Source organism: Chenopodium album, chromosome 24, assembly GCF_948465745.1.
Source record: "Chenopodium album chromosome 24, dcCheAlbu1.1, whole genome shotgun sequence".
NCBI lineage: Eukaryota > Viridiplantae > Streptophyta > Magnoliopsida > Caryophyllales > Amaranthaceae > Chenopodium > Chenopodium album.
In genome coordinates, this window is record NC_137857.1 from 28,573,583 (window position 1) to 28,717,761 (window position 144,179).

Here is a 144,179-nt window from a genome sequence, read left to right on the forward strand (position 1 = left end):
TTCGCCAATTTTGCTTATGTGGCATTTGAATTATTTAATTCTAAAAGAAATTAATAATCTCTTATTTAATTGGCTAATACTAAGATTTATAATCCTATATAGCGCGCAAAGAAAATTAAATCCTACGTGGCTCTCTAAAAACTCGTGAAAAAAACCCCTTTAAATATATATCAGATTTTGATTTTGAATATTATTCACAAATTGATTTTAGTAGTTACATTTTGATTTTTAATATAACTCACAAATTAAACATGCTTTCTCAACATATAATTTTTCTTTTCTTTTTAAAATAACGAGAAGCGTCTATCCACACCAAAATACCAAAATTTATCACGGTTCAATCAGGTCTAAGTTAGTGACCTATGCCCTTTAAGGATGATATGGAGGGAAAGATAGAGTAATAAAGGAATCACCACCTTAAAAGTGTGTCTTGTTTGGTTTAATTTAATCCTACAACTTCATTGCAAGATGCAAACCTTTCTACTATAAGCAACTCTTGCTTGGTCATTATTAGTAACATAATTGTGTTTGTTAGAATTATATCAATGTAATTTTTTCAAATATTACGGTAACTATTTATAATCTACTATTTTTTTTTAATTTAAACATATAATTTTGGCAAATGTGTCCTTCAAATAGTACTACTTAAGTCCACACCAAAATTTATCACGGTTCAATCAGGTCTAAGTTAGTGACCTATGCCCTTTAAGGATGATATGGAGGGAAAGATAGAGTAATAAAGGAATCACCACCTTAAAAGTGTGTCTTGTTTGGTTTAATTTAATCCTACAACTTCATTGCAAGATGCAAACCTTTCTACTATAAGCAACTCTTGCTTGGTCATTATTAGTAACATAATTGTGTTTGTTAGAATTATATCAATGTAATTTTTTCAAATATTACGGTAACTATTTATAATCTACTATTTTTTTTTAATTTAAACATATAATTTTGGCAAATGTGTCCTTCAAATAGTACTACTTAAGTCCACACCAAAATTTATCACGGTTCAATCAGGTCTAAGTTAGTGACCTATGCCCTTTAAGGATGATATGGAGGGAAAGATAGAGTAATAAAGGAATCACCACCTTAAAAGTGTGTCTTGTTTGGTTTAATTTAATCCTACAACTTCATTGCAAGATGCAAACCTTTCTACTATAAGCAACTCTTGCTTGGTCATTATTAGTAACATAATTGTGTTTGTTAGAATTATATCAATGTAATTTTTTCAAATATTACGGTAACTATTTATAATCTACTATTTTTTTTTAATTTAAACATATAATTTTGGCAAATGTGTCCTTCAAATAGTACTACTTAAGTCCACACCAAAATTTATCACGGTTCAATCAGGTCTAAGTTAGTGACCTATGCCCTTTAAGGATGATATGGAGGGAAAGATAGAGTAATAAAGGAATCACCACCTTAAAAGTGTGTCTTGTTTGGTTTAATTTAATCCTACAACTTCATTGCAAGATGCAAACCTTTCTACTATAAGCAACTCTTGCTTGGTCATTATTAGTAACATAGTTGTGTTAGTTAGAATTGTCTCAATGTAATTTTTTCGAATATTACTGTAACTATTTATAATCTACTATTTTTTTTTTTTTAATTAAATATGTTATTTTGGCAAATGTGTCCTTCAAATTGAAATACTTAAAAACAGAAAATAAGCTTAGTTGACACATCTTTAGGATGGCGGCCTGTTCACTTCAGCTTAATTTCAATTCAGTTTAGTTTAGCTTCAATCAAATCAGTTTAGTTCAGGTTAGCTCCTAATTTCTTTCTCTCATAAAACATTCATTTCAGCGATATTCAATTCAGTTTAGGTTCTGTTCTCATACGATTATTTTTATTTTAGTTCAGTTCAGCTCTAATAAATTCAGTTCAGTTCAGCTCCTAATTTCCTTCTCTTATAAAATATTCAGTTCAGTTCAGTTTAGCTCAGCTCTAATAAGTTCAATTCAGTTCAGTTCAGTTCAGCTCTAATAAGTTCAATTCAGTTCAGTTCAGCCCAATTCAGTCAATGAGAACAGGCCCTCAGATATCAGCAGTTCCAGTTAGGGGTGTTCAAAATTTGGTCCGGACTGACCCCAGACCAGACCAAACTAATCGGTCCGGTCTTCGGGTCGAGAAATTTATTTCCTTGTTTTCGGTCCGGTCCGGTCCAAATCCCGGCGCTTAAAATTATACATAAAACTTTTTAATAATGATTAAGGTTATCCTTAATAAGCTTGAAACAATTTGGTCGTCGTATGAGATTTTTTATGCTAAATATACAAAAAAAAAATACGTTAAAATATTATTTTTTCCTTTATTTTTTTTTCGAAATTTCCAAAAATTGTTTAAAATTTAGAATTTTTTGTTTTATAAAAATTCCAAAATCGGTCCAAATCGGTCGGGTTCGGGTTTTTGACCGAATTTTTTGGTTCGGTCTGGATTCGATTCTAGCTTAATTGGTTCGGTCTTCGGTTCTTAAAATTCATTTTTTTCGTTCTTCGGTCTGGTCCGGTCTTGGACCAATGAACAGCCCTAGCTTCAAACAGTTCAGCTCAGCTCAGTTCAGTAAATGTAAACAGGCCCTAAGTACATATTATTTTTTTGATTAACTTTCTAATCTATAGCGTTTGTCAAATTTTGGTTACTTTTTCAAACAAAACTTATAGATTTTAATGTATATTATTTCAACCGCTGATTTTATCAAACACTCATTAGTCATACTACTAATCTCTATATTAACATATCTCTATTTACTATTAATTGACGATTTAATTTTGTCAAACACTCATACTATCAATCGTTATTTTGACAGACCTTTATCTACTACTAATTGACAATTAGTCAATTACCTGTCACTCAACTGCTAAAAGCTACCTTCTATTGTTAATTTGTTGAATAGAGCTTTAAAAGTATGCACCGTGCACAATATTGAGTCAAAAAGAATATCCGCTCAAACAAAAAACTTTGATCGTCTTTTTTCAATTAAAAAGAAAGAAAGAATATTTGAACATCTCAAATATTATTAAAATAGAAAAATATATTGTGATATGATATTATGAAAACAATATCATATGAGATATTGTTGTGGACAGATACATGTGATATATTGTGATAGAGTTTAGTAAGTTAAGATATTTAGGAATATTATGTTAGGTTTTCCTATTGTCTATATATATATATATATATATATATATATATATATATATATATATATATATATATATATATATATATATATATATTGTAATACGGTCAAATATAATGAATGGGAAAATACAAAGAAAAGTATTTTCCCCAATATTTAACAGGTATCATGAGCTTAGGGACATCCGATCCTGGGATAAACACGAGAGTTCGTGTGAGAGAAGAGGATGATGAGAGGAGAGGATGAAAAACACGAGAGTTCGTGTGAGAAATTAGAAAAACCTTAAACACGAGAGACCGTGTGAGAGGAGGAGAAAAATATGACGGGTTAAAAAGAAAGGCGTTCTCGTTGTATTGATTGATGAGTTCGAAAAGAATGACAATCTAATAAAGGGAGAATATCTTGAACACGAGAATTTGTGTAAGAGAAGTGATCAATTGCACGCATTATTCCTTATTTGCGTCCAATACAGAGTTGTTGTGGGAGTTCACAATACTAATTTTTTTATATATAAACAACATGAGTTAATTGACTTGCTTGAGATTTATGCATGAGAGTTCACAACTTTTGTGTATGAGCTTATACTTTGAGAATTGTTGTGAGAGTTCACAAATTAATTTAATTATTTTCTAATATCAATTTTTCGGTGGTTCGTTTGATGTTTACAAATTGCACGTTGATGATGAATGCAAATTTTATTTTATTCTTCAAGTCGAATGTTCGAGATCTACACCTCCGCCTTGAGGGAGGGTATTGAGATAAGAAAAAATATTGTGATATGATATCGAGATCTACACAATAATATCATATGAGATATTATCGTGGAAAGATATATGTGATGATATATTGTGATAGAGTTTAGGAAGTGAAAGATATTTAGGAATATTATGGTTAAGTTTTCCTATTGTCTATATATATAAGCATTTAATTTACTCTAGAAAATTGTTAAAAATTTAGAAATTCATGACAAAAACACACTAATTACACCGATTTACGCGTGTTTTTGTCATGAATTCCTAACTTTATACATTTTTCAAGAGTAAATTTAATGCTTAAGTATAGCCCTAAGGGCTATGTATAGCATTATCCATATATATATTGTAATATTGTCAAATATTATAAATGGGAAAATACAATAGTGAAATACAATGAGAAAATACATAGAAATATTTTTCCCCAAATTTAACAAATATTGAGTTACGTGAGAATGTGAGATTGCCAAACAAAAAAAAAATATTGAGTTACGTGAGATAATCAAAAGTCAGATACTCAGATTTAAGTTGAATAATCAGTTGTCATAAATTATTGGAGATCTAAAGAAAGTATGTGAGATAATCAATACAGTACTTAGATTTGACTACGGATTACAGTATTATTTTATGATTAGATAATCCATACTTAAATTATTTTTTTTTTTTGTTAATCCATACTTAAATTAATCGTCATAGATGTATTACTTTTATTCTTATACTTGAATTTATTTGGAACGTGAATATATTTTTTATTATTATTTTATTTATTTATTTTTTTTTTGGTGAAACGTGAATATATATTCTTCTATAGTTGTATAGTTATATAAAAGGTCAAAGATCAATTTCAGCATTAAATTTTTTAGTTACACAAATCACAGTTTATGCATGAACTATTTTTGCCATTATTCAGTTGGTGGGTCATATCTTCTTTGGGCTATGTTGGACTGATTTATCAATTTAATTGTATTGGGCTTGGTTCAAGTTACTTTGGATAATTGACAAGTCAATTAATTACATTATTTGGGTTCAATTCAATGTTTAGATTGAGTCAATTTTCAAGGTTGAGACTAAACTTGCTGGTTAGTTTAAGTTATGTAATTTGAATTGAATTGCTCTTGATTTAGCTCGAAATCGAGTCAAGTTGAGTTCAGATTGAGTCATTGATTCATAATTAGGTCATTTTGATTCGGGTTTGGTTATCTTGAGTAAGTTGAGTTTTCCAAAGCCAATTAAGGTTTGTTAAGATTGAAAATCATATCCTATTTTCAAGCATAACTTGAATAGGCTTTAATTGTACAAAATCTTAAAATAATGAGTTCAGATTGAGTCATTGATTCATAATCAGGCCATTTAGTTCCTGGTTTGGTGATCACGAATATGTACAATTATACATTTTCTAAACTTTTTTTAGTTGCAACATTTCTTTTCATCAAATTATAAATGCATAACTTGAATTATTTATATGTATATTTAATTATGCATTTGTAAAGATTAGAAATTAGATCTTACTAATGTACACATTGAGACGAATTTAGCTAATAACATCCCATATGACTATGATTTTCATTAAGTATAATTTAATTATGATATGTAATTGAGGTTGAGTAAATCTACACTATCAAAATGTTGTAAGTAAAAAGAGGAGGAAATAAGAGTAAATATTATAAATGTTTATGTTTTGAAAACATATTTCAAATTAAATTGTATTAGATCTTATATGATCTGGTTTGATGCTTATAATAGTTAGTTAGAGTAGTCAAAGTTTGTAAAGGTTTACCATAAATGTCAAAATATAACAAACAAAGGAGTAACATGTAGTTGTATATTATAAACACTTAGTTAATAAATTGTATCTTATATGGTTTAATCCTACAACTTCATTTGTGAAATTGTGAGATGCAAACCTTTTCTCTACACCAACTACTTTTGCTTGGTAACATAGTTGTGTTTGTAAAATCCATCTCAATGTATAAACTTTAAATACTAGTATTAACTTTTTATTATCTACTATATTTTTTGATAATTAAATTTGTTATTTTGGCTAATGTGTTGGTCAAATTAGAATACTTTTTAAAACAGAGAAAAAACAACGAGAGTAGTCACGTGAATCTTATTAGAATTGAACTTGTGCGTTGACAAACAAACGTGATAATAGAATAAAAGCAGAGGAAGTATATTTCTAGAGTTAATTCGTTTAAATTTAGTTAGCACATCATCTTTAAGCTGGTTTGCCCAAGCGTGATTTCGAACATAAATTTAATTTCTTCAATTATCAATAAAAATAAACTATTAAAAGTCCAAATTTAGAAAAAGAATAATACATTAAGACAAATTCAACAAAATCCTCTACGGATATATAATTCCAACTAACAAAATTTCGTACACTTGGAGTACATTGATTAAATTGTACATTAACAAGTCGTAAATTAACTTTTAATCAATTTGAGGTAATTTTAACCTGATTTGGGGTAAATATAATTCGTTCTAATTTTTCTATTATCAAGTAAAAGGTAAGAGTAATTTTTAAGGTTTAAATTTTATAAAGGGTAATGTGCTTTTTTTTTTTTTGTGAATCGCTATTCTTCGCTCCCATTTTACATAGTAGCGCTCCCACTTTGACTTGAATGGACAAATATGCCCTTTATGCAAGTTGTAATATTAAAGGAGGACTTTGTTCCCTTCATGCACATTTTACCTACTATCGGTCCCCTCAAAGTAGTACACCGTGAATCCCGAGCCCACCACATCGTTCCCCACGACTTCAAACCAAATCGGTCCCCACGACCACCTTAAATCTTTTTTTATTTTCAAAATAATCATCAATTTTTTTTCCGACGGGTCTTGGATGATGGACGACTGGGACGTTCATACGTCGGAGAATGCGTCGGAACATTCTGTAAGTTTTTTTTTATTTTGTGAAAATGGGACATCCGCCCGAAATTTCCAGATGTCCCATGGAGGACCCTGTTGAGGCCGAAAGCACGGAAAGTAATCGTAAATCCACGCTTGCAGAATCATGAGACAACCAGCGATCGAATCAGCACCTTTCCGTGATGCCGTGCCCGATTGCCGATACAAGTAAGCTAGTGCAGCTATGCCCCAAGCGTACTCGTTAATAGGGACATCTTCATAACATAGCTCATGGAGGAAGGAAGGATGTGTACGGTTACCACTCTTGTCTACAAACAATGTACCTCCAAGCACTAACCACACGTACGCATTATACTGATCACTAAAATCTCTCTCAACCTCCAATGTCGACTCCAAAATCTTATCAGTCAACACCCCACTACCCTGCCAAATCGTCTTTGTGCCGCAAATCTCAAACAAATCATTCGGAGTCATATCCATGGTAACCGAGCACGCGTCTCGTAACACGTCCGTGCTAGGTGTAGTGGTGACCATCTGGCCATGAACACGTAGCCCAAGAATGTTGTACACATCGTGCAACATGATCGTGATCTCCCCAAATGGCATATGAAATGTGTTTGTATCTGGCTGCCATCTCTCAACAAACGCAAAAATCAACGGCCAATCAAGTCTTTTAAACATAAGCTCGCATAAGTGAGACAACCAACTGGCATCAATCAACTGTTGGCTCTCCACTGATTGACGACCTCGCCACTCAGTCAGGTCAGAACACAACTTTGACCTACTCAAACACCGCAAAAAACTGCGCTCCTGCTCCACCCATATATATCGGGCCACGTGACCGCCATAACTAGGGATAACAGTCCCATCCTCGGGACCACCCGACATCGGCTCCTGCACTAACCATGCCTCTGCAGAGCTAGTAGTAGGCTGACTCGATCCACTACCAACAAATCTTATACTGACCCCTATATACCATACGATAATCCTGAGGGCCCGATTCTTCATCCTGGTCATCAGCATGACTACCCAAGTCTTCGTCGTCCGCGTCAGATAATATAGGTGCTCTACCTGCCGAATACACGGGCCGACTACTTCCCGACTGTCGGTCTCCCAATCAACCACTAGTAGACCCGTATTGCTGCTCGGGCTATGACGGTGCTGAACGAGATGACTGTCTCCTAACAGACGCATTCAAACGTCGTGATATTGCATGACGAGCACCAAAACCCTCGATCTACAATAAACAAGTACACACCATTAAAATAATAATAATAATAATAATAATATTAATAATAATAAAAATAACAACAACAACAACAACAATAATAATCATAATAATAATAATAATAATAATAATAATAATAATAAAAATAACAACAACAACAATAATAATGATAATCATCATAATAATAATATAAATAACAACAACAACAACAACAATAATAATAATAATCATAATAATAATAAAAATAATAATAATAATATTAATAACAATGACAATAATAATAATAATAATAATAATAATAATAATTTTGCAATGTACTTTTAATATAATACATATTAACAATACTAATCATAACGTTTTTTTTAAAAAAAAAAAAGAATACAAATCATAACAACAATAACAATAATCACAACAACAACACCAATAATCATATAATAATAACAATAATAATAATAATAATAACAACAACAACAACAACAACAACAACAACAACAACAACCATAATAACAATAATAATAACAACACTAATATTAACAATAATAATAATGCTAATCATGATTAAAAAAAAATTAATAATAGTACTACTACAATAACAAAATCCAAAACAAAATAAAATAACACAACAACAACAACAACCAATCATCAAAATAACAACACTAAAATCAACTAATAATTACAATAATAAAAATAAAGATCATACACAACAGAATTTTTTGAAAAAAAATCATCAATTCAAAGCATAATATTCACGCAATAAAAAAAAAATCGAATTTCCAGGCTTCCGCCCAAAAATTCCGGAAGAGCCTTGGAGGATCCGCTTGGAATTTCCGGGTCCTCCAAGGAACTTCCAGAAAAATTAGGCGGAAGTCAGGATCCGCCCAGATTTTCCGGAAGTACCTAGGAGGATCCGGAAATTCCAGGCGGATCCTCCCAGGTTCATCCGGATTTTCTGGGCCGAAATTCCGATTCAGATTATTTTTTTCGTAACTTTACCTGGTCGCCACCACCAAAGCCGTCGTCGCCGCCGTTGCCTCCACCGCCCCAAAGCCCCTCCCTCCGTGTGTGATCCTTATTCGCCTCGAATCAACTATCCTTTTTTGTGTACGATCTTGTAGATTGTTTGTTGATGATTGTTGAATTTTTTTTTAAAACAAATTAAATTTCAGATTTTCAATTTCAAGTTTTTTAGAGAGTTAGAGAGTAAGAGAGATAGTGAATGTTGTTAGAGAGTGAGCATGTGAGTCATAAAAGACAAAAAACCGTATTTATATTAGGGGTAAAATTGGATATTCGTACAAAAAATGGGAGCGTTACCCTGTACATTGGGAGCGACGAATAACAACACCTTTTTTTATGCTTTATGAATGTTTTTTTAAAAAAAAAAAAATATAATTCATAAATAAACATTCATGTTATATAGAGATAAATATTGGTTATTTTAATAACTTTAGCTTTGATGTTCAATATGTATGTACACACGATTTATTTAGTCCTATTTGACAATAGTGTTTGAGGTGGGGTTAGTAATAGAGGTAGCGTCTGATCAGCTTTTATCAAACTATAAATATAGTCGTGTTTCAAAAGGTAGCGGGTAGCAGGTGTACGACATATAAACAATACACTAGATAAGCCCCGTGCGATGTACGACATATAAAAATTTATTGAAATAAATATATTTTTTTATATATGTCCCTCATATGAGATAAATTATAGAAACATAACCATTAATTGCCATTTGCAATGATATATATTTAGATCTTTTAAAAAATTTGAAGAAGAGTAAAAACTTAAGCAAAATATGCATTACGGGGTACTCTATAACCGCGAGTAATTATATTTTGAAGTCAAATAGGCACTCATAAATTCATAATATAAAATATGGAGTATAATAATGATAATAATAATAATAATATAATAATAATATAATAATAATAATATAATAATACTACTACTACTACTACTACTAATAATAATAATAATAATAATAATAATAATAATAATAATAATAACCAGCAGATGTGTTGCTTTATTCCTGGGACAGAGGCTTTGATGTATGTGTTGACTTGACGGGGTCTTCTCCATTGACACAATCAGAATTGTCTGATTTCGTTTCTGGTCGTGTTGTGTCGGTTGCGGCTCAGCGGAAGCGGGACAATGCAAGTATGGCATGCGTTGCAGGGCTATTGGCTATGGGTTTCTTCCTTTCTCCTTTACTTCTTTGGGGGAATTAGAGAAGGATGTTGTTGTGTTGCTAAAGAGGATTCAGGCGTTCACAAAGACTTAGGATATTGGTGCTTGTGCAGCTGCTCACATCTTCAACAGGATTGGATTCGCTATAGCTAGAGGAGTGGGGGCCCAGATTGTATCTCGCCTCCCCACTAATTTCTTTTCTTGTAATTTGATTGACTTTGTAGGTTTTGTTTTTAATAATAATAATAATAATTGTCTTACAAAAGTGTTGTTATAATTTACTCTTCAAAAAAAAAATGTTGTTATAATTTAAGGTAAAAAAATAAATAAAAATATTATGTTAGCAATTGATTTAGGCGGGAAAATTTGTTAACAACAGCTTGACAAATGTATAATTTTAAAAAGTGATGATGTCAGCGGTTATTGTTTTAGTTTATTTACTAGTTTTATGGTCCCGTGCAATGCACGGATTTAAAAGAAAATGTATTTCAACACTTTTTTTATAATTTTTTTCTCTTTAAAAAAAGTATGACAAAGGTCAATATTTTTTTACTACAAAAATACTTCTTATTACATTTTAGGTTGTATATACTACCCGTATGATATATATATAAAAATAAATATTACGTACAAATTTATATTAGAAATTATGCATATCTTTTTAATAATAATAATATTTCGCTTAATTTTTCTATAAGGTTTTGCAAAAATGTATTTATTGAATTTGTTAGGAGGGAAATAACATATTAGTAAAGTAGGGAAAACAAATTATAATGAGTAAATATTTCCTTAATTAATATGGCAAAAAAGTAATAAAAAAAAGGGCGTGAAATTATTTAACCAGATTTCGACAAGTGTCATGTTTTATTCGCCTTTAGTTTAATGTAATTGATAGATAGATATGAATTTTAATTTATTTTACTATTTCACCTCTATTTTTGCCAAACACACGTACTATTAATTTATTATTTAAATACCTAACTTCTCTCCACTACAAGTCTACAACTATTCACTTACCCATTATTCGACCACTAAAAACTATTCTATGTTGCTAATTTTGCCCGGGCCTTAGTATGTGTCATAACTCATAATATCAAGTCAAAAAGAGTATCCGCTCAAACAAAAAAAATTGATTTTTTTTCGTTCTTCAATTTAAAAGAAAGAAAATTTGAACATCTCAAATATTGAGTTACGTGAGATAATCAATAGTTAGATTTAAGTTGAATAATCAGTCATCATCAATCTATTGGAAATCTAAAGAAATTATATGACATAATCAGTACGAGTAGTACTTAAGTATGACTACGGATTATTCCCTCCGTCCCTTTATTAGATTCCTAATTCTAGCATTTATTTCTCACATAATAGAGAAGTAGGAATCTAATTAAAGGACAGAGGGAATATGATTTTATGATTTGATAATCAATATTTCAACCAGTCGTCATAGTCTCATAAATGTATTATTCCGTATTATAATTCATTAATTCTTATACTTGAATTTAGTCGTCATACTGTTCCTTTTTTTTTTTTTTTTTTTTTTTTTGACGAAACGTGAACATATATATACTTGTATAAAATGAGAGGTCAAAGATCAATTTCAGCATTAAATTTTTTAGTTACACTGACATATCACAGATTCACAGTTTATGCATGAATTATTTTTCCTACTCCGTATTTTTCATTTGGTGGGTCATGTCTTCTTTGGGCTATGTTGGACTGATTTATCAATTTGGTTGTATTGGGCTTGGTTCAAGCTATTTTGGATTATGGTCAAGTCAATTAAAATTACATTGTTTGGGTTCAATTCAATGTATAGAATGAGTCAATTTTCAAGGTTGAGACTAAACTAGCTGGTTAGGTTTTAAGTCACGTAATTCGAATTGAATTGCTCTTGAGTTAGCTCGAAATCGAGTCAAGTTAATTTCAGATTGAGTAATTTATTCATAGCTAGTCTTTTGTTCGAGCAAAGCTCGGATAGTCAAGAAAAAAAAATATTTTTATAAACTACTGTAAGGACCTGTTCATATTTACTTAATTTCAGTTCAGTTCAGTTCAGTTCAGCTCCAATCAGTTCAGCTCTTAATTTCCCTCTCACATAAAATATTCATTTTAGCTCAATTCAGTTCAGTTCAGTTCAGTTCAGCTCCAATCAGTTCAGCTCCAATCAGTTCAGTTCAACTCAATTCAGTAAATGTGAACAAGCCCTTAGTTTGTATTTGGTTAAAGATTGTGTATACAATTAATATTTTATTTTTTTAAAAGTTGTTATTTTTCTATTATCTAGGTCGTATATTGGTTTTTTTTTTTTTTACCAAATACCTTATTATTTTTTAAGAAAAAAAATAAAAAAGTTTTTGGCGGGAAATTTTTAATGTGAACGCGACACATGTAAAATTCTAGGATAATCCTGGTGATTACTTTAGTATGTAGTATTGATGATTGATTAGGTAATTTTGTTCTTGATTTAGTTTCGGGTTTGAGTTTTCCAAAGCCAATTAAGATTTGTTCAAATTGAAAATCATATCCAACACCTAAATAAATATATATTACTCCCTTTGTCTCATAATTTAATGTTTATTTTCCTTTTTGTTGGTCAAATTTTGAATGTTTTGACCATAAATTAATAAAGTTATGTGAGATATTGTTAGACCTATATCAATGAGTAGTTTGATAATATAAGCTTTTATAATTTTTTGTTAAAATGTACGGAATCTATAACAAATACTAAAGTAGCAATCGCTGATGTCATCTTTTTTCAAAGTTGTACACGTGGCGCTATTTCATGAAAAGATTTCCCGCTTAAATGCTAATTTTTTAATTTTTTATTTTGAAACAAAACTAGGTTAGAACCCGTGCGATGCACGGTTTAAAACCTATATTTAATTTGTACATTTTAAAAATAAATCGCTATTATACATGAATATAAATAAGAATTACGTATATTTTGTAATTTTAAAATTTTTTATTTTCATCAAAATTATAATATAGTGATCAACGTTGTCTAATTCATAGTTCAATGTTAGGTCATATATTAATGTGCTATTCAAAATTGTTTAAATTTCCTATGACAAACTAATAGGTTTTAGGTCTAATGTAGAAGCTTCTAATATTTAAATTCCAAAAATGTAAAATATGATAGCAAAAAAAAAATGACATCATCATTGCATTTAGGCGAGAATTTTTTTATTGAGCGAGCGACATTTGGACAATAATGATGTCAGGAACTTCTGTTTTAGTAATAGTTAATAGATGCTAAATAATTTTACATAGATAGTACTCGTAGCTATTATCTAGGTAATTAATTTAAAATAAGTACCTATTACTTTGGTGATTTATGTTGATATTAGGTTGTTGGAGTTTTTATAGGAGTTGTTAGCACAATTGAGGTCAAATAAATTGAACTTATGAACATTTTATACTCAAAAAAATTTACAAAAATCCAATGAAAAAATACTAGTAAACCCGTGCATCGTACGGGTGCTAACCTAGTAACTAAATATATTGATGTAATCAAGATGATAACATGATTTAATTTAAATTTTGAAGTGAAGCCAAGTAGCAAAACGACCAATCAAACCCTAAAGTACGACAACCATTGTAAATTAAAGTTTCAACCTACATCACTCAATAATTCATCTAGATACAAGTATACAACCTAATCCCCATTCAATGTAAACAAATAAAAATTAAAACAAAACCGAATAACATATAGACGGTTTCCCAATTGCATCCAAAGAAAAAAGAAATCACAAGAAGCAAGAGATGATGTACCCCTTACTTCTTTAGTAGCAATATAAACACAATAATTTAGTACTCATATGACTTAAGTTTGAAATCAGACCCAATCCAACCTGAGCTCATCAAACCCGATTCGAACGCCCAAATTGACACCTCTAGGTAGATTGGCAAAAGGGTCATTCGGGTCGGGTTTAGGTCAAATCAATTCGGGTCGGGTCAATTTCGGGTCAGCAAACATTCGGGTCGAGTCAATTCAGGTTTCTGGTCAAATTCGGGTCAGCACTTCGGGTCAAGTTCAGTTCATGTCAGTTCGGGTTCGATCAATTTTTAGGACCAATTTTCGGGTCAATTTCGGGTCGGGTTAATTTCGTGTCGAGTCAATTCAGGTAGGGTTAGTTCGGGTCGGGGCGTCGGGCCAAGTTTGTGAGTACCTATTACTTATTAGGAAAGAAAGAAGTTCTAAACTAAGTAATTAATCATTTCACCCTATTCACTTCAGGAATCGGGTCACTTCGGGTCGGGCTACTTCGGGTCGGGCTAATTCTGGTCAATCAATTCGGGATAAAGTTGGGTCGAGTCGACAATTTCGGGTTGGGTCACATTCGGATCAACTCCATTTCGGGTCGGGTTCGAGTTCGGGTCGGGTTAGTTCGGGTTTGGGTTATTCTCGGGTAAATGATTTCAGGTCGATTCGGGTCATTCGGGTCGTGTCAGGATTAAGGATGGCAGTAGGTCGGGTTAAATGGGAGACCCGCCCCATCCCCGCCCAAGTCTGGCGGGGAGGTCGGATGGAGAGAGGTTTGGCGGGTGATGGGTATAAAATGTGTACCAGCCATGGGTGATGGGGCAGGTATAGATTTTAGAGAAGACCCGCCCCATATCCGTCCCGGCCGTACCCGCCTTATACCCGCACCCTTTTTCCTTTAAAAGAGTTTAGAATTTATGAAACTTGATAGTTGATACCCCATAGGACCCAATAAGCTTGAATAGGGAAAGTCCCAATTTTTTAACCTAATTTGATATAATTGTCATTAATGTGATACAATAATAATATAGAGCATCATGGCAATGGGTTTGGGACGGTTTTGTGGCGGGTATGAGGTAAGTACGGATATAAGATATTTAAGATTCCAAATGGGTGATGGGGTGGGGATGAATCCTATCTTGTACCTGATGGGACGGGTATGGATGTGGATACTGCCCCCGGCACGGGTGGTAGGACATTGATGGATATAAGATTTTTAGGCGGGTATGGGTATGGTCTTATGGAGGTACCATTATTCGCAATTTCGCATCCAACCCGCCCCATTATCATCCCTAGTCAGGATTGCCAGGTCTACCTCTAGGTAGAAGAAAGAAAAACAAAAGGGGCTACTGAGCTGGGCTACTCTTCCTAGTCTCCTACACAAACAAAAAATTTCGCCTCATTGTCTTGCTGTCTCTCTCACAAATTTGTTCTGTGTTGCCTCTGAAATCGTGCAAAGCCTAAAGACCAGCTGCACAGCATCAATCTCTCTGCAAAACCACCCTTTCATTAAACAACACAAACTGCTAAACAACAATTTCTCTCATTCATTACTCTCCGATTCTCTGTTATCCCATTTAAAACCAACCTTCATTTTTGAGTTTTTTCTTCTCTCTCTTAGGGTTTGAATATGGTGATTTTATCTGATTTTGAAGATGCCCATTTCCCCAAACTTGCTCAATTTTGTTCTTGCTTGAAAACCCATCATTTCCTGGAGTTTTTAGCAAATGGGTTTGCGCCTAATTGGTAATTACTTGATCTTTTGCTCAATTGAACATTTGAATTTTGAAGGGAATTATGTCAGTTTGTTTTTCCTGTTGATAATTGTTTCTGGATTTAATTTATGATATTTTTGTGGGTATTCTTTGAACTATGTCTGCTTGTTATAATCGGTTTCTTTCTTCTAATTATATACATTGCCCTGTTTTATGCTGCTCCATGTAGAATTTTAAACTTTGAGATCATCCAAATTAATACTGATCTATTGAGGATATATGTAGTTTTTTTTTTTTTTTTTTTGTTTTTTTTAAAACTTGTACTTACAAAATTCAAGGCCAAAACTTGGATAGATTTCATGTAATATATTATATGTACAAATGTAAGTAATGAGTGAGCCCTCTAGTATGGGTTTTTGTAGTACTTCGTAAGTTCGTAGTAATTTAGCCTTATGTACTTCGCAGGAGTTCATTATTCAGCCATTTTTGGTTATTAGATACCATATTTGACATTTTCGGATCGGATATGGTTATTGGATTTTCCGAATTTTGGGTGTCAAATGAGTAGATTTTGGATTGTGCTCAAGCCTTTCAAAGTTTTTACAATGATTTATCTTAGTTCTTTATGTAGTTTCACAGAATGTGTTTTGAACGCTTAAACTGTCTTTAAAAAAATAACACAATTTTGGAAGTGATGTGGTTATGCTAATAATAAATGTGTCTAGCACATTTAAATGCATTGTCTACCAATTACCAAGGTGTCCTAGTGATATCCTTTCTCTATGTGAGGATAGCTTGTTTCCTTCACAATTATGATCTCAATCTTTTTCGTCGATTCTATGTACAATTAGTGTGGTGTACCTATATCCTCGTGCTCGATTCCTTGTTATTGTTGCCATCATGTAATTAGCTGCTTCAGAGTTTTTTTATTTATTTTTATTTATTTATTTATTTACAGCCTTTTCCCCAATATATGCCCTGAAGTTAATGAATCATTCATTACTCTGTTAATAGTGATTCAAGACAACCATTATGGTAATATTGAGTATTGTGTTTTGAGAATTGTATGCTGCATGCTTGATAGGGGCCTTGTTTCTTTACTTTCATTACTGGAAGAAAGAAAATCCTAGTGCCTGATTGCCTGCTACCTAGGCCACAATTGAAACCATCTAGAGTCTTGAAGAAAATGGAGGAACTTGTGTGTATCATAAGCTGGTCTTGTCCGAAAAATAATTTGTGCTTGTTGAATACTCACATTGCTCAGAGTCAGTAAGTCTGTTTTGGCCGTATAGCAATTTGATCATATTTAGTTGCACCAAGGTTAGGCCATGCCTACCAAATGCATTGCTTGTTTAGATATAAATTTAATAGTGACTGTTATTACTTGTTTGGCTTGGTTATGTTTTGAATTTTGGTTTGGGTCTGGTTATCCGATTAGTGTGCCATCGTGGTAGTCTTGAACTAGTTAGGATTCATGGGTAAGGCTAAGTACATCTGAACTGTTATTTACCTTCTGTTGGTTGCATACTTGGTAATCATTGTTGTCACCTAGTAGGTTCAAGGTTGAACATGGACTGGGCACTTTTTTAAGTATAGTGAGTTAAGACAGTTGTAAAATTAGATTTAGTAGGGCAAATTTATTTCATATAGACAAAAATTGGGCATTGTAAATTGCAAGGGACTAAGGGAGGGAGGTAATTGTACTTGATGGTGTTAATGCTAGGAGCGTATGGTAATCAGCTGATCCATTCAATAAATTAATTAATTTTTTCAATTGTTTAGTTGATAGAGCTGCTTGCTCAGGTCCTTTGGTTGATTTGCACCTAACCTGAGGGACTAACTTCATACTTCAGAAGCATCCAATTTGTTTGACCTACAGGCATTTGACAATTTAACAGATATAAATACACAATCTTAAAACATTAGTTTGTCAACAATGCTTAGCTTATCCACATATGCCCACCTTTTTTTCATTGTTACAGCTAACATGCAGCGATTCATGTCAATTACAGCTAACATGCTGTGATTCATGTTTGCTGAGCGTATGGTCTTGCTGGAGAATATTAGGTTGTAATGCCAGAGACTGTAACTACATTGGAAGTTTGATCTATCTATTAGTTATTTAGCTGTATATGTTCCGTTGTTTGTATATCCACATTCAACAAGATGTTTGTCTATGGTGAATATTGGGGAAAAGGTTGTTTATTGCAAATTAATTAAAATTTAAAATTAAAATCGAGCTGCCTGCTACTGCATGTTGGCTGGAACATGTTTTTGCTGTATATTCTGCATAGGATGGAATAATTTGCAATTTCTTTTGGAGTTCATTAACATGGTCTGTGTGATGCTTGCCCCTCTGTTCAAGTATGTACCTTTTTTTTTTTTTATATTTTTTTTTAATAGATATCTTAATTACACTTTGTTGAGGTTATTATGCACGCATAGCAAATTACCATTTTCTTCCATCATCACTTTGATCACCCATTAATCTCCTCCTTTCATTGCAATAGATTCAGAATTTCAGTGAAATAGAATTCCATCTCTTGACCTCAATGTGGCCTGTATTGAGTGCAGTTTTTTAAAATTGTCTTTCTAAATGATTGTTTCAGTATAAGAGTGAGGCCGTTTTCTTTTTGCAACTTTGATCTGTTCACTGCATTATGTGCAGCATACATTGGGTTTTAACCTGCCAAATCTGTATTGATTTTAGGTCCAGCCAGAGCCACAGAGATCTTATAACACAAGAGGGAGTACCTTCCGGTACATTGTTAACGTCAAACTTAATGGTTTGACATTGCATTGAATTGAATTGGTGGAAGTGGTGCAAGGGTGGGGTAGGGGGAATGAAGCAATTGGTCCGTGGAACTCTGGTATGTATATCAAAATTTTCTGTAAAGTATTGGTACACTTTTATTTATCTAGATTACAGCTAACATGCTGCAATTCATGTAAGCGATTAATGTATTTATGGAGCTGTGTCACCATAGCCATTTTAGAACTTATGTATTGGTTATTCTGGGGTGATATTTTTTGGATATGTTCTAGGTTGTTATCAGGAAAAGAAATTAAGAATCTCGTATTTTCTGCATTTTGTTTGATCTCTAAGGCTCCAAGTTCTCTGTTGAGGACGAACCACATTACTAGAGCATTGTTGTCGTTCAACACAGCACAAAGGGATTTGATCTCCTTCCACTTTGGCTGAATGAAGCAATAACTTACAAAGTGCAGCTTCTTTGTGCACAACTATTGCCTTCTTACAATCAGTTTTGTTCCATTTGCAGACATTAGAGATTTGCTCTTACAAACTCGGTTCTTTGTAGTTTGAATTCAGGAGAATAGTCCAGGAGGAAGGGACGTTTGGAAGTATAATGATAAAGGACGTTAAGGACTCAGAGAGAACTTAAATTAAGATTTACGGAGTACTCCATAAACAAGCAAGGCTTTTGCTATTGAATCATAACTAGGTTATCATTTGGCCTTGATTTATTAACCTCCCATGAAGCCTAACTCGGTTCGACTCTTCAATCAATGATTAATATTGGTGCATTGTTGTTGGGTATTTGTGTTAATAGATAATCCATCTAAATAAGAATTTAAACAAACATAATTGATAGTTTTCGAGTTTGAACTAACCTAAGCCATTTTGCTACTATGTTTGATTCATTTAGCCCTAATATGAAATTCATGCTTTGGCTGTGGTAGGGGTTTAATCAATGGATAATCAACATTATCATTCGTATGAACTTTACAAACCTTCACAATCATAAAACATATAACAAGTAGTTCATACTCACCTCCTTACATTTAAAAAAAAATCCTTATTTCTGTATAAGCATTTCACGATGCTCTACCTGTAGACATACATAACATAACTTACATAGCGGATCTTACTGCAGAAGTGCAGATGCATAAGGAACACATCGCCAGTGTGATTTATCAGTCGTATAGTTCAAGTTACCCCAAATGCTGGTCGTTCTCAACAATCCTCATGACATCAAGATATCTTCCCCCATCAAGTGGACGAGCTAAAAATCCCTTATTGTAATCAATGGCTTTGATTCTTCTAAACCTTGCCGGAGTTGTAGAAGTAACTAAATCAGGGATCGGACCTATTTCATGATCAAGTGCTGGACCATGGAATGTGGCAACCGATAGTCTCTCTTTGCTAGCATTTACTACTGCACGATGCAACACACTTTTGTATATTCCATTGCTCATAATCTGCATTGTACAATTAGTATAAGACTTAGTTTATGTTAATGAGATTTCTCATGGTATTATTCATTCATCGATGTAAAATTAACTTGTTAGGTACCTCTAGCACATCTCCGACATTGATTACAAAGGCGTCCTGTAAGGGCTTGATCGATACCCACTTGTTATCTTTCTTGATTTGGAGGCCTCCTATATCGTTAACCTCAAGAAGGATTGTGATGAGAGAAATCGAATCACTATGAGGTGTTAAACCGATCACCTTATCAGGTTGCGGACAAGGTGGATAGTAGTTCATCCTCATTGATTGATGTCCTTCTCCGAACACATTATCTTTGAGATCATTGTCTATATTTAGAGCTTTTGCCATATAATCAAGTATCCTCCTAACAAGCTTTTGTAGTTCAGCAGAGTAATTTTCCAGTGTCTCTCTGCATGAGTTAGTGATAGTAGTAATTAGACGCTTACATGAAGATTTAATAATAAACAAGATGACCTATAATAAAATGGAATGACATGAAAATAAATATGGCTGAAATTGATAATGTCATTCAAAATGACTTGTCCTAAACCAAACCGAACCATACCTCACTACAAGGATCATCTTCTGTTAAGTTATGATACAAATTCTTACATGGATCTGGTTCACACTAATTTATTGTGGACCACTAACATTAGAGACAATTTGATTGTTTTGTTAATAAAAAAAAGTTACTATATTAAAATAAAGGTTATTATATTGAAATAAAAGTTAGTGTGACATTAAAAGCTATAAAGGTTATTTTTTTTAACGATATTTTTAATATAATGGTCAATATGAATAATAATAATTACTATGTTAAAATTAGGTCACTATTCAACATAATTTCGTACTTTAAGTTCATGATAATACTAATGGTCACACAAGTTTTTAAAAAAGGTTACTATGTTAAAAATAAGGTTACTATATTAAAATTAAGGGTCACTATGTTAAATATAATACCAGTTACGTGTGTATAAACCTTAGGTCCACAATAATATTATTGTGAACCAAGTCTACGCAATTAGATGTGTGAATATAACCCCAGCTAATCCGATAAATAAGGCTGAGCGCTCCGTCCCTTAATGTTGGTATCATTTACTTCTTTTAAACTTTCAAATGTTTAACCATCAATATGCATCTTCAATTGTGTTGGGCTCTATTATCTTAGCAAGCCTCACATAATCAGCATACACAAAGGCAGGCTCATTACAGCCCAGTTTACTAATGACACCTAGCTTGTAGGCTCGGTCCAACTGTCAACACTACTTGGACATACTTTCATACACTATATTACTCCTATATTACACAAGAGTATCTCTTCAATCTTTTTGACCCATTACATTAGAATCAATGTTTAAAAACTTTATTACTACCTCCGTTAATTTTTAGTGGTAACTAAGGAATTTTTTTTTTCTCACAAATAATACCTTTATGTTGCAATGACAAATTAACTGAGGTATATATAAAATTTAGCATGCTTATAAAAATGCATGATTTAAATGTTCCAAAACTTTGGTACACCAATATTTTTTTGGTGCAAGTTTTGGTACACCAATATAGTTGTATACATAAATAAATTAAAAAAAAAAGAAAGAAATGTTGCATATAAGAAGATTAGAAAGAAAGATTAATAATTATTCAAACATTAATCACACCAATCAACATGTGAATTAACTATAAATTCACAAACGTGATAAATCCAATCAAAGAAATTGTATTTAATGTTTATATGCAACTTTGACCTTCATAAAGTGAAAATAAAGATCGATTACCAGTATGGAAGAGGTAAAATGGGAAACAAGTAGGGTTTCCGCAAATGTTTAGGTAAGGTGGTTAAGTAAAACATATCACCCCAATCCAACTTTTGCTCATCTGATACAACAAAGGCTTGTCCAAACCCCTCCAAGTCTGTTGGAGTTTGCCAATACTTTTTCTTTTCATGCATTGGAAGATTGAATAATTCTTCAGTCTCTAACTTGAATTTGTTCACCACTGAAGAGTTTACTCCATGATTTATGAGCTGCATTTGCATTTTATGTCTTTGTATAAGACCTCTAATTTAGCATACTAACACTAGCTAACACATTTCGAGTACTTATTTGAAAGATGATCAGAAGCAATAGTAAAATGTACTGTATAACAATAATAGTTATACCTTAAAATTGACTTTGAAAGGTCAAATGTGACAATAGAAAATTAAATATAATGAATGGCGGATGGAGGGAATACATTGTGAACAATATGCCTAACAATAGCAGGGTTCGTTTTTTTAGGTAAGATAGATGAAAGACCCTACTGAACGGACATCTCGTAGAGGGGAGAGGTAAGGAAATCCCCCTACTCCCAAGCATATGTAGTTGGTGGGGCTCAAACTCGTGACCTCAAAATCACAAGGTGAGTTCCCCCACCAACTCCACCAAACTTTGCTTGATCTAACACAATCTAATTATTGTAATTTTCCGTTTAGAAAAAAAAAGTTCTTTATTACCTTTTAAAGTGAACCTTCTTCAATCACTTACTACCTCTGGTCCAAATTACTCGGAACTTTGGGGTATTATTTATGAGATATAAAATATTCCAAAGTTGCGAGTAATTTGGACCGGAGGTAGTAAATTAAATTGTACTCTTATCTCTTTTAGTTCTAAAATAATGTGCTCATTTTTATTTTTTCATTTTATGGTCAAATTTTAAAAGTTCTGACCAATAGTTTTCATTACTTAAATTTTAACTTTATAGCATCAATTTTTAAAGATTTTTGCTACACAATTAAAGATACGAGTATTTAATCATCAAAGATGCATTTTGAAAACTGTATAGATAGAATTGAGCACTTTATTTTAGGATGGAGGTATTCATTTCGAAGCGGGGGAGTTTCTCTCGGATTGGAAAAGGTTGGAAACAATTGTTGGTTGTCAATTTGCGATCACAAAATGTGAGTACAATTAGAAGAGTCACGAGTCTTCCCAATTAACAAGACAAATCAAGAGAAAAAAAAAATATATCTTCAAACATTATTGATTGTATGATTACTAATGGAACGAACAAATTATATCTTCTTGTTGTGTGTGCCTATACAAAATGACATAATGAATAATCACATAAACTTGATATTAAATACTCCATTTTAATAGTTGACACATTTTGCCTGTGTATATATACTTTTATATAAAAAAAATAGTATAAAAATTAGAAAGCTAATATAATAGAACTTTATATCACAAACTTTACAGTGAAACCTATTAAACAACGACGTAATCCATTGAAATTTGTTTTGATTATATTAGTAAAAAACTATAATAAGTTAATATATGAATAGCGAGAAATAAAAAGGTCAAATGTGTCAATCATTCTAAGACAGAGGGAGTATAATTTTGTTTTGGAAAATTTGCCAGGAATAATACCACCTTTCACTTGTCTTCCAATAATGGAACAACCTTTAATTTATTTCTAAATGGAACCACCTTTGACCCCTATTTTCTATAAATGGAACAGGTTAATTGTTAACCGGTTTGTGAAGGTAAACCGGTGACGTGGCCTTAAATTTGAAGGTTAAATTGGTGAGTTGGCATATTACCGTTAAGTTATGTTGCCTTTTCTTATAAATTAGGCCCCTTGATCTCTGTTCTCTCTATTCTTCTCCTTCCCCTGTTCTTTCCATACTTCATTTTTCATTTTGCGAAGGAAATCCTTTGACAATGGCTTCAAGAAAGGGAAATTCATACACTTCTGGTTCTTCTTCTACCAACAAAAGGGTTGTGAATGCAAAAATTCGGTGTGACTGTGGAAGGGAAGCCCTTATCAAGACTGTGAGAAATGGGCCTAATATGGGGATGAAGTTCTATGGTTGTCCTCTGTGGCCAGTAAGTTTTGTAATTTACTTAATTTAAGGTTAATTAGTTATTTGATAGGCTAATTGAACAATTTGATAGGCTAATTGGATTTGATTTGTTGTGTTGTGTTGCGTTTTGTGTAGGATACACAATGTGAATTTTTTAAATGGGTGAATGCGCACACTGATTTGGAGGAGCAGCAGATGAAATTGTTAGAGAAGGATACTATAATATTAGAGATGGAGGTTGAACAAAAGATCAGAGATGAGAAGATTAAGAAGCTGCAATTAAAGAAAGGTAATTTGGAGGAGGAACTTAAAGACATGAAGAATGAGGTGTTTCGAATGAAATCTGAGATAATGGATTGTTCAAGGAATGAGAAAAATCTGTACATGGCTTTGTTTATTTCATGGCTTTTGTTTGTTGTTGTGTATTTATCTTAGGTATGTATTGTTGGCTTGACATGATTGAGTTTGTAATGGGATGGTTTCAATGGAATGAGAATGACTAAGGTCTATTTTGTACAAAGTGTTTTACAAGTTCTATATGTGATTGCAATTGGAAAAAAAAAACACCTCTAAATTTGGCAGCATAACTTCACCAAAAAGCTATAATGAGCTAAAAAACCTTACATTACTTAATTAATTATCATCCAAATGGTGCCCATATTTAAGCACCACCATGAAGTAAAAACATAGTTTTTTAAGTTGCAAAAGATTACAATACCGTGATCACAATTTAGCTTGCCAAAATTACACAACTTTAACAAAGTTCAAAAGATATCCCTAGTCTGAAAACATATGTAGTTCAAGTTGTTACAACATCATTGTGGCTGGTGGTCAATGGTGGAGGTCTGGCTTGACTGAGTTGCTGACCTAGTCCTTGCCCTTGAACTTGAAACCTATTGTGTGTACATGCCAAAAAAAATGATGTCAGGAAAAATTAATAAAAAAAAATCAGATTAAAAAACAAAACAATGTTAGACAACATACTTGTGGGTTTCCATCAGCACCAAACAACACACCAATACCAACAGGTGTGTTGTTTCTTCCCCTACCCCTTCCTCTTGCTCTCCCTCTTCCATTTCCTGAAGTACTTACAGCAGCATCAACTTGACTCCCCATTCCTCTTGCTCTCCCTCTTCCTTGTCTTGTACTAGCTGCAGCAACCTAAGTACCTCTCCCAGCTTGGCTTCCCCTACCTCTTCCAGTTGACCTAGCACCTTCACCTCCTAGAATCATTCTACCACCCCTGCCAATAAGAGTTGGTAGTACAGGAGCACTGTGATGGGCTGAGGAAGGTGTTGCAGTTGCAGGTGTTGCAGTAGTTGCTGCAGAATCCATCTGTGAGGGGTGGTCTGTTGGAGTTGGTGTTGGTTCAGCTCTTGGCCTGCCTCTTGGTTTTTTAGGTTGTGGTTCAGTAGCTGCTGCAGATCCCTTGTCTGGGCACCCCTTCTTATTGTGACCCTTTGAATTACAAATGTTGCAGGTCATCTCAATCCCTGATCTAGTCAATGAGCCTGTCTTCTTAGGATTCTCAAGTGGGTGTTTGATTCTGTTCTTCCTGGGCCTTCCAGGGCCAATTTTGATTGGAGGGGGATCCAAATTGCAGGGCACCCTTGGCCAATACCTTTCTCCTTCCAATGGTGGTATTGAGCCACTGTAAGCCTTCACATAAGTCTCCACCTTGTAGCACACATCAACATAATCCTCTGCTACCTTGTTCTGAAAGTAAATACAAGCTATGGCATGGCAGCAAGGAATGCCAACCATATTCCACTTCCTACATCAGACTCAGGGTCAATAAAATCAGTACCCTCAAGCTCTGCAACCTCCTCAACTTCCAGATCTATGTCATTTAGACTGAAATCATCAGCCTGTTCAGTGTCTCTATCACCATCTACCTCATATTCATCATCAACTTCATCCTCCTCAAACTCACCCCCCTCACAAAACTTCTTGTATTCTGGGTTTGGTTCATAAGTTGGATCACTGTCATCACTGAATACATCATCATCACCTATAAGCTCACTCCACCTCAAAGGGCTATCTCCCCTGTTGTCCACCCAATCATAATCAAGAAAGGTTGTGTTAACACTAGGCAGCTCAGCAGTGGATACAAATTCACAACTTGGAAATTGAGAAAGGTTTGGAAAGGGGTTTTCAGTTTCTTTATCTAAATCTGGAACTACAGAAGGAGGTTTGCTGAGGGAAGCTGCTTGTTTTTCTTTCAGATTTGGTATCAAGGGTGGAACTGAGGTTGTTGGGGCAGTCAACTGTTGGTAAGATAGAGAATAGGGTGCTCTAATAGATTCTTTTTGTGATGATGTGGCAGCATCTTTTTGTCTCCTAAGGCTTATCCTAATAGGTGTGGCCAGCTTTGTTTGTGGTCCCTTCTTTGGGGTCATTTTTTTTCTGTTGTTTACTTTGCTCGTGGGATTCTCAACATCTTTGACTGTTGTTTGAGATTTAGGTGAAGATTCTGCCCTATTGCCAACAATAACTCCCTCCTCACTTTGTACAGCAGGATTGCTAATAGCTCCCTCCTCACTTTGTACAGCATGTCTACGCTCAGATGGCTCCTCATGGTGCAGGAAATACACATCAGCACGCTTATGTGTATTTGCAATTTTAATCAACTCCAACACTTCTTCATCTCCATCTATTTTCCTCAAGCCATCCTCCAAACTCATCCCAGGAACTAGGTAATATATCCCAGCCACAGCAATGTACCCACATTTATTTGCATATTCAAGTAATTCCCAATAACACAACAAATCAGTGTCCACCTTGAAATTCCTACCCTTACCACCCACATACACCAATTCACCATTATGTTGATGTTTGAACTCACCACCATGCCAAAACCTTATTGTAACACTATCAAAGAAACTGCTCATTGCAAACCTAGAATTACAATTACAAAGTCAACATCAAAGTCTACTATTAATACCATCACAAGCATACTATCACAAGCAACAACATCAGCAGCATTAGCTAAATACATCAATTAACCAGAACACTCCATCAGTAACCCAACTAAAAAGATTATCACAACATTCATAGGAATTACCATCATTCGAAAATGTGTACTAATTACTCACATGAAATTCTTTCTAAATTCATAATTAACACCAAACAACACTTCAATTGCATCAAAATACACTCAAAATCATACGTGACTAGGCCACAATTCACAATTCAATACATGTCATTGCAATTTCACATTTTGTCAATAAGTTGGGGCAAAAAATCTTACCTTTAAATGCGCAATTAGGGGAAAAATCGTTACTTTCGTACTTCCATAGATTGTAGCTTCCTTCTCCAGTTGATAGGGACGGCTCACCGCATTCAATCCGATGTTCAATTGTGGTAAAGTGAGTGTCTTCTTTAATGGAGTAAATAGAGGAGAGAGAGTGTGAAAGGGAGGGAAATGAAATTGAAGAGGGAGTCATTAATGCCACGTTGGCTTCTTAGGGAGGGAATGGAAGTCAAGGCTTGACTTCCACCTGCAACCTCATTTATTAGCCGGTTACCCGTAACCTGTTCCATTTATAGAAAATAGGGGTCAAAGGTGGTTCCATTTAGAAATAAATTAAAGGTTGTTCCATTATTGGAAGACAAGTGAAAGGTGGTATTATTCCTGGCAAATTTTCCTTTTGTTTTACATATTATTTTGGCAATTCCTTTCGGTCAAAAATAGAAACTAATTTTGCTCCTTGAAAATGAAGAGCTTATATATATACCTTTTTTTTTTATGCATAACTTTCTATTTATAAAAGTTTTAATTTAGATGCATCACTTTTGTTTTAACTATTAGCTAGGAAATTTTGACAATTATCACCTTTGGTTATGTCCATTTTAGCAATTACCACTTTTTTTTTTTTTTTTTTTTTTGAAAATTATCACCTTTTATTTTCAAAAACATCAAAAGTTACCACCTTCTTGCCTCCCAATTACCACATGACGTCTTTTTGGGCTCATTCTTTCCCTTTCCTCCAAATTTCTCTCACATTTTTCATATCTAACTCGATTCTCATCTCCCCTTTCAATTTTTTCCCCCAAACAATCAAAAACACTTCAATTCACTCCTCCAAATCAAAATTGACAAATAATTACTGATGGTTTGGGGGAAAAAGTGAAAGGGGAGAGAGAATCCAAATAGGAATGATAAATGTGAGGGAAATAGGGAGGGAAGGGAAAGAATGGGCCCAAAATGACGTCACGTGGTAGTTGGGGGGCAAGAAAGTGGTAACTTTTGATGGTTTTGAAAATAGAAGGTGTTAATTTTCAAAAAAAAAAAAATAAAAAAATAGAAGGTGGTAATTGTTAAAATGGACATAACAGAAGGTGGTAATTGTCAAAATTTCCTATTAGCTAATAAATTCCCTCTAATCCTCTATCTCTTTCGTATGCATTAAACATGGCCGAAAAAAAAGCAAATAAGAACCTTCAATTATAACGAATAAAATAGTAGACATCCTAAAACAATTGAGAAGAATTTAAACCTGAAAAAAACCCCACTCTTGGCATGCTAAGTGCAACTTCTACAATTCATCTCCATCTCCACTAATTAAAGCTTCCATGTTGATAATTGGTAATTGAAAATGATTATTAGAACAATCATTTTCCTTATTACTTTCGTAATCATCATCTAATATTATTGGAGGCTCTTGATCAGATCGAATGTATCTTTCAGGAATTTCTTTTAGACAATAACCTTTGGTTAACTCTTGAACACTTGGTACTATAATTGATTTTCCTAGGCTCACTGTTTTTCCTTCACCTTCCATCTCTCTCTCTCTACTCTTTCTCCTTCACACTCTCCTTATAACACTAGTTCTCTCTTTTTTTCTTTTTTTTCTTTTTTTTTTTCGGGTTATTGAGGATAGACTTATGTATGTTGAGAAATGCTACATTTATATAATTCCTCCTAGAGGTATATATGCGGTCTGGTTTGGCGCGGTTTGGGGCATAATCCAAACCAAACTGTAATATGCGGTTTAACATTTTGCCGAATCATACCGTATTAAAACGGTCTAGTGTGGTGTGGTTTGGTTTGGTTTGCGTTTTTACAATATCTTGTATTTTTTTAGCAATGATGTTTACTAGTTACTCCTTTGGTTTTTATTTTTTTTAATTAATTTATTTATTTTTTATTTTTATTTATTTATTTACTTTTTAAGGGTTACATCACTTTGATCAGCATATAGATTTAGGTGAATTAATTAACTTTAATATAAAAAAAGGGAAGTGATGAGGTAGTTGGGGTATTACAAAAATTTTAAAGAAAAGATGGCGAAGTTACTCCCTCTGTCCCATAATACATTTCTCGTTTCTCATCATATTCTATGAGAATTAAGGAATCGGAGGAAAAGTGTGTAAAAGTATATAAAAATTAGGAAAAATTGTCAAGAATAATCCCAACTTTCCTCGATTCGCCCAAAATAATTCCAACTTTCGATTATTTTTTAATAATCCTAACTTTAATGTGAGTTTGCTTCCAATGGCCCCAAGTGACCTTTAACCTCTTGAATAGGTAATTTTTTTTAATTATAAATTTAATTTACACGTGTCACCAACTAATTTGTCAAAAATAAATTTTAATTTTAATTTTTTTTTAAGAAAAGATAATTAATTACTAATTAACATTTAACTAACAATTTTAAAACTAAAATTTTCTAATAATAATAAAAAAAACTAACTAATTTAAAAATAAGTAAAAAAAAAAACCCCACCTCCACCACAACCAGCCGCCCCCGCCACCCCCCCGCGACCGGCCACGCCGACACCCATATTCACCATTTCCACCGTTAGCTGGCCCACCCCCTCCCTTTCCCCTTACCTTATGCCCACAGCCATTGCCGGCTTGCCGTTGGCCCGCTGCCCGAGCTTCCCTGCCAACGCACCAATCAGATTCTAAATCACCATCACAGCAAGTTAGCAGCCACGCACAAACACTAAGTATCATCATCGCAGCTTAGCAGTCGCACTAGCATCCACGGATAACATCGCAGGTCAAGGGAGGGGAGCTATTTGTGGTGGGAAAGCGAGGGGGTTTGGTTAGGTGGTCGCGCGGCGAGGAAAGGAGGTCGGGGATGGGTCTCAGCCGGCGTTGGAGGTGGGGGATGCTGGTCGTCGGTGTGGCCAGTCGCCGACAGCGGTGGCGGCGAGAAAGGAGGTGGGGATGCTGGTTGGGGGTGGTTTTATCATGTGTTAATAATTAATTTTTTTTAAAAAAATCCTCTAATTTTGTTTTAAATTTTATTTATTTTATTTTTATTTTTTTTGAACCAGTCACATGGTTACACGTGTCAAGTGACTTGTGATAGCAAGTTATATAACTGGTTGGGACCATTGGAAGCAATTGCACATTAAAGTTCGGATTATTAAAAAATAATCGAAAGTTGGGATTATTTTAGGCGAATCGAACAAAGTTGGGATTATTCTTGTCAATTTTTCCTAAAAATTACTCCATCATCCGTCCCAGAAAAACTAAGACGTTGGACTTTTTTTTCACTATTCATATGTTAACTTTGACTATAATTTTTTATTAACATAATAGAAAAATATTTTATCATAAAATATGTTGTTAGATAGGTATTGATATAAAATTTCATAACATAACTTTTTTTTTTTTAAAAAAAAAATATAATTTTCATTAATATTTAATTATGTAAAAATAAGCTAAAACTAATGCCTTGGTATGTGTGCAAAGTTTGATTGCATCAATTATTTTGGGACAGAGGGAGTTGTAAAATTTGTAAACAATTTTTAAGATTAGAGAGATGTAGAGAAAGAAAAAAGAAAAATCATGTGATATGAGAGAGACAGAAATAATTTATTAATTGAAAAGAACAGTACAATGATAGATGTAAGTACGTAGTATATAACTAACTAACTAACTAACTTGAAACTTCCTTATTTAAAATGATGCATCTAAAAAGCAACGAAGGAAACAACAACAATGAATAAATTGGAAATAAATCCAAAGAGCTTTTTTTTTTTTTTTTGAAAGCAATTCCAAAGAGCATTTAATTTGGTAGGGATAAAACTAGGGAAAAAGAAGTAAGGGCTACATATAGCATTACCCATTAATATTTAATATTTTGGGACACCAATATCAGCGACAAATATATATATATATAATTCGAATATTAAACCTCATAAAATTTAAACTATATCTTGCTTAATGCATATAAGGGTTCGCCTAGATATGGTGTGAAAATCATGGGGGTAGATTTTAATGGAGAACAAATTACCACGAAACTAATTTAATGGGGTAATTTTTCAGGGTTTTTTTTTTCATATGTTTGGCGTAAAATCACTTGTAATTTACTTTGCTAAAAAATATTACAGAAATTATTATTTTTTTTCCATTTTATTTTGACTGAAAAAATTGTTGGACCTTGTCATTTTGGAATTGGACCTATTGAATTTGCCTTTTTATTAGCCTCGGGCAGAAATAATTCACATTATCAGATTAAATTCAAATTTATCATTTGCCTTTTTATTTTAATTTCCAAAAAAATACAGAAATTGCAAGAATAATAGAAAAAAATGAATATCATCCCAAATCATACAGTAAATCAATTTAAGATATTTAAAAGAAATATCTCATAGGTTTAATAATATCAAAATTGAATTTAAGAAATTGTTTTATTATCAAAATACAAACACGAAAACTAGAAGGAAGAAAAAAAAAAGAAAAACTATGATTTCAAGTCAAAGATCAGAGAATGATTAAATATTTCCATATATATATATATTAGAATTACAATTGAAATTAAAAATAAAATTGAAAACCTAATTAAAGAAAAATGAATGTTTAACTTCTAGGTAGATTAATGCCATGGGGGAAAGAATTTTACGGGGTGAATTGTTACACTAAGGGGTGGGTAATGTATTAGTGATTTTAGGGCCTGTTCTCATACGTTTATTTTCAATAAAGTTCAGCTCAGCTCTAATAAGTTCAGTTCAGTTCAGCTCCTAATTTCATTCTCTTAATTATATAATTTTCAGTTCAGTTCAGTTCAGCTCTAATAAGTTAAATTCAGTTTAGTTCAGTTCAGCTGAGTTCAATCAATGAGAATAGGCCCTTAGTGTATTACCCTCAAAATGGGAGGAACTTTTAGTACTATAATTAATTAACCCATTCCAGGTATTAGACTTTAGTCCCTCAATCCAGGCGGGCCTTAGTAGAATCTATTACATTAATAATATTATTATGAAATACGGAGTAATGAATAATCAATTAATCACAATAATGCATACTCGTATCTATCATGTCATATTAATCACAATAATGCATACTCTGATAGTCTGATTAATACAGGTAGTAATAATGGTTGTAACTACACTTGCGACCACCATTATATGAAGATCATCTCTTTTGTTTTTTTTTTCCTTTCCCCTTATAGCTTACGGTTTATGTCGGTTAATTGTATGATAATTTTTTTGGTTCTACTCTTCTTTCTTCATTATATTGTTTTAGAGCTCGTTGTATGTGCTGAAAACTTAAATATTAAATTAATGATTTGATGACAAAAGTCACAAGAGGTGCAGATCTAGATAGAGAGAGAAGGGAGCGCTGATTTCATTAATTTCAGTGAGCTGCAACTACAGAGTTTGTTATATATACAAGCCTATCAAATACAACGGTAAAAAGCTAAGGACAGAGGAATAATAAAAAAAGGACGACCCACATTCTAAATGACAGACTGTAGGTTACAACACTCACAACAAGACAAAAAAATAAGGAATAAAGGAAATAGCAAGGAAATAGCCACGAAGCTTCCCTCTCATCACTCCCCCTCAAGCTTGCTGGGTGTGCGAAGTGACTCCAAGCTTGCTTAAGAGATATTCATGTTGTTGCACTGGCAAGATCTTGGTCAGAATGTCATCTAGCTGTTCTGAACTGCAGACATATGTTGGCTTCACTGCTCCTTCTTGAACTTTCTCTCTCACAAAATGTTGGTCAATTCCAACATGTTTGATCTTTTCATGCAGTACAGGGTTGGAGGCAATGGAAAGAGCAGCTTTGTTGTCACATTTCAGGATTGTAGGACCTAGATTTTTCATTCCCAAATCCTTCAGAAGAGATGTTAACCAGGTCACTTCACAGATAGTGAGTGCCATTGCTCTGCACTCTGCTTCAGCAGAAGATCTAGCCACAACTGATTGTTTCTTTGCCTTCCATGACACTGGTGAATTACCCAGAAGAATACAGTACCCTGTTGTCGATTTCCTTGTGACAGGGCAGCCTGCCCAGTCACTGTCACAGTAGGCAGTGAGTTTTGCTGCGGTTTCACTGGCTAGAAGAATTCCTTTGCTGGGAGAGTTCATCAGATATCTCAGCACTCTCTTGGCTGCTTGTAGATGAGCAGTGGTTGGAGCTTGCATAAATTGAGCTAGAACTTGTACAACAAAGTTGATGTCAGGTCTGGTTATTGTCAAGTACATAAGCTTCCCTACCAGTCTTTGATACATTTCAGCATTTGGTAGGGGGTCACCCAAGCCAGGTGTGAGTTTTATGTGAGTATCCATAGGCACCTTTAATGGTCTAGCCTTTGTAAGCCCAAACTCTTTGATCATATCCTGAGCATATTTCTTTTGAGATATAAATATCCCTGACATTGAGTGATCAATCTCCAGACCCAAGAAGTATCTGAGTTTGCCAAGATCCTTCATTTTGAAATTCTTAGAGAACAAAGCCTTCAGATTGTCAATTTCTTGCTGATTATCTCTAGCTATCAACAGATCATCAACATAAATCAAGACAGCAACAAAGCCACTACCAGATTGCTTAGTGAACAATGAGTAATCTGCTTTGGATTGAGAGTAGCCAAATGATTTCAAGGCTTCTGTGAGCTTGGCAAACCACTGACGAGGAGCCTGTTTAAGCCCATACAGAGATTTGTTTAACTTGAGCACAAAGTTTTCTGAAAGCTCTCCCTGTTCCAAGCTTATGGGCATTCCTGGTCCTACATAACCCCTTGGAACTTTCATGTAAACATCTTCAATCAAGTCTCCATGGAGGAAAGCATTTTTTACATCCATCTGGGTTGTGATCCATCCTTCCATAGCTGCTATAGCAAGTAATGACCTAACAGTGGTCATTTTAGCAACTGGGGCAAAGGTTTGATCAAAGTCAATCCCTGGTCTCTGTCTGCAACCAAGGATGACTAGCCTGGCTTTCTTTCTTTCCACTGTACCATCTGCATTCAGTTTGGTTTTGTACAACCATTTAGCTCCTATGGCTTTCTTCCCAAATGGAAGGTGAGTTAATTCCCAAGTGCCATTAGCTTCAAGTGCTGTCAATTCTTCATTCATAGCTGCTATCCACTCTAGATTTTTCTTTGCTTCATCAAATAAAGTAGGATCTGTCTCAATGGTCACATTTGCTAGGAAATACCAGAACTCTGGAGACACACTAGCATTTCCTTCAGCAGCAACACAAGCTGGTTGAAAGTCAGCTGCATATGCTAGCTTTTTATAGTCTTTCATCCATACAGGCTCTTTTGTGGGCCTGTTTGATTTTCTGATTTCATGTTCAGGTTCTGGAGCTGCTGTAATGTGTTCTGGAGCTGCAGCTGGAGAGCTAGTATCACTTTTTGCAGGGTCAAGAGTTGCATCTGTGTTCTGAGCATCATTGCTTGCTAGATGTATGGGAGACAAATCTTCATATTGCAGGTGAGAAGGTGGCTGGGGTGTGTCTGTAGGGACAGGTTGCAAGATACTTTTAAGGGTTGCATTGTTGTAAGGAAATATGTGTTCATGAAACTTCACATCTCTTGACACAAATCTCTTTTGTGTAAGCAAGTTCATGAGCACATATCCCTTGGTGTTTGGTGGATAACCCAAGAAGATACAGGGCACACCCCTTGGGTTGAGCTTATCAGTTCCGAGAGCAGGATTATAGGCAAATGAGAGGCATCCAAATACCCTAATCTCATCATAGGCTGGGGGTTTTTTGTGGAGCTTTTGGTAAGGTGTTTGGTTGGTTAGAATAGGAGTGGGCAGCCTATTGATTATATAAGCAGCAGCAAGGATGCAATCACCCCAAAAGGTCAAAGGAAGGCCAGCTTGGAACCTAATGGCTCTAGTGACTTCTAGCAGATGTTTGTGTTTCCTCTTAGCTCTCCTATTTTGTTGAGGTCTCTCAACACATGAGGTTTGGTGTACTATTCCATGTGCAGCAAATAGAGGGTTGGATTTCGTGTCATCAAGTTCAAGGGCATTATCTGACCTTACAACCTTAACCTTTCTCCCAAATTGAGTGTTTGCATAGTTCACAAAGATTTCCAGAATATTCAAGCATTGAGATTTCTCTTGCAATAGATATATCCAAGTGTATCTGCTGTAGTCATCTACCACAGTCAAGAAGAACCTGAACTTTCCCTTATAACTCACCTTATAGGGCCCCCACACATCAACATGGATCATTTCAAATGAACATTTTGCTACAGATTTGCTCAGTTGGAAAGGTTGCTTAACAAATCGAGCCATGGGGCAGGTTATGCAAGTACAATCATAGGATCCTATTTGGTCAGTTATAGCTGGGATCAGTTTGAGTTTAGGAGTGGGAGCATGCCCAACCTATTATGCCACAAGGTGTAAGATTCAACACTAGCTCGGCCTGTTATGGCTTTCCCACTAAAGGCAGAGCACAGGGCATTGAGATCAGCAGGTTCAGTTGGTTTATCTATCAAGTAGTATAACCCATTATGAAGCTTGCCCAGCCCTTTAATCTTTTGATCACTGTTATCCTTTATCACACAAAAACCAGAATGGAAGACCACATTGCAGTTATTATCTCTACTCAATTTGTTGACTGACAACAAATTATGTTTAAAGGCAGGTACCCCCAAAACATTTTTCAACATCAACCCACCAGCAAGTTTTATATCTCCAATATGAGATATTTTTGTTACAGCACCATTGGGCAAATTTATACTAGGCACATCATTGACTATAACAGAATTTCGCATAGCATTCACATTACAGGTCATATGATCAGAAGCACCCGAGTCTATGATCCACACATTTTCATTCACAAAAGCACTACAACATGTCACCATACCTCCAAAAATATGATCCAAATCATCATCAGTTTCAGAAATAGCAGAAGGTGAAGCAGCAGACATACCAGAGAATTTCTTCAGAAACTGATCAAATTGAGAGCTCGTGAAGGTGACAGAGCCAGTATTAGAGGAGTCATCAGAACTCATTTGACCCATCGCCGCAGCCTTGGTTTCAGTTCTTGGTTTGCCTTTCACTTGTTGTTGTTTTCTGGATTTTGGGTGCCATCTTGGATATCCTATGACTTCAAAACATTTTCTGGCATAGTGACCCTTTCCACCACACACATTGCAGATGATCTCTGAGGTCTTACTCAACATTGCTGCTGTTTCCACCTCCGTTTTTGCAGATTTGAGAATTTCCCTTTGCGATTCCTCTTGTTGAATAGCAGAACAAGCAGTTTCAACCGTGGGTAAAGGAACCATAAGGAGAAGTTGGCTTCTCTGAGGTCCATACTCTTCATCCAAGCCATTTAGGAACTGGAAGAGACGGCTTTCCTCCTGTTGCCTCTCCATTGCTCGCAAGAAAGCAGTGATATCTGTAGCTGTCGTGGTTATTGCAGGAAGAACACTCATCGATTCCAGTTCCTGCCACAGACCTCGCATGCTCGTGTAATATTCATGAACTGGTGCTCCATTTTGCTTCAACCCATACAAATCTCTACTGATTTTGTATTTGCGAGACCCATCAGTGAGGGAAAATTGCTTCTCAAGGTGCGACCAAATCATTCTCGCTGTGCTGAGAAAGATTTTTGAGCTCTTGATTGAATCGGACACCGAAGCATGGATCCACCCTATAACGGTGGAGTTACAGGTGTCCCATAGCTCCGCCTTCACTAAGTCATCAGCTGGGCGACTCACCGTCCCTGTTACAAACCCAAGTTTGCGTTTTGAGGACAGAGCAATTTCCATCGACCTTCGCCATGTCCGATAATTACCAGATCCAGTGAGTTTAGAGATGGCAATGGTATGAGTACCATCGGAAGGATGAAGGTAGAGGGGATTTGTGAAATCCAAAGAAACATTAGTGTTGGTTTCTCCGGCCATTTGGATATTAGGGAAGAAAGATCAACAAATCTAGGTCAAAATCAATTTGGGAAATTTCAATTGAAAATTTGTGAGGCTAACTTCGAACTCAGCAGGGCTTCCTTAATCTACAGCTCTTCAATTCCTGATTGCAATGCAACCTGGCTCTGATACCATGATGACAAAAGTCACAAGAGGTGCAGATCTAGATAGAGAGAGAAGGGAGCGCTGATTTCATTAATTTCAGTGAGCTGCAACTACAGAGTTTGTTATATATACAAGCCTATCAAATACAACGGTAAAAAGCTAAGGAAAGAGGAATGATAAAAAAAGGACAACCCACATTCTAAATGACAGACTGTAGGTTACAGCACTCACAACAAGACAAAAAAATAAGGAATAAAGGAAATAGCAAGGAAATAGCCACGAAGCTTCCCTCTCATCATGATTGGTTTGCTTATAAATGATTAATCATATTGCTGGTGTAGCTTTTTAATACATAATTTTTTTTTAAAATCAAAATATTATCTTTTGCTTGAATCAATTATGTGTTCCAACTCATCATCAAGCTTAATATTTTGACATTTATTGAATGTGTTATTGATGAACCATTTTTTTTTCTTATAAAAAATTGATAACTTTGTAGTATTTCTTATTCCGTATTTGATAAATTTGGGTTGTGTCAATTAATTTTAAGTGGCTACTAGAGGCCAATTATATAGAAAGCATTGACTGTGTTATAAGTATATCACTTAACTACAAAAATTTCATCTATCAATTTATCTCAGATGTTTGATCATTTAACAAGAAAGCTATTTATTTAAAAAATGGGAAATTCCCTGTTTCTCATGGTGAGAAACAAAATTTGTTTCTCATGAGGGCATTTTCGTGAATAAATCAACAACTTTATTCAACTGATAGGAATAATCCTAATTGTTCCAACTTTGCTTGATTCGCCCAAAATAATATCCAAAATAATCTCAACTTTCGATTATATTTTAATAATGATCCGAACTTTAATATGAATTTACTATTATTGTAATCATTCTATAGAGAAATAATGCGATTATTTTCAACCTACATCACTGTTCTATTTTTCTCCCCAAAAATAAACCAAATAATTACACATTTTTTATTTTTTTATTTGTTACATAAATATAACAACTCTTTTTGTAGAGAAAAACATCAACCAAGCTTAATATTTTGTTACAAGGACATGCATTTATATAATACAAGAAGTCAAGAGCATTATTATTATCATGAATAATGAAGACAAATTAACCAAGGTTCAATAACTCTCTTTTGACTTGCTGCATCTTGATGAATGGTCATGCATCATCATCAACAATTCTAACACCATCAAGGTATCTTCTCCCATCCAGTGGACGATCAACAAATCCCTTCCAGTAATCATTCATGTTGATTCTATTATACTTTGCAAGATTGGTCGAGTTTATTAGTTTAGGGTTAGGGCATATTTCACGATCGAGTGAAGGGGATACAAATGTGGCAACTGATAGCCTCTCTTTAGTTGCATTCACGACTGCTCGATGCATAACACTTCGGTATATCCCATTGCTCATTATCTACAATTATACAAGTAATCGAAGAATTAAGGGTTTGTTTGGTATCAGTTTTGGTTTTCAGTTTCCTGTTTTTTTGAAAACCAAAAACCAAAAACCAAAAACAGGAAACAAGAAAAAGGTGTTTCCACTTTTCAGTTATCAGTTTTCAAAATTATCGTGATTTTAATAAGTTTATATAATTTTTGGTTCATTATGGGACACATATCATATACTTTTAAAAAACAAAAAACCAAAAAACAGAAAACCACAGCAATGCCAAATGAATCCTAAACAATGCATATACACTAAGGAAAAAAAAAAACCCTAATTGTTGCAAGAGATTTATGCATGTTCTCTTCACCTTATTTTGTCGAATTGAAATTATTTTTGCTAAATTTAAATTATTTTTACTAATTCTCTATTATATTTTTTTTATTTAAATTATTTACTTTTACTTTTACTGAATTTATTTTTGTAAGGTGAACATAACAGACCTACTTCCAATGAGAAAATGGATTGTGTACTTACCTCTAAAATGTCCCCAATATTGACTACAAAGGCATCGGGTGGAGGGTTCACTGCGACCCATTTATTATCTTTGTTGATTTGGAGGCCTTCGATTTCGTTAAGTTGTAGGAGGACGGTGATGAGGGCTGTTGCATCAGTATGAGGCACTATGCCAATGACCTTTTCCGGTTGCGAACATGGTGGATAGTAGTTCATCCTTATTGCTTGAAAAATTTCTCCAAACACATTGGTACCATTATCAATATTTAGAGCCTTAGCCATATAATCTAATATTTTCCTTGAGAGTTTATCTACTTCAGCTGAGTAATTTTCCAATGTTTCTCTGCATGAGGATAAAGCCAAGAAATAAAGTAAGGTATTATACAACATTACAATTTGTAGCCAAACTTCCCATGGTTGTTTAAAAAGTTAGGACCCCAACTATTTATTTATAACTAGAGTGTACCTGTATAAAATGCACGGGATATATAAGAAAAAATATATTTAAAATATGGAAAGTTGATTTTGATGTTGAAATTTAGACTTGAGCTGTAATGGTCGATTTTGGACTAGTCGGTTCTGTAGAACCCTAAATTGCTTTGTTTTATTGAGTATTAATAGCCGTATTAATAATGTGCTGACACCTGTTGTGCTATGCAGAAATATGATAATCTATGCTTTGCTTAGAAGCTCAAAAGGGTCTTACTCTTTTATGTCGGTGGCCATGCAATGCTATTATGGGGTTTATTTACTTTTTCAAAGTTATAGAGGTTACCCGTTCAGTGTTATAGGGGTTACTCGTGTTACTCGGTTATAGTTAGTGTCTTGCTTTAGAAGTTACATACTTTGCTCTTTTGCAAGCAGTTATTTGCTGAGGCCAGTCACGTGTTGTACACTTTTTTTTTTTTTTTGATGATTAAAGATGTGGAAAATATTTGGAGGGTAATCCTTAAAAAAAAAATGCATATAATTGAAGGGTTGGGGATTTAGAGTACTATAGTGAATTGTTGATAAAGGAAATGTATATTCGTGCTAATGCATGACATATATTATACTATGTACCAAAAAAAATACTCATAAAACAAAGTGGAATGTTAGTACGTATGTAGTGTTTAAAAAACATGAAATGGGGGATTTTGAGTGCTCTAGTGAATTGTTGATAAAGGAATTGTATACTCGTGCTAAACTGCTAATGCATGTCATATGTTATACTATGTCCCAAAAAAAAAAAAAAAATGAAAAGTTAGTAGTAGTCCCTTAAAAACAAAACAAAAAGGAAATAGTGAATGGGTAGTTATTGATTTTTTTTAAAAAGATAAAAATAATAAAAATAAAGTAGTGCGATTGGTAGTTATTTTTTTCCTAAAAAAAAAAAAAAGCACTAAATGCATGAGAGTTGAGGAATGAAGTTTTGGAGAATCCTCATTCACTTACTCAAAAAAAAAAAAAAAAAAAAGCCACTAAATGCATGAGAGTTGAGGAATGAGGTTTTGGAGGCTCCCCATTCACTTACTCTACAATTATATATTAGATTACTTCTTATGATCTTTTAAAATCACTATATTCTTACCTTTTTATGCGAATGTTGTAATTTTTTTTTTAACCTATATTTATGACTATGAATTGACAAGTATAGAAGTGAAAACATTGTAACTAAAAGTGAAAGATTGAAGTATTATTGTTAGAGAAAAAACAAGTTTATCTCTAAAATAAAACATTTTTTTTGTTAATCACATGATATTTTCGTAATATATCATTTATACTTTTTTCTTAAAAAGAGCCCTACAGCCTACATGCTACAGCGATGATGACTGAATAAAGTTCTTTGTTGATGTAATTTTTAAAATGCCATGATATAATTAAAGAAAATAGAGATTAACCTAGACTCCTTTTTTTTTTTTTTTTGAAGAAATCAAACGGGATAATATTAAATTAAATCAAGCTCCGTCAAAATTATAAGGCTTTGGGGAAACAGTCCGAAACAAACAAGGTATAAAATTATGCCAATGTGGAGGATGCACTAGAAGACGAACCTGAATGGAAGAGGTAGCATTGGAAACAAATAGGGTCGACGCAAATATTTAGGCAAGGTTGTTAAGTAAAACATGTCGGCCCAATCCAACTTTTGGTCATCTGATTTAACAAAGGCTTGTCCAAATCCTTCTGCGTCTGTTGGACTTTGCGAAAATTTTTTCTTTTCTTTTAGTGGAAGGTTGAAGAATTCTTGTGTCTCTTGTTTGAAATTTTCCAACAGTGAAGAGCTTATCCCATGGTTTATAAGCTGCACATTATCACAAACTACCCCATATAAATCATTTTATTATATTATTAATATATATTATATAAACTTTAATGGGAACTATTTTAATAACAAAATAAGAAATATAAAATAGCAAAGTAATCAACAACCATATCAACTATAGTTTGGGTGAAGTAAGCAACACCATCTATGAGCAATAGTTAAAATACCACCAAAGTTTGCCAAGGGGTGCATCCGGCTTCATAAATAACATTGAAGACCTTATTGTTTACATACTATTTGATGTTGTTCTAACAATTTGTTGGGAATGTGCATCCCAAGTCCAACATGGAAGAAATAAGGAGGAGGGGAGCTCCTTGTTAATGAGATGTTCACGAGACCTTTTGGGTTGTGCCCAAAACCAAATCCGTGCGGGCTTGACCGGCCCAAACACTACAAAATTAAGTCAATATAGCATCAACTAAATATTTTTGTTATTCAATTACACCAAGGCAAAAGTATGGTGTGAAGATCTTCCCAAGGCTAACCATTGGATCTCTTCTGCCAACTGTTTGGGGTCAAACCGTGAAGTATAAGTGTACAAAATCAAAGTCAGGGATATAAAAGGGTTTTCATTTGAAGAATTAGATGTAGCTATTTTCACTTCAGAAATTCTATATGAATGATGTTATTTTGTTAACACATTGCATTTATATGATCCGTGTTTTAATTATAACCAGTAGCCTCTTAGTATCATCAGATGTAGTAGCCTCATTATCAATAGACTATCTAATCCAATAAAGCGGAGGACACGTGTCAATAATGTAACTATTGTTTTGTCTTTTTATTTACATGATAACAACATTTTTCTTATGCCTAGAAAGTTTAACTAAACCCTTATGACTACTATTATCCCTACTATACGATATGCTTGCCATTTCAATCCAAAACTCTTATGGCAAGCTAAATACTTTTCAATTAATATCATATAACCCATCCAATCAAATAATTGAATTAGACACTGTGCAATAATTGTTCGAATTCCATTCATTCATTAATTTGGTGACATCATTTCAATTTTAATTCAATCCAACTTTTTTTTTGAAACAAAATTTTAATTCAAACCCAACTCAATAATCATAAACTTTGTAACTAATATTACATTAAAATTTTACAAACATTTTAATGTTAAAGTTCCATCAATGTTTGCCTATTTAACGGTTAGTACTCATTTAGTTTATTCCATTCATGCTTTGTTTGCTCATCATTTATTTAAACCATTCATATCAAATTAGTATTTCCAATCTTTAATTGATTTTGTTGCTGCATTATACTTAATTACTATGGGCTAACTTCATATATAAGCCTTGAAATAGAAATACATTGAAAACAAACACAGATTTGATCTTGAGGTACACAAGCAGTTAATACACAAGAACATAAATCTTGAAGAAATGGCATGACTATTAGTTAAATGATATGACTATTAGCTTGCATTACTGTTAACCACTATAATCTTAATTAGTTAGTTAGTCATGTTGAGAGAGGAGATTAAGGTTGGTGTTCCAAGTTAGGGAGTATAATCTTAGTTGATTGCTAATGCAGATTTTATAAATTGACATTGTGAAACTGCGTACTTAGGACTTACTTCCTCCGTTTTCTTTTACTTGTAACACTTCCCTAAAAAGGAAATGTCACAATACTTGCAACACACTATAAAAGGAAAGTTACTTTAGGGAAAAACTATACTATATTCCTTATTTATAGCACATGACCCACTAAATTATACTCCTAACAACCACTTATCCTATGTGAACCCCACCTTTCTTAATTACCGCGCTAAAGGGTGTGCTACATCTAAAAGAAAACGGAGGAAGTATTAGTCAATTTTATTTATCTATTGTATTATTTTACTTTTAATTCATCTTCTCCCTTTATTGCAATCCAAAATTTGTTCAATTCATGAATTTTAGGCTACCTTCTAGGTACTAACATAGTGGAGAAAAACAGTATACATTTAGCAATGCTCCTCCATTGAAGCAGTTTCTAAATTAATTAGTCATTCATTCCCTAATCCACAACATTGATTTGAATCTCATATACGGATTACTCACTTACATAAATTTTAAAAATAAAGACATATAAGTGCCTAAGCATAAAAATTTCCATCACAAGTCCATAATCTCTACGTGGACTATAAACACAAACCAATATAACTTCCCGTAACGGCTAGTCACTTTACGCGCATTGCACGCGTTGGCCACCCTAGTACAGGTTAAAAGGGAGAGTAAATAACAAAGACAGATCAAATACTACAATTAATTTTAAACGAAGGTAACAATAACCCATAATACGAATTAGCAACGAATAATGAAGGCAAAACAAGAGCATTATAGCGTAATTAACCTGGAAAAAGCCCCATTCTTGGCATGCTGAATGCAACTTCTCAAGCTCAACTCCATTTCCACTAATCAAAGCTTCCATGTTAATAGTTGGCAATCGAAGATTTTCATCATCATCTGCTAATATAATTGGATGATCTTGATCATTTCGTATGTATCTTTTTGGGATTTTCTTAGGAAAATCTTTTGCTAGTTCTTGAACACTAGGTACTAATTTTGATTCTACTAAGTTTATTATTTTTCCTTCCATTACAATTTTTTTTTTTTACTATGATTTGATTAGGGTTTTAATCTTATCTTAATCGGATTTATATTGATTAAAAGGTAGACTTTTGATTACTAATTGCGTCTTTAAGTTGAAAATTTCTACTTAACCATCAAATTTGACAAGTCGGGCCATGATAATTTGTCTGCTTAGACTTTTTGTGGAGTGGAAGTGGAACAACTATTTTTGTTATCTTTATAAGAAAATTACACCAATTAGTTGTAAGATACAGTAAAAGTTGTGGAATTGTAGGGCTATATATGCTTGATCGTGAAAGCTAGGTTAAATCATATTTATGACACTTATGTGACACTTTTGATGATAATTGTGTTTAATTGTTAAATACTTGTATATATTATGTTAATTTTTTTATTATAAATGTAAATGTAATAAAAGATAGATAATGGAACACTCTTTAGTATATAAAGAGATACACTATGCATATTAAAAACGTAAACACACAGTGGCGGATCTTGAAACTTTCTCTATCGCGGGCAAAAATTTTGTAACATAAATGTAACTATGTAAATCCAAGAGTTAAACAAATGACAAAATTACACTAATTGACACAAAACATGACTCAACTTAAACCATCGACACAAAATTGTCGCATTTTTAAATTGATTTGAGAATTGACACTAAAGACACTCAATGACATAAATTTAATTAAAAAAATGAAATTAATATCGTCATTAGAATGATTTTTATGATCAAGTTCATGTCGTTAATTTTATTTAGTATATTATTGATCTCAATGAGTATAATGTTTTTCCTTACCTACTAAGTTGATGTCAATATGTTTATCATGAAATATTGAAATTTTATTTTAATGGTTATAGTTCAATCTTAGTTCATATTAACAATGTCATATCAAAATGAAAACACAATGTCACAATCTCATCATCTAAATATCAAGCAAAAATTAAAGTAAGGCTAGCTTGTAGATCTTTATTTTTAATAATTTAAAGGAAATTTTGATTTTTACCACCTTCAAATAACCACTTAATTGAATTTACCACCTCCAAAAAAAAAAAAAAAAAAGATTTACTTTACCACCACATTAAAAAATAAAAATTTAGTTTTACCACCAATCACCTCCAACTAACGAATTCCGTCCATAAATCCGTTAGTGAGGCCTACCTTGCACACGTGTCGCCATATTATTGGGTAAGTTTAAAAAAAAACAAAAATAAAAATTTTAAAAATCCCCATCCATCAACCAATGGTTGCTGCCACCGTCGGGACCCCCATCGCCGGACCGGCTTCGACCAGCCCAACCACCTAACCCCTACGACCAGCCCCCACCACCTAACCGCTACGACCAACCCCACCACCTAACCGCTACCATCGCACCGTACAGCCACAGCGACCGCACCGATTTCCGAATTCGACACCCTAGCCACCACGTAACCCCTACGACCAACCCCACCACCTAACCGCTACCACCGCACCGCACCGCATTGAAGGAGAAATGTCTTCGTTGTGTGCAATTACTAGATATATAATTGGATCAAATTATAGAGATAATTAAGTCTAGACATTTGGGTCGCTGTTTTGCCATAGCTAGAGGTACTTACAATCTTTGGACTAGTAAAATGGGCCAAAGCCCAATTGGACGGATCCTATAAGGTCACGCAAAGGGGCTAGATCGAGCATTAGAGGACGAGGCCCATCATGGGCCTCATCATTCTAGGTGGCCGGCCATGTAGGGGCTTTAAGAGGCTTTTGGGATTTGTGCCCTAGTCTAATTATAATGAGATTATAAATAGACTAGGTGCCTAGGTTTGCATGTATGAAGTTTACTGATCTTTTGATCAAACCCGAATTAGCAAACACGAAACCTAAACCCCTCTCAAAGTCCTCTATCTCACGGCTCTCTCCTCCTCCCCGGCGCACGGTGGTGTCTCGTGGTGGTGGTGGTTCGTGCGATGGTCGGTTGTCCAAAAAGGTGGTGATTGCGGTTTTCCTCAATCACTCGACCAATCTAGTATTGGTGGACGGCTCGTTCGAATCTCGTGGACTAAGTAGAGGAGCAACACTTGGGGCTCTATTCTCTCCCTGATTTGCCTGTCGAATAGCTTCGTGGAATTCACTCTTCAAAGGTATGATTATGTGTCTTGTGTTATGCATGCGATTCTTGGGATTAGGTGCTTTATTGAATATGATTCATATTATTTTTGCTGCGTAGTACCTATAAACTCCTACACGCATAACAATAGCCACCGCACCGATTTCAACCCCCTTTCCACCAACTTCCGACCTTAAAATTAAACCCTAGCCAGCAAATTCTGACCACCCATAAATCTTCTCCTAATTCTGGCCACTCTAAAAACCCTAGCCACCACCAAATTCCGCACTCCTAAAACCCTAGCCACCACCTAATTCCGACCACCTCCCTAATTCCGACCTCAAAACCCTAGCCATCGGGGAAGATGAAGAAGAAACGTCAAAAAGGTGGGCCCTACTAACGAATTCATGGACGAAATCCGTTAGTTTGTGGTAAAATCGAATTTTTGGAAATTTTGTTGGTGGTAAAGTAAATCTTTTTTTTGGAGGTGGTAAATTCAATTAAGTGGTTATTTGAAGGTGGTAAAAGTAAAAAATCATTAATTAAACTCTTTGAAATACATATATATATATATATATATATATATATATATATATATATATATATATATATATATATATATATATATATATATATATATATATATATATATATGTATATATGTATGTATATATATGTATATGTATATGTATATGTATATGTATATGTATATATGTGTATGTATGTATGTATGTATGTATATATATATATATATATATATATATATATATATATATATATATATATATAACTTCTGTCACATATCCTCTCCTCTTTATATTATTCAGAAATGCTTTGGGAGCCAAGCTCCACTGAGCCTCTCAAAAGGTCCGCCCCTTTAAACACACAATTTGAGGCGCTTTTTTATACGCAAAACGAGTCATTTACGTTTTTTTTTTGTCAAATGTGAGTTTAGTTTAGACCCTTAACGACTAAAATAACCCCCAAATCTAACGGAATTTTTTCCAACGCGCAAATAGATAAAAAAATTAATATGTGGAGAGTTGATCCCACTAACGAAATTTGTTAATAGCGGAATAACGACATGGTTATTGTATATCTACTAAATGTACATGCGGGCTACATTATGGAAAGTACTATATCAAAGGGCTCAACGTAGAAAAGTGAATTCGAGAAGGTTACCGTATAGAAAAAACCTATCTATAATGATATAATAATATATACATGTCTTATGATGGCAGTGACGAATCCAGGAATTTTAAGTAGGGGTAACATTTAGCCATTAAACTATAAGAGAAAAAAAGGGGTTAAAACGAGTTATTATATATAATTAGCCTTTAAGTTATAACATTTGTTTTGTTTGATAAATCTTCATTTTACATATATGAAATACAAGTAATTTATATTCTAGTCATCAAAATAATACAATGATTAAATTAAAAAGTACTCTATATGTTTAATAGATTATCTTTCTATGTTTTCCATTGTCTCTGTATATCATAAGTTTAAAAACTGCTTTGTATATATATGGTAATGTATGTACTTTATACTACTATATACTATAAATTTTCTTAATTGCTTTACTCATATAAACTATACTCGGTAGTAAATAATTGAATTACTTACTAAATATGTGTATTGAAATAAAAGTGCAATAAAATGGGAAGAACTTCGTCAAATGAAGGAGTTTAGAAGAATAATTAATAAGCTACTCATTTAAAAAAAAATATGATTGGTATCATATACGATTAAACGATGAATAAAAAAAAATCAAAGTATGATTATTGTTTATTTTATAATTTACAAGTGATAAATTCTAGTAATTAATTTTTCATAACTTTAATGAAAGTCTTTAAAATAAAATTAGTTGAACACATAATAAGTTATGCAAACATATAAAGTAGAAGCAACAGTAAAAATATAAAATTAAAAAGAAAAAAAAAGAAAAGAACCTAAGAGACCTGTTGTTATAACGACATGTCTCTTTAGTTTAAAACTAAAATCAGCGGGAGTTGGCATGTTGTACGCTGAATTTGCTATGACTGAATCAAAAAGACCAGCTATCCAAATAACAGGTCTCTTGATCATTTTTTTTTTCTTCTCTTTTCTCCTTCAAGGGTAGCATGTGCTACCCCTTGTGCCTTCTTAAATCCGCCAGTGCTAATGATGGGCACGATGCAATGCCAACAAATTACAAGTGAGACAAACCCTCAAGTTATGAAGGCTATAATACAACAACTGGGAAATGAACGACTTGGTGCATTTTATTACATGCAAGAAATAATGGGTAATTCCCTGTTTCTCTTCTTGAGAAACAAAGTATGTATTTCATGAGGCTAATTTCATACTTTTGCGTACAAAATTAAGGGCAAAAGCATCTTTTGGAGTTATTTGTCTGATTTCAACTTCAGAGACATTAACGACACATTGACGAAAGCATCACCCTCCTCCACTCTTTTACAGCTGCCCATAGTCTCATTCACTCCTGCCCATTTGAAGAGCATCTTCAGTGGAGTTTCAAAAGCTCAAAGGCTACTTCAATGGAGGAAGATGACACCCTTACCCTTAGGGGTTGATCTTGCCTTTTTTTCTCCCCTTTATATTAGGGTATTAATATAATTCGGCGGCTTCGCTGCTGAAAATGGCGGTGTTGGTGGGGGATGGGTGAGGATGAAAGCTCGAGCACCATTGATGGAGCTTGATTTGAGAAAAGGAGGAAGAAGAAGAATAGCATGATTGTATTGTTAGGCTGCCGATCGTGGTGTTGTTTGAGCACATATGTCGCCGATGAGGAAGGTTTGTAGTGTTGATTTGAAGACAGCTTTGTAACAGAGAACTTAGATCTGGAAAAATGACTTTCATAGTTATTGAATTCGACACTTGACGTCGTGACTAACGATACACATCAGCTATTTCAGTAAATATTACAATCATCAATCTTATCTATTAAAATATTATTATTTATCAATTTCCAATGCAAAAAAATTTCAAAAATGCCATTAGAGATACAAACTTTGTTTCTCAAGAAGAGACACTAGGGTGCCACCGGAAATTATGGCAGCAAAGGAACAGAATAATCCTCTCAAATGTTCGGGACAAGGAGGGCCTTGTATCACTACTACAAGTTGTTGTCAAGGCCTTTGGTGTCTATGTATGCTACTGCATGCCCAAGTGACTTATGATCGCGGTGTCTATTTATGCAATGCTTTTGGTGATCAATATAAATAAATAAGGATTTGTTGAGTAATTAGGTTTTGACGATTGTAAACTAATGATGATTATCTATCTAACTTAACGTGTTTGTTAAGTTGTGCATAGAAAGAGCAAGTTATGCTTGGAACAGGATACAAGGAACCTGAGCAATAACAAGTATATATATATAAGGAACTTGAGCAATATAGGATAAGCAATATAGGAACAAGAACAATGATAAGTGTTATGGTTGATAAGCATGATGATGGCTAAGGAACCATGAAGGTAACAATGTAAATATGTGTTTGCATATGTTAGCTTCATAAGGTAAGTATCCTATACATATATAGGTCATGTATGTGTAGGAGTCTTTTAATTTAGTTTAGTTTTCTTTATTGTTTTTATAAATGAAAAAACTAACCTTCTGCTTTACTTTGTTATCCTCGAAACTTTGCTCAGTTTGTCATCATAAAAAAGGGGCAACTTATTGACCCTTATGAGGTTTTGATGATGATAGTTATGATTGAGCAAACTTCCATCTAATAAGGATTTTCTAGTGTTGTGATGTTTGCAGGTTTAGTAAACTCTGGGAGTTGAAGAAGGAACTGAAACAAAGGGACTTTAGAAGATACATGAGGATAGAAGTAAAGTTAGAAGAATAGTTCTAGAAATGGAACTTCAAGGTGTTCCCTGACAGGAACATACCACGGGTTGTAATGACTAGGTTCCGGTGTAATGCTGGGGTAAAGCTGTTTCCTGACAGGAACATATCAACGGGTTGTAACGACATGGTTCCGGTGTAATGCTGGGGTAAAGCTGTTTCCTGACAGGAACATATCAACGGGTTGTAACGACCTGGTTCCGGTGTAATGTTGGGGCAAACCCTAAGATCCAGAATATATCAAGACTACAGGATTCCAGAACAAGAGTTTTACAGAAGCAAGTTGAAGACCGAGAAATAGAAGTATATTGCTCTAGGATTCATGTAAGTATGTAGGACATAAAAGTCGGTCTGGAACAAGTCTTATAGAACCAAGGTGAACTCCAAACAGTCAATGAAATTAGAGTAACTGACTTGTCAGGAACTCAGAGACTATCAGAGTTCTGGAACCTAATAGGAACTTAAGTATGCACGTCGTTAAAAGTCGGTTTTAATGATATATATACATTTACCTTATATGTGCATATCTTTTAGGGATTTGGTTTTATTGAATAAAGATATTTATCTTCTAATAAATCCCTTTTGAAATAAGATAATTTTGTTTAAAAAGTATTTTTAAACAAAAAGATAAGATTGGAATAAAATCTGATTTTATGTTAATTATATCTTATTATTCATAACAGATTTTATCCTTAACAAAAGATATATTTTCGGAAAACTGATTTTTAGAAAATATCTTTTAAACTTATCTTTTCAGAAAATCTATCTTTTTCAAGATAAAATGAATTATTCGAGCGTACTATAAATATGCTTATATGTATTCATTCAAAGTTGAGGCTGACGAAGTGTAGTGGTCGTGCTTAATGGTTTTATCCTTCACCACGAAGCTAAGTCAGTTCTCCTGGTCAAAATTCCTATCAGGTTTTGGTTTCAATACGTCCAGTGAGTTCCAGACAGATCTCGAGTGTCCAACATATTAGTTTTATCTCTTTATTCATATATATGTATTTAGAGTTATTCTTTGAGATCTTGTAATGGGAAATAGGGTTTGAGTGTTTTAGTTTTAGGGTGAGATTGTGAATTCTCTAAAAATTCACGTTTGAGTGTATGAGTTTGAATTCTCTAAAATTCGAGTGGTAGTTAGTCACCCCGAGTGTGTCTTGGGTTGCACAGTGAGAAAAAGGAACCTGAGTGTGTCTTAGGTCGAGAAAGGAACCTGAGTGTGTCTTGGGTCGAAAAAGGTGCCTGAATGTGTCTTAGGTCTGATAGGATAGGTTCTTATCAATTAGCAAGTGTCCGAGGAGGAACTTGCAAAGCAAAGGTCTGTGTAATAGGTTGTACTAGGAGAGTTGCCTATTTTAGTGGAATTTGTTTACCCAATAGGGCCGAGGTTTTACTTCTAGCTAAGCACTGGATGGTTTCCTCGTAAAACTTGTTGTGTTCTTTAAGTTCCTTTTATGTTTTGTTTTTTATTTTCGCATAAGTTTCACGATTGGAACCTACTACCATTCACCCCCCTCCCGTAGTAGTTCATCTAAACTAACATGATTGATTGGATTGGAGTACGTCGTCTAATTAGCTTAGAGGTTGAATGTCGCTTTTTATGTGTACGTAACTTGTAAGTTTTGCGTTTGTAGTAGTAAGTCTTGTTAGGACTTATAAGCTGAGTTGTAATAATGTATTATTAAATCATGCATGCTCATCTTCCTAATCATAATATATTATTATGTGTATCATGTTATGTGATTGTCTGTTGTATGTGATGCTTAGCTTTAATTAATGAACTTTCTTTTCATTAACTTCATATCTATCTAAAACTTACCTCTTATCATTTTTTTTGTACAATCTAAATTCACATTGATTGTTAATGAACAACAATCAGATTTTGAAACAGATAAATGGACTTAATATTGATCTAGGTATGTATACATTGACCTTTAACATAATTGTCCTTTGAAAAATAGGTAAATGATAGAGCGTAAAAGCTAATAGCAGAAGTTATAAGTGAAATACTACTGTACCTTTATTACACTGATTGACATGTAATTTTCTGATGCATTTATCAAATGCTTAATTATTTGCGCATATATTATTACATACGTATATAATTATTAAACTCAACCTTAATTGTTGTCAATAATACGTATGTAGTCGTTACTATACATTGTGTTCATTGATCCTCATGACATCAAGGTAGGATTTCCCGTCAAGAGCACGATCAAATAAACCCTTTAAGTAATCAGTCGCGCTTACCCGTTTAAATCGAGCAGGAGTACTATGCGTAATTAAGCTGGGAATAGGGCCTATATCCTTGTAAAAAGCAGGGCTGTGAAATGCAGCAACTGATATTCTTTCCTTTGTTTCATTCACTACTGCCCGGTGCAATATGCTTTTGTATATTCCATTGCTGATAATCTTCATGCATGCAAAAATATAAGAATTAGAAAAATTCTGTGAAATATTAACTGCCAGTTTTATACGTGTTAAATTTTCTAATGTCGGAAATAGAAATTTGACTTCAGAATATACTAGGTTAGATCCCGTGCCATGCATGGTGATCATTATAGATTATTGATAGATAAGTATTATAAACATAAATTAGTCGAGGAATAATCAAAGTATGTGATATGTTAAATTGGTATTTGCAAGGCTAATTGTAGTTTCTAATACACAATTAAAATAAAAATAGGCAAAAAATCTGAGCAATGTTTTTTCTTTTATAAAACAGATCACAATATATTTTTAAGAATACAATTTTTGGTTTATAGTTATCCAATTTTATTGTTTTAGAAAGATTTGTGAAATCTTTTTATTATAAATATACTACATTAATATGGAATATGTACAACAAATAAAATTATTTTTGAAATTAATTTGTTTCCTTAATTAATAGATTTTTTATATAAAAAAATAATAACTAAGGACACACCAGGAGATGACATGTGTCATTGCTGGTGTGTCTTTTAGTATATAGTATTGATTTGTGAAATCTTTTTATTTTAAATATACTACATTAATATGGAATATGTACAACAAATAAAATTATTTTTGAAATTAATTTGTTTCCTTAATTAATAGATTTTTTATATAAAAAAATAATAGCTAAGGACACACCAGGAGATGACATGTGTCATTGCTGGTGTGTCTTTTAGTATATAATAAAGTATTGATGATTATACTCCATACATCCATCTCTAATATATTAATTTCGATACATATGCGATAAATCAAAGATGTATAAATCTACCTGAAACAAGTCATTAATAATCTGTCATCTTCAATTTGTCTTTCATTATCTATGAGTCTATGAAACATTGGATATTAACATATTTAGTTTAAATATGTGTGAAAAATAAAATAAAAATCAAAGGATTTTTTGTCGAAAACTACCCATTTAAATACTACGTAATTCTTGTGAGAGCTTGTATTGGTTTTGGTGATTTGTGAGGGTGGTTTAGGAGGTCTTTGAATTTGAGGTGGGTTGAGGTGTTGTGGTGGGTCAAAATGGTGCGGTGGTGGGGTGGTGATTGATGAGGAAGGTGGCACTACTAATGGGAAAAGTGACGTGACTGGCACGTGGGTGGTCAATATCGGAGAAATTAGTCAACGAAAATTTAGTAAAGGGTATTATTTTACAACATTTTAATTTTAATAGGTAGTTTGCTACAATATTTTTTATTAGGTAGTTTTTCACAAAAAATGGTTTTTACTTGTTTTTAACCAAAAAAAAATCCAAAATAAAGTTATATAGTAGTGAGAAAATATGTTTAAATTAAAGTTAATAATAATGTTAATTTTGAATATTATATATGGATATTATTATAGCTTAGGATTCTCAGATCAGGGTATAACAAAAACAAACCACCTTAGATGGCAATGGATTAATGAAATCTTGGCTTAGCAAAAGTATGAAGTGATTAAATAAAAACTTCATAAACATTAAGAAATTTTGACATTTGCTACCAGGAAAAACACTTAGATTCACATTTGCTACCGTTTAAATTTTTTTTTTTTTTTTTACTTTGCTACCACCTAAATTAGAGTTTGTTAGAAATCACTACCACTTGACGGAATCCATTAGGATTTCCGTTTTGTTTATTTAAAAATAAAAAATAAAAAAACCCAACCAATGCACCCCACTGCCACTGCCACCCCCTCCCCTGAACTGCCACCCCTCCCCCGCTGCCGGCGCTCGACTCCAAAAGATTCGGCTGGCGCCGACGACCTCACCCCCTCCCTTTTCCCCACCCTCAAAGCCAACCCCCCCTCCCTTTTCCAACCCACGAAGCCAACCCCCACCGAAATCAGCCCCCCTTCCCGTTATCCCCATGGGAAGCGACCCCCCCTCCTCTTCCCCCACCCAAAAACCCACACCCCTAACCCTAAACCACCACATGGTGGTTTTAGTGTGGTGGTTTAGGGTTTAGAGGTGGCCGAAAAGGGTAGGAGAAGAGGAGGGGGTCGATTCTGGTGGAAAGAACAGGGAGGGGGCTGAATTCGGTGGGGGTTGGCTTCGGTGGGTGGGCGAAAGGGAGGTGGGGGTTGGCTTCGTGGTGGGGAAGGGGAGGGGGGTTAGCTTCGTGGGTGGGGGAAAGGGAGGGGGTGGGGTCGCCGGCGCCGACAGGAGTTTTGGGCATCGGCCGCCGGCAGGGGGAGGGGTGGCAGTTGAGGGGAGGGGGTGGTAGTGGTGTGGCTGGACGGTGGTTCGGCCCCTCTGACGAAAATTGTTAACGGTGTAAGGCATGGGTAGTAATTTCTAACAAACTCTAATTTAGGTGGTAGCAAAATTTTAAAAAATTTTGAAACGGTAGTAAATATGAATCGAGGCGTTTTCCCTGATAGCAAATGTCAAAATTTTCTAAACATTAATATAATTTGTCATAAGAATTTAGAAAATGCATGATCAAATATAATTATATAAATGATGAGTGTAGTTGCTTACCTCCAAGATATCCCCTATGTTAACCACAAAGGCATTAGGGAGGGGATTAATAGGAACCCATTTGCCATCTTTCTGTATTTGAAGACCTTCAACTTCACTGAATTGGAGAAGGATAGTAAGAGCAACGCCATCCGAATGAGGCGTTAAACCGATGACCTTTTCAGGTTGCGGACATGGTGGATAATAGTTCATCCTCAAAGATTGATGCGCTTCCTCATAATCTCCAAACACCTCTCTCATTGTTTCAGTGTCAATCTTTAGAGCTTTTGACATGCAATCTAGAAGCTTCATAGCCAATTTTTGCACTTGGATTGAGTAATTTTCCGTAGTATCCCTATGTTTGGAATTGTCATCAATAAGTATTCAACCACGTACAATACAATTTTCTTATAAATGTAGAATTATGATTCATTAGCGATACCAGGATTCAAATCTAAACAGACTTGGGTCGAAATTTCATTTAGACATGTTCATTTTGCACAAATAAATTTTTATGAACAAAGGTGATATGACTAAAATTGTCGATCCTAAATAAATAACTATTAATCCTGATATAAATTTGATTCAGACTACACTTTTACTACCTTTAATCATAGTTATTAGGAATAATCCTTGACACAGATAGTTATATACGTGCGTCGAGGACAATAATTTATTTCATTCACTTTTAATTGTAACAATTTGACCAAATCTGTAAGAAATTTTAGGTCAAACCGTGGAATGAAGTAGAGTTGAAATTCAAAATCAAGTTAAATTTCCAACTTTTCACCACAAGCCTCCAAGTGTTTAACTCTCAATTTCCGTATATTCTATTTAACTGAAAACAAAAATAATAACATGTGGTGTACACTTTCCATAATTTAAACTTCTAGCCTAGTTTTTTTTGTGTATATTTTTTGCGCATTAGCATGATTGTATTCTAGTACGTAACGTAAAAAAGTTAAATGGTAGAAAAGTAAGGGAACGAACCTGTAAGGCAACGGTAGCATGGGAAGCAAGTTGGGTTTGCGTAGATGTTTAGGAAGTGTGGTCAAATAGAATATATCAGCCCAATCAAGTTTTTGGTCTTCAGATACAACGAATGCTTGCCCATATCCTTCCACCTCGCTTGGCGTTTGCCAATATTTCTTCTTTTCTTCGAGTGGTAGATTGAAAAATTCTTCGGTTTCCAACTTAAATTTCTCCACCAATGATGTGCCTATCCCATGGTTTATAAGCTGCACATAATCATATCATGGTGATTTCAAGATATGTAAAATTTGAAAAAAAAAAAAAAAAAATGAAATGAAGGTTCATCAATTCCATACTAATGTTGCACTAATTTGTATTCCGTATGTGAATTGATTGCGTTAGATTATGTAAATAATCTAGTATATTAGTATATTACGAAGTACTACGTATTAGTTTGTACTTGTATTTTACTATGCATCCCTATCCCTAATCTTAGCATAGTCTTGTATATATACTTAGGGGTGTCAGTTCGGATAATCAGATCGGGTCGGGTCTAATAAGATCTGGTCAATTTTTAAAATTGAGTAAGTCCAAATCTGTATCGGATATTTTTCGGATTAGTTTCGAATCGTGTCGGGTCGCATGTGCTTTTGACATCTCTATATATATACTACCTTACCTATCTACCCCAAAATAAATACTCCATATGTTATTTATTTACTCCGTGTTACTGTTACTTACACCTATTCATCTTTTTACACTATCTTTCGTATAATACTTTTTTTTCATACACTCATTACCTTTTATCACTTGTTCAGTTGTTCTCATCTACATTAATTCTTGTACAAAAGTGTAAAGAAGTAAGAACATTAAAAATAGAATAGACGAAGGTAAAAGGTCGTATGTCACGTAAATTGCACCATTTGCACGAAACATGCATTGAGGTCATTAAAAATGCCAAGTGGTGCAAATCACAAATTGTTGGGTTAGGTGGGTTTTGTTTCTTTTTGTTGGCCAAAGTTGGTGGGCTATTGAAATAATTGAACATTACCGAAGAGAAATATCTAATTGTCTTTAGACTTTAATTACTTTACGATATAAATATATAATCCTGCTTTTGTTTTTTAAATGACGGATCACAATAGATCATATCCAAGAAAAAAAAAAGTATAATCAGAGATATAAAGGATTGAATTTGTGTACATACTAAAAAACATGAAAGTCAAAATATTGTAACCAAAAATAAAAAATAAAAATCAATGGAGAAAGTATTATACATTCGACTTTATTCATATTTCACATTTAATTACAATGAAATTTATTTTTGTTAACAATACATCTGAACCTAGTCTAGACGACTAGACACACCTATATTTAGACACACTCTAATGTATTGGAAATGTAAATTTTCAAAGGAAAATGTTTCAAACATGGACTAAAAGTGTATGTAGTTTAACTTAAATAAAATCATTAGGGGTTATTAGATGTATTTATGTAATCAATAAATATAAGCCAAATCAGATTCAATTAGACATAAACACAAGGTGCAAATTAGAGCTTCTCATTGTGATATATTCGGTTCAAATAATAAGCTTAGTGAAAACACACCTTAAATAATCAACCACAATAATTAAACACATGTATGTTTGTTCATTAATCACTCATCAATACAAATAACATCATTCATGTATATGAATTAAACAGATCAAACCAGGATCACAAGTGGAGTCATAAAGGGTCACCTTATAAAGGATCATGCTATAGACTGATCTAATGAAATAGTGCATGTGATAAAGAAATAACATACAAAATCAAATAAAAGTACCTGGAAAAAGCCCCAATTTTGGCATGCTGAATGCAACTTCTCCAACTCAAAGCCATCTCCAGTGATCAAGTTTTCAAAGTTGATAATTGGAACTTGAAGATCATCATCAGTTTGTATAATCAAAGGGTCTTGATTAATTTGAACATATCTTTCTGGAACTTTTGCTAATGATCCTTTAGCTAGCTCTTGAACACTTGGTACTAATATTGATTTTCCTACTGTTATATGTTGGGTGTTATTAGCAGCATCCATTTCTTTGGTTTTTTTTTTTTTATTTTTATTTTTTTTTATTTTTTTATTTTTTATTTTTTATCTCACTATCATTAGGTATGCAAAAAATCCATACGTTTTATATTTGGTTGGTATATGAAGTGTAACAGAAAGTTTGTGATAGAATTGATTAATAATGATTTATTATGCATGAATCTGGCCAGGCCGCCTTCGTAATGGCCCAGCCGAAATAATTAGGCCTTGGACTTACTCTAGGAGCCCATATGGATACTACAAATTTACAATAGTTGTGATTGCGCACAGCAATTATTTATTTGCTTTCTAGATATCTATCAATCAATCACATAAATATATAATGCTAAAATATATTAAAGTATAAGGAATGATATGTGTCACTTTCTGGTATTGTTATTTTTCCTTTTAAAACATTCTTTTTCTTTTTTGCTAACAATCTTCTTTGAGTATATTAGTTAAATAAATATAACTACCATAATATTATTCTAATATATTTTTATATGTATCCTTTATGCAGAGTAATAAATATTTTCCATTATAGCTATTATACTTTGTTTTCCATATCTATTAATGAAAGGACAATCAATAAACTTATACTAAAGGCGAATATTAAATGACACATGTCACTGTATAATAGAAAAACTTCCCGCCTTTTTTTTCTTTCCAAATTCTTCTTCTAATTATAATTGTTACTATATCTAAATATATCTTAATTTACCATTTTAATGGATGAAGCTAATAATTTTTTTTATTTATCAAGAAATATTTAATAAAAGCGAATAAAAATTAACACGTGTTAAATTTAGGTTAGTTGATTTTCCACGAAGTTTTTAATTTAGTTTATTGCCAAATTCATTTTTAATTCACTATAATATTTTGTTTTCTACTTTACCAGCATATATATATAAATTCAAGTTGATTATTATTCCAAATCTTCAATATATTTTCGTTTCAAATTAAAAAAAAAAAATCTTCAATACATTTCATACAATGTAACATTTCCCTCTCAAATTCAATAATGAAATATTTTTGCAACAACTTATAGCTAGAAAATTTATTATTAAAATAATATGCATAATTTTTAATATAAATTTGTAAGGAGTTTATATAAATCATACGGGCATATATACAACCTAAAATTAATTATGAAGTTAGTTTTTTTTTTTTTTTTTAATTTAATTGAATATTGATCTTTGTCATACTTTTCATACAAAGTAAAAAATTCATCATAAAAAAAATTGCTGAAAAACATGAAATAAAATTATCTTATAAAATTTGGTAAATCCGTGCATTGCACGGGACCATAAGCTAGTATAACATAATGACGGAAGGGATCTTTGGTCGTTGGGCAAACACCCTTGAGTCAAACTACCTAACTAATTATCCACTAACCTGAGCATAATAATAAGGGTAATTCTTCCACAATGACAAAGGGAAATCACTAACAAGTCTTAAAGGTAATAAGCTAGGCCGAACCAAGGATTAGAAGTTTAAATACTCACTATTATAGACTAAAGAAATTACGTACAAAGGGAAGGAAGTGTTAGGAATAAATGAGGTTCAACACATACCAAGCTAATTAATCGATAAAATGGATGAAACATGGATCATACTTGGGGTGATAGAATGCCTTCTTCCAAAGCCACAACATTAAGCATTTCCTAGACTAAACAACTAACATGATAAGAAACAAAGTTTCAATGATAAGAAGTAGATTTCTAACTCGAGTTTGTCTTTCGATCGCTACGAAATAGCATCAAGCATAAGTAATTGAGATTTCTCACCAAAATTACTACACTAAAGCATTCTAATCATTGAAATAATGCAACCACATTCATGAAATGAGAAAAATCTATTTACACAAGAGAAGACCCACAACCCAACTCTATTTCTTAATGTAAGTATAGGAGTATAATCTAATAATATATTAATGGTTCCAACCGTTATACTCCCTCCATTACGATTTACTCGCAACAAAGAGGGAGTTTGCGGACTCCTAGGCAAAAGATGGTAAGTGTAATTAACAAAAAATAAGCGCATGTGTTTCGCATTAATCAACCCAAAAAAAAAATCAAATACAAACCACTGAGCACCTATCAGCATCACCGCCACCACCTAGCAGCAAACCACCACCACCACCTAGCACCATATCACGACCACCACCACCACCACAATTGAACCCAGAACCACGATTTCGACCCACCACTATCCCTAATTGCGCCCAAAACCACGATTTCGACCCACCACCGCCTCCGATTTCGACCCAACACCCTGATTTCGACCCAAAACCACGAATTTGACCCAGCACCACCCATGATTTAGCCTGCAACCCCGATTTCGACTCAGCTCCCAGCACGAACCACGAACCATATACAAACGAACCACCACCTATTACCAACCACCCACCACGAAGCCCGCAAACCCTCAACAAATCCATGGAACCTAGAAAACAATCAGATCCGAAAAATTACCAAGAGAAGGAAGAGATCAACAACCCCGATGTCTGGGTAAATAGAGCACCACAACAACTCTGATTTCTGGGTAAAGAGAGAGAGAAAGCAACGAAAACCAAGAGGATATCGATAGTGAGTTCCGGCGACAATAGATCGCCATGGTTGCGGTGGAGATCGGGGGAGATGAACAAAGAGAGAAATTTCTGGGTAAATATAGTGGAGTTGTGGTGGTAGTATGGTGGTGGTGGTGGTTGCCAATTAAGATGATGATGAATTTGGATGGAAGGTGAATGATTTTGGTAGAAATGTTTAAGTTAATTAATGTTTTTTTTTTTTTACGAGAAGTTAATTAATGTTAGGGTTTAAGTTAATAAGATAAAATTAGAAGTTTAGGGTTTGTTTGGCATCATTTTTCGTTTTCAGTTTCCAGTTTTTTTGAAAACTAAAAACCAAAAACAGGAAACAAGAAAAAGGTGTTTCCACTTTTTTGTTGTCAGTTTTCAAAATTATCATGAGTTTAATAAGTCTAAATAATTTTTGATTCATTATGTGACATATATAATGTACTTTTAAAAAACAAAAAATCAAAAAACAGAAAACCACAGCGATGCCAAACGAACCCTTAATTAGGGTGTTTAGAAAAAAAAAGTAAGGGTAATGTTGTAAAATCACACAAAAAACTTACCATAAAGGAAAATAAATAAGTTTGTTGCAAGTAATGTGTACCGGCCATTTTTAGTAATTGTTGCGAGTAAATCGTAACGGAGGGAGTACTTTGGTTGTTATTAGCAGCATCCATTTCTGTTTTTTTTTTCCTTCGTGATCTCACTTTCTATTAGATATGCTCAAAATCACACGTTTTATAATTTGGTTGGTATACGTAATGTATTAGACACTTTGGATTGTTTGGCAAATGGCTGTTGGCTGGTTTACTTGGCTTGTTTGACCAGCTGGAATGTTTGGCTGTTTATAATGGCTTTTAAAATTGGCTGTTTAAGCTGGCTGTTTATAAAAGTGTTTGGTAAATTAATTGTTGGTTGTTGGCTGTTTATTAGATAATTTGTGGGCCAACAAGCCAAAAGCCAACAAAAAAGCTACTCAAAGCAGCTTTTTCATTTTGGCTTAAAAGCCAGCTTTTTCGCTGATTAAAAAGCCAATTACCAAACACATTTTTTGGCTGTTTGACCACCTAAAAAAGCCAAAAGCCAAAAGCCAACCAAAAAGCCATTAAAAAGCCAATTACCAAACATGGCCAAAATGATACAAGTATAATTGTTTTTACTAGGCGTGAATAAGGCCAGGCCTTCTTTTAAATGGTCCAGCCAAATAACCCCTTAATTTTTTTTTTTTTTTTTTTTGACAAGAACCCCTTAATTTGATTTAATTCATACAGTGACTTTATAGACTAATTATGCAACTAACGCATCATATATATATATGTATATAAACCTTTGTATCTAATAACACACACCTCTTATTAATTAACACCACACCATCACCAATCGTTTATATGAAAAATTCAATATTTCCACACCTGCGCATTATAATTCTCCTTCACACTAGCTTAGCTAAAAAATCCAAGATATGCACTTATATAAAAATGTGGGATATCTAATTTAGTTTATATCACTTCTCCCAATCATATTCTAAATGTTGTGATTAAATTTTGAATGTATTAAGTTTTTATTTTCACTTTTTCATGTCATTGATCACATTCTCTTTCTTATTTTTTTTAAAGGTTGGAAATCATAGAAAAATGACGAAAATAATTTAACACACGAATCTTACAACTTTTTATTACAACTTTGTTTTGCATCATTTTACAACGTTTCTGTCATGCAACCAAGATACAAATATATAAATCACAATAATGTAAGGTTTGTTTTTGTTATTAAACATATGACATATATGTACTTAAGATGAATTGCATGTTTACTGGAAGGAGGTAGGACAACTAGTGTTGGATAGCGTTCATCAGTTCTTGAGAACGGGGAATATGCTCAAAGAATGGAATCAATCTCTCCTGGTCCTTATTCCAATGGTCAAGACCCCAGAGTTAGCTAATCAATTCAGACCGATTAGCTTATGCAACACAATCTACAAATGCATTTCAAAATGCCTGGTAAACAGGCTAAAGGTTGTTCTCCCGAGCTTGATTACGGAGAATCAAAATGCTTTTATCCCAGGAAGATACATGGAGGATAATATTCTCTTGAGCCATGAACTTATGCATCTTATCAATTCTAAGAAGGGGTCGAACTTCACAGCGGTCAAGATTGATATGTCAAAAGCTTATGATAGAGTAGACTGGCTTTTCTTACTTAAGGTTCTTCAAGCCTATGGGTTCTCAGGGCATTGGATTAGGATGATCTCACAGTGCATTTCAACAGTGAGCTACAAAGCTATCATCAACAGGAAAGTCACCGATCATTTCTTTCCAGAATGTGGTTTAAGGCAAGGGGACCCGCTTTCACCTTACCTATTCATCTTTTGTATGGACATCCTATCTAGAATGTTACTGCTGGCAGAGGATATAAACCAGTTCAAAGGCCTGAAAGTCTCAAGGAGATCACTTTCCATTTCACATCTCTTCTTTGCTGATGATGCAATGCTTTTCTTTAAAGCCAATGATGAGGCTTGTATATGTGTTAGGGACATCTTCAGAGGTTTGGTTCTGCTTCGGGTCAGCAACTGAACTTACAAAAATCATTCATCAAATCCTCCCCGGGGGTGAATGATAGTAAAAAGCAAGAGGTGAGAAGGATTCTAGCAATGGCTGAAACAGAGAACATGGGGATTCATTTGGGAGCTCCGATCGACATCTGGGGAAGAAAAAGTCACTCCTTCCAGTTCCTAGTAGATAAAGTCTCTGATAGGATTGTTTCATGGGCTTCCCTTTGTCTTTCACAAGCAGCCAAGCTGATTCTTATCAACACAGTTCTGGTTAGTATTTCAGCTCACGTTATGAAATGCCTCAAAATCCCACAGAGCATCACCAATAAAATTGATTCTCTAATATCAAGGTTCTGGTGGGCTAATAATGGGAATAAGGGCATGCGCTGGATTAAAAGAGCTGTCACACAGCTCCTGAAAAGCATGGGAGGACTCGGAATTAGGGGGTCTCGAGCTTAAATGACGCCTTTCTTTTCAAACAAGCAACAAGAATGCACCTAAATCCGCAACTACTATTGTCCAGGGTTTATACAGGTATGAAGCCCTGTGGTATTTGCTCAATGGCCATACCTTATGTCAGGAAAGGAAACTCCTCAATGGGGAGAATTGGGATTCAAAAGGCCATAGACACTTTCAAAAAAGGTTTTGCATGGAAAGTTGGTAATGGGAGCAGTGTTAAAGCAATTAGTATGCCGTGGGTCAATGGGGAGATTCCAACTGTTCACTCAAACCAAACACTAAGGGCAGCCTTGAATTGGAAGGTTGATGACTTTACTAATAAGGATACTTGCACCTGAAAAGTGAGAAAGGTAAGAGAATGTTTTGAATGGGGGAGTGCAAGGGAGATTCTTTCTATGGAGTTATCATCCAAAAATGAGGATGATTTTATATACTGGAAATTTCATCCATCTGGGAGGTATACAGTAAAAACGGGCTACTATTTTCTCATGAAAGAAGAGAAGCCAGGGTATGAAGTCATCTCCAACGATAAGGACCAAGAGTTCGTGAAACACATATGGAGAATGAATATTCAGCCTAAATGGAAGATACTTTTGTGGAAACTTTACCACAATGGGATTGCAGTCAAGGCAAACCTAGCCATAAGGGGCATACAGATAGATGAAACCTGTGGCAATTGTGGGTTAGACTCGGAGGATATTCAACATCTTTTCAGATTTTGTACTCTAGCGAAAGAGGTCTGGGAAAACAGTCCCCTGACAATTCGCTCTGACTCTGGGGGATATGGATCCAATCATATATCCTGTTGTTCAATAGCGAGGATGGAAAACATAGTAACCGTATCGTTCTATTTATTGCAACCTTATGGGGGCTATAAAGAACGAGGAATGCAAGGTGTTTCAACGGTAGTGGAGGAGGAGCAAGCTTAGTAACTGAATTCACCAACCAAGCAATGAATGACCATGAGACCTTCACGCTTAATGAAGAGAGACGCTATTGTATTGAAGGCAATGAAAGAGGGTGCCCTACCCATCCGGCGGGGTTTAACTATGTTCATTTGGGGCAAGAAAGGGAAGGCTTTGGAAATTTCCTGATAGAGGTTGATGGGTCGTGGGACAAAAGGACTAAGAGGGCAGGAATTGGATGGTCAGTTAGGGGGGATGGGATCGATACAGGAAAAGGAGGAAAGCATGGAACAGCAAATTCAGCAATACAATGTGAGGCTTGGGCATGTTTGGAAGCTATGAAATGGGCCCATTTAGAGGAAAAGCATGGTCTCCTAATTTTATCAGACTCTATTAACCTTCTCACCAATCTCCGGGGCAGTACAGGTAAGGACATTGAGATTTCATGGACGATAAATGAGATAAGGAAGATGGGCACCTTATTCACAAAATGCACCATCATGAAGGTCTCAAGAGACCAAGTACAAAGGGCACACGTCATTGCTAAGGAGTGCCGAGCTACTACTATTAATTTGTTTTAGTTTGTTTTCCCTTTGCTCTTGTCAAAAAAAAAAAAAAAAAAGATGAATTGCATACATGCATTCGCACGCATAGCATTACTACAAATATTATCCATTTTGGATTAATTGGGTATATAAGGATCCCAATGTTTACTTAAAAACAAGCTTCCTACGATTGTATCGTACCATCACCTTTCCTTTATTACTATAGACTATGTCATCACATTTGGTCTCCGGGAATGAAGAACTCAAATCGAGCTCAAAGTTTCGAATCAAATAGCTCCATATAGTCTTTAGTTCCAAGTATGCAAAGGCCTCACCTAGGCGGCTATGTTTTCCTCCTCCAAAAGATATGAAAGAGAACGATCCAACCAATTTATCCTCTTCTCTTCCGGGGGAGAACCTTTCAGGGTCGTAATTATCAGGATTGTTGTAAATATTTGGCACGCAATTTGACAAAATTGGTGACACGGCGATTATATGGCCTTTTGGGATATCGTACTTGTCACCCTTTCGAGTAGTCACAGTGAAATCTTTATGAGATTAACGCAATAGCATCGGAAATTGTGGGTGTAGCCTCAATGCTTCCTTAATGCAACGATACAGATGTGGCATTTCAGATAGTACATCATAAGTTATCGCGTCACCATATTTCTTCATCAACCTTATCTTCTCTTCCACAGCATCAAACCAAAATCTCTTATGATGAATAAGATTAGCACCTACCCAAGTAGCTGTTGTGGAGCTCGAACGTTGACCGCCATAGAGGGCGGTAACGAGCATCCCTGTGACTGTTGGTTGTGTGCTTCAAAGTAGTGGATGTAATTGCTATTATTAAGTTTAATCAGTATGTGGGGGGTTTAATTTAGCATATTATTAGGAGTCATTGTTAGTGGGACTAGGTTTTATTCATTGGACGTGGGTTTACTCCCTTAGTCTTAGGGAAGTAGTTGTCATTAGTTTTCTTATATATTTGCTCTTGTACTTTGTTATTAAAATGCATAATATCAGTTTGGTAATTCTTTCCTATCTCCCGTCTCTCTCTTTAGTTTCAACATGGTATTAGAGCTTCAGGTTAGATTCGGGAAGGGAGAGAAATGAAGGAAAAAAAAAGTCGTGTGTGAAACAAATTAAATTAAAATTATCAGTCGTGTTTGTTGTGAGTAAAAGAGTCGTGAGGTTTGAGCGTAAAACACATTAATTGAGTTTTTTTCTTTCAGAATGAATTTTATTTTTTGTGTGTTTAGTCATTGTAGAAATGGGTGCGTTTTATGGGTCGATGGGTTCTTATTTTATTAGTTGTCGCGGTCGTGGGTATGCAAGTGGTCGTAGTTATCGTCGAGGTGGTCATGGTTATGAAAAAGGTGGAGGTCGTGATCATGGCGATGCCCCGCGTTGCTAGTTTGTACCTGTTTAATTTGCTAATCAAATTCGACCGTTTAGAAAGTAATTATATAAGACTTGTTGGTTTTGAGTTTAAGTCTTGTTATAAACATTTTATAATTGTCAAACTCAATCATTACATAATGGAAACAAAGAGTATAATAAGACACAAATTAACTTATCTAAGTTAACTATAATTTTATTGGATTAAAAAACACAATGAATAAATGGCTAAGATGGTAAAACTCTTAACTTAAAACTTGTTGGTCTTGAGTTCAAGTCTTGTTATAAGCATTTTTTAAATGCAAACCTAATACATGTGAAAGTGACATATTCTGTTATAGGAACGCTTTTTAATATATAAGTATAGATATATAAGTATAGATTTACAAATATATGATTCGATTGGCGAGATTAACTCTGTGGTTATAAACTTGCATATGATATTGAGATTGAACAATCACCGAGTTCTTACTTCTTCCTTAATATATCTTAAATAAGGCCCTGTTCACTCCACCTTAAAACAATAATATTAAGTAAAAATAATTTCAGTTTCGTAAAAACATGTTCAGTTCTGTTAAAATAATTTCAGTTCAGTAAAAATAAGTTCAGTTTAGTAAAATTCAGTTTTCTTAAAGGAGAATCATAATTGAAAACAATAAAAAAAAAATTCAGTTCAGCAAAAATAATTTCAGTTCAGTAAAATTAATTTAAATTTAGTAAAATAATTTAAGTTCAACAAATATTATTTTGTTTCAGTAAATATAATTTCTGTTCAGCAAAAATAAGGTGAAGTAAACGGGGCCTAAATGTACAACAGAATTGGAATAATTATTGGGTTCATAATTTATGGATGATTTACGATTTTGCGTTGGAATGAAACTTATTTACGAATAAATAGTCCACGTAGGCTTGGTAATACATTCGGGATATTTTTTTTCTTTAAAGACAAACCGCTACTTTTTAAGTAGCGTTTATAACCACTACTTAAGGTAACGGTTTGCACACTCAAACTAATGATACGGAGTAGCATTATAAAGAGTAAAACCGCTACTTTTATGTGCATAAACCTAGAGCTGTACATAGTTTGGTCTGGACTGTAACCAAACCAGACCAAACCTTATTTTAGCGGTTTGGTTTGGTTTACGCTTTATAAAATTACGGTTTGGTCTCGATTTTTTTGTTAATATGAATTATGGTTTGGTTTGGTTTTGCAAAAATTATGAATCAAACCAAACCGTAAACCAATAAACCGTATTTTAATATTTATATAATTTTTAAATAAAAAAATTATTTATTATATTAAAAAAAATTAAAGAATAAATAAAAAAACCATGAAAATAGATAAAAACTATGCTGTCAATACTATATAATTAATGACTATAATGTAGTACTCCATATGAATATTTTTTTATTGTTATGTATTTTTTTTTATTATGTATTAGCACTTGATTAGTTGATTGGTTATTTTTATTGTAACTTTGTAGTACACCATATGAATATTTTTTATTGTTATGTAATATTTTTATTGTGTATTAGCACTTGATTAGTTGATTGTTATTTTTATTGTAATTTTGTAGTACAATTTAATCCATTTGGGCTACTTATTTAAACTTTATTATAAATTAATGAAATATTATTTGACAATTTTTGAGAAAAAAATATCATCTCATCATAAACTGCAAACCAAACCGCACCAAACCGTATTATTACGGTTTAGTTTGGTTTGGTTTCAATACTAATATGGTTTGGTTTGGTTTGAAAAAGGGGGGTGTTAAATACCGCCAACAAAAATGATCAAAATCGCCGACATTTAGTGTGAATGGACAACCATGCCCTTAGTATTTTACCACTGTCTTCTTTCTTGCCACTAATCACTAACAACTTGACACCACCACCCTAATCGGCGACGACCACCACCGTGACCAGCGACCCTCCACATTCCCCTCAATAACGACCCACCACGTTCCCTTGCCGATAGGATTATAGGAAGGTGGTGATTTTTTTTTATTTTCGACAATCGTGGTAATCGGAGCCAAAAATCGATTCAAGCCATGGTAACCGGTTTTGGGCTCCAGTTACCTGGCATGGTAACCGGTTTTGGTCTTCGGTTATCGGACACGGTAACCGTTTTAGGTTTCGGTTACCGTAGTAATCGTTTACCAGGCACGGTAACCGGAGCCCAAAACCGATTACCAGGCCCAGTAACTGATTTCGAGCTCCGGTTACCGCTATTGCCGGAAATTAAAAAAAAACACCACCTTCCCGCTGGCGAGGGAAGGTGGTGGCTTGTCATTGAGGGGATATGGTGGGTCGTCCGTCAAGGTAGTGGTGGTTGTCACCGGTCGGAAGGGGTGGTGGGTTTGCCGGGGAGGAAAAATAGGTGGTTATATAGTAAGGGTATGGTTGTCCACTCACACCAAATGTTGGCGGTGGTAATCATTTTAGACGGCGGTGTTTAACAATCCATTTAAAAAATTTACCAAACTGTATTTTGCGGTTTGGTTTGGTTTGGATTCAAACCGCACCAAACCAAACCATGTTCACCCCTTAAAACTTACTTTGAAAAAAAAAACCTTATCCGAGCCTACGTAGACAATGGTTCCATAATTAAGTTTTATTCCAACGCAAAAGTGTAAGTAAGTTTTAAAGTAACCATGTTTTGGTAAATCATCCTTTTTTTCGATAGAAGTGATATACTTTCTCCGTTCTTTTTTATTTGACATGTTTCATTTATCACACATATCAGTAAATAATTTTAACTATCAATAACTTTAAGGAAAAATTGACGAGAATAATCCCAACTTTTCTTCATTCGCTCAAAATAATCCCAAATTTGGATTAATTTTTAATAATCCCAACTTTGGATTATTTTTTAATAATCCCAACTTTAATGTGAAATATCTTTTAATGGTCCCAAGTGACCTGTAATCAGTTAAATAGGTAAATTTTTTTTTTTTAAAAAAAAAACTTTCACATGTCACTACATAATTGGTTAAAAACACTAATTAACACTTAAAAAAACTGTTAGTTACCAATCCACACTTAATTAGATAAGCCTAACTTATTTTGTGTTAAAAATTAGCTACTAATTAATATTTTGGGGTAGTAGGAGTAGCTTGTATATTTGGCTACTTGTTTTGGATTTTGAGAACTTATTATGACATAACAGCTTAAGTAATGTATGAAGTATTAAATGACTTCTGTTTTGAATCCAAATTTTATTTCATATTGCATAAATAGGCACAGGTTACAAGCAACAAAGTTCACTGCCTACAACAACACTAATTTGCTTAATTCAAAGTCCAAAGACTTGGCTACTTAGATAATTGATAACACGATAAAATACACCTTTTATATGCCATATTTATATGATATTTGTCGTGAATTCTTTCTACATTTAATTATTTAAGCGTTAATTTATATATATTTCGTTATTGCTCTCCTCGGGATCTTTTTCTTTGTTTTGTAGGAATAAGCTATTGTGTGAGTTGAGCTATGTATTGGAGATGTTTTAATATGACAAAGAAAAGGAAATTACACAAGGACAAACTACTCCACAATCGAGGTGTGGCATATGCCTTTCTCCACAGCCTACCCGCGGAAGCACATTATAAAAAATAAGAAGAAGAGTGGTATGGTAGCCCATTCCACAGCCCGCCTGTGGCCAGAAGAGGTGCGCCACAACCAGGTTGTGGCCTGCTCGTGATTGGTACTTTGTACACGAAATTGGGCTTATATGGGCTTGATTTCTCGGGAGTTTTAATTGTATTCAACTACTCTAATATTATCTTTGGCTCATTGCTTATATATAGCGTGTTATTATTAGGGATAAGAAGGGGGGTAGCCGCATGATGCAAAACTAGGAGCAGCAACTAGTTAGTTGTTCTTTAATGATTTTCTTCTTTGCTTATTTTCACTTTTCTTTTATTATGTATTTTCTAGTCTTATTTTCTAGGGTTAGGTTGAACCCTAGCCATGATTGATACTTGATTTGTTCTTTTAAATTCTCAATTAATTGTTTATATTGTTCATGCTTAATTGATTGTGCTTATGCCAATACTAGATTAGGGATAATTGGTATTGTTATTATTCCATTGTCTTGATTGCAACGGGAGTTGGGTTTTGACGAATTTGAATAAATCAATTAAGGGTATGAAATTCTCCACGGAAGTAGGTAGAACGGATTATTAGGAAGTTAGGGTGCCGAACTTAATGTCTTTAATTTACATGATTCCACGGAAGTAGGTTTGATTGTTAATTAGGGAAGCCATTGACAACTCGGGTGAGATCTTTGGTATTTTATAGGGCGTACCTTTTCTTGTGAACATATAATTAATTGATTGGGGTAAGAATTTGTCTTGTATTGATTATGCTAGTGGTGATACTTAATTCTAGATGTTTTTATTATTTGATTTTCTTGCTTTAGTAGTATAATATTTTCAACCCTTTTTGATTGACTCGACTAGTTTTAATTCATAGTAACCAATATTGATACTACCTTCTTTGTGGGATCGACCCTGACTTACCCTATTACATAATTAGGAGGTTTAGTTAGGTATATTTTTTTTAGGTGTACGACCGCCTATCAAATTTTGGCGCCGTTGCCGGGGAAGGTGACGAATCGATTTGGTTTGCTTAGAATTAATTAGTTTGAGTTTGTAATTAATTTTTATTTCTTTTTGTTTTTTTGTCCCTTGTTCGTATTATCATTTGATCATGGATTGGAATCAATACAATGGTGAGTATTCTTATAATTATCATCAAGATTATAACGGCTATAATGCTTGGGATTATCATGTTTCTGATTTTGATGCTTCGTATCAAAATTCCCAAAACTTTTGTAGGAACCCCTATGATTTTTCCCATGATAATCAAGCTTATGAGAATTATTATGACCCTTCTCCTCAATATGAGTATCAATGTGATAACTCATATTCTCCATTTGATTCTCAATTTTCTTATGAGCCTCAAGCATCTAAATCTAGATTAGAGCTTCTTGTTGAAGAAAGTGCTAAAATATACAAGGACATTGAAATTCAAACAACCGAGTCAAGATTAAAGTTTATTTTTGCGGATTTCATTGACGAAGTTAACTCTAGTTTGGAGAACTAACTGACCAATCAAAGAATTTACAAGCCCAATTGAATTCTATTCAACAATCTCTTGATAATTTTGAGAACAAGGATTCTCATTTGGATGTAATTAATGTGAATATTTCTTTTGTTTTTCCAAGTGAGTCTAATAAGGTAGTAAATAATTTTTCTTATTATTTTAAGTCTTGTTCTTCTTTTTGTATTTTTAGCAGAGTCTTTAGTATTCTGTATATTCTTTCTTTAATGTTTTTCTATCTAATATTTTCTGAGATGTTTGCAGGAACATATGATAAGCTTCTCAGAGCTCTAAATTGTTCCGCATTGGTCTATAATTTAATAGATTAGTAGAGTAGTTTTGTTTCTTGTTTTTATTAGTGGGTTAGGTAGTTATAGTCTTAATAATAAGTAGCTTTTTCCACCCTGTATTGATCCTCTGTACTTAGAATATGAAGGCAGGTGGAAGCAGCTTACCACAAAGCTTGAAGCCCTCGTATCAAGGGCGAAGGTACCGGGGGGGGGGGGGGGTGGTGGAGGCCCGGCCTCCCCGGCCCAGATTTGCGGCCCTTGATTATTAACTCTTGGCCCCCCTAGATATTATTATATATGGTATTGAAGACACATATGATACAACAAATGAAGCTTGTCATATTGGTTAGGTGATGATACTCTTTCCCAAGCAGCCTGGGTTCAATTCCCCTCACTCACATGTTTTTAAGATTTAATGACGGAAATCTGCATCATACTTTGAGAATTGAGATTCTACTCTTAAGCAAATCAAACAGAACATGTATTTTTAAAAATTCTTCTTCATTAATTTTTTTTTAAATTATGTAATTTCATTTAATTAATAAATTTCTTATTGTTATTTACATGATTGTGATTAGTTGTTTACTTGGTTAATATGTTTAATTATTAAATAATTTTGGCTAATTTTTAATTTATTGAATGGACCATTAGATCAAATTTTAGGGTTATATGGTACTTAATTTGATAGTTGTTGTTTTGTATTGATATAGGTAAAATCATGAAATCAAAAACACTAGTTTTTTTTTACAAAAAAGTTAATAATCAACAAGAAGAGGGTTCCACTTCAAAGGCAAATTTGAATCCCGAAAGTAATTTGAGTGATGATAATGAGCGAACACAAATTTTGAGGGGCAAAAAAGATCTAGTACTTCAATTCCCGAAACTGATAACCCTCAAAAAGTTCCAAGATTTGAAACTAACGATATAAATACCTCATGTACTCTTGAGCGTGATCCCGGACTACGCAAACAAATTAGTGACTATCATCCCAATGAGCGTGAGCAAATAAGGAGGGAGTATCTGAGACTAAAAGCGTTTCAACCCATTCAAGATGATTATCCCTATTCTGGGCAAGAAAAACATCGTCGTTCATTTCAATCAACGTGGTTTAAACAATTTCCTTGGTTAGAATATTCTTCCTCAAGAGATGCGGCATTCTGTTTTCCATGCTTTCTTTTTACAAATAAAGCAACCGGATGTTTTACCCATGATGGGTTTACTAATTGGAAAAAGGTGAATAGTGGAAAGAGTTGTTCCTTTTTGAATCATATGGGAAAAGGTCCGAGTTCCCAACACAATAAGAATCAAACACTACTAAAATTCGGCCAAATTGCGACCGCCTCAAACGGTCGCAGAAACTAGCAAAAACGGTCGCAAAACATAATTGCGACCGTCAACGGTCGTAACATGAAGGTCGTTATTCTCCTGGTCGCAAAAAAACAAAATTACGACCGTTTGACGGTCGCAGATTTTTTGCGACCGTTTTTACTATTTTCAACGACCGTTAAGAAAACGGTCGCAAATATTAATAATTGCGACCGCTTTAAGAAACGGTCGCAGATCTTGAAATTAGCGACCGTCATAAGCGGTCGCAAAAAGTTTTACAAAAAACAAAAAAAAAGGAAACAGTCCCACCACCCACCCACCCTTGACCCAAATCCACCGAAATTAAACTAGATCCCACCCAAACCACCACCACTGCCCACCCTAAACAACCACTAGCCGCCGCCCTCTACCCATCATCACCTTTGCCCACCTTCAACCACCAATATTCACCACCACCCACCCACCCACCCTTAACCCAGAAAAACATAAATTTATCAAAAAAAAAAAAATTAACCCAGAAATTTAACCAACAAACATTCGATTTAACCAACAAAAACAACCCATATAATTTCGAACAAATTTACAAAAATCAAACAAAAAATTGGAAACAAAAAAAAGCAACATAAATTACTCAAAACAATTTAACCCACAAATAAAATGCACAAAAATTAAACAAAAAATCAACAAAAAATACGAATACAATCAAACCCACAAACACTAAGCAATATTTCAAAAATTCAACTCAAACAACCCACAAAAATTCGAACAACAATCACACAATTTCGACAAAAATCGAACCACTAATCGAACAAAATCAACAAAAATTCGAACCAAAAGTCGAAAATCACACAAAAATCGAACCAAAACTCAAACAAAAACACAAACAAAAATCGGAAAAAAAATTGAACAATCATGGAAATTAGAGAACAAAATAAAACAACAAAAATTGAAAGTAAACAAAAATATAATAAAAAATTCAGAGAAAAAACACATACCTCTCACAAAACTTCTACCTCTTTAGGTCTATATGGTCAAATTCGACCATAAAAACTCCAGATCTGGAATTTTTATTGTCGAATTAGACCATTAATACCCAACTTTGACGAGAATACAACACCACAATTCATTAGTTGACAGAAATCCTAACAAAAAGATAAGATGAAGAAGAAACAAAGAAAAAGTGATGGAGTGAAAATCCTAAGGAAAAAGAACGAAAAGGAGAAGAGGAAAGAATACGGGAGGGAGAATAGGAGGAAATTTAGAGAAAGAGAATTCACGAGTAAGTTTGCTTTGTTAGGTTTCTCGGCAATGAAAGTCAGAAAAAAGGAGATGAGAGTGAAAGAGGATAATGAATTAAAGAGAGGAGGAACGTGAGAAGGAAGAGAAGGAAAGAGAGGAGATAAGGAAAATGTAGGAAGAGTAGCGGCTGTGTAGAAAAATTAGGGTTAGTGTGAGTTGGAAGTTGGAATGCCTTTTATACCCTATTTTAAAAATTAAAAAAAAAACAATTACGACAGTTAAAACGGTCGCAAAATTAGAAATTTGCGACCGTTTTACAGGCGGTCGCAGATTATGATATTTACGACCGTCTTTTAGACGGTCGCAGATTATGACAATTACGACCGTCTTTAACGGTCGCAAACGATTTAATTTAATTTAGAATTATTTTTTATTGTTCAAACATCCTAGCGACCGTCTAAAAAGCTAAAAACGATCGCAATACGGTCGCAAATTTGCGACCGTTGTCAAAGCAGTCGTAATATTGCGACCGCATAAAAAACGGTCGCAAATTTCATAATTGGCGACCGTTTTTCATACGATCGTAGAAAAACGGTCGCAATTTAGTCGAATTTTAGTAGTGAAAAGGCGTGTGATGACTTGTTGAATACAAATCAACATATTGAACCAGCACTTTTAGGGCAGACAGAAGAAGAGATTAAGAATAACAAGTTGCGGTTAAAAACTTCAATTGATGTAGTTCGTTGGCTAGCATTGCAAAATTGTCCATTTAGAAGCCATGATGAGAGTGTAAACTCTAAGAATCAAGCTAAGGAAACTTTCTTGAGCCAATAAAGTTTATAGTCTCATACAACAAAGATGTGAACCAAGTCGTTTTGCAAAATGCTCCAGGTACTCATTATAAATTGTTTTAAAGGATTTGTATTTTTATTCAATGCTCCCAAACATCATTCAATGCTGGTGTTTTTCTTGGTTAATTATTACTGTATTTTTGCAAAAAAAAAAAATGTATTTTAATCAATTTTAAATATAATTTTTTTTGCCAATTACACAATGACACGTGTCCGACAAACTTGTTATAACAAGTAAATTAACCGGTTGGGACCATTAGAAGAAAATTCACTTTAAAGTTGGGATTATTAAAAAATAATCCAAACTTTGGATTATTTTGGGAGAATGAGGCAAAATAGGGATTATTCATGTCAATTTTTCCTAACTTTAATTTTCAATCCCTACCTTATAAAAAGTAGAAAATTACACTTATGAATAGTGTAATGCCAATTATACCCTTTAAAATGTGTATTTACATATATACCCTCATTAATATGTAAAAGGTTTTTTAATGAATAGTGTTTGGACAATTATACCCCCTAAAATATTTAATTATGTACTTATTTGCTCTCATACTTTAATGTTAGTTGTCTTGGACATTTATACTCATAAACATAGTTGTTTACATATTTTTTTGTCATTAATTATGTCAACAACTAAATTTGTGATTTTAAGACCAAGCCGAAAGAACTTTTAGATATGACTAGCTATGCGCGCGCATCGCGCGCGGTAGCTGCCCTAGTAATTATAAAATTTAGATATAATGATAGTATATACTAGTGGCAAATTCAGAAAAAAAAAAAATTTAACGATATTAAATGCATTTGATATGTTTTAATGGGGCCATTCAATACAAGCTTTTTTTTTTTTTTTTTTTTTTTTTTTTTTTTTTTTGTTGATGACAGGAACTCAATATAAGTATATATAAGCACATTTATTGGAAAAAACACAAATTCATAAAATAAGATTTTTTTCCCATGTGGTTCAAGTGGGGTTAAGGTACCCCACTTGAAGTACATGCATCCGCCAATGGTATATATATTGAGACAATTCTCATGTGAATATGTTTTTCAATTTCTACATATAATTCATAAAAGATGGTCAAAGGAGGAGATATTAGTAGTGTGAAAATTAAAGTAAGTTAAATAAAAATTAACAAAGGAAGGCCCTGCTCTTTTGAGCTTCTGGGCAGAGCAGAGCAGATTTCAAGATAGTATAGCAGAGTCGAGCTAAGCAGAGCCGAGCACAGCCGAGCCGAGCAGAGTAGATTTCAACATAGTTATTAATACTATTATTATTAATACTATTATTATTGTTATTATTATTATTATTATTATTATTATTATCATCATCATCATCATTATAATTATCATCATCATCATTATTATTATTATTATTATTATTATTATTATTATTATTATTATCATTATTATTATTATTAAGTGCATATATCATTGATTTAGGTGAGTGAAAACATAAATATATGTGTACCATATTTAACATTAGTTAATAGTAGAAAGAAAAAAGACAATGGTTTACTTATATTTATTTCACAAAATTTTTTAAAATAAAATCATTTAATGAGTAATAATGATTTTACTTATAAATTTGTCTTAATAATATATTTTTAACAATAAAAATAATAATGATATACAAAGTACTACTTGAAAATCCCCCTCAAAAAAAAAAGTACTACTTGAAAACAACCTTTAATTTTTTTTTAATTCCTAAATTATATGGAAAGATTTGAAAAATAATTCAACTCAACGAACTAACCATCAATACCCACATAAAATGTTTCTACGCATTGTGATTCTAATATCAAATATTTATAAAAGAAATTTTTATTAATTGTTATTATTATTATTTATTTATTTTGAAAGAATTGTTATAATTATTAGAAATTATTAATTAATAATATTATTAAATATTAATTCTTAATAGTTTGAATTATTAAATATTATTATTGATAATTATTATCATTAATTATTATTATGATTAATAAATATTAATTATTATTATTATTAATATTAATAATTATTTAAATTAACTTTAATATTAGTAATTATTATGATTATTCAGAATAATAAATTATTATCATCAATGCAATATAAATTATTATTATTGAATATTAATTATTAGTATTGTTATTATTAATTGTTATTTGAAAATAGAGCAGAGCAGAGTAAATTTCTTTTGAGCAGAGCAGAGCAGAACAGATTTAATTTAAGTAGAGCAGAGCAGGGCTCAACAGAGCAGAGCATAGCAGTGCAGAGCAGCTCTAAAGAACGGGGCCGAAGTAGAAGATACATGAGCTCTCACTCAAAGTCAAAACCCGGACTTGTGAAAAAAAATATTGCCACATGGGCATGTGAATTTAACATTTCCCATGTGAAAAAACGCAATCTTAGGCGTTTCAATGTTTAAGGATGAAGATTGCATGTGAGCTAAAGACTTAGTTGAAGTCGTGCGCGTAACTAAACACCTTATGCACGTACTCGTATTAAACACCTTAATCACGTTTGACTTACGCATGTTTTGTCCATCTGACATTGTACTTAAAGTGGGGATCGTAATTAAACACCTTAATCGCGTTTGACTTATGCAAATTATTTGTCCTATAGACATGATTAGAAGGCAAAAGCTTATAAATGCTCTAAGGGTGTTATTAGATAAGATGATTAAGAGTAGAAATATTAAATAAATATAATCAGTAATAACACCGATTGACTGATGACTTTACACATGCATTTCAAAATTTATACTTGTAATATTTTAGAAAATATTTTAAATAGGTATTTAACTCTTGTGGAGGCTCGTTACCAAGATCCTTATTAGAATTAATGGTAACTATACTATTACCTAAATCAAGGGTTTATATTTTAATTAAATTTGTATTAGCTTGTTATAGTTCCATCGGTGTTTAGAGTGATTTAACAGAGAAAGCAAAGTGATGAACTTTTTTTTTTTTTTTAATTCATCCACAAAATAAAAGATGGTCCTCATGTCAACTCTAGTAGATATTTATTTTTATTTATTTTTGTTTTTTTTGGGTGTTTAGAGAGCCACAAGGTTGGGGGTGAGAATCCCTGGATCTCCTAGAATCGGAAGGGAAGCTCTAACTACTTGAGTTATCCCTCACTCTTGTCAACTCTAGTAGATTAATTAGTACTGGTATAGAATTTAATAATAAACCAATCAATATTATGATATATTCCGAAGTAATAAACGGGTAAACGCCGCACGTTATGATCAACATTAGTTGCAAGATTTACTATATTTTTATGTTCTTATCATTTTTGTACGTAATTCAGTAGAGGAAAATATATAGTACCATTGCATGCACTTAACAATTACTCCATATTCAATAGCCAAATAAAAATGAGGATAGAAATAATGAACAACAAGCTGCAATTGTTCAATGTAGTGCTTATCATTGTTACAACTATTGTAGCAACAAAACTAATAATAAAATGGGCACTTAAAAATCTCTTTAGGAGTAGCAAACGCCTACCACCAGTGGTGAAAGGGCGGCTACCACTAATCGGCGGGGTGGTTCGATTTCTATCGAACCCCGTCCAGATGCTTAATCAGGAGTATCAAACCCTAGGAAGTGTATTCACAATGAATGCGGTGTACAAGAATATCACCTTCCTACTCGAACCCGAGGTATCTGCTCATTTCTTTAAGGCTGGTGAGGGTGAGCTCAGTCAGCGAGAGGTGTATCGATTCACCGTGCCTATATTTGGACCTGGGGTGTTTTACGACACCGAGTATTCTGTCCGCCAGGAGCAGTTTCACTTCTTCGAGGATGCGCTACGTATCGATAATCTTAGAGGGTATGCTGATGCTATGCTTGAGGAAGTACAGGTTTGCTACATTCTATTTCTATCCTTAGCAATTTTTATTAATTTGTTAAACTCATATAATTAGTAGTAAGGGCCTGTTCATATTTACTTAATTTAATTTTAGTTCAGTTCAGCTCTAACCAGTTCAGTTCAGCTCCAATCACTTCAGTTCAGTTTAGTTCACCTCCTAATTTCCCTCTCTCATAAAATATTCATTTTAGCTTAGTTGAGTTCAGTTCAGTTCAATTCAGCTCCAATCAGTTCAGTTCAGCTCCAATCAGTTCAGTTCAGTTCAGCTCAATTTAGTTAATGTGAACCTGTTCTAAGTTATTAATTAAAATAAACAATCAAACCTAACAAGAAGATTTAGAACTATCTTTTATTTGCATTTTTAATTTACTTAAACTGAAAATAATCATCTGATGCACTTGAAATATGGATCATTCACAAGATTAATAGCTAATAAAATGTGTAATGTCAAAGTAATCTTAATTTAATACTACGTACAAAATAAATTTTCTATATAGTTTATTGGATCTATTATTGATGCCCGTTTCTAAATTCTTGAATCTACCACTACAGTCTACATATATAAAATAAATATTAATTGCATTGTTCTAACTTGAATTCGAGCTTGATTTTGTAGATCTTAGTTTATTAGCAACAATAATTGACTGTGGTAAAGCTTGCATTTAAATCAAGTTTGGAGTAAAACATGAAACATATAGATCATTACAAATCATACGTACTCTCTCCGCTCTTTAGAGATCTTTAATTTTGATATTCATTTTGCATGGTCTCAGGTAGGTGCACACCATTGACCATAATAGCTTCATTACATATTGTTAAAAAAAAGTAACAAAATTAATAAATTGAAAATACACAATGAAACAAATCTAAATAGTAGTAGTAGATTAAACCTATAGATCGATGATGTATATAATTATGTATGAAATACATGCAAATTAGTCAAGAATCCGGTTATGCCCCTGTTATTTCGAACTTATTATAGAAGGAAAATCTGATGTCATGAGCTTAGATGATCAGTAGTTGCAGGGCGGTCCTAAACCTTTTAGGGGCCCTGTGCCATAAACCTTTTGGGGCCCTGTGCCATAACAATATGAAATTTTACTCCTCTAATCTCAAATACTTTTCATTTTTTAGTTAAATAAATTAGGAAAATTCCCAATGATAACCCCCAAATTTTGCTACGCACCAATGGTAACCCTCTTGAAAATTAGCTATACAAAATGACCTTAGTTAAGATTTTCATCTCACTCATAACCTTATTTCATTAAATAGTTGATTAAAATTAACTATAGTTAGATTTTTTTTGAAAAAAAAAAAAACCTAAATTAATTCAACCACCATAAACCAGCCACCCCAATTAGCCAGCCACCATCTCCCTTTCCGGCAACCACGACCACCCCCAAACCACGACCTCCCCCAAACCACCGAACCCAAACCGCAACCACCCCTAAACCACGTCCGCCCCCAAACCACCGAACCCCGACAACCCAGCCCTCCTAGATCGCCGAACTTAGAACCCCAACCACCCCAGATCGCCGAGCCAAGCCACGATCACCCCAGACCACCAACAGACCACCGATCCTCCCTCTCTCTTTTTCTTCTCCGCCCTCTCCTCCACCCTCTCTCTCTCTTCACCTTCCGCCTTCTCCAATCCCGCCCATATTCGAAACCTCAAACCCTAAACCCACCACCCCTCCTCGACCAAAACGGCCACAGGAGAGAGAAGGTCGCGAGGATAGGGTTTGGGTCTAGGCGGAGGAAGGGGGGAGGCAATTGTTCGGTAGTTCAGGTGGGTGATTCGGCGGTTTCGGTGGCTTGGGTGAGGTCCCGGTGAGGTTGGAGGTGGGCTAGCTAGGTCTGGTGAGGGATGAGGGTGGAGGTGGGGGTTAGGTTGGTGTTTTTTTTTTTTTTGATTTTTTTTTACAAAGCTAACCATAGTAAACTTTTTTTTAACTACATAACACTCATTAATGTCATAAGTGAGATAAAATTCTTAATTGAGGTCATTTTGTATAATAAAAAAAAGGGGAGGTTACCATTGGTGCGTAGCAAAAGTTGGGGGTTACCATTGGGAATTTCCCAATAAATTATAGGTATAATTAAAATTTTGAATGATACAGATAAAAAGGTGAATATTATCTAATAGTATAATGGGGAAAAGGGTTTTTTTTTTTTTTTTTTTAAGGGTATAAAAGGAAAAAAAAAGGTTATCAAATGATAAAAAATTAAAATAAAAACGAAGGAAATTTTGCCATTTTTTAGTCATAAATGAATAATAAGTATAACTAAAATAGAAAATAAAACTTTTCAAAAAATAATCTAAATGATGTGAAAATTGTCATAGAATATATAAAATATATAAAAGAAGATTAAAAAAAAAAAAAAAAAAAAAACTTATGAAAGGGTATAAAAGAAAAGAAAAACTTTTCTTTCAAAAAAAAAAAGAAAAAGAAAAGAAAAACTTATCAAACCAAAAGGTTAAAACAAAATTTAAACTGAGTAAAAAATGCATGGAATGAGATTCGAACTCCACCCAGCATATAGGAGTTGAATTTATGAATTGTCTAACATACCATCTCAGCTAAAGTGTTTTATTGAAACATCATCAATTAAAAACATTCTATTTCTTTTTAATAAATATCAGAAAATGGGGCCCCAACTAATGTGAGGCCCTGTGCTGTTGGGCTGTTTGCACAGCCCAATAGCCGGCCATGTAGTTGCATGATGTTTGACTGTCCATCTTATTGTTAGTAATACGGAGTACTAATAATTGGGGTAAAATTCTCGTCTATAATATCATCTACTTATCAATTTTTACGATTTTGAAGGTTTAACTAATCAAATCGTTTGAATAGAAATGTATAGATGTTTTTTTTTTCTTTTTTTTTTTTTTTTTTTTTTGATCTGAAACATTAAGCAATGGTGTTTTATACTTCCTCTGTTTTTTTTTAATTGACACCGTTTGACTTTTACACTATTTATACACTACACTTTGACTCGATTTTGTGATTTATAGATACGATAAAATATAATTATGTGGGATCTTATTTGAATTGTCTATATGTATATTTTATTAATATCTACTTTTGATAATTTTACAATGTTGATAATTAAAGTAATTAAGCGTTAAAAACATGTGTTGGCAAGCATGATAATAGAAAGATGTCAATTAAAAAAACATTTTAAAATTCTCATTTCTTATCTAAAGATCTAGTGCTTAGTAACTTTCAACTTAGAAGTAACGTAAGGATTTGTACACAGAGTATATAGGAAGATAAAACAAAATAAAATGGAGTAAATACTTGCACTTGATTCGTTATGTTAATCTAAGCATAATATAATTTATAACTAGTGTGTGACCCCGGACTTTGCCCGGATGATACTTTGAATAATTTCATTTTTATATTAGAAGCTTTAAAAGACTTATTAATTTATTTAACATGGGTAAATTAGAATACAATGACAATAATAATTTATTTTGGATTTTTTTGGTTTTCATTCAACATTCTAATAAATGTATGTATTTATATATAAATTTTGATTAATAAAGCATGAATTAATTCTAGCTTAGATGGTAATGCATTTGGTTTCCATTCAATGAGGTTTGGGGTTCAAATATCTTTGTATGCATTTTTAATTAACATTGTTGGATGATGATGTGGCATGATACTAAAGGCTGTTGAATGATGATGTGGCTCTATACGTGTGTAAGAAAGGAAACACGTGGCACATATATAGTATAGATTAATCTAAAATATTATTGTCATTGAATGATTAACAAATTTATTGTGATGTTAATTATTGATCAAATACTTCAAATACAGGACTATTTTTCCAAGTGGGAAGAGAATGGAGAAGTAGATTTGAAACAAGAAATGGAAAACATCATCATCTTAATGGCTAGTAGATGTTTTCTTGGTAAAGATATTCGTGACAGTCTCTCCAATGATATAATTGCCCTAATTAAGGAAATCAATGTTGCAATGGTACCTCTTACTACCTTATTCCCTTATTTGCCCATCCCACCTCACAATCGCCGTGACAAAGCTCGAAAGAAGCTCGACGAGGTTTTCTCAAACATCATAGCCTCTCGAAAATCATCAAACAAACCCAAGGATGACATGTTACAATGCCTCATTGACTCAAAGTACAAAGACAGCCGTGCCACGAGTGTGGGAGAAGTCACTGGCTTGCTTGTTGCTGCGCTCTATGGCGGTCAACATACTGGTGCAGCTACATCTATTTGGACAGGAGTTTCTCTTCTTCATTATAAGCAACATTGGTTAGCTTGTAAAGAAGAACAGAAAAAATTGATTAAAAAATATGGAAACAAAATTAATTACGATGTTTTATTGGAAACATATACATTGTATCGAAACATCAAGGAGAGTCTAAGGCTTCATCCTCCGAATGCATTTTTATTACGCCAATGCCACACTGATTTTACTGTGACTACTCGGCGAGATGGTGCAAAGTATGATATTCCTAAAGGACATATAATCGCAGTTTCACCGTTCTTTTCAAATCGGCTTCCTTATATTTACAAGAGGCCAAATGATTATGATCCTGAAAGGTTTAGTCCCGAAAGGAACGAGGATCGATTCGCAGGGCCGTTTTCTTTCTTGTCGTTTGGAGGAGGTAAGCATAGCTGCCTTGGACAACCTTTTGCGTATTTGATGGTTAAGGCTGTATGGTGCTATCTACTGAGGAACTTTGAGTTAGAGTTGATTTCGTCGTTTCCTGAAACTGAACAAAATGATGTAGTGTGGAGTGTGAAAGGAAAGGTGATGGTGCACTTCGAACGTAGAAAGCTTTCTATGGATTGAATATCATGAAAATAAAGGATCATTTGCTTATACTTCTGAAACGATTTGGTTGACATTTAAGTCAATGCACAAAATTCACTAAAAACTGAACTACATACAATTATGACAGTTTGACTTATGTGGTCATATGGTCAAACAAAAATAACTTTGACCATATATTTTTTTTTTTTTAGAAAACTTTGATCATATTGTTTTGATTTACAAAAATAACTTTGACCATATATTTTTTTTAATGTAAACTCTACAAATATATATCAACTTTTTATGCTTGTAATTTTTATTTACACAAATTTGAAAATATTCAGGGTCAAATATGCACTTTAAAGACCGCACAAATGCAAAGTGAGTGAAACTTTTATGAACGAAGAGAGTATATATTTAATTATTTGTTAGAAAGTGGTTACTCAAAATTAATAATTATGAAATTTAAATTGAGAATGAAAATCAAATGTGAAAATTACCAGATTCCTTATGAAATAAAATAGTTTGTAGAATTTCATAGTGAAATATAGTGTATTCATCGACATGTGTGTGACATTACTCTTATCATATTAAATGATTAGTACGTATTTCGTATAACATTGATATTGATAAACATCATGCCTAAAATTGAAGCTATTATAGCTCAGCCCAACCTGATTTTGGGCATAAAATTCCTGCCCTATGTTGGGTACGGCCTGCTCAGTCCAGTACACGTCGCTGGTTTTGGGCAAGCATATTCAATCCAAAACTTGACCAAGCTCAACCCGATTAAGCAAGTTAAATTTTTTTGCCTTCAGAACGGCCCGATCCATGATCATCTCTCATAAAATACTCTCTTCGTTTATAAATATTTGCTCCACTATTATATTCACGGAGTTTTAGGAATAATTGGTAAAAGAAATAAAATGTGAAGGTAGTGGGGTTAATAGAAGAAAAAAAATTGTAAAAAGCAAAAGTAGTTGAGAGAATTTTTTTTTTTAACGAGAAGTTGAGAGAATTGTAGAAGAGAGAATATGAAATTAATAAAATATAATTTATGTTGGGTCCACTAGTTGAGAAAAAATAAAAAATACTGTAAAAGTTTTCCAAACAAGGAAATGGAGCAAATATTTAAAAATTGTCGGAAAAGAAAAGTGGAGCTAGTATTTTAAAACGGAGGGAGTATTCATCAAGATAGCTCAAAAATAAATACTACCTCCGGTTTTTATTACTCGTAACAAAGAGGTATTATTTGTGAGACATAAAATATTTCTTTGTTGCGAATAACAAGAACGGGAGGTAGTAGTTATGTAACCTTGATTATACAACATTTTGGAAATCCTATTATAAGATCATCTCATAGGGAAGATGTTTTTAAGAGTAAAAGTAAAATGTACAGTGGTTCACAATCACAAATGAATCATGAATATTTTTTTTTTTTTTTTGTGAAAGAATCATGAATAATTTAACTTCAAAAATGTATGATGGATTTATCAGGATAATTATTAAAGATTCTCAACACAATCGTTTACTTTTCCTCTGTATTTCTTTGTTGTCAAATGTCAAAACTAGCTGTAACTAATTTTAATTGTTTACAGCTTTGTTATTGACAAGTTGACTCAATGGCCCAATGGATAAGGCGCTGGTCTACGAAACCAGAGATTCTGGGTTCGATCCCCAGTTGAGTCGATTAACTGATAATGTTTTATTTTTATTGCTTACACAAGTGTAAATTCAAATCTCTGTATTCTAGCATGCAATGAATCTGTGTTTGTACCAAATCCATCATAAATTGGATCATATCTACACATACATGCATCATATATTAACCAAAATCAAAGATCAAATTTCAATTTTATTCTATAATTAAATTTTGTTTTATTTTTCTCAACAATTCCTAATTTGTGAATATGTTTCCATCTTAAATTTATGTATCATCATCTTAGATTGGTATATGTATAAAGGGCTTTTCAAATACATCGAAGTACATTAAACAAAAATCCTGGTATCTTACTACACTATTAATCAATTATTATGTACCAATAATTATGTCATATATAAAGTAGTATGCTATTTAATTCTTACATGATTTTTTTTCCAACAATCCCCTTATATTTTTAGTATGTCGAAAACAATAAAGAAATATTTATCATTAAATCTCAACTAGCCAATACATCATAGATAGCTAGATACGCATTATATTTACTCCGTATCTTAGTACGAGGTTTTTTTATACAATACTCTAGAGAACATTAAAAGAAGTTACTAACGACATGTATGTAACATATTTAATTTATTGTACTCTTCTAAATTCACAGCTTCAAAAAATATAGTGTTTTCTAGTTTTATCTTATGAGACCATAGACAAAATAGACCTGTAAAAATACCTGTAATCTTCAATATAGGGAGAATTGGTCATGAACATGTAAAAATTAAAATTTCCAATAGATGGATAATAAATAATAAGTAATTAACGTAGACAATATAGTGTCTAGGAACAAATTATTTTGAACTTCATGAACAAAAGGATAAAAAAAAAAAAATGATATGTATATCAATGATTAATATCCATTCTTAAGTGTTTGATACCTTATGTTAATAAACCCACTTTTGGTTGATACGTAGTATTATGTAAGCATATCAATTTGTTTAATCTCAAATATTCTATTTAATTCCTAACATTTTTTTTTTTTGTTGTTTAGAGAGCTAGGCGGGGATGAGAATCGATCCCATCGGGAGGGAAGCTCTAACCACTTGAGCTATCCCTCACTCTCAATGACCTAAATTCTATCAAAACACATAAAAATGTTTTTAACATCTAATGAAAATCAATAATTACATTTTATAATTGAAAAAGAACCTAGAAATATAAAAATACATAATTTCTTGAAATTTTATGTATTTGAAATTACACATTATTGACAATCCCGTCAACCCAAAAAAAAAAAATAATAAATAAAAAAAAAAACCCACAATTTTATCAATACCACGTATGAATTCCCATTCAAAGCTGTAAAATAATAAAATTATAACATTAACATGAATCACCATTATCATTGGCATATCATATAATTTTGAATTATTATAGTTGTGATAGACAGTATTTTCATAGAATTATTTTCTTTATATAACCTTCTTCAGCCAAGAATGCTTTAAATTTTCATCAACCAAAGAATCAATTTATCCATATCAACCAACGATTATAAAATTCTTTCTAATAAGGTAAAGAACCCTAACATCGTTTATTAAGGTAAAATCAACAAAAATTAAAGAAAGAAACAATGAACCCTAACATAATTGGAGAAAAATTAAAGAAAAAAACCAAGAACCCAAACAAAATAAAAATAATTATACTAGTGCTTTGCTTTATTCAAATTCAAATAAACTTTGAAAACATTACAACATGTAGACACATATCATACTACAAACATTATAGTACAAACATATATCCTACTCATGAAGCAAAATCTTCATATATATATATTAAGATGTGTATAATATCTAATTGCAAAGCACAACAACCTTCCTTGCTAACATAAACTAGTCTTGATACTCCCGCTTAAATCGTTCAAGCGCCGGTAGTGCTACCGTATGATAATGATAATCACACGCAATCAACACAATCACAAACCATAAAGGCATGAGAGTGAGCATCAAGATAAATGGATGCATGTCCGGTTTGAGGATCAATGGTAAACCCAAAATTGTGACAACCAATGCAAGAAGAGCGACCCATGATCGCCACCCCCATCGATAATTTTCTAGTCCATTGGCCATTTTTCTTAGGGGATTAGGCTTGAATTGGGTTTCAAAGAATGATTGTATGTTATGAAGTAGGTTTTATTTGATGGTGAAAATTTATACCCTCTCGCAAGTATAGAATAAGGGTAATTCAAGGGTATTTATAGGATTGTGTATTTGCATGGTGTCGCTTGGCATGAGATAATACAACGGTTGAGATGAATTGAAAGATTTGGTAAGAAAACTACTTGGTATTATCCATGTAAACGAGTAAAAATATTTTTATATCCATAAATTTGAAATTGATGGAAATTCAACAAATCCTTCCTCTTTTGTTCTAATCCTTCCTCTTTTGTTCTTTTTTTTTTTTTTTTTTTTTTTTTTTTTTTTTTTTTTTATACTTTCTTTTATAGCAAATATATTCAACTGTTTTAATCCTTGAAAAATATAACTGTCTAATTACTTTTACAAAAATTAGTCCCCATCTTACCGTATAAATAAAAACCTAATAATGTTTAATACTCCGTACTTTTTTTAACATGGTAAATCAGAGTATGAATATTACAATAATGTTTTAGATGATGCGAAATTATCTAATTATTTGTTGTCAAAAACACTAATCAAAAGTCACATATCTAATGAATTTGCATCTATAACAAGACGTTCAAAGTTGATTATATAAAATACACCATAAGCTAATTTGATGTTATTTATTGCATTAAAATTGTATTTAACCTATAACTTTACATATATGCTTAAATAAAAAAATTAAAAAATACAAATTTGGGGGGGGCGGTGCCACCTAGGCCCCTTCATAGATCCGCCAATGCATAAGATGAATAGAATAAGGTCTAACTAGTTTAGTAAGTTTTGTAGGTTTTCTCAACAAATTCCTAAATGCACGCAAAATGCTTAAATAATAAAATTTGTTGCATGCATCTAATAATGTAAGTTTTCTTTTATAATAAACGTTGCAAATAAAAAGAAATGGAGTTAGTGAAAGAAAAGAAACATGACAAAAGAAGCAGATGTTTCACAAGCAAAAGATAATAAGCTAAACTAATCTAAACAACAACGAACAAACTTTTTATTTACTTTGTAAGTTCGTTGGGCATTAGAAACCCATGCTCCAACAGTCCAACTTAAAGGGATCTGAGCATTATGTTATATTGTACCTTAGATGTCTCAGGAAAAAAAAAAAAAAGTTAGCTGGACCTTAGAAATTTTTAGGAATAGGTTAGCTTCGTATTTATATATAGACATAACGAATTAACGATACATCAATACAAACTAAGGGAATTTAAATCTAAACAAGGGACCTAAATTCTATTTCAATCAACTTTAGATTTTTCATCAATTGGATTCAATTTGATGTCTAACAAACAATATAATGGATTCAAATCAAAACCCTCAAATTCTTTCGAAGTTACTGTTTTTGTACCTCATATTGGGTATGTAGATAATATGAAGTTACGGAGTACATTACAATCATTTTAAACATAGGAAAAAGTTCCTGCCAATAATAATTAAGCCTGTCATTAATAACATAACAATATAAGTGCATATTAATCGATCTGATACTTATAGACGTCGTGTACTCGTGTCGGTACTCAAGTTGTGTCATGTCTCATGTCCTCGTTGTGGTAATTTCATGTCATCTAAATATGATTTTCCATTGAGCTTTCTTGAAAAGAACTCCTTGAAGTATTGTTCCACTGGCTCGGTTCTAAATTTTGGAGGGTTAAATGGACCAACAATGCTCTTAGCTGGTCCTAATTTAGAATCAAGACTGAAACTGTAGAATGTGGCAACTGATAGCCTCTCTTTTGTTGAGTTCACTGTTGCTCTATGTTCAATACTTCGATATATACCATTGCTCACAATCTGCAGACCATGAATTCAGGAAAATAGGTAAAGTAAATAAAACACAACTTCAATTGTACTTAATGGCAAAATCCATGTTTCTCATATGTTTGTTTCTCATTGGGGCATTTTCGTGAATATCTCAACAACTTTTTCATTATTGCGGGCTCCACAATTGAATAAAGTTAAATAAAGTTGTTGGTTTATTTACGAAGATGCCATGTTGTTTCTCACAATGAGAAATTGGGCATCTTTGTACATAATTGCTATTGCAAAAAGGAAATGAAAAAAAAAATGACCATTTCATTTTAAATCAATGTAAGAAAATGAGCTAGATATATACTAACAATACTACTGCCTCCATCTATCTATTACCCTAATATTATGACAAAGGGAAAGCCGGGATTATTGATGAGGAGAGAGATAGAGAGAAATAAAGATAAGGACTCATGTAATGAGAGAAATATGGAGAGTAAATATGTGCATATACCATAGTGTTGCAACACATGTGAAACTTCCTGAATAGTAATTGATGAAATATTAGAGTAATAGGGCAAGTAATTGGGTTGTGGTTATCGGGAATTATTCTACTAGACCAGGAGCTCTCACGTGTAAATAAACCACAACCTAATTACACGGGTCAGTCTCTGATTGGGTAATGGGGAAAAAGTACAAGGGAATCTCTACCTCTAAGAGCCACAACTAAGGTCATGGACTCATGGGTGATATCCTACGAATTACACCAAGCACTAGAAAAATGAGTTGCATATAAAATCCATGGCAATTAACATACCTCCAACATGTCTCCAATGTTGACCACGAAAGCATTATCAAGGGGCATAACAGGCACCCAATTGCCATCTTTCCGAACTTGGAGGCCTTGGGTGTCATTAAGCTGATAAAGGATAGTAAGGGCATCCGCATCCGAGTGAGGTGTGAAGCCTATGGCCTTATGGGGCTCAGGACAAAGAGGGTAATAGTTCATTCGTATCGATTGCACCCCGTCACTGAATAAATCTTCCATCTCCTTCTCTTCCATTGCCAATGCTTTAGCCATCTGGTTCAAGAGAGTCCGCGCTAGATACTTCGTTGCTTCTATGTAAGCTTCCATTGCTACCCTATCATACATATTTAGTTAACAATTTAAAACATAGTAATATATAAATATTTACTCCATTAATCATAGATTAAAGAAAGAGTTAAGAACAATTTAATTAACCTGATGTTTTGTGGCAACTTATTATAGAGCTCATGCCTTCTTAATTTAGGAGGAAGTGTGGTTATGTAAAACATATCACACCAATCAAGTTTTTGGTCTTCTGAAACCACAAACAGCTGCCCAAACCCTTCATGATTGTCTTCTTGCTGCCATAATTTCTTTTTTTTCCTCCATTGGAATCTTGAATAAATTAATTACCTCTTCCTTGAATGTGTTCAATAATGATGTGTTGACCCCATGATTTATTACCTATTACCAATAGTGTTAAGCAAAGCACTATGCGTAACTATGTTTTCTTACAAGTGACGAGTAAAATACAAGGAAACGATTGGAATGTAAATAAGCATTTAATATTTTTCTTGAATTAAAGCATGATAAAATCACATGTTGAACAATGTGATTAATATTTTATTTCGCCTATTATTTTCGGGAAGACTTTTCAATGACTACAGAAAAATTGTGACTATTGTAATTATTTCAATCTCGACCGTTTATTTTTTAAGACCAATCTTGTCCATCCATACATCCAATTGACTTAAAAATTTATATAAGTAAAAAACTGTTATCCAATTATTTCACAAAACAAAAAAATAACTGCTATTCACAATCGCTATTCTTATTGAAGTTTCAACCTTCAAATTGAAGAAATATATGCTTGCTGTTTATAATAATCAACATAAGATCAGAATATCTTAGTCTTCTTAAATCTACATTTTTTCCACCAAAATTATTAAAATAATCATCTTCGTCACGTATAAAATCAAAACTACAAACACAAAAAATGGAAGAATATCAAATAAGCTATTATAATCATTGATTCACTTACAGTTACACTAATCTCTAATTCTAACTCCGATCTTTTTCATTAAACTAAGAATTATTTAATTAGATGGCTAATACCTTACCGGAGAAATGAAATTTGCGCAATGTATTCCTGAAGTTGAAACTAAACGTCCTACAAACTGCCTTTACAAACAGAGTGATTACTGAGGAAGATTATCTAACTTTGTTAACTCAATGCTATTTGATGCTACTAGTTAATTGGATTTAAAACTACTCCGTAATATTTTTATAAATTTTATTTATTATTATTACTAGAATTATGTAGTCAAACAAATAAATGGCTAAGATTTAAAATCACATATCAATGGTCTATATTTAAAGATCACAATGGCTACAATATTATTGTGGCCATTGCAAAACTGTCCATTATTTTCGTTTTTAGCTTTTTATATATTTGCAAATGCAACCCTTATAGCTTTCCATATAGTTAAGTCATTTAAACTTTTCTTCCAATTATACTGCAATATGCTTGTTAATTATGTGAATCTTTGACTACATACTAAGCTAACAAGCTGGACATTGTTAATTATGTTTTGCCTCTATTTCATAATAAAAAAGAATATAATTATTTAAATAAAATAAATTCAGATATGTTCATTCAAATTAAATAAGTTTAAATAAATTCAGATGAAAATAAAATAAGTTGAAACAAAATATAATAAAGTAAGAAAAATAATTTCAAATGAAAATCAGATGAATCAAATAGAAGCGTAATGTGTCATTTGCCATTTGGTAATTGGTATTAGATCTTTGACAAAGATAGGATAATTTGATTTCCTATCTCATACGAAGTACATGCTTAGAACAATAGGCCAGGGGTGGGGTGGAATAGTGTATCACACACCTAAACTAGTGTGTGGTTCATGATACTATTTTGAACGTTGGGTTTTAACATTTAAATTAAATTAAGATAATAGGCGGACAAAAATAGAAATAAAATGAATAAAAAAACCAAAAAAAATAAGCTCACAAACTTTTTTTTTTTTTTTTGTTTTCTTTTTTGGCAAATTTGCCTTACTTATGTACGTAGACACCATTTTGTGGTCTCAAATTCAAAACTATGTAACACCTTTTTTTGTTGAAGAATGTACTCTACAAAACATAATCCTCCCTAACTGTCTAAATGTAATTTTAATTAAAACAGTAGCCAAAATAAAAAAAAAAAAATGGTACCTGGAAAAAACCCCACTCTTTGCAAGCAAAATGAAGTTTGTCTAGTTCAGAGTCCTTGGAGTCACCATGGAGCAGCCTTTGAAGGTCAATCACCGGAACCGATAACAGCGACGATTGATTGATAGAAGTGTCGGGTTGGTCGCCGGTCTCTCTCACATACCTTGGAGGGATATGGGTTTTGGACTCCTTGGCTAGCTCTTGTATACTTGGAACTAGAAGAGATTTCCCGAAGTTAACCACTTTTGACGCTTCTTTATCCATGTTTTTTTGCCCTTATGCCAAACACTCAACTAATTAAAGTCTAATTTGGTTGAACTTTTTAAACATAATATATGATCATTACTTCAAGTCTCTAAACACCCAACTAATTAAAGTCTAAACAATAGGAGTCTGGATTTTTTTTTTTTTTTTGAAACCAATACTTTATTTAAGTCTTCCTTGTATGTAATTAAGTTGTAATTAATTAATAAATTACATTTTTTATTTGCATGTCTTTATATGAATATATTCAAGTATTATACACCACAATGTCAGTAAGTAGGGCCAAATTATGTCACGGACCACCATCTACATATTACGAGTAGTTTAGTAATTAGGAACCTTAATTTGTCTTTAGCTATTAATTATATCTGTAAAAAAAAAATTGATTTGATCGAGAAATCAACCTGGCAAGTGACATTGATTCGAGTAGTACTTGAAAAATGGGTGAAAGAAATGACTTTTAACTCTAACTTGAACCCGACCTTTTACTAATTAACTACGGATTTAATTAGCGAAGTCATGTTATTGTGTATCTTATCAAGACGAGACCCATTCATTATAAATTATTCGTATTATTCTTCATTTTGTGCTTTAATTATAAAAAAAAAAAAAAAAAAAAAGGCTAAATGATGATCTTCAGGAGAAAAAGAGCAATCAAATAATTGAATTAGAAGAAAATGAAATTAAGGATCCCATACTAATAATTACTTCATCTATTTCTTTTTAGTTGACAAATTTCTTTAGATATGTTTGTCAATGTACAAACTTTACCATTAATATATTAATTACTGATAACAAAAATTGTGAAAAGTTGATATTTTGAAAATATATATTGTATGTAACGAATCTAACAAGATCTCACGTGATTATAAAGCACAAAACACGATCGAAGGGGAGTGTGTGAATAGTGGTGAAATCAAAACATGTCAACTTATAAAACAAAGGAGGTAGTACTGTTTATTCATAAAGCACAAACTTTATTTCTTGCTCTCAATTATTAAAATACAAGCTTGGTTTCAACTTTCAAGTGCACAACTAGCTAGGTTCAAGCTAAAAATCTAGCATAATACTACGTATAAAGTATGTATCAACTTGGTATAATACAATACCAAATTAACAAATAATGACATTTATTCAATCAAGTAGGGTCAAATAACTTGTATGCTACACATAATTAGAACCAACAGCTTAACAAATTGTTAAGCTATAAATGTTGAAATCTCCTAATTAATGTAATCTTATAGCATCTAGATGTGACTTTCCATTGAGCTTACTGGCAAAGAACTCCTTGTAGTATTGTGTCAATGGCTGCGATCGGAAAAGTGGAGGATTATGGGGGCTAATAATACTCTTAGCTGGTCCTAATTCAGAATCAATGTTGGGGCTATTAAATGTTGCAATTGATATCCTCTCTTTCGTCGAGTTCACTGTTGCTTTGTGCTCAATACTTCGATATATTCCGTTGCTTAAAATCTGTCAACAAAGAAAAATGTTAATGGTGGTGAAATCTAAAATCTTATGTTTTTGTCGGTGGTTAAATAAAATAGGGTATTTTGAGGGGTGGTGAAATACGACTTTTCCTAAAAAATATTATTATTAGTAATTTCTGCATACCTCTAAAGCATCTCCAATATTAACCACAAAAGCATTTTCAAGGGGCATAACAGGCACCCAATTGCCATCTTTCTTGATTTCGAGGCCTCCGGTATCATTCAACTGATAAAGGATTGTAAGGGCAGTTGCGTCCGAGTGAGGTGTGAGCCCTATGGCCTTATTGGGCTCGGGACATGGAGGGTAGTAATTCATTCTTATTGTTTGATAAACTTCATTGAATAATTCTGTCATTTCACCCTCATCGATCCCCAATGCTTTAGCCATCTGGTTTAGGAGAGTTTGAGCTAAGCCCTTTATTGCTGCTATGTAAGCTTCCATTGTTACCCTGTCACACACATTTTATTACTCGTAACAATCATCTCTCATCAGTCAATGATAATACAAATTTTTAACCTTGATAAACTAAATGTGGTTAAATTGGGAAAATTAATAAGTTTAACTGTTCGTACCGTCTTTTATGAAAGTTTTCATTTAAGAATGAGAATAGTAAGTTTCATTAACTCTACTTAAAAGAGGTTATAGAGAATTAGAGAGGAACCTTAAGTTTTGTGGTAACTTATTGTAAAGGTCAGGTCTTCTCAACTTCTGAGGAAGAGTAATTAAGAAGAACATATCACACCAATCAAGTTTTTGGTCTTCCGAAACCACAAACAACTGCCCAAATCCCTCGTGATTGTCTTCTTGTTGCCATAGTTTCTTCTTTTCCTCCATTGGAAGCTTCAAGAAATTGGTTACCTCTATCTTGAATGTTTCCAACAATGAAATACTAACTCCATGATTTGTTACCTAGCAAATTTGTTGTTCAACAGATCTATTAATCTATTGATTATTTACTAAAACAAAACATGCTGACATCATTGAGGGACATTTGTCAATTTCTAATGAAAATTTTTCCCGCCAAAACTATTTTTGACATGATCATTTTATTCTCTATATTTTTTCTGCTAAGTTTTAAAACTAATTAAACAAGTACAATATTTCTTTCAAAATTAATAAATAAGATGATGATTACACTTTTTCGAATAAAGAATATTGACAACTATTTTTATTTTAAACCCAAATAATATCTATATAATCCGTGCAATGCACAGGATTAATCTAGTTAAATTAAGTAAATATTGAAGCTTAATTTTGTCAAGTAAAATGAACCGAGAAAAAAAATTTACTCTGTGATTCTACTTATATGAATTTCTAAAAATGAAATAAATTTTAAAATCTATTTGACAGACACCTACACTTGATCATGTCAGTATAATTTATTTTTATTATATTTACTTTTAATATTTTCATTTTTAACCATGTCTATCATTGTGTGCGGCTTGTCACACCGTGTGGCCGCTTATAAAAGAATAAAGTAACCCTTGTAATATAGATTAAGTAACCCCTATAACAGTAACAATGTAATTCCCTTGACGACTGGCCACACGGTGTGACCAGCCACATTCCACATTTCCACATATAGGAGTTTGTGTTATCATTTTCGCACAATTACAATTGCTACAGGTACAATTGTGTGATAATTATTGAAAATCCATCCTAGGTAAAATAATATATTATGCACATACTACTTATATTAAAAATAAATAAAAAAATACTTTAGAAAGGACCTAAAACAAGTTGGCAAAGATCAAAGTACCTGGAAAAAACCCCACTCTTTGCAAGCCAAGTGAAGTTTGTTTAGTTCAGAGTCCTTAGAATCACCATGGAGAAGCCTTTGAAGATCAATCACCGGAACCGATAACAATAATGAAGGGTTAATCGGACGATCCGGCTGGTCGCCGTTCTCAATCACATACCTTGAAGAGATGTTGGTTATGGACTCCTTGGCTAGCTCTTGTACGCTTGGCACTATAATTGATTTTCCTAAGTTAACCCCTTTTGGTGCTTTTTTCTCCATGTTTCTTTTGCTCTTATCAACAATTAAGCTCCCAACTATAAAACGGTCTAAACACCAACTATGAATATGGAGGTAATACACAAAAGTATACGTAATTCTTGACTAATACTTTTTGTCTTTATACATGCAACGAATATATCCAAAGATTCAACACAACAGTGGTACAATATCCAAATTATATCACGGATTCACGGACAACCATTCACCTACCAAATCATTTGTCTTTTTTTGGATTTTAAATATTTTACAATTAAGGGATACACATCAAAGTATGACTTCATTTAACTGCTATGGGTCCTTCTTTGTAATTTGCCTTTAAACTCAACTTTGATGGCTTCGTCCAAAAAAAAAAAAAAAAAATAATAATAATAAATAAATAAATAACTTTGCAAATTTGCAATTGCTAACATCATTCTATACGACTTTCAGTCAATGTCATCTATAGTTGTAACCTTAAATGAGTTAAACCTAAGATTTTTTCCTATTTGTGGAGGCCTCAACTCTTTAAAAGTGTCCATCAAGGAATATTAACATGTACAATACTTCCTTGGTCCTCTTTTATTTCCCCAAAGGGGTGGAGTTACTTTATAAATTTTTGCTTGTAACAAGTTGATGAGAGAGAAAAATGTTAGGGTTAGATATAGTGGTTGTGACTTCCAAGTGATCACATAGCCAAATATAGTATGGAGCAAACTTAAAAGGGCGGACGTTAAAAGAAAATGAGACAAATGTATCGAGAGAAATGGAGTATTCATCTTGAGGTTAATAATTTCTTAGTGGTCAACACAATCAATAATATATAAGAAGCGCCATGAAACATACAACACATCATCAATGACATCCAATAAATGGCCTAGTAATAGCCCGTATTTCCTCTAGATTTCTTACTCATGAGTTGTTAGATGTTGCCCTCGAGAGTAGGGCCGCCGCCTCCTAATGTATTTTCTTCTTACCTATCAAATAAGATTACTACATCTCTCCAAACTGTATATTACACAGTAACATAGTTAATTTTGATTTTACTTAAACTAAATCTATATATGTTTGTGATTTTAATTTCAATAAGACAAATATAAGTGTAAGGAAAAAAAGGTACTTGAAATAATCCCCACTCTTTGCAAGCAAGATGAAGTTTGTCTAATCCAGAGTCATTAGATTCATGCACCATGAAGAAGACTTTGAAGGTCAATCGAACATGAATGCACCACAAGCTACACTCGAATATGAGAAACGTGATGAGCACGGGAACTTGTTGAGATTGAAAGCACGGCTAGTGATATTGGGAAATCAAGAAGTTGAAGGGCTTGATTACAATGAGACTTTTGCACCAGTTGCAAAGATGACTACTGTAAGAACTTTTCTGGCAGTAGCAGCAGTGAAAAATTGGGAAGTACATCAGATGGATGTGCACAATGCGTTTTTACATGGAGACTTGGAGGAGGAAATTTACATGAAAATTCCTCCAGGTTTCAATAAAAATAACTCTGATTATGTGTGCAGGGTGAAAAAATCATTGTATGGTCTGAAACAGGCTCCCAGATGTTGGTTTGCAAAATTAACTGCAGCATTGAAGAAATATGGATTTAAGCAATCTTACTCAGATTATTCTTTGTTCACATTCACCAAAGAAAAATTGCAGTTGAATGTGTTGATATATGTTGATGACTTGATTGTTGCAGGGAACAATAAAGAAGCCTTATCAAATTTAAGGCATACTTAGGAGATTGTTTTAAGATGAAGGACTTGGGAGCATTGAAATACTTCTTAGGACTTGAGGTTGCGAGAAGTAAACAGGGAATTTATGTTTGTCAACGAAAATATTCATTAGATATTATTTCTGAAACTGGTTTGTTGGGAGCTAAGCCTGCAGATTTCCCGATGGAACAAAATCACAAACTAGCCCTTGCGGAAGGCAAAGTATTGGAGGAAGTGGAGAAATATAGACGACTTGTTGGCCGTCTAATTTATTTATGTGTAACTAGGCCGGATCTAGCATATTCTGTTCATATTTTATCTCAGTTTATGCAGAATCCAAAGGAAGCACATTGGGAGGCCGCACTTAGAGTGGTGCGTTATTTGAAGAAACATCCAGGGCAAGGAATACTTCTTCGCTCGGATAGTGAATTGCAACTTGAGGGTTGGTGTGACTCTGATTGGGCTAGTTGACCTTTGTCTAGGAGGTCTTTGACAGGTTGGTTTGTGTTGCTTGGTTTTTCCCCAATATCTTGGAGAACCAAGAAACAACCCACAGTTGCTACATCATCTGCAGATGCGGAATACAGGTCAATGGCGGCTGCGACATGTGAATTAAAGTGGTTGAAACAACTACTTAGAGCTTTGGGTGTACAACATCCGCAGGGTTTGAAATTATTTTGTGATAGCCAGTCAGCTTTGTACATTGCTAAAAATCCGGTATTTCATGAAAGGACGAAACATATTGAAATTGATTTGCATTTTGTAAGAGATGCGATTCAGGAGGGACTGATTTCACCTTCGTATGTTCCTACGAAGGAGCAGCTTGCAGACATTTTTACCAAAGCCTTAGGGAAGACTCAGTTCCAAACACTACTTTCCAAGTTGGGCATTCGAGACCTCCATGCTCCAACTTGAGGGGGGATGTTAAGATAAGATAGTATATCTTAGTATATCTTAGGGAATATATTTGTGATTATATTTTGTTATCGTTATCTTTAGGTAGGATAAGATTTCCTAAATATTTCCTAAGGTAGGTTATTTAGATTCCTACGTTGATTAGGTTTCTAAGATATGTGTATAAATATTTTATTGATGATGAATGAAGAGAACAACACTTTGTGTCTTGCTCCTGAGACTGGTAATCACCTATTTTTTGAGTGTGATTACAGTCAGAAATTACTGGGTTTGTTGAGCTGCAGGTTGCATACTCATGTTCAGTTTCAGAACTTGGAAGAGTGTAATACTTGGTGCTGGAAGGCTAAAAACAGGTTTCAGAAGACTGTGATGCAGAGTCTATGTACAGCTATAGTGTATGCTATTTGGCAACAAAGGAATGAGGCTGTATGGAAGGCTAAGATTTCTAGGCCATAAATTATTTTTGATAGAGTCTGTATGGATGTATACCATAGATTAAGTAGTTTAGTGTCTAGCAAAGTTAAGGCTAAGGATTTAGCTTGGATTAGGAGTAAATGTTTAGGGGCTTAGTAGCCTCCGTGTTTTTTTGTGTGTTTTTGATTAATAAAAATTTGCCTTTTCTCAAAAAAAAAAAAAAAACACTTTGTGATTATCTTGACACTAGTCCATCTAGGCACGCCATGTTTAGAGCTCACTAATTCACTATATACCCTGAATGCACTACAAACTCCAGTTGAATGATTTAAGAATATAATTGCCGACATAGCTTTGTCCATGCAATTACTACTATTGAAATAATACATTAAAATATTTGCATCCAACTACTCTAAAAAGGAAGTAGAAGAAATTTGACTTTTTGATTCCAACTTAGATGCCACAAATGTAACTTCCTCATCAATTAATTAAACTGGACAAAAATACATTTTTGTGACCCTTATAGTTTCTTTTTCTTCTACTAAACGTTTACGAGATTTCTCCAAAATTGGATTTGTAAGATTAGCACTTGGTAAAGATACAACTCCTACAACTCTACAAGCTAAGCAATCTTTCTCTCATACTCAACGAAAGGTTGGTCTACTTTCTCCTTCTCACAAGACATATTTTGTAAACCACATCTGATCTCACAACAAGTTGTTAAATCTTGCATAATTCTATCCAAATAATCATTGAATCTATTGATTTCATCCATAAATGCTACAAACAAACTTGATTCTCTATTGATATAGTTGATTCGACCTAACTTGGTAAAGTACATGTTTGTCAAAAGTTTGGAGCTTATATAAATTTCTGAATCCGCAAAAATTCATGATAATTTAAGGGATGCAATTTCATTGTTTAATGAGTCCAACACCAAAAAAAAATCACACGAAAACTTCGATCCAAGTAGAACTCCAAATATAATTGTAAACTTTTCTGTTGTCCATAATTGACACAAGTCATCTAAAAAAACCTACCAGATAAATAGTTAAACCACGATAAATAGTGAGATTTTATGGGCGAAAACTAAGACAAGAAAATATCCAGGTTCAAAAAAAGAATCGCTAAAAAGGCCCTTGTTACGAAGAAGAACAATGAGAAACAATCTGACCTACAAAACTGCTTTTTTATTAGGCCCAATCTTTGACAAAAAAATCAAACGAATATTCAAGGATTGCACCCTTTCCCTGGCCTAACAGCGGCAGCCACACCAATTTGATGTGTATTTTAATGGTTTCCACTAAAATTTTGATGTTGGATGGATTGTAGTTTAGATTTCTCACAATTTTGTGATTGATGAACTAAAATTAAAGAATATGGAACAATTTATCTAGGCAAGATCAAATTGTAAATAGGATATGGAGTTATTGATTCCTAACCAATATGTAATAATCCTTTAATCTCGTGATGTTAGTCACATTTAGAATCTTCTCGGCTTCAAAACCGTACGCAGAGATTACGTAAATTAATTAGGAAAAAGAGAGATTCTTGGAATAAAGTATATTGGGACCATTAAAGTACATTTGTACCGTTAAATTTTTTGCATATGGACCACAAGAATGAGGTACTATATGAAAATTATGAACGGAATGGAGTAACAACTAAGGTTTGGTTCAAACAATGGTATGGGTTTGGAATGAGGAATGAAACTTGGGTGGTATTGGGTTGGAACTTGATACTTGATTTCATGTGTTTGGTTTTTATGTAGGAATGATAGTTTTTTTTTTTAATTTTAAATTAAACCTAAAGGTACGGGTATGAGCCATACCCACCTCCCCCTTGGGTTTTAAAAACCCATACCTCAGGGGTTTGAGGTATGGGTTTGAAAAATGAAATTTCTAAAAACAAACGCAAGGTATGGGTTTTGGTCATTCTAAACCCATACCTTATACCTATTATACTTGAACCAAACACCCCCTAAAGATTTTTGCAATCGCTCAATGAAATTCTTTTCCAAAACAAGTCAAAACTCACACACAGTTGTAATCAATATGCCGCCTTATAGATTGTATTAAAATTTTAATCATATTTATAGGCATACATCCCATGCCAACTAGATCTGTACACAGTTTGGTATGGACCGTTTACCAAATTAGACCAAACCGTATTTTTAGCGGTTTGGTTTGGCTTACGGTTTGGTTTTGACTTTTTTGTAAATACGGTTTACGGTTTGGTTTTTCAAAAATAATAAACCAAACCAAACCGTAAACCAGTAAACCGTATTTAAATATTATATAATTTTTAAATAAATAAAAATAATTATTATACATTAAAAAAAAGTAAAAAAAACATGAAAATCAAAAGAAAACTGTGCAGTTAGTGGACTATGTACTCATTCTCAATAATAGGTCATATTTTGCTCTTTTTCTCCCACCTCACATCCCAAAAAAGTGAAGAAAAAACCCGTTTGGACTAATTATTTGAATTTTTTTTTAATGAATTATTTAAACTTTATTAGGTATTATTTGACAATTTTTTAGGAAAAAATATTGTATGATCATAAAAAATGTCGTCTCATCATAAACCGCAAACGGTTTGGTGCGGTTTGGTTTCGACTCAAACCGCACCATAACTAGACCATGTTCACCCCTAATGCCAACTAAGAATCTGAAAGATAAATTAAATGATATAAGATATTAAAACGAAATAACTAATCCTAAATAACAAATTATTGTTAGAGGACCATCTCAACCAAAAGCTTAAGTTGATGGTTGATGTCCAGGAACATGTTTTATAAACTATCACGCCCCCTCACACGAGAGCCCGTTTGGGCTAGAAGTGTGGATGCATCATGGGCCCTCCTCATACTCAACGCTTAATATTCTACTTGAAAGTGGGGGTGGATGAGATTCGAACCCGTGACCTTTGTGTCACGCTAGCTCTGATACCATGTTGGAGGACCATCTCAACCAAAAATTTAAGTTGATGGTTGAGGCCCAGGAATATGTTTTATACTCTATCAATTATATCGTCTAATAATATCAGAAAATAATATTTTATCACTTTATTTACTCTATCACAAGTCTAATTCGACTAATCATGTGTCACTTTTGGATTGACATACCCAGGGTAGGGGTGTATTTAGGGTGCCACCGTACTATTTTTCTTTTTTCTTTTCTTTTCTTTTTTTTTTTGGCAAAAATACAAAAAAGAAAGGATATATACAATAATACAATTAATCTGCATAAATGAATGAGGAAAAGTAATGTGGCTTGGTGGTATCTTAGTGTTCACATTTGTGTGCCTTAGGCTCCTAAGTCAGGGGTTTGATTCTATGAGTGAGTCTGGGCGCATAGCACCTATGGGCGAGTTAAGTATATTGGAGTTACAGTAATTTTCGCTGATTCAATTTTTGCTTCTAGAATAAGCTGACTCTCTAGTGGTACATTATAATGTACCATTATGCATGTATAATGTACCATTAAAGTATAATTTGTCTGAATAGTACGTTTTGTGGACTATTACGAGTGTAATGGTACTTTTTACCATCCTATAAGTTTCAATTTCTGGAAAAAGCTGAATCCCTAATGGTACATATAATGTACCATTATGCATGTATAATGTACCACTAAAATAAAAGTTATCTAAATAGTACTTTTTAATTGCAAAATTGCCATCTTATATGCTTTGAAATCAATAGGCGCTATGCGCTAATATTTAACTTGATTCTATGTACAAAAATTTTTTTAGCCGAACAAACTCACCAAAGACTCAAACAATCAAACCTCATTACCCTAACTTTCTTATCCAAAGTATATGAAATCCTGAATGTTTTTGTAAAACCTTTTTTTTTTTTTTTTTTTTTTACTGTAATACATTATATTAAGCTATGTGTTTGTATTAAGCTATGTGTTATCCATTGTAATTTGGATTTGAATGTATCTATTAAAATTTAATTTATATATACTTCTTAGTTCCTACGTTCTTTTTCAATTGCAACATTTGTACACTCCTTTGATGGTTTTTTGTAATTCATATGTTGGAAAAAATATATATAGTCAAGTGGATCTTATTAGATTCATCTCGAAAAACATTTTTATGATATCAACTACTTCTAATTTTTTACAAAATCATAAGTAAGATATTTTAGTTATAGAATGCACAATAGAAAGTGTGAAATGACCAACATTGCAATTAAAAAAATCAGAGGACCTATATCTTACGGACTATTTTTTCACAATTTCGAACCCACACTTTTGAATTCTTGGATACACAACTGACGTATCTTGTGATTAATAAATGACTCAACAAAAGTAAATAAAAACAATAAAACCGCGATATTTTTTTAATTCCTCGGAACCACATCAACATATGTATAGTTTCACATATTTAACAAAGTGAATCGCTAAACGACGCCCACAAATTTATCACATCGCCCGCATCGCCCGCATTTAATGAATGAAATTACAATGTTACCCCTAGTGCCAAACCGCCAAACAACCGCCACTACTGCCCACCTCCGCCTAATAACCACCCTCACCACTGTCCACCACCACCCAACAACCACCCCCACCACAGTCCACCGCCGCCCAATAACCACCCCCCAAATGTCGCATCTCCACTGCGGATGACTAAATAATTTTTTTTTGCCGGAAAATGCTCCAACCGCCCTAAAAAAGCAATTTGACCATGGTCAAACCGCTCAGGCAATACGGTTTGACCGTGGTCAAACCGCCCAGGCTAGGCGGTTCAACCATGGTCAAACCGTATTGCCTAGGCGGTTTGACCACGGTCAAACCGTTTTCCCTAGGCTGTTTGACCATGGTTGAACCGCCTAGACAGGACGGTTCGTCTACTTTTCCGGCGAAAAAAAATAAAGCGGTGGTGGTGGTGATTTAAAGTGGTGGATGTTGTTTTACGTCGGTGGCAGTGGCGGTGGTGGTGTTGGGTGGTGGTGGTGGTGGTGGTGATTTTAAGTGAGGAGAGAGAAAGAGGTTAAGTTAGAGATTGGGGGTAATAACGTAAATTCATTCATAATTTGCGGGCGATTTGAGTAATTTGCGGGCGTCGAATAACAACCCCCTTAACAAATTGTTAAGCTATGTTGTACTCCCCATATTATTGTAATCTTATAGCTTCTAGATGTGATTTTCCATTGAGCTTACTGGCAAAGAATTCCTTGTAGTATTGTGTCAATGGTTGCGTTCGGAAAAGTGGAGGATTAAGGGGACCAATAATACTCTTAGCTGGTCCTATTTCAGAATCAATGTTGGGGCTATTAAATGTACCAACTGATATCCTCTCTTTCGTCGAGTTCACTGTTGCTTTGTGCTCAATACTTCGATAAATTCCATTGCTGAAAATCTGTCAATCAACCAAGATATACTTGAGGATGCATTAAGAGAATAAAAATTTGTATAGATAATAGAGAATAAAACATATTTTTGGGCTTCAACCATCAACTTAAGCTTTTGATTGAGATATCCTTTAATATGGTATCAAGAGTCAGCACATAAAGGTCACGGGTTCAAATCTCATCGACCCCTCATTTTCAAATGGAATATTAAGCGCTGGATATGAAGGTCTATGTTGCATAGGATGGTTGGATGATATTTGAATTTGCGACCTTCTTATCACGTTGTTCACGCTGGCTCTGATACCATGTCAACCAAAGTGTTTAGATTTATAACAAACTTTTACAAAAGAACAACTATAGTATATCATATGCATACCTCCAAAGCGTCTCCAACGTTAACCACAAAAGCATTTCCAAGGGGCATAACGGGCACCCAATTACCATCTTTTTTAATTTCGAGACCTACGGTATCATTTAGCTGATAAAGGATGGCAAGGGCGGTTGCGTCCGAGTGAGGTCTGAGCCCTATGGCCTTGTTAGGCTCGGGACATGGCGGGTAGTAATTCATCCTCATTGTTTGATGCATTTCGTTAAACAACCCTGTCATTTCACCCTCGTCAATCCCTAATGCTTTAGCCATCTGATTTAGGAGAGTTTGAGCTAAATATTTTATTGCTGCTATGTAAGATTCCAGTGTTACCCTGTCACACAAATTTATCAACAATCTCTCATCAGTCAATGATAATACAAGTTCATAACCTTGATAAATAAAATTTGTTGATCAAGAAATGGTTAATAGTAAGATCGAGAATAGTATGCTTAATTAAATATTTGTACCCTACCATCTTTACTAAATTTGATGTTTAAAAATAAGAGAATAGTAAGTTATATTTATTTAACTCTATTAAAAAGATGTTATAGAGAGGAACCTTAAATTTTGAGGCAACTTATTGTAAAGTTCAGGCTTCCTCAATTTAGGAGGAAGGGTGATTAAGAAGAACATATCACACCATTCAAGTTTTTGGTCTTCTGAAACCACAAACAACTGCCCAAATCCTTCTTGATTGTCTTCTTGTTGCCATAGTTTATTCTTTTCCTCCATTGGAAGCTTCAAGAAATTGGTTACTTCTATCTTGAATGTTTCCAACAATGAAGGGCTAACTCCGTGATTTACTACCTAATTAACAAATTAAAGTAATTCAGCAAATTAAATTTGTCAAGTTAGCTAATAGTATGATCTTCCAATCAAGGTTATACTTTCTACCATAAATCAAATCTTTTTGATTTGTGACACAATTTTTATTTTAATAATTTTTTAGTACTACTTATTAATAAATATTTTTTGTTTGACTCTTTTTCTCTCTAACACCCCCAAATTATTTTTATAACTTAAATTATTCTTGCTGAATTTACAACTGAACTAAATTTTAGTGACTGAAATTAATTTTATTGATTTTCCATTATAATTCTTCTTTAAAGTTATTGATTTTTATTAAACTGGAATTATTTTTACTGAACTTAAATTAATTTTATTAAACTAAACTACTTTTTATTGATCTGAAATTATTTCACCAAAACTAAAATTATTTTTTATTAAATAATATATTTTAAGATAAAGTAAACAGGGCATAATTGATTCTATAAAACTTGAAGTAATTGATAGAGATTTCACATATGAACGTTTGATTAGGGATGTATAATTCTTATTATTTTTAGTTCTTGCGGGTGGGGATTTTCTTCATTTTAACCATCACTCGAAGATAATACGGAGTATACAGTGTCAGATGACAGGTTATTTTGGACTCAAACTTTTGACAAGTAAAATGAATTGGCCTGGTATCATATACTCCCTCTATCTTATTTTTTATGCAGCAATAATCTTATGAAAAAAATGTATAGTAGGCCATTATCTATTTATTATACTCTGTAATTTTAATTATTCAACAAACACCACATATGTACACGGTTTTTTTTTGATACAATCAACTCAATCAAGCCACCTAAAACTTCGTACCAGACTGTCAGTTAAGTGGTGCAATAAAAAAAGTAACGGAGGGAGAATTTTTATCAGAAAAAAAAAATGATATTACTGAATTGATAAAATTATTACCTCACTAATGAAGTATTCAGGTTTTACAATTATTATTGTTATAATTTTGCATGTGGTAGTTATTTGAAAAACCATCCTAAAATAATATTACTAACTAACTTGCGAAAAAAAATAAATAAGTTGGCAAAAACCATGATAAGTATTTTATGGTAACAAATTAGTACCTGGAAAAACCCCCACTCTTTGCAAGCCAAGTGAAGTTTGTCTAGTTCTTCATAGTTCTTATTAGAATCACCATGGAGCAGTCTTTGAAGATCAATCACCGGAATCGACAACGGCAATGTAGGGTTAATCGGACGATCCGGCTGTTCGCCGTTCTCTATCACATATCTTGAAGGGATATTGGTTATGGACTCCTTGGCTAACTCTTGTACGCTTGGGACTATAATTGATTTTCCTAAGTTAACCCTTTTTGGTGCTTCTTTCTCCATGTTTCTTTTGCTCTTATCAAGCATAATTTAGATCCCAACTATATAATGGTCTAAACAATAATAACTATAAAAACAATATTATATAAATGTAGTTGTGGTGGCCTAGGAGGTGAGTAATTGTTAAATTATTTGATAATAATGCAATAAAACTGTAACGGAAACTATTTCTACAAACACATAATGCATTAGCACATGTACTGTCTAGTGTGTCATTTTAGTAGGTGGAAGAAAGATCTTAAACATTGAATTTTTGGCCAAATATATACGTACAAATATTGATAGTTAATTCCAAATATGTGATTGTTGTTGAAATTAATTGGAATCTTTACTGCATTGGAGGTATTATGGATGTTGATTTATTATTTGGAAAATTTAAGACGAAGGTCCTTTTAGGTGGTCGACCTTGTGAGGAAGGTCTTTTTATAAAATTTATTTTTTTAAAAAAAAAAAAGGTGGCACAAAAGGTCCTTATATCCCATTTGGGTTGTGGGAAGGGTCCGTTGACCAAACTCTGACGTCGACTAAAATTTTCCGGCCAAATAAAGTCACGTGCATAGCATGTGACAACTTAAGTTACCTTTTTTTATTTTTTATTTTTCCTTTTCCCTCTTTTTCCCCTTTGTCCCCCTTATCGAACACCAATTTCAGACCAAAAGTAATTTCAAGGATAGGAATTCAAGAGTTGTGATTACTTTGGGTTTGAAATTAGGGTTACATAAGGGGGGAAATCAAGGGAAAATAGAGGGGAAATGATGGAAAAGGACAAAAAAAAAAGGTAACTTAAATTGTAACAAATTTTAGTCAACGTTGGAGTTTGGTCAACGAACCCTCCCCACAACCCAAATGGAATATAAGGACCTTTTGTGCCATCTTTTTTTATAAAAGGGCCTTCCTCACAAGGTCGACCACTAAAAGGACATTTCTCTCAAATTTTCGTTCGTTATTATTTTCAAAGTACTTTTTTTTTTTTTTTTTTTTTATATTATCTCTACATATGTTTCACACCTAATATAAATTAATAAATTTTTAGTGACAAATTTATATAAATGCCACATCGGATATTATATGGGTCAAAAGTCAGAATATTGACTTAATAATTATTTGACAGTTAATTTAAATTATTTAAATTGGGTGAAATATATTAAATTGTCCCATTTTAGAGCTTGTTTGGCATCATTTTTTATTTTTGGTTTTCAGTTTCCTGCTTTTTTGAAAACTAAAACCAAAAAAAAGGAAACAAGAAAAAGGTTTTTCCACTTTTTTGTTGTCACTTTTGAAAATTATCATTATTTTAATAATTCTAAATAATTTTTGATTTATTATGTGACATATATAGTTAATATACTACAAGCATTTGACGTGCTATTCTACTCTAGGAGATCATATGTGGAAGAGATCAAGGCTTGACAATTCTCAGCATGGAGGAAAGAAGAACTTCAAATCATCAAGCACGCACATCATAAGTTTGGTTGAGAGGAAGGCGGAACCGCCTGATTAAGGTGTTGCTATTAATTAAAAAATTAATTAGAGCAAAATAACTTCGATTGAGAAGAAGAAAGAATCGCCTGGTCAGGAATGTGCTCGCCCCGTCGCCCCGAATGGGCGCGAGGATGTGGATCCGACGCTGTTATATATGCTACTAGTTCATGGCAAGCTCTGCCCGACTAGGCGCGAGTGTGAAAAAGAGAAGATGTTGTGCTATCTCCCTATCGGGCCACCACCGCACAGCCAGGCGCGAGGACAAGATATAGAGGTTGCGTTTTCTAGCCCGGTTGGGCAAGCGCCGCATTGGCCGGGCGTGTAAACACTGCACCTAGTCTTGGTAAGCAAATTCTCCTAGTCGAGCAAGCGCGGGCTTAGCTGTAGGGGCGGAGCCAGGGGGGCTAGTGGAGGCCTCCCCCCCCCCCCCCCCCCCCCGGGCCAAACTGGTGATATATGCAATATCTACTTTGAGCATTTTTGTATGGGTCAACTTTATCGTTTCTTGGCCCCCTTAGATTTTTATTCTCTGCTTGGCTAGGTGGTTTGTGACGATTTTCTTCTTGGTTTTGCTCGGAATCTTTGCGTCACATATATGTGATTATCTATCTGATGAAAAACACATTCAATAAATCAGGTTATCTTTTGCATTTTCAATTATCATCATCATTTATTAACCAAAGTTTGTTTGCATTAGATCACAAACATACTACACACTGTTGTGATTGCCTTCGTTGTATCTCATACTAATTTCGTGATACTTGGTGTGTAAATTAAGGTTGAAATATTACTTTGAAAAAGTGATTTTGTTCACGCCTCGAATTATTTAATTTATCCTTTCGTTCCATTTATTGTGACCATGTTAATCAATTTCCTCAACATTGTCTATCATCATAAACTATTATTTAGAAACAAATTTATACATTGTTTTCATAAGAGACAAACTTATTTTCCCACAAGCTTAAATTTAAACACTCCGAGTAATAAAACTCGTGCTACACACAATACATAATCTGCCTACTTGGCTTTGCATAATTTTAACTGGTGTTGAGACCTCCTTGTTGTAATCTCATAACATCTAGATATGATTTTCCATTGAGCTTTCTTGTAAAGAACCTCTTGTAGTATTGTTTCAATGGTTCCGTTCGGAAAAGTGGAGGGTTAAGAGGACCAACAATGCTCTTAGCTGGTCCTATTTCATAATCAATGTTGGAGCTATGAAATGTGGCAACTGATATCCTCTCTTTCGTCGAGTTCACTGTTGCCCTGTGCTCAATACTTCGATATATTCCATTGCTCAAAATCTGTCAACAAAGAAGGAAGTTAATTACATGTTAACATTAATTCAGATGCATGTTTATAAAGGGATCACATTCTCTCTACTTGATTTTGTCCCTTCTCACCTTCAATTTGAAACACATGAGCTAGACAGCAGTACTTAAAAAAGAATTGCAGAATCCTTTCTTACCTTATAAAAAGTATAAGATAATTCTTAAAAATAGTGTGCCACTAACTATACCTTCAAAATTATATACAAAAATGTGTATTTATATTTTTACGCTCATTAATAGCTCTGATATGAAGGGATGCAAATCAATTCAATATTATTAAATAATAATTTTGAAATAATATTAAACAATCGCCATACAAAATTTTGGTAGGTTATTTTCAATCCCTTCTACAAAGCCAACATATAGGCACATAAATCAAACAGTACTTATTAAAAATACCACTCAAACCAAAGGTGTAAACACATACGTCAATACAACTTATTTGCAAGAGCTAGCCCCTCCGCGTGCATAACACGCGTAGGCTACCTTAGTAGTGTCAAAAGTGTAAACGTTGCAATACTAAAAGAACAAATGAAGTATATATGTTAATTTAAGTATCATTGTTATTAACAAGCATACCTCCATACAGTCTCCAAGATTGACCTCAAAAGCATTCTCAAGGGGTATAACGGGCACCCAAATCCCATCTTTCTTAACTTGGAGGCCTTGGATGTCATTCAGTTGATAAAGGATTGTTAGGGAATCTGCATCCGAGTGAGGCGTGATCCCTATGACTTTGTGAGGCTCAGGACATGGTGGATAGTAATTCAATCTTATGGATTGCCACCCTTCACTGAATAACTCTACCATTTCGCCCTCGTTGATCCCTAGTGCTTTAGCCATATGGTTCAAGATAGTATCAGCTAAGCCTTTCATTGCTACTGTATAAGCTTCCATGGTTACCCTATCACACATTGATATAATCATATATATAAAAGTACTTGTGGTGGCCTCGGAGGTCAATAATAATTAATAAAATCATATCACTGAAACAATTTCTACAAACATATACATAGTGCATTAGCATATGTACAGTCTAGTACTCCCTCCGTGTTTTAATACTTGCTTCACTTTTCATTTGTGACCGTTTTTAAATACTTGCTCTATTTCCTTAATTAGAAAGCTTTTATAATATTTAATTAATTTATTACACCTAGTGGACCCAATATATATTATCTCGCCTCTAATTCTCTCTACTACTTTTACTTACTACAATTTTTTATTCTTCCATTAATCCACTACCTCTATATTTTACTACTATCCGGAATTACTCCTAAAACTTCGCGTATAGAGGAATTGAGCAAGTATTTAAAAACGGAGGGAGTATTGCATTAACAATCTCAATTTTAGTGGGTATGCGGAAAAAGATATTTGTAACATTGAACGTTTGGCCGAATATGTCATAAGCTGAAATGGAGCATATACAAAATTGCTAATTGATGATACAAGTATATACTTCGTATGTCATTGTTGCTGAAATAATTAATTAAGTAAATACATGATTCTTTATTGATTGAAAGTATAATTGATACGGAAAATTACGGGGTCCCTTTCATCATGTGGGTCAAACTCATTGGAAGGGATGTATTAAAAAGACCGAAAAAGTTCTTAATGAGATTTGACTTCGTGACATTAAAGTTATAATCGAACTAATATTGTCAAACTTATCTTGATAATAATCCTGAACTTTATGTATTTTTCTTCCGATAAAACGACATCAATATTATCTGATCCATAATACTTCCAAAGTTAACCGAAAAAAAAAAAAAAAAAAAAAAAACACTTCCAAAGACTTGTTTTATACGGAGTATGAGGTGATGATATGGATAAGAAGCCAATGCAACCATATAATGTTTCGTTGTTGGAATGTGTTGAATACACGGATACACATTTAGGAACGCCACATCAACTTTAATGTCATGATTGTCATCTCTATTGTAGTTTATACACAATATACAGGCTTGCATGGCTCTTAGCTTATCTCTAAAATTGTTATTGAAAAATAGTCACCACACATAAGAAAATTTTTAGTAATGTGTTCCGACTTATCTTATCTTTAAAATTGCGGTAGAAAAATAGTCACCCCAACGTGAGAATTATTAGTAATGCATGTGGGCAGAATTATTTGACATTATTGAAGTAATTACGATATTTTTTATGACAGTTTATTTTTTTCCACATTATAAAATAGACATGTTAATAATCTATATATTTAAAGGGGAGTTTTTCCCCGACTTTTTAAAGAGTACGTGAGATCTAATTTTTTTAGTGCGCCATGTAAGATTATAAATTTAAGTTGTAGCCAATTAAATAAGAGATTATTAATTTATTTTACAATTAAAGAATTTAAATGTCACGTAAGCAAAATTGACAAATGAGATTTTAAAATTTAAATTAATTAAATACAAAATATTACTCCTTCCATCCTCTTTTGATAGTCCCTTATGGACAAATTTTAGTCCCAAAAATGTTCACCTACCCCATTTGCTTTTTCCAACAACCATTAATATTAATTTTTTACCAAAATTTCCTCCAATTTGCAACAATACTTGTGCAAATTTAAATTTCCCATGTAAATTTTGTTTTCCCATGTACTTTTATTACTTTCTCTTTCTACTTTTTTGTATATCCAATGTCAATTTACTTTTTCAATGTAATTATACTATTCTTATTTATGTTTATTAATTTCCGTAAAAAATGCACATAAGGGACTATCAAAAGGGGACGGAGATAATATCTAACAAAGTTTAAACCATAATATGCATATATGATTTTGAAATTTTAATCCAACATAAAATAATTATTTTTCAACAAATTATAAAATAATAATAATAATAATAATTTGATAAATAAAAAATGTTGATAATATTATTTTCTACCAAAAATATAATAACATACATAATAATATATCATTTGGAGAAAAATTTGTCAATTATAAATCACATCATCATGAAAACATTATTGTACGACTACTATAAAATTTTCAAATAATATATGTCTGATGTCTCACATACAATACCTCTTTGTTGCCAATAAAAAGAGAGGTATTTTAGAAATAAGATTTGTCTGATATTTGCATCCAATTAAAGAAAGAGTTAGAGTAGAACCTGATATTTTGAGGCAAATTATTGAAAAGATGAGGCTTTCTTAATTTCGGAGGAAGAGTGGTTACGTAGAACAAATCACACCAATCAAGTTTTTGGTCATCCGAAACCACAAACAACTGCCCAAATCCTTCTTGATTGCGTTCTTGTTGCCATAATTTCTTCTTTTCCTCCATTGGAAGCTTCAAAAAATTAGTGACTTCTTCCTTGAATGTTTCTAGCAATGAAGTGCTAACCCCATGGTTTATCACCTGCCAAAATTATTGAATAACACATTAGATTGGTTTAGCTATATACTTCCTCTGTTTTCTTTTAATAATCTTGGTGTTAAAATTATTTTGTTAAAGTAGTTTGTTTATCTATAGTCTAATCATCTCCCAAATAAACGTGCCAAAAAGGTTTGTGTTGCATTTAAAATACAACAGAGAAAGCTAAGTACTTACATTTTTCCTATCTAAATTCACAAATTCTTTAATAAGGCGGACATAGCTTTCGTTCATTGCAAGACGGGTTACAATTATCCTAAAATGATTAAAATTTACTCATATATTGTATAAAAGTTACCATTTTTAACATTTATTATCCTTTAAAAACACTCACACTTCGTCATGTATTTAATTTGTTAATCAAATTAGCCTTAGCTTTATAAATTATACGAGTAACATGTACTTCGTATACAATAGAAATCACACATTAAAATACAATCAAATTTATTACAAATTACGAAGTAAAAGTTACACTTAGATTAATGGGTTAAAGCTACAGCGAAATACCATTAAGAGGTGTGTAAGGAAAAATACGTACCTGGAAAAATCCCCACTCTTTGCAAGCAAGATGAAGTTTGTCTAATTCAGAGTCCTTAGAATCACCATGAAGAAGCCTTTGAAGGTCAATCACCGGAACCGATACCGGTGATGTTTGATCAATTGGACAGTCCATCGTTGAGTTATTGTCGTCGTCCTCTTGAACTCTCACGTACCTAGAAGGAACATGGGTGGTGGACTCCTTAGCTAGCTCTTGTACGCTAATTGGCACTATAACAGATTTTCCAAAGTTAACCACTTCCATTGTTTCGTTATTCTCCATCCTTTTTTGTTTTTGTTCCTATCTACCTAAACCTTATGAATGAAGTAAAATAAGAAGTATATACACTAGTATGATATTTCGTCTTCAATGAATATACGCAAAAGATTCTACACCACAATATTAGTTTTTAGCCGAGTTAATGTTGTCGTTTGTCCTTTTTGAATTACTAGTTGGATGGATGCGTGCTATGCACACGTTAACCAATTTTTTACGTATACAAAAATTACTATAAAAACTACTTTAATTTATTTGCTGTTAATTGTCTGAACTTGTAATTGTATGTAAGGAAAAAAAAAAAAACCTAAGAATTTCTTCAACTTATTTAAATAATTTAAAGTACCGTTCAAAAAAAAAATTAAGTAAATAAATATTTATGTTCTGAAACTATTTTTAGTTCTAAAAAAAAATCATGTTCCCAGCCCTCTGGTTAGATTAATTAAGCTAAAAAAATATTATACTTAACTCCATAATTATAATTAATCTATACTTATATATTAAAAAGCGTTTGTAAACGTTTATGTGTCACATCATTCTCTCCTTTCTTGCGTAAGGTAAAAGGGAAAAACTAGATATGCAACTTTGAAAAAAAAAATTAAAGAGGTATAGAATCAACATTTTCTAAACAATAGAGAGTTTAACATTGTCTTCCTTTACTTTTTTGTTAATTTGTAGTATTTTTTCTCACAATGTTATTTAGTAACATTATGTTTAACATTTGTGCACAACATACTCAAAAAAATTATGCTTTATCAATTCATAATACAACAATTATAATATATAGTTCACCAAAAAAACTGATAAAATTTTTTCATAAAGTAAAAATATAATCAAAACGGTAATCCGGTGCAATACCTGGATTGCACAATATTTTTTCATTATTATAAGTATATATCGCACGGGATTAGCCTAAGTATGACAAAATTATCAATTAGTGGTTTATGGAGGCGGATGTACCATGCGCATGGTACATCCGTTCCCAAAAAAAAGCGGAAAGAACATTGTATAGAGATGTAAAGAACATTTAGCTAAAATGAAAAGAACATTTAGTTAAAGTGAAAAGAACATGTTATAGAATTGTAAAGATTAAAGAAATGAACATAACACTATCTTATAAAGAACATTAGATCATCTTCAACCTTTGTCACATTATTCTCAAATTCAACATTTATCCAGATTTATCAGATTTAAAAAAGAAAAATAAACAATGAATTATTTATGATCACAAAATATTCTAATACAAATCTAAAGTAACACAATTAAAGAAAAATAAATTCAAGACTTCATTCAAAATTACCTTCAATCTTTGATTAACAAATCCACATATTCACCTTCATGAAAAATCACTCCATTAACAAACAATGATCAAAAGCACCACGAAACTCGATCTAAATGCACATCCATTGTCTTCTATTAGAAGAATTTCTTTTTCTCTATAAATTTTCTAATTCTCTCTCTAAAATATTCAAACAAGTGAAATTAAACATGAAGGAATATATAAATTTCTATTGAGATTGGGAAATAATTACTAAAACTCTTCAATTATGGAACAAATAATTCATTTAAAGATTGAAAAGCTAGATGTTCTTTAAAAAATACTACAAGTATTATGTTCTTTATGTGTTTTTTTTTTTTTTTTGAATACAAATAATATTCATTACATTATATATCATGTTCTTTATTAATATTACGGATGTTCTTTAAATATATACAAAGAACATAAAAGTGGATTTTTTTTTACAAAATAGTTATATGTTCTTTACAAAACAAATACATGTTCATTACAAAACAACCATATGTGATGTTCTTTATTAAATAATGATATGTTCTTTACAAAACAGCTATATGTTCTTTACTGAACAACTATATGTTCATTCCGCCTTTTTTTAAGGAAATCCGGATGCACCAAGCATGGTGCATCCGCCTCCATGATAAAAATTTCACAAAATTATGGCTAGTTCAAAAGTTGAATTTTCGCGATTCCAATGTGATACGGTTTGGACATATAGCCTCAATTCTCAACACCATTTTAATTTGGGCTCAACAATAGTTGGGCCCAATTCTCAACAAAAATCTTTAAATCACTCCCAAAAACAAAATTCACAATTCTAATTTCCCAGAAATATAAAAAACCCAATTATTTCATAATTTCTTCTTCACTTCCATTTCAAACTCAGAAATCAATTATCAAATTTTCCTCAGAAAATCGAAAATCCCTCCAAATTTGAAAGATTTTAGAGAGAGAAACAAAACTATGGCAGTAGAAGAGCTTGAGAAATCAATGGCGGCAACTGAGATTGAAGACAAGAGAGAAGACGATGATGATTTGGAGGAAGGCGAGATTATCGACGACAACTCAAACGCCGGAAAACCCAGCAAATCAATCGCAACAACTCATCCGCTTGAGAATTCTTGGACTTTTTGGTTCGATAATCCTGCTGCTAAATCCAAACAAGCTGCTTGGGGTAGCTCTATTCGACCCATTTACACTTTCTCTACTGTTGAAGAATTCTGGAGGTTTCTCTTTTTATCTTTCTTTTCCAATTTTATTTGTTGGGGTTTTTTTAATTGATTGTGAATTTATTGAATTTGGTGTGTTTCAATCTTTTTTTTATATGGGTGATTGAATTAGGGTTTTGATTTCGTTTTCTTGGAGAAATTTGATGTGTGAGAATCTTTTGGGTGATTTTATTTAGTTTGATTTGTGTGTTGATTTCTTGATTAGCGTAGCAAATTGTTAATCATTAAGCTTGGATTAAGAAAACGGGAGTGTTGAGTGTGTGAATTAGGGTTAATGGTTTGATTGGTTTCTATGAACAACTCGATTTCTATGGGTATTTGATAGGATGAATAAGGGTTTCTTGCGAAATATACAAATTTTCCTGTAAGATTTGATGGTAATTTTTTTTTTTTTTTTTTTTTTTTTTTTTTTTTTTTTTTTTTTTTTTGGGGGGGGGGGGGGGGGGGGGGGGAAGAGGAGGGAAGAGAAGGCTTTAGCTATTTCATATAGATTGGAGCATTCGTTACGGGTAATGGTGAAGAACCATTCGTTACCGGGTTATTGGATTTGCTTGCAAGACCAATATCATGGGTCTATTGGACCTTTTAAGTGACACTACTTAGGAATTATTCATTGAATTTTGGCTGTTGATGAATATTACGTTTCTGATATCAATATTACTGATGTCCCTATATTACTTTTTGCTCATCAAAGTTCGCAACTCATACCTTTTAAATACAGGGGGTGGATGAAGTAATGGAGGTTAAATAGTGTTAATTTGCAGTGTGGTTCATGTCATAGGTTATAAAGAACTGTCTTATGTCTTTACTATCAGAATGTGGCATATTAGAATGATATTGAGGAATCTGAACTTTTGTTTGAAATTTTTTTTAGAATGAAAACAAGAGTTAGCACAATTTGAACATGTTGTAAAGTTTATTCTTTCTAATTATATGATTAAGATATATCCTGAATGCGATTTCGCTTAAGTCAGAGCTAGAGACTTTCTTGTTGGACTATACGAGTACCAAATTCATTTAAGTAGTAGCTAACAATGGAGCCGGTGTGCATCTCATAACATTAATGTGAGTTGTGACTTTTATACTGTAAATATTTCCATCCTGTAGCCATTTTAATACTTGAAATGTTCTGGTGCTGTGCCTTTTCCTTGATTTCTTGTTTTACTGATTTGCATGGCCAGCAATGAGCATTGAAGTAGATGTTCATCTGTATAAACATATAGCATGTGTTATGAAGGAGTTATATTACGTTGAACTTTCCTTTTTATTATGGTTGAATGACTCCTAGATGATTTCATTTGTTGTTCCTTGAGTGGTTTACACTTTATACAGTCTGCTTCCTATACTTCATATATCTGTGTCATTTTTTTTTTATGCTATAAGGCATGTGCATGAGTCAATCATTTCCTCAAGGAAAAAGAGAGAGAGGAGGGGAGGGGGGGGGGGTGGTATTCTAACCATTTTTAATAACTTTTGGCTAGATGTTGTGTATAGTAGCACTTTTGCATATATAATTACCGAATACTGATATTCCTCCTGCTACTTTTTTCTGTGCCTAAATTTGACGTATAAGCTTAAGTAAAATATTTGTGTAATAGTAATACCTAAGGTATTCTGAAATATATCAAAATCATAGATCTTTGCATTTGTTTACCAGATTTGAAAGATCATCTCTCAGTCTGGAGATTCTGCTATTTTCTTTTCATTGCCTATGTTTGTATGATTTTTTTCCCCCCATTTCAGCCTTTACAACAACATACGCCATCCAAGCAAATTGGCGCCAGGGGCAGATTTTCACTGTTTCAAGAATAAAATTGAGCCTAAATGGGAGGATCCAATCTGTGCTAACGGAGGCAAGTGGACTGTTACCTTTCCAAGAGGAAAATCCGATACATCCTGGCTCTACACGGTATACTTTGAGAACCTGTTACAGTTTTTTTTAAATGCATATTTATATATTGCTTCTGACCTAGGTGATTGATTTCCAGCTGCTGGCGATGATTGGAGAGCAATTTGATCATGGAGATGAGATATGTGGAGCAGTTGTCAATGTTAGGGCTAGGCAAGATAAAATATCCATATGGACCAAGAATGCTGCCAATGAATCTGCTCAGGTTTGTCTATGCTTCTATGGCTGCACATATATATTCCTTATACTATATTTAATTTTCACAACACATGTGCTGGCTTAAAAGTTAGTTCTATAGTTATTGAGGAAAATTCCCTTTTACCGTGCCATAATTCTGCTTGCTGTATATTAATAGTTTGATTTTATTATATTGGCATTAAAGATGGCTCCTTAGTTCTATACAGATTGCGATTAGGGTATTTAAGAGCTCTTGCTGAACAAATCTTAACTCTGATGTTCTTTCTAACATCAATTAAAAGCAAATATTTGTTGTGTTGGGAATTTTTGGAAATGCTCTGCCTGAAGACTTCTATTGATTCAGCTCTCTTAACCCCCTCCCAGTCTGTTTCTATGTAGATTAATCCTTCATGTGTCCTGTCTAGTTCATAAGATCATTATTAGCCAATCAAAAATAAAAGTAAATATAAGCATTATATGCATTTCCTGATTTGGTATAAGTTTTCGGGAGTTCATGCCAAAAACACGCATCGATTGATGTTCTTAAATCTTAATGCTCTGTTATTCTTAATCTCTCCTTTCTTATTTTCTTGGCTTCTTATAATTTCCTTGGGGCTGCATTAATTATTTTCTAACAATTCTATGGCTTATAATCTTTTTCTAAATTTATTACCTTTGTTCTTTTCTCTTACTCTGTTTCCTCTACATATGTTCTTAAACTTTCTGCAAATTTTTACATATGCGTCTCCTATTTGCAGCAAATTTGAGCGTTAAGAATTCATGATCATGAGACTTATTGGGTGCTTCTGAGAATGATTCAGTACTTACAATATATAAATTATATAACAATTAATGTTTTTTTAATTCTCAAGTATTTCCTAATAATATCCACTGTCAACCCCGATTTGTTGATGTTTTGACGTTTTGTATCTGTTTTCGGACCATCTAAACTTCTGTTTTATTGCCACAGCTGAGCATTGGAAAACAGTGGAAAATGTTCCTTGATTACAATGAAACGATGGGATTCATATTTCATGTAAGCTGTATTTCTGTTTTTACAGTTTCTGTATCCCTCTTGTATATCTTCTGCTTAAATGACGGCTTTATGTGTACTTTCAGGATGATGCTAAGAAACACGACAGGGGTGCCAAGAATCGTTACACTTGTTGAGTTGTATAGGTGCTGTAATGAGAAGGCTGGAGAAAGCTGCTGCTTGGAGCTGGAATGCTGATTCTAGTCTTTTTGATGTAGTGCTGTTACTGAATTTCTTTTTTGATGCTAATGAAAATCTTTATTGTACTCTTGAGCTCACAAAATCTAAAGATACATGCTTATATTTTATCTGATGGGTGTTAGCATTTTAGTCAAGCCCCTTTAGCTTCTATGTTCTCTCTATGATTCTTGGTTATTTTGTCCAATCATTTCATTTATTTTGCTCTTTGCTCCTTCCTGGAATCGATTAGCAGAAATTAAGAAGCAATCACCATAATCTTAAGATTAAGGTAATGTTAAAACATAGATAAATGAGACCGGTATAAAAAATATAGACTTGAGAGGTAACAAAAGCTCCAATTTTATGTACTTGGTTGACAAATTTGCTAAAAGAATCCTCTCGAGGAACTCCTGCAATCTCTCCTTTTCCTCTAAAATTATATTGGCGAACATGGTTTTGATTGCGATGGCTGCTCATGTGATAAATAGCTTCAAGCTTGCAGGAAGTATCGTCTCAAAAATTGAGAGCTTGATTTTTAATTTCTTATGGGGAAATAGGGGAAGCAACGAGATACATTGGGTGAGGAAAGAGATAGTTCAGCTCCCTCGTGGAATGGGGGCCTTAGGGGTGAGAAATGTGGTTGTCGTCAACGATACACTGCTAATAAAACAATCATGGAGAATGCACAGCAACCCGCAGTTGCTAATGATTACAAAGGGTGGTTCTATGCTAAAGACTGGTTAGGTTCAACTGTTTTAAGAGTACAAATATGTCTGGGGGATGCGAGGTGTACGAAGAAGTGAATCAAATTTAAAAATGGCGATGCATGGAAGGTTGGGAATTGTGGGAAAATTGGTGTTTTTAGGGATAAGTGGGTTAATGGCAAAGTACCTGAAGCTAAATCGGATGTCACCTTGAGACAAGCTATGGTTTGGAAGGTTGAAAGGTTCATTAGCAAAGGCTCCTGGACTTAAAAAAATAGAGAGCTAAGAGAGGCTTTCGTTGCTGAGGATGCTGTGGAAATTGGGGCTATGGAATTACCAGGGAAGGAGATTTTTTTGGTGTTTAGAGAGCCACAAGGGCGGGGTGAGAATCGATTTCAGAATATCTTGGAATTGGGAGGAAAACTCTAACCACTTGATTTATCCCTCACTCTCACCAGGGAAAGATATAGAAGGCCTTCTACACTGGAATCATACAAACTCAGGGAAGTTTACAACGAAGTTTGGGTATGCCCCCTAATGAGCTAGCTAGCAAACAATGATAGAATTACAGAATTAGAGGTAAAATTCTTAAAATTCTTTTGGCAGCAAAAACTTTCACCCAATGGAAATTTCTTATCTGGAAAATTTTCTATAATGGACTAGCTGTTAGATGTAATCTACACTTTCGTAATATTTGTGAAAGTGATGCCTGTGATATTATGTGGAGAAGGGGAGAGTGTTAACCACACTTTGAAGTTTTTATAGTGGCAAAATGAGTATGGCAATGTGGGAGCCTCAGCCTCGGTATAGTCTCAACTAGCAGTCCTAGTTGTACAATTAAAGAATGGATACAATGGTATATCAAAACAACAGATCTGAAAGGATGCTATTATGGGGTAGCAAATACAGCACTACAAGCAATCAATACTCTGGACTGTACTGTCAATGAATGGACAAAACTTTGAATGGTGTATAGTCCGCAAGGAGAAGAGATCAATGGTTGAAGACGCTCATAATTTGGCCAAACTGGCTGCTGCAAATGCTATGTGTTCAAGACCTGTTGTACCTTTACATCTTAATTTTTAATTTAGTTTTGTTAAGCTTTAGCTTGTGAAATAAAATAAAATAAAATAAAATAAAGATAAAAAAAATATTCGAGGAATGAGAAATCAATTATAAGAGCTCTTCAAATTATAAAAATAAAGTTGTTCAAAACAATATATATATATATATATATATATATATGTATGTATGTATATATATATGTATGTATATATATATATATATATGTATATGTATATATATACATACATATATATATACATACATACATATATATATACATACATACATATATATATACATACATACATATATATATATATATATATATATATATATATATATATCGTTTTTATTTACATTTATTATTAAACAAAAAATAAAAAAAAAAGTAAAAGTGGCACGGTTTGGCCCGCGGCCCGGCACGACCCGGCCCGCCAGGCCGTGGGCTGGGGTGTGCCAAATTTAGGCACGGCACGGCACGCCCACCACCGCGGCACGGCCAGGCACGGCCCGCGGCGGCACGGCACGGTCCGTTGCCCATCTTTAATTGTGCCCGGTAATCGGTATTGGACTCCGGTTACCGTGGAAAACAGAGATGAAAACCGATTAACGAACACGATATTCGGAGCCCAAAATCGACTGATAACTGGTTTTGGGCTCCTGTTGCCGGAAGTTAAAAAACCACCACCTTCCCTTGCCAGCGGGCCAGGAAAGTGTGCGTTTTTTATTTTCGACAACCGCACCAATCAGAGCCCAATATCAGTTATTGTGCCCGGTAATCAGTATTGGGCTCTAGTTACCGTGGTAAATAGAGATGAAAACCAATTAACGAACACGATATTCGGAGCCCAAAATCGTCTGATAACTGGTTTTGGGCTCCGGTTGCCGGAAATTAAAAAACCACCACCTTCCCATCAGTGAGGGAAGGTGGAGGGTCGTCATTGATAGGGATGTTGTGGGTCGTCGGTGTCGGTGGTGGTGGTAATCGCCGGGAGGATAAGGGGTGGTGAAGTAGTAAGGGCATGGTTGTCCATTCACACCAAATGTTGGCGGTGGTGATCACTTTTATTGTAGTGTTAGGAATTTCTCTCGTACATAACTCTCCATATTATAAGGTCATCTAACCACTAGTGGAAAAAACGCTATTAGCAACTGGCAAAAAGTGACTTTTAGCAACTGACGCTTGGGGCTGCTATTGCACGGGCTACTAATAAGAATATTATTCGCAACTGGCGCTTGTTCGTTGCTAATAGTGATTATTCGCAACTGGCGCAGTACTTGGCCAGCTGCTAATAGTAATTATTTGCAACTACGATTGAAGCAGTGAACAAACTGCAAATAAAATTTATTTGGGGGTTCGATAAACCCTAGTCTCCAATTGACGTTTGCAGCAATACCTTAATAGATTAGTTACCTAAAATTAAAAATAATAAAAATAAAATAATTAGAAAACCCTAGATTGTGAAATTGATAGTCGATGTTGATTTAAAGAAAAAAAAACAATTTACCTTAGCATCTGATTCAATGGAGAACAAAAGCCTCAAATCGAAGCCGTTTCAAGGGAGAATTTAGTGTACGACTTCAATAGAGAATTAAGAGTAACCTTTGTGAAATATATATATCTGCCAATTTATTCATGAGTTTAGGGGCAACGACCTCACTGGGATTACTCAAAATGTTAGATTCCACTGTTCCATTAAACAGAACCAATGCATCCTCAAAGGCTCGTCCAAGACCGACAGTGCCAGCATGTCGTAGAAGTCGTGTTTGCAAACCAACAGATTGCAACCGAGAATAAATTCAATGAAGAATCATTTCTTCATTAACTTTACATTACATATGTATTTATTATCACCTTTTTCATAATATCATCTGGAAAACAATGTCAATACAATGTCAATAGGGAGACATGTGTTGTGCAGTTGTACGTTTTTCCTTCTTTTTCAATTTCTTATATGTTAACAAATAGTAGCCCCAATCAAAAGAATTGTTATACAAACATAAATCACTTGCTTGTAATTTTACTAGGTGATGATCTTCCGGATCTTTAAAGAATTAAATAGTGTATTTGGTGAGCTTCAGGTCACCTAATAGTTGACAATAATATACTTCCTTTATTTTTTGTGAAATTCTGGTCACCCATTACTCTTTTATATAAGAAACCAAAACCTATTAACTTTTCAACTTTTCATCAATACAAATTTTTATGAATCACAATCCAAATATAGATCAATCCCAATGTTATGTCTTGTCATCTAATTCATTTTATATATCTAATATTAAGAGAGCGTCAACACATTATCAAATGAAACTTCAGATTTCCATAATGGGTAATTATTAAACCCGGATGGCCTAATTTAATCATCACATCCAATCACTTCTTTAAATTTACATTATGGTCAGTTTCCAACACTAGTGATCATCACTTTATTAAACTTACTTTATGCATGGCCATGAATATGATGTGATATTAGAATATCAACATTTATTTCCTTATACAATTGGCAAGACAATCAACTAATATTGTATCCTATAATAACTCATACTCTGATGAATCTTTGGGAATAATCTTGATACATGTTAAACTTGTTGGACATTTTATACTCTTGTGGAGTATTTTATATAATCATGGTACATATTAATGTTACTAAACATAATCTCTTATAGAGATCTCATCAGGCGAAAAAAGCATCTGCCCACCGGTTCAAAACCCCCTAATGCCACTGGTTTTGAACCGGTGGGCTTCTGGGGGGTGGCAATAATATTTTAAAAAGCCACTGGTTCATAACCGGTGGCAAAAACTAGTATTGCCACCGGTTATTGAAAACAAGTATTGTCATCGGTAAACCGGTGGCAATAATCCAGAACCGGTGGACTTTTGGGGGTGGCAATAATATTTTAACACCACCAACCACAAAATTTTTTAACACCATCGCCGGCGACGAGAGAGCTTTGAGATGAGAGAGGAGGAAAGAGAAGTGAGATATGAGAGGGGTGAGACAACCGCGCGACGATGAAGCTAAGCTTCGAGACGAGAGATCGGGTTAGACGAGCAGGAGAGAGAAAGGGTGAGACGAACAGGAGAGAGAGAGAGAGAGAGAGAGAGAGAGAGAGAGAGAGAGAAAGAGAGAGCGAGAGAGAGAAGGAGGAGAGGGGAGGGAAGAGGGAGGCTGAGAGAGGATTTAGTTAGGGTTAGGGGTTTATAAAGGGGAGGGGGCGGTTTTTTTTTTTTTTTAAAAAACAAAGCCACCGGTTTTGAACCGATGGAATTAATATTTTGCCCACTGGTTCGGTTTGAACCGGTGGCAATACCCTTCCCACAAAATCCCGCCCATTTTCCCCCATTTTTTTCCCACCGGTTTTTAAAAACCAGTGGCCATTTGGCGGTGCCAATTTCTATTTTTCTACTAGTGTCTATCACAATGTATCACTTTATCAAATTTGTTGTTGTCAATAATTGCTACTTTCTTGTTTGAAAACTCTTATCTTTGGAACTTAATTGGCTACTTCGCTTCAGGCGTGCTTTAGGATCTATCATTAGAAACTGGTGTTATCCTTCTGGGATATCAACTTTTACAGTTGGTATATAATCAATGACATTTATTCATAACCATTTTCAGGATGGTGTCATTGTAAATTTGTAATATAGTTTATAATTATGTGATTGCCCTATTAAATAAATCATCGACATTTGAGCTAATGTATGTACCAAACTAATCATCAGTGTATCTCATTATTCATGTGCAAGGATTAAATATAATAATAAAATAAATGCTATCTCCCCCTCATCCTTGCATATGGGGGGTATAGAACCAATTCAACAACCTTTCTGATTTAATCCCTTGCACTTTTTAAGTCAAAAATTTTTTTGATCGACAATGTCATGTATCAAGAAAAGTAAAAGTTATTCTTATAAAACTCCTACTTGTTTCTCTTGCCCAATTATATTAATCTTTACATTGAATTTTTTTTTAAAAAAAAACGATGGGCAAAATCAGTATATTTTTCGAGTAAATTGCTCACAATGTCATGTTTTTTTCTTTAAACTCATAAACATTAGGAAAAATTGACATTTACTACCAGCGAAAGAACCTTGTGTCACATTTGCTACCTGTTTAATATTTTATTTTACTTTACTACCACTCAAATACCAAAAATATATAATTCACTACCAGATAACGGTTTCTGTTATTGTTGCTGTTAGCGGGGCACAACACCATCTAACCACCTTCACTGCAGCCGCCCTTCTTCCAGCCACCTTTCTCCCTTCAGCCACCCTCTTTCCAGCCCCCTTCCAACTACCCTCACTGCCAGCCCCCCTCCCCTACCCTCTTGCCAGCTGCTGGGTCCAAACTCCACCTTCACACACCCCTAAACGCACCAACCATTCGTTCCCCCTTTTCCGTGCTGGATTTTGCGCCGGCAACCCCATTCCCCTCCCCTTTCCCACTCTTGGCTGCCCCCATTGATACAAGATGAATGCTTGGACACCATCTCCAATTACACGTCGCTGCAATTGAAAAATTTCCCCCTTTTTCAAGAACCCTAAATCAAAATCTTCAATCAAATCACTTCAATGGCTTTTCTATCCATTTTTTATGCTTTAGTGCTACGAACTGAGTTCGAAAACGCCAGAATCAACCTTCAATTCATCCCTTAATCCTCTTGCAATCAATATTTTGTTACATTTTAATTGTACGAACCGAGCTTGAAAAAGTGGAATGTGGCTATATCTTAAGGGGAGTCAACCTTCAATGGGTTCGAAATCGACGGAATCAACCTTCAATTCACCCGTCAGCCTGCTGCTTACCTTTTTCTCAATTCCAAGTCCTTCGTCTTCAACCCTTCACTTTGTTTCTCATTCTACTGATGCGATTACCACTAAACTTATCATTAAACTCTGGTTTAAAATTTTGCATTTTCCCTTTTTTTTCCAATCGGCGTGGGAAAGGGGAGGGGTGGGGTCGCCGGTGCCGGCAGCCGGCGGCACGAAGGGGAAGGATGACTGACAGGAGGTGGCTAATATTTTTTCTTTAAAAGTTTTTTTTTTAAAATAAATTAAATCATTATTTAATGAAAAAGGGTCCCACTTAACGGAATCTGTTAAGTGGTAGCAAAATTTAACTGTTGTAACTTTTAAAGGTAGTAAAATAAAATAAAATATTAAACAGGTAGTAAATGTGACACAAGGTTCTTTCGCTGGTAGCAAATGTCAAATTTTCCTAAACATTATTTCTCGGCCAAATAGATAATATATAATCATGTTAGCAAATAGCAATTCTTATGAACTTTTTAATGAATTAAAAGGTAGAAATCATAATGTAAACATGCTTATTATTCTTTCAATCATATAAATTCTCATTTACTACTAGGAGTGAATAAATTTAGTAATCTATGAGTTATCAGATTAATCCTCATCCAGAGTTCAGTATCCAAAAAAATATTATATTCAAACTCTTTTGTATATTCATTTTCAAGCTTTAGAAAGTAAAGGGATGATTTTGTTTATTGGAAATTTACTCGCGATGGTTCATTCACTACAAAGTCTGCTTATGCTTTCTTGCTTCAGCATGACTATACAAATTCTTCCTCTTCTCAGGTTCTTCCTTGTTGGTGGAAGAAATTTTGGGGTTTCCCTATTTTACCTAAGGGGAAACTCTTTATTTGGAAAATCCTTAATAATGCTCTGCCCACGGCAGATGTTTTATTCCTGAAAGGGATTCCGGTGGATTCGACTTGTGGTTTCCGCTACCAAGCTCAGGAGACTATTTCTCACCTTTTTCATCAATGTAAGTTTATCTGATCTGTTTGGCCTCGGTATCATTTGGAAGCATTTTCGTCTTTATCGATAAATGTTGATTTTAAGTCCTGGTTGACTACTACCATTAGCCAATTGGGAATTTCTAAAGATTGGCCTCGGTTGGATGCTTTGGTAGCATTCATGTGGTCTGTCTGGTTAACTAGAAACAATCTTCGTTTCCGTTCCGAAGTTTATTCTCCGGCCGGGATTTTGGTTGCTGCTTCCAATTGGATTGAGCGTAGTGTGAATGCTAGAGAAATAAGTTCTTTATCTCAACCTGTGTCCCCCGGGTTTTGGTTCTCCCTACTCTCCTATGAGGAAGATTACTTCTGGTCCCTTTGATGTTTGCCTCTCTTTTGACGGGGCTTGGAATGCTAAAGATAACCATCCAGGTATGGGTTGGGTTCTTTCATCTACTTTTACATCCCCTACTGTTGGGGGTGGGGCTCTGGCGGGTGTTACTTCTTCGGCTTTGCAATCTGAATTACTGTATGTTTGTTCGGTTTACGGCATGTGAAGGAAAGAGGTTACTCGAGTGTTCAGATATTTACTGATTGCAGTTCAGTCCAAGCCTTACTTCAAGATCAAATGTCGGATGCTATGTAACACCCCAATAATTCTCCCTTTTCCAAACCACTTGCTTTAAATAAAATAGTGGAGAACCATTGACGTGCTACCGCCACGTGTTAAAACGTTAAGACTTTATCAAAGTATTGCAGCGGAAAACCAAACATAAGTCTTTAAAATAACACAGTTTAGAAAACGAATAAGCCAAAGCTTATAAATTGGAACCATATAAGGCCCTTATTTAAAACCAAACTAATGATCAAAATCCAAAACATAAATGAATAGTAAGGCATAAATAAGTTCGACACAAAGAACGAATACGCTTAATCACACCATCCCTTGACAATGCGATTGTCAAATCCCTGAACTTCACATCATCAAGCTAACCTGTGATCATCACAGGGTCATTGAAAGGCGAAGGCCATGACCAAAAGAAAACACACACAAAAGCACGCAATCAGCAAAGCTGAGTACATACAACCTACAACGCACAAAACCTATCATGCTCAACTAATTAAAGTAAATAAACATACAACACGAATTCATTAATCAAGACTCTACACTTAAACAATTAAATTAACTCAACATACTTACTAATTAATTCCAAACACTTGACTTTATATTTAATTTAATTAATTTAGTTTGGAGTAAGCAATAGACGAGGTTGTCCAATCCACCAAATCATTTTGGTCCCAAATGACCATTTAAAATAAAGTTTAGCGCGATGCAAGAATGGTCGCGACTCCATTCTCACAAAGTTAGTCTAGGATCCCATCTAACTTTCATTATAAAATAAAATGTAAATACCAAAAGAGAAGAGGACATGTTGATCAAACAAGCCTCGAAAAGCCACGGGCTACCACCGTGTACCCCAACCCATAATTGTCAATACTCTAGAAGTGCACGCTTTCCAGAGTTTTATTGCTCATCCATGTTTCACTTTACGTGATTACAATTTTAATTAATAGCCGACTCAATCAAGAAGACCATACATAACAATCATACATCAATTCATTTTTAATCTTATTTAGGACAATGGTGATCACATCACAAATTGACCTTTAATTCCATTAAACTTCCAAATTATCCAAAATTGTTGAACATAGTCAACTCACCTAGCCATTTCGGCTTAATCCACCTTTACTCAACATACTAGCAAGTTATGATTGAGTAATAAATAAATAATAATAACCTTGTGGAATAATTAATAAATTCATTCCACTTAAACCATTCAATTCCAATCCTTTAATAATCCAAATGTGGTTAACAAATCAATCCAATAAAATTATGCTTGTATCAACATTCCATACAAATATTTTATCCAATATAGTTCAACATGTTTGCATCCATAATTCCATACAAACATAATCAATTCACCAAAACATGTTTCATAAACATAAGCACATGAATTAAATCACTGTGTAACCAAACAATTTCCATCCAAGTGTTCCCTAATCATGAAACTAAGTTCTTTCCTTTTGGTACCTAACATGATACTACTTATAACGAAGTAGACATGTACGTACCTCGTACAAACAATCCTTTGAGCCACTTTTAATCACTTAAAATTCTTCTAGGGAATAATCACTTCCTAGAAAACAACCAACAATTAATATTACTAACCCAAGTAATTTCCAACAATATAATATGATGAAAAAACTTATTAAAATTAAAAAAAAACATATTTATATGCTTAATTAACTTTAAACATAATTAATTTTATTAATCAAACTCAAGGATAAATTTTAAGCATAAAAAAAAACTTCGTTAAAAATGAAAAACTGCCCGAAAATCATATTTAGAGGCAGAATTCGGCCACGAGAGGGTGGTGCTCACTACCAAAGTAGTGAGTCTTTCTTAAAACATCGTTTCCACATTGAAAACACTACTTTTTTGTCAAAATCAGATGAGTTCAGAACCTGATTGAGATTAAAACGGGATAAATATTAACGAACCGAAATCTAAACATTAAAACACGAATTTACGTGTTCAAAATAATCTGGAATTAAGTTAAACTAATTAGTAGTATAATCACCAAAATTTCAAAACATCATTACTATAAAAGCCCTAAATTAATTGTTCATAAAAACCCTAAAATCATGATTTTTAATAATTAAAAACCCTAGGTTATAAAATTTACAAAATCTGAAAATTAAAACATTTATAAAATCTGAAATTATAAAGTTTAATCTTCAAAATACAATTTGATACTAATTAAATTAATTTCAAACAATAAAATCAAAACCCATAATCAATAATTATAATTACACAAATTAATAAAACAAAGGAGAAAGAAAATAAAACTAACCTTTTGTGTGGGGAAATTTTTGGGGATGTATGGGGTATTTATAGGAGAGAGAGTGATGTAGGGTTAGTTTTAAGATTGGGCCTCATAAAATTAATGGGCCAATTAAGATAGTAAAGTGGGTTTGGTTTGTTTGTTGGACATAAATTATTGAAGAAAAGTTCATAAAAAGTTCTTTGTAATAAAATCGTTCATCAAACCCAAAAATAATTTGAAACTTTTTGAAATTAAATCCGAAAAAATACAAATAAATATTATGAATAAAATATAATTTCATTAATAATATATTTAAAAATACGGGAATTACATGCTATCTCTGTTATTTGGATCCTGAAGGAGATTCGCCAACTCATCCATACTTTTACCAAGTTTGCCATTCAGAAGGTGCCTCGACAGGATATAGATTATGCCCATTTTTTGGCAGGTTTAGCTAGCCGTAGGTGTTTACTTTGTTTCCGTTTTTAGCTCGTTTTGTTAGTTCCTCTTGTCAAAAAAAAAAAAAAAAAAAAAAAAAAAAAAAAGAAGCTTTAGAAAGTAATACTTCCTCCATTTTCATATTATTTTTCATCGTAAGTTTATTAGCCTTTATAAACTTAAGGAACTTCATGCTCATAAGTGTAAGTGCTATTATGTTCGTAGACATATGCTATAATATATAATTGAATTCAATTGCACATAAATCAATATTTCAACATATACACCATCTTAGTATCTTTCATAATAGTGTATAATAAGGTTACTAACGTATGTATTATATCAGCAGGTAAAACCATACTTGAGATATTTCATACGATTTATCAAGGTCATACATTAATTTTATATAGCCCATAATTTAGCATATAGATCACCCACGGTTTTACAAGTCATATGCCATATGTATAACAACTTTAGAGAAATTAATTCATCATAGTTGGAAACCCCCACATCACGTCATATATCATAAGAGAATAAACATGACTCCTATCGTGGTTTCAAGAAATGACAAACTAATTTCATGGGTGAAAGCTTATGATAAGCAAAATCGCGCAAATTAATTTTCTAATCCTATATATAACAAATATTCACAAAGCATTCATATATAAACATTTAAGACATAAAATCTAATTCTTATTCTTACCGCATAAGTAGTATACTAGTGTATATATAGATATTAGACTTGGTACTACCTTAGTTTTTTGCCAAACTAGTACTACACCTTTTGGTTGTTCATCCAAGCACAGAGAAATAAATAGCATCATCTAGATAAAAAAAAAAGAAAAAAAAACTTGGCACATACTCCATGATCAACAATTCCATTGTCTATGTCTTTAGATCTGTGTGGAAGTTTAACAACTTGAATCATTTAAACTAAAACATATCCATAATCAATTAAGACAAATAATAACTAGGAAAACTTTTGTATATACCCGGTTTTCAGTAATTTACTGTACATCGGGTACACTTTTGTCAGATTTAGTGTTACTTTTGTCAAATTTAGTGTCACTTTTGTCAAATTTATCAATGAAGCATAAATAACTCTTATATATGTCAGGGTAACTTTTGTGCATTTTAGTGTAACTTTTGCACATTTTATTGTCACTTTATAACAGATGTTCATTACTGAACATCCGTTTTATTTAAATGTTTGTGTAATGACTAAGGTCCATAATCAAACATGATTAATTAATGGGCACAAGTATTAGTAGAGATAATAAACATGTAATAAGTTAATAACAAGTAGCTAAGTAAAGACTACAAGAGAATAAACTCTTGTGGATATATCCTTAGTGAGTCACATTACCGTATTAGTTAGTATGACAAACTAACCCCCACATTGTAATACAATACATTAATAAAACCAAATTATCATCCTACAATCATTCAACTAATCAACTTGATGGCAGTTATATCGAGATATCTTAAACTCGAAACCTACTTTTAATAACACAACTTAATTTGCTGCACCTTCTCTTTTCTGAATTTCTTTCTCAATAATTATTTTGCCAATACGAAGTACTACATTCTATCAATCCAAGAAGCAAAATATATCTATGTATAACCATATATAGATAATATTTTTATCATATATAAAGGCATAAAGTATGAACGCATAATACATAACCAAATTAATTAAAACAATCATCATTATATTAGAGAACAATCGAAAAGGAAGATTTTATTTTCTTAATATGACACAATACATAATGTTAGATCCATATATCAAAAACACAGTAGTATTATAATAATAACCACAATACTTAGTTTCGTGATTAGTTAAAGTGTGAAAATATATATATATATGTGGATTAGCGCTATATGTATACCATCTTAATTTCAATCCTAGTTTTAATCTCACAGCATTATGTAATAACCAATCAAATTATACACCCTTTTATATTAATTATATGGTATAGATAGAGATGCCAAATCTACATTATTTTGTTATGTTTTTATTACGTAAATGTCACTACGGTTGCATTTCAAGAAAGAGATTGATGAGAAATCCCAATTAAAGCCTCAAAGTCCCTCATAACTTGAAAATTGTCTTCAACATTCACAGATTGTTCCATCTGCATAAAAGAAAACAAGGGTTTAGTATAACAGTAAAAAAAAAAAAAAAACTATATTAACTTCTGAAGGTTATATATGAAAGTTGAACTGACCTTTATAAGGGCCATTCGGGCTGCCTCCCTCGCTTCTTGTCTTTGCCTTTTGAGTTCAGATTCTTCTCTTGATCGCGCAGCTAATTTGGCAGCTCTTATTTTTGAACCCATGTTATCTGTCTCTGTGAAATGAATAGCTTTAGTTAAAATTTCATGTATTGTACCGCACTGAATTGAAGATAGTAATGAATGCATACTCACCTTCATGTTGCCGCCTCTGCGTTATTACTTTATTCTCTTGCTGCGGTTTTGTTTTATCAACTTCAGCACCCTAAACGTTTGAAAAGTACATATGAGTAAATTTGTAAATGAAATGTATTTCTGAGCTTGCCAATAACAGAAATCAAATAAAAGACTCAACTTTCCAATTGATTAGAAACTAAGATTTGGCAGTTACCGGTTCCAACAATGTGTGATTTTGGGCCTTCATTATGGTTTCTGCATACCGACTCTTCAATTTTGCAATATGCAGGGCTCTTGATGGAGAGAGTTCAACATCTGATATAGTTTCCAAGCCTATACAACAACAACAACAACAACAACAACAAAATGAGTATGCTGACAAACTCCAAGCAGCCGTAATCACATTTTGATATTATTAGGATTTTAAACACTGACCTTTGGCATTAGCACCAACAGAGTCACTTGTAGGAATAGTAGCACCAAAAGAGCCACTTGTAGTAGGAGCACTAGCATAACCACGTTCTAAATCCATAAAACTCAAAGTGGAAGTGTGTTTATCCTGCACATTCAAAACTGTCAAGATTTTCATCTATATACGAATATAGTATATAGTATATACATTAAACAAAGTAACCATTATTATAAGTAAGTTCCAACAAATTCTTCAGACCACAGAATTTAATCAAAGTAGCTCACCTTTACAGCAGTAAACTCATCATAAGGAATCATTTTCTCTGTTGCAACATCACATTTGAAGTTTGATGAAGACAAAGGGCAGGCACTCTTATGCACATCAGAAGACCTTTGCCTTACATCTCTGTGTTCCCAAAGACGATCAAACACCCTGATGAGAGAACTCGCACGCTGATGGATATAATGGTCAGGAGGATTGTATAACATTGCATTAGAAAAAGTCAGCCTCACATCAGCCTCAAATTCTTCAGCGCGATCATATTTATGCTGCAGCAATTTCTGTTTAATGGTCCCAAGATCCATTGGGTGTTTAATAATGTCAAAGTAGTCCCCAATAAACAGATTACTCAACGGATTGCTCATCAGCTTTTCAAGAACCGCCTGACAAAGTAGTGTCGTAGACCGGTCCAACTTCAACTTCTTTGATACAGGACCTTTGATCACTTCCTCTGATCTTCTTCGTTTCAATCCAAGAGTGGAATCAACCTTCTTATTGCCAATCACATTTGTTGTCCGATTGAAAGTTTCCGACAATTTCTTCAACCCACAGTCCACTTTAAGCACATGAATGTTATTTTCGACCCCAGAACTGACTTCACTCGCATCATCAATAATCCGCGGCTTCTTCAAGCAGTTAACTTTAGGCATTTCGGGAAAACAACCATTCTCAGGCTTCTTAACAGTTACTTTTAATCCCTGTTTCTTGCTCGTCATATCAGGACAGGCACTCTTATGCTCATGATGAGATGAACTTTGCCTTATATCTATGTGTTTTTCAACATTTGATACTAACATTTTGAACACCATGATTCATAGACTGTCTGAAAAAAACGCAAAACATTAATTTAGACCCATTATTCATAACAAATTCTTCTCACATTTTGCAAATTGAACAATTCGAAAATTGACATAAAAATCTCTCCCACTTAAAATAAAATATCCATTTTCAATCCGAACATTGACGTGTTGTGCAATACATCAACAACCAAATTTGATTCAATTATCTTGAAAAAAAAAAAAAAAAAAAAAAATTTAGGGATATTTGATTCAATAATTATATTAATTACTCTTATAATTTCCTTTTGTGGTAAAATAATTGTTGGTTATGATGTTTCATAATCTTAAAATTCAGAAACAAAAGTTCCGATTTTTGAATGCACTGACAATGAAATTAGATTACATAAAAAGTAAACCCTTGATTATGAAATTGAAACGATCAAATCAAAAACAAACAACTTACATCAAAAGCTGGTTCAATGGGAGGAGACAAGTATCAGAAAGCGAAGTGTGATTCAACGGAGAAGTTGAACTGCGCTTCAATGGAAAACTTGAACTGCGCTTCAATGGAGAAAGTGGAGTGCGCTTCAAGTTCAATGGAGGACTAAGAGAGAGCTAAAACTTGTTTTTTTAAGCGTGTTAATAAAATTTAGCGCCCTAATAAAAGTTTCCTAAAATAATTTGATAAAACTTTCCTCTTGTCAAAAACAAAAAAGATCAAAGTTTCCTAAAATTTTTTTTTTTATGCAATAAAAAAAAGAGATAAATCTTTAAACCTATGCGAACTAAGTTATTAACTAGAAATACTTGCGTGGACCTGGTTCACAATAATATTATTGTGGACCCGAGGTTTATACACACGTAACTGACATTATATTGAACATAGTGACCTTTATTTTTAACATAGTAACCTTATTTTTAACATAGTAACCTTTATTAAAAGTTGTATAACGTTTAATACTATTGTGAACTTGAAATACGACGTTATTACCCTAATTTTAACATAGTGACCTTTATTATTAATATTGACCTTATAAAATATTTCATTAAAAAAATTAACCTCTTGTAGCTTATATTTAACCAAAATGACTTTTATTTTCAACATAGTAACCTTCATTTTATTATAGTGACTTTTTTTTTTATTAATAAAACAACCATATTTTCTCTAATGTTAGTGGTTCACAATAAATTAGTATGAACCAGGTTCATTTAAGAATTTGTAAGTTACTAACATACTACACCCTCACTATCATGTTAAAATAAAAATACAACTTATCTCTCTAGTCTCTCCTCTTATAATGGCTAATATACTACGTGTGTGTATATATAATTATATATATACTTGTATATTACTATGGAAAATTTGTTGAAAACCATCTTATAAAAACCAAATTTGTTGAAAATCATCTTTTTTTTTTTTTTTTTTTTTTTTTTTTTTTTTTTTTTTGTCAAAACACACCCTCATTCTCCTCTTTGTCACTCCTCTTCATCATAATTTCGTTTTTATAGCCATTTATACAATTGCACAAAAATGTAAGTGACGAAGGGGAAATGAATGGAGGGAAAAGGGGGGAAAATAATAGAAAAGTGGGGTTAAGTGGATTACGTGAGGTGCACATACTAATCAACACCGGAAATGTCAATCAATAGCCAAATCCAAAAAGTGGTGGGATTTGACATAAGAAAAAATTAAAATAGGTGTATTTTGACAAAAAAAAAAAAATTATGGTTTTAAACAAAATTTGGTTTTTATAAGATGGTTTTCAACAAAATTTCCTATTAGTATACTAGGGTTAGTTGTTAATGACCCGAGTCTGTTTGAAAACTGTTCGAAGTCGGCTAGAGAGATAAGGTAGTCACCAAATTAAAAATCAGTTCATCGGATAGAGATAGTATAGTTATATAATTGTATATTACGCTACTATCATGTTAAAAAAAAAAAATTTTTTTAAAAAAAAAAAAAAAAAAAAAAAAAAAAAAAAAACTAGTTTATCAGACTAGAGCGTTATTCAAAAAATCTCTATTATAGTTCATCAGACTAGAGAGATAACTGATTTTTAGTTTTTATTTATATAAAAATCCTCTCGAAATCTTTGTTGTGCTAGTCACCATCTTTAATTAATCTTGTTATGTGCAGTGTTTGAAGTTAAATAGCAAATATGGTATCAGATCTTAAATGTGACAACTAAAGATGGGTGGGAGTGGAACTAGAAGAATAAAATGCTCAAGTCGACTAGTAGCTCTTGTGTGAAATCGACTAGTGTAATGTTGTGTGACTAGTTCAAATTTTATATTTGCTTCATATTATACTCAATTATAGCAATAATAAATCTCTATTATAGTTCATCAGTTTTATTGTAGAACCTTTTAAATTTATATTATCTTTAATTTTATCCCATTAATTCTTTTGCTTCAAGTTTGATTGCATTGTTCCATTTTCTTAAGTTTAATTATATTGGTTCAATATTACAATAACTCTCTCCTATATCCTCTCTAACGTTTACTTCCAAATAAAATAAAATAAAAATATTGACTTCATGCATGTACTACGTACACCAACAAGGAATTCCATTGATATCATACTTGTATTTCTCTAGCCGACTAGATATAATCCCTATAAATATTTTCTTTCCATATTATTGCTTTGTTGAAATCGATTTGCTACAAATTTTTACCTAAAGCTACTCTGTATCTCTTTAGCCTACTAATAAAAACCCCCTATAAATATTTCATTCTAATTATTTCTTTATTCTTCCACATCAAACTTAAAACATCAATCTCCCACCAATAAAAAAAAAAATTAAATTAAAAAAAACAAACAAACAAACAAACAATGGTGAAACAATCCTTTCTCATTCTAGCTAGTAGCATTCCTCCTCTTTGTTTCGGTTACACGCTCCTTCACAACGGCAAGCTACAACGCAACCATGTCTCATCCATTGCTTGCTAGGGACACTTGTGCCGCGAGCTTATCCTCCTTAGCCATGGAAAACTACAACACAGCCATTGCATGATACGGACACTTGCGTTGCGAATTTACATGAGTCGAAGCCTACACCATCACTTAATCAACTTGCTAGTAATTTTATGGATCTCTTACGTCGCACACGAAAATATTTAAATTGGATCTCTTACGTCGCACACGAAAATATTAATTCTATTTTATAATTGTGAAAAACATTTTTTATAAGGTAGTTTTTATAAAATGTTTTAAAACATATAAGGTAGTTTTTCACAATTAGGTAGTTTTTATAAAATGTTTTAAAATGTTTTATAAGGTAGTTTTTCACAATTCAAAAAAAATGTTTTATAGGAGCCCTAATTGTTTGTAGTTTATACTTTTTCCCAATAGATTTAATGTAGATTGTAGAAAGTACTTGTACTCTATATAATACTCCCTCCGTCTCCTTTTATAGTTTCCATTTGGAATTTTGACATTATTCATAATGTGAGAGAATCTTCTAAATTACTCTTAATATATAAGACGTAACATAGTCATATTGGCTCTTATTTGATTTGTCTCGATTAATATATTATTAATATTTAATTGTTATATTTTTTTTTTAATAATAAGCATCTAATGATATTTTAAGTCCAAGATTTACATTGGAAAATGTGTACAGGCAAAATGGAAACTATTAAAAGGGTGGAGGGAGTAATATATGTCTATCAATAAATAAATTACGATTATTTTTTAAGCCATCTATTTATATGTGTTTGTGTTTAGTTGTATTGATGTTGTTTTTTTTTTTTTTTTTTTTTTTTTTTTTTTTTTTTTTTTGACAATATTGTATTGTTGTTGTTAATTATGGAGTAGAATATATTTTGTTGGCACAAATTAAATATAAGGGGGATTTCCTCTTAGTTCATAAACTAAAATATAAGTTGGATTATCAAATAAGAGAAATTAGATTATTTTTTGTTAATATAGAATGTAGTTGAATATAGTATTTATGTATAAAATATATCTTCAGGTTTATGAAAATGGTTAAGTCTTCACAAAAAATATTATTGTAGACATAAGGTATGTTATTGGAGTAGTGATTAAAATTAAATCAGATCATGATGAGGTCATGACTTTGAACATTAATGCAAACAATCCACTATTTTTGAAACAAATTAATGTGTTTATGAAACTTAATTAACTATAAGTATGGATTTGTACATCGTACTAAAAGGTTAAAAATTGAGAAGTGTTTAAATAGTCTCTTGAGGAATTTATTGGTCTCTTAACCTACAATCTATTTATTTTTAAATATTGTTTTGTAAATAGTACTTCCTCCGTTTTCTATAATGAATAATTTATCCAAGCGATTTTATCAATATAATTTTTACACGAAGATTAGAATAGGGTTAAGTATCATATCATTTGTAAAAATTATAATGAATAATTTATCCGTTTATATTACATAAACCCGACCTCAAAACACGTGCCACAAGGCTGTGTTGCAAATAAAAAGAAACAGAGGAAGTATTGAATTGTGATATAGCACAAATAACAGTATTGATCAATCTTGGTGCTTTATTTTTTTTACTAATACTGTTGCTTTTCCTATTAGGAACTAATTACTATTGTTAAAGAGCAAACAACTTCGACTTAATACCTACACTATAAACTTATGAAGTTACGGAAACTGAAATTGACTTTACTTAATGTTGATCACTTATCCAATAATACAATAAATGTGTCTAATAATTATTAATTTCACTTAATAATATAAGCCTATTGATAATTGAATTCAATATGACTCACCAGCAAAACTTGATCCATAATCAATTGCATTAAATCAAAATTCATGATCTAATACCAAAATTCTACTTGAAACAATGTAACTTGAATTTGATGTACTGTTGGCCTAAGCAATCAATGTTTGATAATTATTATTATTTTTATCATTATAAGATTATAAATTGGGAATAGGTTTGGTAATTGAATCAAATATGACTCAACTTGGAATCAACCTAAATGTCCAAACATGCAATGACTTGACTTAAACCTTAACTAGATTATTTATCAAACAACTCGGTTGCTAATCCAAAAATCAAGAAAAAAAAAAACCTCATGATCCTAAAATTAAAAATAACAAGCCTACAAAACAACATTTGCACCAAGTAAGTCAACTCAAAAGTTAGATTTGATTAAATTTCTGCTTTACAAAATATTTTCCTAAGTACACCAACATAAGTCTTAAGAGATCGATTTAGAGCATTATTCAAACTAGTTAATTACACTTAATGACTTAAAGAAAGTCATGCACGCATGCATGCTAAGCTAATACATATTATTCAATAGCCTAGAACTAAACTTGTGGCAATAATAGGGCATAGCTACTGGAGAAGGGAGATTGGGAAGACACGAGTTGTCGCTACCTTGGTGATTCGCCTGAGTAATCGTTACAACGCCTTGATTAGCCGTGACACCTTTATTAGTAGAAGAAACCGGTGTTGAAGACGTAGTACTTTTTATCTGCTTCTTCTTGATGCTGCTTCTTGATTTCTTAGGATGAGAAACCCAACTTAATGATACCATTTTGCTTATAATACTATGAAGAACATTATTGAGTTTAGCCATTAGTACTTCTGTAAGTAAGAACGCCAAGAGAAAAAAAAAAATTGAAAAAGTATTGTGTATGAATATCAAGCGCAAATAGCCTGCCTATTTATACACAAATTAAAGCTCTCCAACTATCATTAGGACTACGCGTAATTATATCATTATATATTTATAAGGAAAGTCGGCTAGAGAATATTTAATAAACCATGATATTTTTTCTAAGAGGATAAAGATCTTAACATTAGTTTCCTATTATATTAAAATTGTTTTTGGCAGTAATCAACCGTCAATTGTATTATCTTGGTAGATAAGACTAGTAATAACTTTCCATAAATGAACTCTTTTTTTTTTTATTTATGTAAAAAATCCATATAATAAGATAATAATGTAGGCAAAATTTGATTTTACATGTTAAATTAAATCTTATTCAAAATACAATTACTTTTGCATGCCCCCGATTTACAATAATTTTATTGTACATCGAAAAATTTGCGGAAAGTGACCCTTTTTTCTTACAAAAGTGACCCCATTTTCTTTATAAAGTTACCCTTTTATTTTTTACAAAAGTGACCCTTTTTTTTTCACAAAAGTGTTTTTTTTTTTCACAAAAATGAACCTTTTTTTTACAAAAGTGACCATTTTTTCCACAAAAGTGACCCTTTTTTTCACAAAAGTGACCCGTATTTTACAAAAACACACTAATCTCCGCCAACTTTAAAAAAAAAAAAATAGGTCACAAAATTCAGAAAAAAATACCTTCAATTTTAACGTTTGAACTAGTAGTAGGAGGAGCAATTGTCTCCTTCTTTGAAAGCTGAATATTCGCATCATATTCGAAAACTAAAATCATTACATGAACATACCTTAAAATAACCAAAAACACAAAAAAATAGATGAACATACATACCTCAAAATTGGATGTAAAAGAAGAATTAACAAAAGAAATTACAAAATTAAGTTGAAAACCAAGATTAGATAGAAAAACAAGAGTGAAATTGAAGAACCAACAAAAAAAGCAAGAGGAAAGAAAACGAGAGTTGACAACCAAGGAGATAGAAACTAGAAAGAGGGGTAAAGAAGAGGAGAGAGAAAAAGAAGAGCAGAAAAGAGAAACAGGAAACAAAAAAAGCAGGAGAGAGAAAACGTGAGAGTGGTAACAAATTTTGAATTTCACGCGTGTAATTGGTAACCACCGCCATTCAATAACTTATTGTAAACCCGCTTTTTTTAAACTTTTGTGTTCAAAATAATCATTATACTTTACAAGTAATATTGAAATTTTGACAATTACCACATTCTGTTATGTAATTTTAGCAATTACCACCTTCTATTTTTTTTTTTTTTGAAAATTACCACCTTCTATTTCAAAAACATCAAAAGTTACCACCTTCTTGCCTCCCAACTACTACGTCATTTTGGGCTCATTCTATCCCTTTCCTCCCTATTTCCCTCACATTTCTCATTCCTAACTCGATTCTCATCCCCCTTTTTACTTTTTTTCCCCTAAACAATCAAAAACACTTCAATTCACTCCTCCAAATCAAAATCGACGAACAATTATTGGTGGTTTGGGGGAAAAAAGTGAAAGGGGAGATGAGAATCCATATAGGAATGAGAAATGTGAGGGAAATAGGGAGGGAAGGGAAAGAATGGGGCAAAATGACGTCACGTGGTAGTTGGGGGGCAAGAAGGTGGTAACTATTGATGTTTTTGAAAATAGAAGGTGGTAATTTTCAAAAAAAAAAAAAAAAGAAGGTGGTAATTGCTAAAATGGACATAACAGAAAGTGGTAATCATCAAAATTTCATAATATTTTTAAGAGATAATAAATACAAATTCCACATGTCAGTAGAGAAAATAATAATTTAGATTAACAAGCTAAGTTATAGTCGCGGACGATGCTCCGTTACATCGTAAATTAATAAAAAGGATTAATGTTGATTGAAAAATGTTAAGGAGTGAGTGAAAAATATAATAATTTATGTATTATCTTTAACTAATACGTACGAAGTATATATTAAAAAATTAGTCAAATTTAAATAATACTGAAGTAGTATTTGAAGTATTATTATAGAGAAATTAAAGTTACAAAAACTTTTGTATACACCCGGTTTACACTCATATTATTGTACATCGAGTAGTATTAGGGTAACTTTTACCTAATTTTAGGGTAACTTTTTGCCTTATTTTGGGTAACTTTAAACATAGTACAATTTTTATATAAATAGACAACAAGAAAAGTTTTGTAATGGTAATTTAATTACATTCAATCACTAATAATTAATTTTTAGTCATTTAAAATGTGATTCCTTACTAATAATTTAGGGTTTTTCTATATGGTGCCCTCGTGTTTTTATGGTTTCTACATGGTGCCTTTGTTTATTTAATTTTCTCAATGGTGCCCTTGTGTTTTTATGGTTTCTACATGGTGCCCTTGTATATTTAAATTTCTCAATGGTGCCCTTGTATATTGGGTTATTCTTTGGCTAAACGTTAATTAACTTACACTTGACCGTGGTTAGTAAAAGAAAAGAAACCAAAAAAAAAAAAAAAAAAAAAGAAGAAGAAGAAGAAAAATTTTCAATTCTAATCAAATTACTCACCTTCTCCTTCACTCACCCCTGTTCTATTCACAATTCACAAACTTTGCAACTTAAATTTCTCAATTCAATGAAACTGGAAGTCTTTGCTCATATTATTCTAAAAGCTATGATTACTTGATTAATTACTTGTTATACTGCGTTAGTTGTTGATTTTATATTGTGATTATCATTGCATACTGACTTTTAAGGCATTATCTAATGTAATCTCTCCTTTAAATTACTCACCATTATTATTCAATAAGCCTAAGAAAAAAAATTAAATATAAACAATGAAACCAGAAAGAATTGTAAATAAAGTAATATCAAAATAGGCGTGACTGTTCAGTGGAAAGAAGGTAAGATAGGAAAATTGAAATCAGGTTTAACGGACTAACGGAGTTGAGAGAAAAAAAATTTGTTAACCATAGTTAAATGTAAATTAACATTTAATTAAGGAATGGGTATTGCTAATAACATTAATAAAACTCATGGGCACCATAGAGAAAGTTAAATTTACAAGGGCACCATGTAGAAATCCAAAAAACACAAGGGCACCATGTAGAATAACCCTAATTTTTATTTGTATTGGATTACTTTTATGCATATTAGGGCAACTTTTATTCATTTCAGGGGTAACTTTTGATCACTTTAGTCTATCTTTATAATGGATGTACAATAATTATTGTACGCCCGATTTTTTTAAAAGTTAGTTATATTAATGAAGATTTGTAAGAATATAATTGTCTTTACACTATATTTATAAGTGTTTTAACATGCATTTTTTTTATTTTTTTTTATTTTTTTTTGAAATAGGTTTATCATACATTTTAAAAGTTGGAATAAGTAATTAACATGAAAAAAATTTCATAATAGTACAAGAATGTATCATTATGACCAATAGCGGATCTACATAGTAGTTTTTATCAAATGCCAAGCTTTGCTATAGTAAAAGGAGATAAAAATATGAGATAAAAATATTAAAGCTACATATTTTTATCAAATGCCAAACTTTTGCTGTAGTACTAAAAGGTGATTTTTTTTTTTTTTTTACTAACCTCTAAACGTGAATATTGGTCACTTATCTCTCCTAACTAAAAAGCTCTCTTCTCTCTCCTAATATTAAAACCCTCCCGTAAACCTAGAAGGCTCGCCGGAGATTCGGCTGTCTCCGGCGAGTTTCCTCCTTTTTCACTTCTTTTTCTCTGTGAGGATCGCCGCCGAAGAGTTTCAGTGCTCCTCCTCTTCTCTTACTTCTCTTCTCCTATCTTCTTTCCCCTTCTTAATCTGTTTTTGTTTTAGGCGTCTTCAAACTCCAATCAACGCCCTCATCCCTTCTCTTAAAAACATATTAATCTCATTTTAGA

The 144,179-nt window shown here is 33.1% G+C and overlaps 8 protein-coding genes, 1 long non-coding RNA gene, 1 other non-coding gene and 3 pseudogenes across 11 annotated transcripts; 5 read left to right on the forward strand and 8 right to left on the reverse strand.

The window, feature by feature from the left end:
• The first annotated feature begins 15,220 nt into the window (after positions 1-15,220).
• LOC145612484 (uncharacterized) lies at positions 15,221-18,756 on the forward strand. Its single transcript, XR_014106614.1, has 2 exons — positions 15,221-15,695; positions 18,375-18,756. It is a non-coding gene; the product is annotated as an uncharacterized LOC145612484 (long non-coding RNA).
• A 568-nt stretch (positions 18,757-19,324) lies between these two features.
• On the reverse strand, positions 19,325-28,530 carry LOC145610756 (protein SRG1-like; annotated as a pseudogene).
• Positions 28,531-38,161: 9,631 nt separating this feature from the next.
• On the reverse strand, positions 38,162-43,796 carry LOC145610757 (protein SRG1-like). Its single transcript, XM_081666056.1, has 4 exons — positions 43,551-43,796; positions 40,939-41,186; positions 38,927-39,248; positions 38,162-38,419 (listed from the first exon to the last, which is right to left on the reverse strand). Exons 1-4 carry the CDS (start codon positions 43,794-43,796, stop codon positions 38,162-38,164), a joined length of 1,074 nt encoding a protein of 357 aa, XP_081522182.1.
• Positions 43,797-51,689: 7,893 nt separating this feature from the next.
• On the reverse strand, positions 51,690-57,807 carry LOC145610220 (protein SRG1-like). Its single transcript, XM_081665513.1, has 4 exons — positions 57,451-57,807; positions 55,644-55,891; positions 54,675-55,008; positions 51,690-52,147 (listed from the first exon to the last, which is right to left on the reverse strand). Exons 1-4 carry the CDS (start codon positions 57,700-57,702, stop codon positions 51,890-51,892), a joined length of 1,092 nt encoding a protein of 363 aa, XP_081521639.1. The 5' UTR covers positions 57,703-57,807; the 3' UTR covers positions 51,690-51,889.
• Positions 57,808-60,131: 2,324 nt separating this feature from the next.
• LOC145610758 (uncharacterized) lies at positions 60,132-63,281 on the forward strand. Its single transcript, XM_081666057.1, has 3 exons — positions 60,132-60,203; positions 62,092-62,538; positions 62,802-63,281. Exons 1-3 carry the CDS (start codon positions 60,132-60,134, stop codon positions 63,279-63,281), a joined length of 999 nt encoding a protein of 332 aa, XP_081522183.1.
• Positions 63,282-64,896: 1,615 nt separating this feature from the next.
• On the reverse strand, positions 64,897-71,065 carry LOC145610760 (obtusifoliol 14-alpha demethylase pseudogene; annotated as a pseudogene).
• A 7,243-nt stretch (positions 71,066-78,308) lies between these two features.
• LOC145612175 (sterol 14-demethylase-like) lies at positions 78,309-83,631 on the forward strand. Its single transcript, XM_081667554.1, has 2 exons — positions 78,309-78,797; positions 82,630-83,631. Exons 1-2 carry the CDS (start codon positions 78,309-78,311, stop codon positions 83,629-83,631), a joined length of 1,491 nt encoding a protein of 496 aa, XP_081523680.1.
• Positions 83,632-85,208: 1,577 nt separating this feature from the next.
• On the forward strand, positions 85,209-85,281 carry TRNAR-ACG (transfer RNA arginine (anticodon ACG)). The gene has a single exon. It is a non-coding gene; the product is annotated as a tRNA-Arg (tRNA).
• Positions 85,282-88,641: 3,360 nt separating this feature from the next.
• LOC145612140 (protein SRG1-like) lies at positions 88,642-92,926 on the reverse strand (annotated as a pseudogene). Its single transcript, XR_014106541.1, has 4 exons — positions 92,432-92,926; positions 90,416-90,664; positions 89,990-90,314; positions 88,642-89,217 (listed from the first exon to the last, which is right to left on the reverse strand). The product of XR_014106541.1 is annotated as a protein SRG1-like (transcript).
• An 897-nt stretch (positions 92,927-93,823) lies between these two features.
• On the reverse strand, positions 93,824-96,261 carry LOC145612149 (protein SRG1-like). Its single transcript, XM_081667522.1, has 4 exons — positions 95,943-96,261; positions 94,845-95,092; positions 94,307-94,631; positions 93,824-94,165 (listed from the first exon to the last, which is right to left on the reverse strand). Exons 1-4 carry the CDS (start codon positions 96,201-96,203, stop codon positions 93,920-93,922), a joined length of 1,080 nt encoding a protein of 359 aa, XP_081523648.1. The 5' UTR covers positions 96,204-96,261; the 3' UTR covers positions 93,824-93,919.
• Positions 96,262-104,013: 7,752 nt separating this feature from the next.
• LOC145612313 (protopine O-dealkylase-like) lies at positions 104,014-107,150 on the reverse strand. The gene is made up of 4 exons (XM_081667682.1): positions 106,861-107,150; positions 105,516-105,763; positions 104,963-105,287; positions 104,014-104,594 (listed from the first exon to the last, which is right to left on the reverse strand). Exons 1-4 carry the CDS (start codon positions 107,125-107,127, stop codon positions 104,349-104,351), a joined length of 1,086 nt encoding a protein of 361 aa, XP_081523808.1. The 5' UTR covers positions 107,128-107,150; the 3' UTR covers positions 104,014-104,348.
• Positions 107,151-109,428: 2,278 nt separating this feature from the next.
• Positions 109,429-114,164, reverse strand: LOC145611154 (protein SRG1-like). The gene is made up of 4 exons (XM_081666433.1): positions 113,846-114,164; positions 113,045-113,292; positions 110,517-110,841; positions 109,429-109,910 (listed from the first exon to the last, which is right to left on the reverse strand). Exons 1-4 carry the CDS (start codon positions 114,125-114,127, stop codon positions 109,644-109,646), a joined length of 1,122 nt encoding a protein of 373 aa, XP_081522559.1. The 5' UTR covers positions 114,128-114,164; the 3' UTR covers positions 109,429-109,643.
• Positions 114,165-116,220: 2,056 nt separating this feature from the next.
• On the forward strand, positions 116,221-120,114 carry LOC145611610 (eukaryotic translation initiation factor 4E-1-like). Its single transcript, XM_081666951.1, has 5 exons — positions 116,221-116,641; positions 118,388-118,553; positions 118,633-118,758; positions 119,701-119,766; positions 119,850-120,114. The coding sequence occupies exons 1-5, from the start codon at positions 116,379-116,381 to the stop codon at positions 119,898-119,900; spliced, it is 672 nt and encodes a 223-aa protein (XP_081523077.1). The 5' UTR covers positions 116,221-116,378; the 3' UTR covers positions 119,901-120,114.
• The last annotated feature ends 24,065 nt before the right edge of the window (positions 120,115-144,179 follow it).

What these genes read in the sequence shown, in the direction of transcription:
- LOC145611154 (XM_081666433.1), bottom strand. Translation starts at nt 114,127, where the DNA reads ATGGAGAATAACGAAACAATGGAAGTGGTTAACTTTGGAAAATCTGTT. An exon ending in AAGAGTGGGGATTTTTCCAG is followed by an intron (nt 113,293 to 113,845) that starts GTACGTATTTTT and finishes TAATTTTGGCAG; the next exon opens with GTGATAAACCATGGGGTTAG. An exon ending in ATCTTGGAGACTGTATGGAG is followed by an intron (nt 109,911 to 110,516) that starts GTATGCTTGTTA and finishes CTTTGTTGACAG; the next exon opens with ATTTTGAGCAATGGAATATA.
- LOC145612313 (XM_081667682.1), bottom strand. Translation starts at nt 107,127, where the DNA reads ATGGAGAAAGAAGCACCAAAAAGGGTTAACTTAGGAAAATCAATTATA. An exon ending in AAGAGTGGGGGTTTTTCCAG is followed by an intron (nt 105,764 to 106,860) that starts GTACTAATTTGT and finishes TTTGTTAATTAG; the next exon opens with GTAGTAAATCACGGAGTTAG. An exon ending in AAGTTGCCTCAAAATTTAAG is followed by an intron (nt 105,288 to 105,515) that starts GTTCCTCTCTAT and finishes TTTGTGTGACAG; the next exon opens with GGTAACACTGGAATCTTACA.
- LOC145611610 (XM_081666951.1), top strand. Translation starts at nt 116,379, where the DNA reads ATGGCAGTAGAAGAGCTTGAGAAATCAATGGCGGCAACTGAGATTGAA. An exon ending in ATACATCCTGGCTCTACACG is followed by an intron (nt 118,554 to 118,632) that starts GTATACTTTGAG and finishes ATTGATTTCCAG; the next exon opens with CTGCTGGCGATGATTGGAGA. An exon ending in CTGCCAATGAATCTGCTCAG is followed by an intron (nt 118,759 to 119,700) that starts GTTTGTCTATGC and finishes TTATTGCCACAG; the next exon opens with CTGAGCATTGGAAAACAGTG.
- LOC145612175 (XM_081667554.1), top strand. Translation starts at nt 78,309, where the DNA reads ATGAGGATAGAAATAATGAACAACAAGCTGCAATTGTTCAATGTAGTG. An exon ending in CTATGCTTGAGGAAGTACAG is followed by an intron (nt 78,798 to 82,629) that starts GTTTGCTACATT and finishes CTTCAAATACAG; the next exon opens with GACTATTTTTCCAAGTGGGA.
- LOC145610758 (XM_081666057.1), top strand. Translation starts at nt 60,132, where the DNA reads ATGGAACCTAGAAAACAATCAGATCCGAAAAATTACCAAGAGAAGGAA. An exon ending in TCAACAACCCCGATGTCTGG is followed by an intron (nt 60,204 to 62,091) that starts GTAAATAGAGCA and finishes GTTTACTGGAAG; the next exon opens with GAGGTAGGACAACTAGTGTT. An exon ending in TCTCACAGTGCATTTCAACA is followed by an intron (nt 62,539 to 62,801) that starts GTGAGCTACAAA and finishes TATATGTGTTAG; the next exon opens with GGACATCTTCAGAGGTTTGG.
- LOC145612149 (XM_081667522.1), bottom strand. Translation starts at nt 96,203, where the DNA reads ATGGAGAAAAAAGCACCAAAAGGGGTTAACTTAGGAAAATCAATTATA. An exon ending in AAGAGTGGGGTTTTTTCCAG is followed by an intron (nt 95,093 to 95,942) that starts GTACTTTGATCT and finishes CAAATTTGCTAG; the next exon opens with GTAACAAATCATGGAGTTAG. An exon ending in AAGTTACCACAAAACTTAAG is followed by an intron (nt 94,632 to 94,844) that starts GTTCCTCTCTAA and finishes TGTGTGTGACAG; the next exon opens with GGTAACAATGGAAGCTTACA.
- LOC145610220 (XM_081665513.1), bottom strand. Translation starts at nt 57,702, where the DNA reads ATGGATGCTGCTAATAACACCCAACATATAACAGTAGGAAAATCAATA. An exon ending in ATGCTACCGTTGCCTTACAG is followed by an intron (nt 55,009 to 55,643) that starts GTTCGTTCCCTT and finishes TTCCAAACATAG; the next exon opens with GGATACTACGGAAAATTACT. An exon ending in ACATAGGGGATATCTTGGAG is followed by an intron (nt 52,148 to 54,674) that starts GTAAGCAACTAC and finishes GCATGCATGAAG; the next exon opens with ATTATCAGCAATGGAATATA.
- LOC145610757 (XM_081666056.1), bottom strand. Translation starts at nt 43,796, where the DNA reads ATGGAAGGAAAAATAATAAACTTAGTAGAATCAAAATTAGTACCTAGT. An exon ending in AAGAATGGGGCTTTTTCCAG is followed by an intron (nt 41,187 to 43,550) that starts GTTAATTACGCT and finishes GATAATGTGCAG; the next exon opens with CTTATAAACCATGGGATAAG. An exon ending in ATGCTACCTCTTCCATTCAG is followed by an intron (nt 39,249 to 40,938) that starts GTTCGTCTTCTA and finishes ATCCTCATGCAG; the next exon opens with AGAAACATTGGAAAATTACT.